Source organism: Pteropus medius, unplaced genomic scaffold, assembly GCF_902729225.1.
Source record: "Pteropus medius unplaced genomic scaffold, Ma_sr-lr_union100, whole genome shotgun sequence".
Classification (NCBI taxonomy): Eukaryota; Metazoa; Chordata; class Mammalia; order Chiroptera; family Pteropodidae; genus Pteropus; species Pteropus medius.
In genome coordinates, this window is record NW_024351073.1 from 17,637,338 (window position 1) to 17,764,092 (window position 126,755).

General features: G+C 45.1%; 3 protein-coding genes, 1 long non-coding RNA gene and 3 pseudogenes across 7 annotated transcripts in view; 4 read left to right on the forward strand and 3 right to left on the reverse strand.

Annotated features, from left to right (window-relative positions):
• ANKH (ANKH inorganic pyrophosphate transport regulator) overlaps positions 1-19,377 on the forward strand; it is a 118,570-nt gene extending 99,193 nt beyond the window's left edge. For both annotated transcript variants that reach the window (XM_039842760.1, XM_039842759.1), the window contains 4 exons: positions 13,381-13,510; positions 15,704-15,827; positions 16,384-16,483; positions 17,423-19,377. In XM_039842760.1, the coding sequence (XP_039698694.1) occupies positions 13,381-13,510; positions 15,704-15,827; positions 16,384-16,483; positions 17,423-17,536 (468 nt within the window). In that variant the 3' untranslated portion in view covers positions 17,537-19,377. The remainder of the gene's footprint in view (positions 1-13,380; positions 13,511-15,703; positions 15,828-16,383; positions 16,484-17,422) is intronic.
• Positions 19,378-28,849: 9,472 nt separating this feature from the next.
• Positions 28,850-28,968, reverse strand: LOC120586411 (uncharacterized; annotated as a pseudogene).
• Positions 28,969-31,702: 2,734 nt separating this feature from the next.
• Positions 31,703-58,653, reverse strand: OTULIN (OTU deubiquitinase with linear linkage specificity). Of its 2 annotated transcripts, none has more exons than XM_039842762.1 (7): positions 58,306-58,650; positions 50,877-50,947; positions 45,938-46,032; positions 42,310-42,453; positions 37,969-38,094; positions 35,829-36,098; positions 31,703-33,504 (listed from the first exon to the last, which is right to left on the reverse strand). In XM_039842762.1, exons 1-7 carry the CDS (start codon positions 58,479-58,481, stop codon positions 33,310-33,312), a joined length of 1,077 nt encoding a protein of 358 aa, XP_039698696.1. In that variant the 5' UTR covers positions 58,482-58,650; the 3' UTR covers positions 31,703-33,309. The 2 variants fall into 2 exon arrangements, with proteins under 2 accessions (XP_039698696.1, XP_039698697.1); XM_039842763.1 differs by lacking the exon at positions 31,703-33,504 and adding an exon at positions 34,264-35,159 and having other exon boundaries at positions 58,306-58,653.
• Positions 43,157-43,275, forward strand: LOC120586399 (uncharacterized; annotated as a pseudogene).
• Positions 58,654-63,885: 5,232 nt separating the features above from the next.
• On the forward strand, positions 63,886-82,941 carry LOC120586254 (uncharacterized). Its single transcript, XR_005648658.1, has 3 exons — positions 63,886-63,991; positions 80,093-80,242; positions 81,426-82,941. It is a non-coding gene; the product is annotated as an uncharacterized LOC120586254 (long non-coding RNA).
• Positions 82,942-88,656: 5,715 nt separating this feature from the next.
• Positions 88,657-113,410, reverse strand: OTULINL (OTU deubiquitinase with linear linkage specificity like). 2 transcript variants are annotated; one of them, XM_039842766.1, is made up of 8 exons: positions 113,219-113,410; positions 95,992-96,151; positions 95,874-95,905; positions 95,681-95,772; positions 94,520-94,669; positions 92,394-92,522; positions 91,310-91,468; positions 88,657-90,398 (listed from the first exon to the last, which is right to left on the reverse strand). In XM_039842766.1, the coding sequence occupies exons 1-8, from the start codon at positions 113,304-113,306 to the stop codon at positions 90,225-90,227; spliced, it is 984 nt and encodes a 327-aa protein (XP_039698700.1). In that variant the 5' UTR covers positions 113,307-113,410; the 3' UTR covers positions 88,657-90,224. The 2 variants fall into 2 exon arrangements, with proteins under 2 accessions (XP_039698700.1, XP_039698698.1); XM_039842764.1 differs by having other exon boundaries at positions 91,199-91,468; positions 113,219-113,406.
• Positions 95,299-95,414, forward strand: LOC120586471 (uncharacterized; annotated as a pseudogene).
• Positions 113,411-126,755: the final 13,345 nt, after the last annotated feature.

Genomic DNA, 126,755 nt, shown 5'->3' on the forward strand with positions numbered 1-126,755 from the left:
CTGTTTTCTACAAAGAGCAGATGCAGGGCTGCCACCTGAACAAATTAGAGCCACAGAGAAGACACTCTCCTCCCCTGGGGATCCTGCACGTGCAAAGTGCTGCTGGACCCCAGCCTCACACCAAGAACGGGGTTTCCAGGCTCCACCCCTAGGCCGTCCCGCTGCAAAAGCAGACTTATCGGAGATAGATGACAGTCACAAACCGTTATGCCGCGCAAATGGCAAAGTAACTCAGTGGAGACGACCCTCATGGCCATCCAGGAACTCTCTTTCATGACCCTCCATGGCTTTTTTAAAAAAATCATTTTGATTGGCCTCAGCTTAAAGACAGAACCAGTCTGGGGAGTGTTTTTCTTCTTACCTGGTGGTCATGTTTAGCCCAGGCCCTCGCGACAGGACGTGGGGACCAAACGAGGCGGTGGTGCTCAACGCACCTGGGTCTTCTGCTTTCTGCACCTGCTCACACATGCCCAGGGCCTGCGGGCACTGAACCCGAGCGCATGACATTGGCCTGAAGCTCGATGTCCTCCTGTTCATCTATGTCCAGACAGCATGAGGGGAGTCGGCAAAGCCCAAGTCAGGCCTCTCAAAATATAGTTTGTAAGTTATCTCAGACTGTCTCAAGAAACACTAAACAGACGTAGGTGCATCAGGTAGTGTGTGAAATGAGCAAGGGGAGGACATAAACCACCACCACCACCACTCCCATCATCATGCTGAATGGTCGTTTTTGTATATTTAATGATGCCAGAGACCGTTGGGCCCAGGAACAAAAGAAAACAATCAAAAAACTCTTTGGACACACAGAGGTATTTCCCTGGCTTACCTCTCCCCAAGCTTAGGTGTCACCTGCACCTGCAGACACACTTAGAAAGTGACCTGGCAAGTAAAGTCACTTTTAGCTACTTTATTTTAGCTACTTTTAGCTTTAGCTATGTGGCCTTTGCTAAAAACGTTCCTTATTTTATTTTAATGGGCTTATTGCTGCACATCCAGTGCTGAGTCAGATGGCCCAGCTCACTCAGGCACAGTGAAGTCAACACCACTGAGTTGTGCCACGAGATTATTCGGACCTTCTGAGCCCAGAGCAAGCCTCAAAGAACCACGCTGTGATGCTAAGAAAAAGCACTTGTGGCAAACAATCGTGCCTAGAAAACCTCCTCACCGTTAGTCGGGTGCTGGGCGGTGTTCAAGGGTCTGTGTTTAAACCCTCCCTTCACCAGTGTAGCTTGACGAATGAATTGGCCCTACCAAAAAAAAAAAAAAAAAAAGGTTCCTAGAGAGTCATGATGTACTTGCCAGAGCTGGCATCTCTGAACTGGAGATGGCTTCAGGTACCCTGAATGGTCCTGTGGCTCTCATGGCACTTGACTTCCCTTTTCGTGGTTTTTTATTATAAAATGGGGACAAAAGAAGAGGGATTTAGCACAGCATTTATGGATGTGGGCCCTGACACCCCAGAGCCTGGGTCCAAACCCTGGCTCCACCACTCAGCAGCTGGGCAGTTTGGGGAAGGTCACTTAAAACTATAAGCCTCAGCCTCCCCAGCTGCCACACGGGCATGATGAGAACACCCACCTTTTAAGACTTTTCAAAGGATTAATAGCTTACACAGTGCCAGGCACGCTGTAAGCAAAGAATGTCAGCTGTCCTCACTCATCCAAAGTTCCCAGATATGTGGGAATCCAAGTGAGGACGGGATGGCTGTACCTCTACCTGTGGCTGTTAGTAAAATTGATGCCAACAAATAGTCTTATGGACTTTTCTATTTTCATATATATATATATGTAATACTCCTCCAAATTCCTGTGGGATTTTTTTGGGGGGGTGTGGATTTACACATCCCTTCCATAGACAGACGTCACGCACACGCGAGACACGTGTGCACGTTTTTATCCCCGAGGCTCGAGAAAGCTCTCGGACGCCCTGTCACGCCTTCCTGTGTGTAGCCTCCAATCACAGGTGCAGGCAGCACTCACTGCGACCTCGGGTTGTCTTGCTTACCTGAAATGTCCGTTACCCACAAGCTGTAGTGAGCACAGAAAGAAGGTGATATATTTAGTCCTCTGGCGTAGATACCCGATACATCCGTACATAGCAACCCAGAGTTAGAAATGGCAGGAAGGAATGTTGTTAAGCCGCCTGTGTATGCATCATCTAGAGTCTGGGCAGTGGCACAGACACTTTCAATGAGACAGATGATGCTTAGGGAGTCTCTGTTTACGGGCACAGCTCCCCAGAGAAAGAACACGTGCATATTTATTCCTGCAGTCATTCAACAAACGCTGGAGCCCCTGCGAGGTACCAGGCTCTGGGACTACCACAGTGAAACACATGCATTTCCTTTTCTTATGGAATTTAGAATCTCATAGAGAAGACAGGCCATAAACATACATTATGGCGTCAGATAGTGTATCAGTTTCCTGTGGCTGCTGTAACAAATTACGACAAACCCGATGGCTTAAAACAACAGAAATTGGTTCTCTCACCATTCTGGAGGCCAGATGTCACAATTCAGTTCACTGGGCTGAAATCAAGGTGTCAGCAGGCCGTGCTCCCTCCAGAGGCTTTAGAGAAGAATCTGTTCCTTGCCTCTCCCGGCTCCTGGTGGCTGCCAGAACTCCTTGGCCACGTGACTCTGATCTCTGCCTCTGTGTTCACTTTGCTGCCTTCTCCATCTGCCTGCTTTAACCCCCTGTGCCTGCACCTTATAAGACACCTGTGATGGTGTTTCGGGCCCATCCAGACGATGCCAGCTAATCTTAAGATCCTTAATTCTATCAATCTGTTACCATATAAAGTAATAGATACTTACTCCTCGGAATTAGAGGGTAAATTTATTTGGGGGGATGGCCATTATGCAGCCTGCTCTAGGGAGTCACAAGTGCTTTGGAGAAAAATTAGTGAAAAGAAAGAGGGTGAGAGATGCCATTTGGGGCAAGACCAGCAGAGGAGGTTCCCCTGAGGAGACGCATTTACTTGTAAGCAGAATGTCCAGGAGCCCAGCAGCCCAGGGCTCGCTGCTCAGAAGTACCTGTGACCTGCCGTGGACAGGCATCCCGTGTTTGAGTGGCACCTAGGAGCGCATTCACCTGCCCTGTCCTTCCCTCCTTTCTGCTCAGAATTCTGTCTCTCCCTTCCCAGTTGCCACCCCCTCCCAACTCGCTTCTTCCTGTCTCCTTTTAAATTTGCTCAAGGCTTCCAACCTTAAAAAAATTTAAAGAAAACATAAAAATCACGTCTTTATATTTATATAGCAGGCAGCCTACATTTCTCATCTCCTCTGCTTTCAAACTTCTTGAGAGAATTACCTGGAGACACCCTCCCCCCATCTGCTGGCTGCCACCACCGCCTGTCCCCACCCCAGGCCACCTCCCTCCTGCCTCAGGGAGTGAAGACCCCTACTTCCTTCCTAGATCACTCTTTGGATCTGCGTCCTCGCCCCATCACCTGCCACCGCCTTACAGAGCTTGCTGAGGTCCCCACCGCCTCACTGTCCCGACTCCAAGGGGCCCCGTCCTGTTCTCGTGTGACATGTTTGATGCGGCCACTTTTCTGCTCTTTTCCTTGGCTTCTGTGACACTATCCTCGGCTGCTTTTCCCTCTCCCTTTCTGATTATTCCTTCACAGGCTCCTTGGTGGAGGGTCCCTCTATCCCGCTACAAGTGCCCCGCATCCTCTGCCCTGGTCGCCTGCCTGTCTCCCTCCTGACGCCCTCTCTGCAGGGCCTGGATGAGGACACGGTCACTCTCGCGCACGTGAGTGGCCGTCTCCTCTTTAACCATCAGACTGTGTCCACTGAGGATAGATAGTGTCCTGGTCCCCAGCTTCCTGAGCTAAGCCTTGTCTGGGAGGGATTAGGTTGGAGGCTAAGCGTAGACATCAGGCCTGGGACTGCAACGCAGCCGGTGCCTCCTCACCCCTCACCTGCCAGGGCCCTCGAGGTCAGAAGGAAAGTAGATGTCACCAGGGGGTGGAGACCACTGTGGAATTTAAGGTAAAGGTATTTTGGTATTTAAAATATTTTGGTCCTAAAGCTTCAGAATTTCAGGCCTCAAAGGGCCCCTCCCAGCAGAGAAAGAAAGCGAAAGGCACGCATCGGAGCAGGAAACAGAAACACCTGCCCATTCACATCGATTGTCTGTGACATAATCCCCTTCAGTGAGGCTCAGCTGATCTTACAATGCGTTTGATGCAGTTCACACTGGCTGAGGCCTCAGAAAGCACAAATCCCACAGATAGAAACAGGAACAGGACTCCGCCTCGGCCCAGCCCCCAGCGCCTGTGCCACCTTCGAAAGACAGCGGGGTTACTGACGATGTCATTATTTATAGTGCCCCCAGTCCCTGCCAGCGCCCAGGCTTCGGCCACCTGCTCATCTCAAGGCCTGAGTGGGTCGTCTGAGGTGCTGCCGACGGGAACAGTAGAGCCGCCCACCCACACGTCGCAGGCGTGGAGTCTGGCCCCACACTACCTGTCGCAGCCTCCATTTCCCAGTTAGGAGACTTTTTCCTTTATTTAAGGGCTGGTTTCGCGTCCCGCAGTTCAGGCTGAGCTCCAGACCCTCCTCCACCTGCTCTCCGCACGGAGTGAATGAGGCGTCACGTGCCGAGGGCGGGACACTGTCCTCTGCGGCTGCTCCGTGGGCCAGCACGTTTCGGTACCCCGTGAGCACACCAACTGTCCCTTTCTCTTAGTGGTGCCCCGTTACTCAGAGCTGCATGTCAATCCTGAGTGCTTCGGTCGTGTGCTAGAAAGCTGCAGGATCCCAGCTGATACATAGAAAAGCCACCGTCCCACCGGACCTCGTCTGGGTGGCCCTGTTTTCAGAGTTAAAAGTTGGTTTTGTGAGAACGACCCAGCCTCGCCTTCCTGTTGCTTAACTTCCCCTGGAGCTGTCCCTCAGCCGTTGCCGGCAGCAGACACCACAGGCCTTATTCCCGCTGCGGTGCCGTGTGCTGACCCCTGTGTCTCCGACAAGGACAGCCTGTGTGAGGCTTCGTTTCTGCGGGCGGCCCCACCCCCGCGCCAGAGACTGCCTTCTCATTGTTCACATTATCCAGGCGGAGAAAATGACTCTCTTTTGCTTGGGCGGAGGACGAAAAGGACCAAAGGTAAACAAACTGAAATTCAAAACTTTCTCATCCTGCACTTCTGGGTGGAGCAGCCCCTTCGGGCATGTTTAGAAATCCCAGAAATGTGGAGGGAGCAAGGCCTCTGAGTCCCCAAGTATGGGGCTGAAATCTCAGCCCCACCCTTTACTAGCTAGGTGACCTGAGGCAAGTCTGGGTGCCAGAATCCCTTGATCTTTATGTGCATTAAATGAAATAACCTTGGAGATAACCTCGGGGGTGTAATCATTGATGAGTGGGGGCGGGGGGGGGTTCCCACCGAACTTCTGCCCTCCCTTCACACTTCTCTTTAAAGCTTCGGCATCCACTTTTTAAGTCTTTATTCATTATAGATTTGAGGGGTTGACTGGTTTGTTTGGGGGAGCTCAGAGGAGATTAAAACAATTAAGACCAGTCCCCAAAACGCCCTCCAACGACAGTACAGGTCCACAGTGCTTTCTTAAAACAATTAGCAAATGAACAAGCATACTGCGCTGTTAGGAGCAGGTTCGGCTTTTAAATTTTTTTTTTTTAAATCGTGGTAAAATACACCTACGATAACACCTAGCATCTGGACCCGTCTCTGAGTGGACAGTCGGTACGTTCACATTGCTGTGCTGCCATCCACAGAACTCGTCTCATCTCGCAAAATTGAAACTCCAGCCTGCCCCTGCCCCTGCCCTCTCCGCCTGCCGCTCCCCAGTCCCGGTAAGTTCCCAGTCAAGGAAAAGCAAAGGCTGACGCTCGGCCTCCTTGTGAGGGGTACAGCAGGGAGGGGTGGGGACCGAAGCAACCTAAAGACCGCAGCTGAGGTTGGAACTTTGTGAAGAGTCTTCAGAACGGGAAGTAAGCCCTGGAAAGAATTAGCCATTCTGTAGATGGAGTGGACGACCCCGGATCGCCCTCTGCAGCTTGGTGCACGGCGCCCCCTGCTGTTCGAAGTCTATTGTTGCTTGTAATTAATACTTGGCCTTAAAATTGAGCATCTTCTTATCAGAAAGAAGCACAGAGCACTCTAATGCAGTGTATGTCCTTGGCAGTTTCATCAAATCTAAACGATAGTGGGGGGCAATTTAGTTTTTCATGTTCTTTAAAAATAACTGATTTTAAAAACCGTGTCTGAGAAGGTTAGCTTTTCACCATTAGGTGTGCCGTGATAGTGATCGCACCAGCTCCTTTATGAAGTGTTCCAGACAGATGTGTGACAGTAGTCATGACTGTCAACAAGCCACGCGGAGAGTACGAGGCGCTACATAAACCCTTTGTAATGTGCTCGTCCAAGCTCCCGAGCTTAGCGAAAACCAAGCTTTCCCTCAGTCATCAATAGTCGGTTTACTCCATCCCTTTCAGCCTGGTACAGTGTTTGCTGCCCCGACTTTCCACGTGCTGCCCTTTGGTTTTCTCGCCCACTCAAGTGGCTTTTCACCCACGCCACCCTGCAGGACAATAGCCCCATTCCCACTGGCCATGACAAGCTTGCTCCCTGCCACCCTCGTTACTGCTGCTCCCCAGAAAGTGGGCTCTTTGGCCATTGTCACACATTTTCACCCTGGTTCTAAGAGTCATCCTGATGGAATTCTGTGTCATTCCCCTGGGGACACGGTGACTTCTCATGAACTCACTGTTAGCATTAAGACGTTTAGAAACAACCAGATCTAGTTCTGGTGGCAGTCAGCGAGTGAGTGAGACCCCCAGCAATGCTCACATACGTCCGTCTCTCACCGTCACATAGCACATCGGTCCCTCCGCACCTCCTGTGAGTGCCACCTGCAGATACCTCCAAATCTGACCATTTCTCACCATCCAGTGGTCCGATGTCATCCCCCCGGGATTGTTATATAGTTCCTGGACGGGGCTCCCTGTTTTCCTGCTCCTTCCCCTGCCCCCCCCCTCTAACCTCTCCACACACACACACCCATTAATAATTTGTTCTTCTTTCATGCAGCTCTGGGGCAGCCTGTCAAAATGACAATGTGATCACATACTCCTCTATCTACAACCCCTGGGGCTCCCATCTCTCTGGGAGTGGAAGCTGGAGTCATGACCATCACCCAAAAATTCTTAATGGACCCCCCCACACCGCACCCCCATGGTGTGTGTACGGCCAATGCAATTTGATGCTAAGATTTAAAAGGCCAAATAGTGTCCCTTAGGTGACACCAGGTCTCTCTGAAAACTCAAGCAAGATAGGCAGGCACGTGTGCACTATCTGATAGCGTCTTGCCCTGTTTTGGCCCCTCCACCCCCAGGTGATTCAAATTAGGGTGCCTTCTACATGGAATGACATGGGACGCAGTTTTCAGAAGATGCTGTTGGTGAAAACCCAGCTGTCGGCCACCTTCTGAAAGCTGCCCCTCCCTCTGAATCCAGACTACCCAGTCATGAGCGCATGTTAAGATTGACAGCTACAGGGGTCCCTATTATTTTAAAATGTTTCTCTGATAAAGAAAAAAAGAATCTGTGCTCTTTGTGGAAAATGGGAAAAATCCAAAGAGGAAAATAAATTCAGCCCTAATCTTACCACCCACAGATGACTCTGCTGATAGTGTTTTATGGTGGTCCCGGGAACCCTATATGATAATGATAGCTAAGATCGATTGGTCACACTCGCTGCACCCAGACCTGGTAGGAACATTCTGTGCAGATNATCGGTCCCTCCGCACCTCCTGTGAGTGCCACCTGCAGATACCTCCAAATCTGACCATTTCTCACCATCCAGTGGTCCGATGTCATCCCCCCGGGATTGTTATATAGTTCCTGGATCACCTCCTGCTTCGCTGCCCTGCTCCCCCTAGCCCCCCCCCTGCCTCCCCCCACACACACACCCCCACACACCTGTTCTCTCATGCAGCTCTGGGGCAGCCTGTCAAAATGACAATGTGATCACATACTCCTCTATCTACAACCCCTGGGGCTCCCATCTCTCTGGGAGTGGAAGCTGGAGTCATGACCATCACCCAAAAATTCTTAATGGACCCCCCCACACCGCACCCCCATGGTGTGTGTACGGCCAATGCAATTTGATGCTAAGATTTAAAAGGCCAAATAGTGTCCCTTAGGTGACACCAGGTCTCTCTGAAAACTCAAGCAAGATAGGCAGGCACGTGTGCACTATCTGATAGCGTCTTGCCCTGTTTTGGCCCCTCCACCCCCAGGTGATTCAAATTAGGGTGCCTTCTGCATGGAGTGACATGGGACGCAGTTTTCAGAAGATGCTGTTGGTGAAAACCCAGCTGTCGGCCACCTTCTGAAAGCTGCCCCTCCCTCTGAATCCAGACTACCCAGTCATGAGCGCATGTTAAGATTGACAGCTACAGGGGTCCCTATTATTTTAAAATGTTTCTCTGATAAAGAAAAAAAGAATCTGTGCTCTTTGTGGAAAATGGGAAAAATCCAAAGAGGAAAATAAATTCAGCCCTAATCTTACCACCCACAGATGACTCTGCTGATAGTGTTTTATGGTGGTCCCGGGAACCCTATATGATAATGATAGCTAAGATCGATTGGTCACACTCGCTGCACCCAGACCTGGTAGGAACATTCTGTGCAGATCATGGGGCCACAGACGCGCTGATGGTCTGGTCATCTGAGACGCGCTGAGGAGCCAGCACCAGAATGCAAATCAACTCGCTCACCAAGCACACAGTCCCGAGCCGAGCTGTGACCGCCTCTTTGTATGTGGTATTCTTGGGGATTAACCACCACTGGTTTTCCCAGTGGAGACTTAGACTGGGTGAAACGCCTGTTGAATCTTTTTTTCTAAGTACAACTCTGAATGACAATGACGCCCGGGGCCAGGCATTTAATTCACAATAGCTGCGTGTATTTTACTTGTTCTCACCGCAGGGGACGAGAATCTCTGGCTTGCTACTAATACTGATTATTCAGGGTCATGGAGACAGCTTTATGACGTCTTCAAAAGCATGGTCAGCAGCCTCTGGACACTGAGTCAAATCCAGAGCTCTTGGCAATGTTCCTCTGTGAAACGGAATCCCGTGAGGACATGCAGAAATGGCAGCACCCTTGTGGCTGGGTTTGTATGTTCTCTGAGTTCAAATGCTGATGGGGACAACTGGCTTCTTCAGATCCCACTCCCACATTCTTGAGAAAGAGACTCGGGTGGTCCCAGCGCAGGTCAGGGACTGACTGTGTGAGGAGGCAAGTCTCGGAAAGGTGCCCATTCTGTGGTTCCAGTCTCATTGACTCAACTGTAGTATCTCAGACCAGGGGTGCTACTTCTTTAAGAATCAGGGCTGCCTTCCTCCACCGTGCACACTTTGCTCCTCTTTGGGGGTCTTGATCTATGATAAAACTTTGTCGTAACTTAGCTCACTGTTATAGGAACTTAAAAAGGAAAGGTTAAATACTGCCCCCAGCACAGACCTCCATAGAGCTAAAGCCTGCTTAATGGGTTGCCACTAAGGAAAATGTTAAATTACTCATTGACCTGCCCAACCAAAGCATCGTTAGAAATGTGACTGTGGCACACACACTAACTGGCAACTGCGTGCGAGGGCTGTGAATAAAAGGGCTGTGGCCCGGTGGGGGTTAGTTTCCAAAGAGGCTGTGGAAGAAGAGAGTAATGCCAGTGGCCATGAAGGCAGAGGATTGTGTGGAGGGGACCACAGTCTACAAGAGATGACTGTATCTTGAAATGCACATCAGTAGTTCAAAGTAGAAATTTCATGGTCAGTGCCTGGTCCCGAGAAAAAGAATCACAGTATGTCATGTCAAATAAAAGAGTGGATCAGGGGTCTCCTTTTTCAATAACCTTTTTGTTTTAGGATCATTTTAGATTTACAGAAACATCAGAAAGACGCACAAAGTTCTCACACGCCCTTCACCCTTTACTCACCTATCACAGCTTAGGGACCAACACGGGTGTGTTACTCTGAACCTAACTCTGTAGCTTATTCAGATTTCAGTAGCTTTTTCCTCATGTCCTTTTTCTGTCCTAGGATCCCATCTTCATTACCGTCTTTCCTCCTCAGCCTCCTCTGATCTGTGAGAAACTGTCACAGACTTTGCTTGTTTTCGTGGCCTTGGGCAATTGTCTGGAATACTGGTTAGGGTTTCTGTAGAATGTGCCTCAGTTTGGGGTTCATCTGCGGTGTCTCTCATGGTTAGATGGGGCTTATGGACTTGGGGGAGGAAACCCACGTGGGTAAAGTGTCATTCTTATCAAGAGAACATGCCGTCAGCATGACTTCTCACTGCCGGTGTTGACCTTGATCACCTGGCTGAGATCATGTTTGCCAGGTCTCTCTATGGTAAGGGTCCTTTCTCCCCATTTCCATATTGTACTCTCCTTGGAAGGAAGTTACTAAGTGCAGCCCACGCTTCTGGATGGGGCAGTAGGTTCCACCTCCCTGAGGGGGAGTATCTACATTAACTTAGGTGAAATTCTATGCAGGGAATTTGTCCCCATGTGTTTATTTATATCAATATGGACTTGTGGATATTTATTGCATACTGTGGGTCATAATTCAGTACATTCTTTATTTTGTTGCTCAAATTGTTCCAACTTTGGCTATTGAGAACTCTTCCTGCTGTGCTTTAGTGTCCTTTGACATATTATTCCAGGCCGATAATCTTGTATATTTCCAGCCTTCGTCCTAGAATGAGCCATTTCTCCAAGAAGCCCTGGTTCCTTTTATTGGAGAACAAATAGGAAAACCAAAGATCTGGGCACTGAGTGGGTTGTTCCATTTTGCTGGCCGCTTCCTAATGAGATAAGATTGACAGCAAGCTCCGCAGCAGCAAACCCACCCCTGCAGCTGCTCTAAGGAACAAATCATGTTCATTGTCAGGAGTTTATTAGGTTTGCGTTCTGGCTTGGAAAAGTCAATGTCGTTAGCCTCTGCAAATATTTGAGGAACACAGCATGTCATGGTCAACCGGGAGGTCATGTTCTGAGTCAAGACTACTCTGGGCGAACTCACTAGAATGACACTTTTCCTGAAATAGTCTTTGTTCGTTTACCCTCTAAAAGCTTCTTGTTTTCTGAAACAGACTGGCTAAGTTTGGTCTCATTATTAGGCAAGAGCTCAGGACTTTTCTTAGAGAAAGCTGACATGCAGATAGGTATTGCAGCTTTTAGCCAAGGCCATACCTACTGGGCAAGGCAGGGAATAGGCATTTTTTTAGGAACTTATTGGAAGGCACAGGGCATTTTCACACTGGAAGCATGGCCAAGGCAAAGGGTCGAATTCAGATATTTCAGAGAGAAGGAGAAAGGAAGCTTCTACACCATGTACACGGTGTTCCTTCCCTCTAAATGGTTACTTGTGATTGCTCAGGACCCAGACCAGACTGGCGGCTTTCGACTACGTTGTTCTAGAAGACCTAACCTAGACTCCACGTGTATCTGGCTGAAAACTAAAGACGCACCTCAGTGGCCTGTGGCCTTGATGGGGGGCACTTAGGGTATACTTGGCACAGATGAGCACCAGATAGATAGACAGCAGAGCGGTTTAGCGGTGCCAAGTTAAATCATGCTGTGGAATTTTAAAAATGGAATATCGAGCTACGCTCCTGAGAAGCTCTATGAGAGATCTACCAAACCTTAACATGTTTTTTTCCAAGAGACCTAAAATGTGGTCACCACCCAGGTTACAAATACGTAAGTGATTTGGGCATGCTCACTGTCATTGTGTCCTCAAACTGGACTTCCTCCTGCAAAGGTTACTGGTCACCTCCTCCAAAGGAGTACAGAACCCCCGAGAGAATATTCACGTGGGGCAGCCCGAGGGAGGAACCCGGTTTCTCCACGTGAATAATATGGGGTCTGGCTTTGGCAGGGACGCTCGCTCGCTCCATCCTCTCTGAGGTGCAGTGACACCTTCCTTTTCCCTTGCTCCGTTGTAACTTAAAAGCCACTTTACAGTAATTTTGCAAAGCAGAGAGAGATTGCAGTGTCAGGCATTATCTTACATTCAGATAACACCGGCTACAAAATAAATACAGCATCACAGCGATTGTCCTGGGAGCTTTAGCGGAATATGGCCCAGGTGTCCAACCCCAACCATTGAAAACACACAGGGTGGCTTACCCTCTGGGGGATCCTAGGCACAAATCAAGTCCAGACTTGGGGCGGGACTCACTTGTCTTAATTCTTCACAGCTTCGCTGCTATGGAAAATACTTGTCAGGAAAATGAATTGTATCCCCATGCTGTGCTCGGTGTTGTTTTGAAGTTGTACTATGTAGACGTGAGCGATTTCGTACCATTTCAGGCTGGCAGCCGGCGGGAAAAAGATGACAGGGCCACTCGTCCAGGCCACTAGTGATAAAGTCTCAGAGCTCGGAGCTGCTACCACTAGGGAAGTATTTCTCCTTCGCGTCAGACGGGAGGTGTAAGTGCTGCCAGCAGGAGGCTTAGATGGTAGTACCTCTGTCATGTTTTGAAAACCAGTGGGAGATTCTTCCCAGATGCTGAAAACGACATGACAGAATAAAGGTTCTGTTGCATTGATAAAGTGAAACATATTTAGAATGGATCCTCCCAGGTATTCTTACAAATACTTCAACATGACGTAGTAAATAGGACCAGCCTAACTCCAGGAAGCTTAATTTACCCAAAGCCGAAAAGGTGTTATGTGCTAAAATTTCAGTGTCCTGTTTTTACATGACTGCGATTCGTTTTGTAATGTGTCCACGTTCATTTGAGGGAAGAGTCGCTTGCATCTGAACAGAGGGAGAGAAACACCTGATGGAAGTGGCATGGTTTTGGCTCCGCTCCCCGTCCGTTTCAATTCCAGTCAGTCGACCAGTTGCCCGTCTTTTTTCCACAGTTCCCAGTGCCGTGGCTGCCGTTTCGTATTCTCTTACCCAGACCTCGCCAGGCTTCCAGGCCTCTAATCGACCTCAGTATTACAGTTCCCTTTTTCACTAGGCGCGCTGATTCGGCGTGGTTTACATACAGCCAGATGCTTTCAGGTCTCTTCCCATCATTTGGTTTGAGCTGTCAAACTTACATTAACGCGTTCGCCCTGAACTGACGGAGCCGGTGAGCTGTCTGGTGAAGCCTTCCATGAGAGCACACTGGTCTCCCTCCCTGGCCCGGTTACCCACTCAGATGTGTCCACTTCCGCCCCGCTGCCGGGTCCCTTTGGGGCAGACGTGGCAGACCGGGGCCCGTGTTGGCGGGCAGTGGCTCGAGGACCGGTGTGCCGGCCAGCTGCGCGTGCAGATCTGTCCTCTCTGTCCTCATGTCCCTCGTGTGTGCCTTTTCCTAACATCCTTGCCGTCTCCCCCGCCCCTGCCTGCAGCTCTGTTTCGTGATGTTCTGGACCCCCAACGTCTCCGAGAAGATCCTGATAGACATCATCGGCGTGGACTTCGCCTTTGCGGAACTCTGCGTCGTCCCTCTGCGCATCTTCTCCTTCTTCCCCATCCCAGGTAACGAAAACAGAACGAAAGACGATCCCTGTTTACCTTCATGCCGGCCCCAGTCTTCTCTGGAAATGTTTGCAATCACGGCCCAAACAGAAACGTAAAATTTTCACAGGGGATCGGAAAGACGTGAAGACGTTATGCGGTCGGTTGAAAGTTCAACAGGAACCGTTTGTTTCTTAAAGGACAGTGGCCGTGAACACAGTGAAGAGAAACGAGACCCGTAGGGAGAGCGTGAGCGGTTTGGGGAACAGAACTGCTTTGCCTCCCGATCTGTGGGGCCGTTTGCACAGATCTGTGCGTGCTCTCGAATTCCCAGAACTGTATACTCAAAAGTCAGTCATTCGGCATGTTCATTGGAGAAGCAAAATGGAAAACACAAGAAAGGAGAATTCTAAAATCTCAAATCTGGAGAATTCTTATCTCTCTATGGGAGATAAGAATCTAGGGGCACAGTCGAGGCCAGAGGGCGTGTGGCCAGCCAGGGGAAGCCCACAGTCAAAGTGAGAGCCGGTTTGACGGTTCCCAAGCGGATGGAGTAGTAGGAGTCACGCCATAAAGAATGAGGTGGTTTTTTTATTATTTGAGAAAATCCAGTCAGGGAATGGTTGACTGGCGTGCTGCCTTTCCTATAACAAATGCATCACACATCCATGTAGGTCCATATATAATATGTTTAGGGTAAGTCCAGGCACGTCTGGGTACTGTTTCTAGAAGTAACTTACCACACCGCCAACAGTGGGAAGCAGGACCAGGGCCGGGGGGATGGAGGGAGACAGGACGGGGAGGGGACCTTTGAACTGTGTCCCCTTCAGCACTTTTTAAATTCTGTACCAAGTGCAGGTCACTACCTGTTAAAAATTTAACTGCCAAAAAATTCCACTTAAATCGTCCAGCCAAGAAGCCAGACCACGGAGCTAGTCGAGGCCAGGGCCAAGGGCGCGCCCGCCAGTCCTGGGCTGTCACTGAGTCGGGCCACAAGCTGCCGCAGCTTTTAGATGCCAAGCATGCCTGGAGACAGGGTCTCTTGGGTGTCACCTTCCCCAATGTGGCAGAAACGGAGGAATGGAAGATGACGGCTTTGGAGCAGTGTCTGGTCTTGGTCAGGGGGACACAGAGGAGCCAAGCTTGGGAAGGGGCTGCACTCACCTGTCCCTACTCCAGGAGCGGCTGGAGGTCCCAGAGAACGCCAGCCAGTCCTGGGGTGGGATCTACCTGTGGTCTCCTCTCGACTCCACTTCCTCTCCTGTCAGACTACGGGCTTCCAGAAGCCGTCAGCCCCCACCTGTCTTTGCGTATCTGTGTGTCTCAAATCCGACCCTCCACCCTGGGCCCCGCAGGGCAGAGCACCCCCTCTGTCTAGAACACAGTGGCTCCTCCAGCGTGCCCGGGGCACAGTGAGCAATGCTTCCCCTTCAGACCGTCTTGGCCACTGTCTGCAGGGTAAAGGACTAGGCCTGACGTGTCCTTAACCCCCTTCCAGGCACAGATCACACCTGAACCTTCAGGCAGTTGCCACCCGCAAGGGCGTGTGCCCTCACAGCCAGATTCAGTCAGTCTCCTGGAGCCCCATCTGCAGTTCACACCTGGATGGGGAGACAGGCAAGGGGGGTGTGGCATATTGGCTCCTCGGAAAGAAGGGGTGGTACCAGGAGAAGGCAAAAGGGGAGTGGCCTCGGCGTGCATGGTCAGAGACGAGAGCAGCGCCCTTCTTCCCTACGCCTCCCCGGGACTGTCGTGGGGAGGGCCTCTGGCCCGGCTTTTCTCCTTGTCTTGAGTCAGACTTGATCACCGTCAAGTTGCCTCTTTTCTCTTGAATTTTCTCTTCTAGAGAGGAGTGGCCAGAGCTTGAGGCTGGGGTGGGGGTGGGGCTGGGGCTGGGGGTGGCAGGAGTGGACAGGAAGGTCCGGGAGCAGGCCCAGCCGTCACGGTGGAGGAAGGAAGCTGCCCACAGCCTGCTGTCTGGATGTTAGGGACTGTGACGAAGTGGGAGCCAAGGTACGGACGGGGCCACCCCAGGCCCAGAAGCAGGGATCCGGGGCCCGGCAGAAAGATGAGGTCGCTAGCCCAGGGCCACAAGGCCTGGGTCCCAGCCAGCCAGCCGGCGACCTCGTGTGTGCCATGCAGGAGCTAGAAGCTGGAGGCTGCAGGACGGGGAGGAGCAGGGCGTCGCTGACAAGTCCTTTGCTCTCCCCTTAGTCACCGTGAGGGCCCATTTCACCGGGTGGCTGATGACCCTGAAGAAGACCTTTGTCCTGGCCCCCAGCTCCGTGCTGCGGATCATCGTCCTCATCACCAGCCTCGTGGTCTTGCCCTACCTGGGGTATGTCGTCGGGGGGCTTGGGGCTTGTGTCCTTCTGCCACTTAAGTACCCTGGCCGGAGGTTTACATCTGCTTTTCCGTGTGAAACCCCAACCAGAGGTAGAATTCATAATGCTGAGCCGCGTGTGGTTTCTGCCTGGGCACTAGGTGGGGGGCTGTTGCGATCCATTCTAGAAAAGTATTTTCGGGGTCAGGCCCAGGCGTGGTATTCATCGAGCACCCACTACGGGCCCCGGTCTCCTGGGGAAGGGGCGTCAGTCAGCCCCTTCACCTTGGAAACCCGCTGCGTTGGGCGGAGGGGTGGGCGGCGCTGCGGGCTCGCGGTGAGGGGCGTGGCCGGCTGGCAGGTGCCGAGTCGAGACCCCGGGAGCGGGAGCGAGCGGAGGGTGGCCCCGGCCGGAGCTGCACGCCACCTCCGCGTGCAGGTGGAGCGCTTCTCAGGTGCAGACCCCCAGCGCGACGGTCCGGCCCCTCCGCCTTCTTCCCGTGGCCTGGGTTTGACTCCGTGTGCCGCACCTCAGCGTTAACGACAAATGGCCTTTCGGTTCTCATCCCAGGGTACACGGAGCCACCCTGGGCGTGGGCTCCCTCCTCGCGGGGTTTGTGGGAGAATCCACCATGGTCGCCATAGCAGCCTGCTACGTCTATCGGAAACAGGTGAGACGTGGCGACGGACGCGCACACCTGCCGTGGCCGCAGAGCCTCCTCCAGGGCTAGGGAGACCTGAGCGGCCCCCCAGGGGCCCACGTGGTGGTGACACCGCACAGTCATCCCGTACCATGACTCAGGGTGACCAGCTTGTCGACCAGAGTGGCTGAGGCTCGGTCAGGTTTCATGACAAGGGGTGCCCCGTCACGTGATTCCGTGGGTCGTGCCTCGCTTCAAAAGGCAGTCGTATTTCTCCGGAGGGACAGCTTGATGAAGCCAGGTCTGCCATCCTGCATCCCACTGTTGCCTCTAACGATTTTTAAAATGTAGGAACTAAATAATGGTTTTGACCACGCAAGAAAATCCTGAAGAGGTGATTCCCCCAGCCACCAGGGACCGCCCTCCCCCAAGTCCTTGTAAACTCAGACTTGCTCGCTACGGAATGACCAGTCCGGAAAGTCTTGGGTGGTCCACATACCCCTTCCACTCTTTTCGCCTTCTCCATAGACCAGCCCTGGCCCCTCTTCAGCCCCAGCGCCCACCCCACTGCAGGCAGTCTTTCTTAACCACCCCTCCACACACACACACACACACACACACACATACACACACACACACACACACACACACACACAAACACGACGCTGCAGCTATGATGTACTGGAAGTCCATTAGCATGTAATTAGTTTGTCCTGCAGGGTTATCTAATTATTTAGAGGTATATTTCTTTCCTTTCAAAGACTCTGACTGCCCAGGGAGTGGGCCCCATCCCACGTTATTCATTCACCATAGAAGAGACGAGATTAAGCAGGGAGTGGATATAGGCAGAGAAGAGCGGGGGACCAGGGATAGATCGCTGGAGTACACCAGTGTGGGCTCCCCCTGCTCTCGGCTCTGCTGTGACGTGTCCCTGTCACAGCCCACGCTGACGTGTCTTCTTTGGTCTAGAAAAAGAAGATGGAGAATGAGTCGGCAGCCGAGGGGGAGGACTCGGCCATGACGGACATACCCCCAGCAGAGGAGGGGACGGACACCGTGGAAATGAGAGAGGAGAACGAATAAGGCGTGGCGGCCGCGCGGGCAGCCGAGGCGAGTCTTCAGCCTCGTCTCCTCTCCCATTGCGTTTCGCTCTGCTTTGGTTTTGGTTTCGGTTTTAACGAGAGGCCTTGATTTAAAGGTTTCATGTAAACTCTCTGGCATATATGCCCACACTCAGGCGGGGACCTAGAGGGTGGTCTTTGCCGCTGCTTTGTAAAAACCGACAAAAACAATCGACTTCATGCCCCCGCTTCCTGAAACCCCAAAAGACATAGTTGCCTTGTAGTCCGAGTTGTGTCCTCCGCCCTCCGTCCCCCGTGCATTCTCCACTTGGAACCAAAGGACTGCGGCTGTGCCGTCCGTCGCTTCTCGGCCACCACTGCCCAGCAGGCCAGACTTCACCCTGTCCCTTTTCATCTCTTTTAAGAATCAGCAGGTTACAACTCAGCTTTAATTGGCTTCTCAGTAACACGGCCGAACAGAGGTGACCCCGGTGGCCTCCCGCCGTGGAGTCATCAACTGTCCACGGCACACCTGCCGACAGGCTGCCGCCGGAGCGGCCGTGCACGCCAAGGCATGGATCTGCGACGGCGCTGGGCAGACGGATGGACAAACGTCCCGTAGGAAGGCTCAGGACACCGTGGGAGCAGCCGAGTGACGACACTCGCCTGTCACCTTGCCTTCTCCGGGACCCGAGTGAGCTCCCGCACTGTGCCCCGCCGTGTACACAGCTGAGCTAACTCTTTAAAGTGGTCACAGGCGCGCATCTCCAAATGTCGGCATCCTTCCGCATGGCTTTCCCTGAAGGCTTGTCTTTCACCCCCCTTTCCTGAAGATGGCACTAGAGGAAGGGAAATGGAGCGTTGCTAACTTTACATTTTAGTTTTTTAAGTGGACTGAAGCTTTAAGTCATAATCTAGCATTCTAATGCCAGGTTGCCGTATCGTAACTTCTGAAGTAGATTTATTACCTGGTTCTGCCATTCTTAGTCATAATCACACGGTACAGGTTAATTCCGCGTGTGACTCCCCTTCTCATGCCACAGGATAAAGCAAGACATTTTATAAACAGTATCAAAGTCACTATGTGATATTCCCTGAGACGACACATTTGAAATCCATTTAGTGCAGTATATTTTTCTAAGTTTTGGAAAGCGGGTTTTTTCTTTAAAAAAAAAAATTATGGACACAGTTCAGCAAATTCTTGATTTCGTCGAAATTCCTAGACTGAAAGAACCTAAACAAAAATATTTTAAAGATATAAATATATACTGTATATGTTATGTAATTTATTTTAGGCTATAATACATTTCCTATTTTCGCATTTTCAATAAAATGTCTCTAATACAATATGGTGATTGCTCGTGTGTCAACATACCCGCAGTTGGAATGTATTGTATCGATGATCACTGTATCTTATTTTCAGCAATTTCACATAGTCTGTCATTTGTACGTAAATTTAAGGGTCAGTAAATGACTAGAGAACTATTTTTCACCATGGGTAACAGGTTTAAATGGGCAGTAGTGGGAATGGAAATATATACTAGAAGGGCAAAAAACAGTCAAGTCTTCTGTGTTTGTTTTCAGTGCTGTATAATCCTGTTGTTACTGGAAAAAAAAAGGAATGTAAGGGCGTAAGGTCAGCTGTGAGCATCACGGGGGTGCATTCACATATCTGGACACCCGGTGACCCTCGGGGGTGCTCACCAGGGTGACACATCCTCATGCGCTCATATCTATGTGTACTGAAAAGTAAGATGCACAGCTTTGGGGTGGTTTCAGGGGCAGATCTGCGAAGACGGGAAAAACGAGTTGTATCAGCTTTTTAAAAAGTACACGACTAGAAAATTAAACAGTATTTTTTAACGTGTGTGACTATTTCATGCTGGGGGTTGGAGCCTGAAGATCAAATTGAAAAAGCCGATTCTTTCCCACTAAATCGAGGAGATCAACTAGAGACTCTTCATTAGGCAACTGGAACATGGCATTATAACTGCAGGTGCCCCTTCGGTGACAGAGATTCCCAGACTGTGATATTTGGGTGGAAACGGCCCCCAGACCCGGACAGTGAGCGCGGAGCTGGGATTCGAGCCCTGAATCACAGTCTGAAGCTGGCAAGTTCTGCTGCGTCGGGTCTAACCGCCAGGGATGGGAAGGGAGGGCAGGCCAGGGAGGTGGGGAGAGTCCTTCCCACCTTTCAGAGTAAGGAGGGGCATTCTTTGCCTTTGCCGACCAAAGAAACGTTTCCCCAGCACAGGGTTTTTGTTTTTCTATTGCAAGTTGCTCAGCTGACAGATTTTGAAGGGCTCCACACCTGTGAGGGTCACGTGTTGAGGACCATGGAAAAGAGCAGGCGTGGCTTTCTCACTGCAGGGTGATTGCTGGTCGACAAGGAGAATCTAAAACTACAGGGCAGGAGGCGTTTTTCACGCAAATGCTGATGCGAGCTGGGGCGGCTCAAAGCTGGTTTTCGGCTATTAGCCAAGGGTTTTCTCTGCACAAGCCAGGGGCAGAGCGGCCCTTAATGGCCTCCCTGCTTTTTTGAGGGGCATATTCGAGGTCTTTCTAAACATGTGGCTGATTTGCTCTGCCCCAATTAACGGGATCTCAGTGGCAACGGACATTGATGAGACACCCAGGAACCGAGCAGAAAGAACCCGGCGAGGCTCACCCCAGGTTGGTCTTGGTAGGGTTGGACCTGCCGGCCAGGTGGACCGGGCCTTGTGCCAGCAGGACCCCTCACCTGTTTGAAATTCTTTAATTTGGGCACAAGCTACTGGCCACGCCCCTCGCTGCCTGTCGGGCTTGTCTCTTGTGCCAAAAGGTCTCTCTCTTCTCCTGTCTTGTATTTGTGTTCTGTGTTGTGTCATGTTCAAGCGCTAGCAGAGGGTGTAGCTTTGGAAATGTCCATAGATGGCTGGTACCTTCAGAACTAGAAACTTTTAGTGCTGGTTTAGGAGGGGCCGAGTCAAGCTTCTCTGTCATAGTAAATGCACTTTATTTTTTTACTCCTTGAGTCCTCCCAATAAATAGCCGTGGGAGCCGTGGTGGGTAGGAGGCCCCTGAGGAAGGAGGCTGGGGCTCCCCTGAGGTCTAGCGCCAGGGGCCAGCCCCGCGGTCCTCACAAGCAGCCTTTGCTGGGTCTTTCTCAGGGGGTGGGACAGTCACTACATCTCCAAATATCGGAAAAGTTATGCAACGATATCTTGTGAGAAGTGAAACAAGTCAAAGGCGACTTCCCCCCCTAATCATCCGTTTGGGGGTCTTTTCTTCCAGGAAGGATGGAGGAGGGGAGAGTAAGTTTTCTGCACCTTTGGTTTCTAGAATCATGATGATTTAAAGACTCAGTCCTCTGACTGGACATTTTAATTGTTTTACTTCCAACTGAAGTGAATGAGAACCTGTGTTACAAAATTGAAGGTGTTTGTATTGTGCTAGTTAAATGACATTATCCTGAGAAATATTTTCTCGTATTTAAAAATCTCTCTAGTCCAGTAACTCCCAGCAGAGCAGTGCCCAGGACCAGAGGCCCCGGGTGCACCAGCGGGCCATGGCTTCCGGCCCCTCGTTTTGCAGGCGAGCTGACCTCTTAAACTTGGGTGCTGTCTCCAGTCAAAGCGGCACACAGTCCAGGAAAGGAAGGGCTTTTATGCTCGAAGTCAGCCTTTTTTCGTTATTTTTTTTTTTCTTGGTAACCGGAAATTGTGATGGACAGGGCTTTACAAGACATGATCTGTGAGCACTGCGATGCGCTTGGCACCTGCAGCCGACTCTCTGAAAGCTGCCGGCCTGCAGACAGCCACGCTCACACGCAGCTCTTTCATAAAAGTGAACCATAGGAAAGCGTGTTTTTGAGCGACGTGCTTGGTAAACATTCGAGATGCTCCTCCATGTGGTTATTTGGAGTATTTCTGTCATTTGAAACAGCAAAACACCATGTGATTCATCAGCTGATCTAACCGCACGTAAAGTAGGATATAGAGAAATATCTGAAGACAAATAAATGCACGAAAGGCCCCGTTAGCTGTCCTTTTAAAGGCTACACATCTAAAATCAACTACACTAATTTCGAAAGGAGAGAAACTATTATGTAATCAAAATAACCCACTCCAAAGTCAGAAAATGTGTAACAAATTATACAATTTACCATTTGATTTTAAAAGGGAAAATTAATGAAGAGGAGATGGTGAGATCTTGTCTCAAGGTGACTCCATTTTCTTCTCAAGGCGGGGAGGGGGTAGGAACAATTAGCTGTTGCAGTCTCTGCCAAGACCGCCGAAGGCGGGCCTCCTAAGTCATTTTTTTTTTTTAAATCACCTTTGACAAATCCAAGTGGTTCCAGAAGAATATTCTCTGCTTTAACTATAATCAACCAGGGTCTCTAAAAGACTGCATAAGATACACGCACTTTTACAGATGGCAGTCAGCTCCACACAGGTTCGGCACATTTCTTATGGGGTACCTCTTTTTAAGTCAGGTTATGTAACGAAGTGCACTTCACTAACAAAACTTGACACTGGCTGCTACAGCCCGTGTAAAACAAAAGCGTGCAAGAGCTGGGAACCCCTTCTCTCTCCAGAAGTACATGTGGTCTCCTCAGGTTAGAGGGGAGTTGAAGACAGACCCGCCCACATCAGCCGTGCTGCTAACAGTTGTCTGGCTCCGTGAAGTCTCAGTGGCGTGCAGAATTGGTCATTACTCTGATTTAGAGAGACAGATGTTCTCCAACTGTGAACCAGGGACAAGAAATGGTGCCTTTAGAGGTAGAAAACATTACAGCCAGGTGGACTCTGGTTCTTTAAAGTATGGGGCCACGAACTTGGGGACCCACAGTTTGGATGAACCTGCTACTGACAGCGAAGTTCAAGCCACCCTGGTCTAACAAAGGAGGTACAGGGTCCATGTCCGCACCAAGCACTCAGCACCTACAGCAAGGACCAATCACCACAAAGCAGCCCATTCTCCTGGGGGGCCTCATCCACAGGCTTGTGGGGCAAATACACAGCTCCTTGGGTCTATGATATATTTGGTTTGCTTCGTGATGTATCGAGAGGGCATACTGCCGCGTCCTCTTTCTACCCTACTGCGTGACAAGGTCCAGAGATGGGGACAGAGGCTTCAAGGAATGCATCGTCAAGAATGAGGACGTGGCATGTGTTTAGGGATAATTGGTTTCTTAGAAATGATCCTATTAAGAGGGGGAATTTGGGTAGCACAAATTCTAGTAAGTGTAAACGCTATACAAATGGATTTCCTCAAAATTGGCTCTGAGGAAAACATAGTAAATTCCCCGCATATGGAATCAGCTCTAGTCACCCTGACGTGTCCAGAATGCGTAAACCCTTTATTTGAACAATTATTAAGGGAAATTCCTTTTGACGCGCCTCTTAAAGATATTATGAATAAATTATAACAAGCTGAATTACTAGAACCAGTTTATACTCCTGTTCCCATGCAGTTAGTAGAAAAATTAGTAAAGGATAAGAAATTTACTCATAAGCCTGTGCCTACTATAGAAGGGCCTCCTTTGTGGCCTAGTGGATAAATAGAAAACTCTGGTATCCACCTAGGGGGGCTAATAGTATGAAAAGATTACCTGATCTTCCTTTGCCTTATACAGAAGCTTATAATAAAGATAGTATACATGTAGTGAATAAAGATAGAATTCATGTGCCTTATAGTAGTTTAAGTTTCATAGAAAGGCTGGCTAGGTCGGGATCTCCTTGGTGCTTAAAAACAAAGGAAGAGAAACTTAGCTTATGAAAGCAGCTTTGTAAAACTGATTTTTATAAATATTTTCCTCATCACTGCACCAAGGAAACTTTTGAACAGCTATGAGAAAGGTTCAGCTTGAACTTTAGATATAACATAAATCAAATAGCATTTAAAAGATTTCTGCAGGCAGAAAGAACAATGTCTGCCCACAAGCCAATACTTGCTGTTATGAATACATCTATCTATCACCTTTACTTAAATCAAACTGTATCTTACGTAATAGATATAATAATTAAAAGTTTAGATTGTTCCATCAGGTAGTTCTGTTCTAATGACTGAGAGAAAAATGTACTAGTTAATCATGAACATTAATAATAATATACTCTATAAGATTTTCTGCTCCGCCTAACCACAGAAATTTAACTCCCTGCTACCTTAACAACAAAGTATAATCAAATGCCAAATAAAAAGTATAAAAGTTGTACTCAAATCACAATAAAACGGAACAGTGTCACACCGCCTCTGAGCTGTGTAGCCGACTGTCTCCCGCGCCGACGCCTTGCCCACCTTCGGGGCCCCCTGGATCCTGTCGTGGCTGGACCGCGGCAGCATACGAGTCTGTTCAAATGCCTAGAGGCCTATGCTCATTCGCTTAAGGAGCGCTTTTGTGCTGGAGGCCATGGGCGTGGCCTCCACATCACTCAACCCTCTCCGGCTGCACATTGGTCACCTGGACAATGAGAAGCTTGGGCCATTATTGCTAAGGTTCCTTCCCGGGCCAACATACTATATATGATCTAGGATTTAGAACATAGTACAGGATCCTGCAATTGGAAAAATAAAATTACCTCATTCTACATTTCAGATCTGATCGTCACCAGTGATCCAGAATTTTTTTTTTTTAAATAAAATCAAGTCGACTGGGAGTCATTATTCTACATGTGAATAGCTGTGGCTCTCAGTTTAAGGCGCTTCTGTGCCACATCAAAACTATGGGTTTAATTTAAACTGTTGAAACCAATCACATTAAAATATGTGTGCAGCCTTTGATTAAAATTGACTGCAGAGGTCAATATAAAACATAGGTTGCATTTAAACAAGTGCTGTGTATGTATTTCACAGATGTAAGTTTTTGCATTGTTAAGAGCATTTATATATGCTTTTCTTTTTTAAATTTTTTGAGGGGATTTGTGCTCATATACTGTCAAACGGCTTTCATACTCTAAATTTAGTTTAAGTAAAGCTTCGACAGCTGGCTTACAGTCGAGACTGTTTTGTTTCTTGACTTTCTTATTCTAACCATCTGTCTGGTCGCACACCCCAAATTACGTGGTTTCTCACTACAGTTTTCTTGTCAAATGTACATGAGACATTAAAATGTTGCCCTTTACCTTGGGAGATAAGGCCTCTAACCACTGGGTTAGATACTTCTCTAAACTCCCTGCCTTATTTAAATATGACCTATTTCTTCAAATTTTATTCTGTATTAAAATGAATTCTTACTTCCCATATCTACAGTAATGTTGAAAGTAGTTCTCTGAAGTCGAGTTTCTCTACCACACACAACCCTTCCAAAGTGGGGATACCAAGCCGAGGCAGTAGGAAGCCAGAGGAGCAGAACCCGAAACCCCTCCTGCCCACATCTGAGACTCGTTTCCATCCTTATGTAAAAAACACCACTCTTCTTTAAAATGGAATGCCTTGACCTCAAAGGATGGCTGTCATTTTCTGACCCTCCTATGGGAGATTATATGGAGAAAGGGTTTTGACACACCTGTCACCGACAGGTGTCAGCGTTCCGACTTGTTTGACGTCACGTGTTCCTCCCCGAGCGGTCGTATCGCTTGTCTTCGAGTTAAAATCCCAGATCTCAGCGCTGCCTCTGCCATACTTCCCTTTCACTGCCTCTAACACGACCGTGGTTTTGAAGTCTGAAAGGTCATCTCCCTTTCCACCCACGGCACTTGGGACATGGCACGTCTTCCTGCCTAGCTGTGACGTCAGGGTGCGGAGCTGTGCTGGGGAGCAGGACCACCCTGAGGGCAAATCTGCACCCCTCCTCTGCCGCCTCCTGACACCCCAGGTGAGTCACATTGCCATCTATCCAGGAACCCGCTCCATGACACCCCCGTCCCCCACCAGGGGTCCCCACTGACCCCCGTCAGTTCTCCCTCCTGGTATCTTGCACTTGAATCCCTACCTCTCCATCCTCTTGGTCCCATGGGCTTACCTCAGTTGCTCCTGGGTGCTTAGAGTCCAAGGACCACACAGACCGAACAATTATTAAACGTTGCATTATTCCACACACCTTAAGTTCTTCCATCTGATTCCTGTAAAAAGCTCTCTCTGAAGGCGAGGAGCTGATGAAAGCTGGCTGTGGTCGCTCCAGTCCCCTCCAGGCCCCGGGCCATGAGCCCTGAGGCTTGCGAGTTCATGCACGACACAATCAACCCCGCCCTGGCAATGCCACGTCCTGAGCCAGCTCTGCTCCGCCTTCCCCCACACACACTGCCCAGATTTCGGCAGCTTTCCTCACCCAGCTACGTTTCTCACCCTATTTAATTCCACCTTTGGAAAAGCATAAAAAAAGCCCCCATGCCCAGCCTGCTCCCCCGAGTGGGAATCCAGTTCTACATACTAACCTCATCTAGCTAGGCCTGCTTCCAGCTCCAAATCCTGGTTCCAGGGTGGCTTTTCCAGCCCTGACTTGTCCCCAAGCTTCAGACCAGTCACCCCCAACATCTCAGAGGCATCCCAGAGGGGCCTTCACCTGAAGTCCGTCGCTGAACACTTCTCCCCGCCCCGCCCGCACTTCCTCCTCACCAGCAGAATCACCTGTCGCCCACCCAGAAACCTGCCCTGGCCCCCCGCCCCAAGTCCCCAGCAGCGGCTCTTCCTCCTGGTCTCTCTCACTTCTGTCCCTCCAGCTTAGTCCCACCAGCTTAGCTCAGGTGCTCCAGGTCACCGAGGGCCTGGATGCTACAGGAGCCTTCTCCAGGCTCACATGTCCTCCTGGACTATGATGGAAACCAGGGGTCCGCAACCCCTGGGCCGTGCACCGGGACCGGTCCGGTCCGTGGCCTGTTAGGAACCGGGCCGCGCAGCAGGAGGTGAGCAGCGGATGGGCAAGCAAAGCTTCATCTGTATTTGCAGCCGCTCCCCAGCACCAGCATCACCCCTCAGCTCCACCTCAGATCATCAGGCGTTAGATTCTCACAGGAGCACCAGTCCCTAGTGCCAAAAGTTTGGCAATGGCTGAAAACGACACCTGGAGTTTGCAGTGCACGACCCACACCACCATTCCCAGCGGTCTGACCGCCTGCCCCCGCCCACCCCACCCGCTTTTCCAGGCCAGCCCTTCCCCCCACCCCCTGCTAGGCACTGGGTTGCTGCAAGGAGGCCCCGCACTTTCCTGGGTGGGCGCCAGGCTTCGGGCGGTAAACGAGAGCCCAGCCAGGGAGGAGGACGCCGGCACCCAAGGAGAAGCAGCAACACAAAATGGGGACTCCGGCTGGTGCCCGGCTCCTGCTCCAGGGGTCTTAACATCCAGCCCCATCCCAAAACCTGTACCCTAACTTCCGTCCCTCACCCAATGTGACAGCACAAAAGGACCAAGAGTAGCTATTTAAACAGAGAATCTGCAGAGCTGAGGGACAGCTTTCCGGAGAGGTGTGTCCATGTGTGGGGGACGGAAGTCCTCCAGTACCTTAGGCCTAGTGAGGGGGCTCTTCAGGAGACGCTCAGAGCGTGAAATGGGACCCTACAGTGGTGGGGACATGGCGTTTGGGTGCCCAACTCACCTTTCAAATTTGACAGAATTTAATGGCTGGGCTCTCGTTTACTACGTGAAGCCTGGTACCCACCCAGGAAGGTGCGGGGCCTCCTCGCAGCGACCCAGTGCCTAGCGGGAGGGGAAGGGCTGGCCTGGAAAAGCGGGTGGGGTGAGGCGGGGGCAGGTGGTCAGACTGAAGAGCCACAGGAGAGGGACACCGGGGCTGGCTGGCACACGCCACGTTTGACAGGGCGGAAGTTCTAAGGTCTTTCCCGTGAACCAGACCTGGGCCACACCGATCAACAAGATGACCTGGGGTGGTCTTAGGTCCCGAGAGAGTAAACAGGGCAAACAGAAGCTGCAGCTATCACTGGAGCAGGAGCTGGGCCCCCGACCCCGAACCAGTGGGCTCTTCAGGAGCCCGGCACCATTTCGCAAAGCCTTCCACCAAGACGCAGGCAGGTCTCTGCCGGCTCAACCTTCACTCACTCCCTGTCCCCAAGAGTCCCTTTGAAAGCCCAGTCTCCCGTACCATCAGATCACTGACTTCTCTCAGTGGCAGAAACACAGGCAACACACAGAAGTCCTCGCTGTCACACTTCTGGGTGTGTTTCCTCCGGTCCAGATGGTTTGCGGACACCTAGGGACAGTGAACACAAAGCAGGCCTCTCCTCGCACACAGCCAGCACGGCTGGGTCTGGACTGCGCTGCAGTCCTGCTCTGCAGGCCTAGGGCACCCTCCCCGAGGCCTCTGTTAAAGACTTGCCCCTCACTTCGCCCCCACCCCCACCCCAGACAGGCTGAGGGGTGGAGATGAAGACCGAGATGGGGGGAGGTCAGTAACTGGCCCGAGCTCACCCCTCTAGCGGTGCTGGACTGGTACTGAACCGAGTCCCCAGTCCAGAAGCAGGCACCTAAGTGTGAGGGGAGCGCTTCCTATGGGTTCGGCACGGTGAAGTCATCGGGCATCAGAGGTCTGACTGAGGGTTCTAAAAAGCTAAAGCATCAGACCCCAAGCTCCCAAAGTCCTCAAAGGCAGGCCATTTAACCACAGCAACACAGCCAGACTTCTGAGTTTTTATTTTCTGTTTATTTTCAGTTGTTTTTACAATCCTCAAGTGACCGGGTTTGCTAACAGGGGTCAAGAGCAAAGCCCCGAGTCACCTGGGCCTCTGACCACGAAGATGAGACTCAACAAGTCACAGAGGAAACTCGCTGGAGCCAGGCATCCAGCCACAGACGCAGAAGGGACTCGAGGCCCCAAGCTGACCAGAGCCTGGGGGCCTGCTTTTCGGAGCAGGAGAATTTTCTGAAAAACGTTGACATTTTACAGTGTAAACAGAGGAGACTCGGTTAAACCAGCGCAGAGAGCGGCCACAGTCCCTGCCGCTCCCCGGCCCGGCCCGGCCCGGCCCGCAGTCCCCGTTTTCCTCTCCAGGACGACATGGAAAGCAGACGCTGCGGAAGTGAAGGTGGAAACAAGGCGACTCGTTAAACACAGTCACTCTGGCTCCGCTTCCGCATCGAAACGCTCAGACGGGGTCGACGGCACCGCAGATGCCGCGGCGCCTGGACAGGGCCCGCATTTTAGCACCGCTACGGAGTGTAGATCGAGGCATGTTTCAATGTATAGAATCAAGTACGAGAGACCATTTTGAAGTTCAAAACTAAGCCCCACCACTGAGAAAACAACTGCCGAGACCGTGGCCACTGCAAGCCCCGGATCTTTCCCTTGTATTACCCATGTTTTGGCAATTTAATTCTTTTTATTTTTAGATCAGGCAACCCTTGGTTGACCTTACAGATGGCAAGGACCTCGTCAGCTTACAGTCCCTTATTTTCTATTTTTTACACCTACTGCACCTGGTCTTCCTAGCTGGTCTCCCGTCCAAGTACTAACCAGGCCTGACCCTGCTTAGCTTCCGAGATCAGACGGGATCGGGCTTGCTCAGGGTGGCGTGGCCATAGACGGCAATTTAATTCTTGACCCAGACTCACACCTGAGAAATGAAGGAGACGAGATAAAACTCCAGCCAGTGGTGTCCACTAACAGCCCTGGTTATTAGTGAGCATTTAAAATAGTTAAATATACAGGTGGCCAAAGGCCTGGGAACAGAGACGTAACAACACATGGTCTGTGGATACATTTCAGTACAATAGATCTGTCTTTCCAGACGTACAGGCCACTCGGGATAGTTTAATTACGCACGCTAACCCACTCCACCGTTCCCGGAAATTGCAATTTATCATGAAAAAAACACAAATGGGTCAGCTCACCTCCACCCTCCCAAATTCTGCTGGGTCCCCTGCTGTGGGCCCTCCTGCACAAAAGTCACGATGTGACTGCAGACCAGCACACGCACACTCGAACACACGCACATGCATGCAAGCACACACAATACACACACTCCCCTCTCGGGCTCGGCAAGCCCACCTTGCCCCCAAAGCTACTACGAGTTTTGTGCTTTTCGTGGCTCCAAGTTATAAACTGAATTACACAAGCAGTGATAGTCAGTTGCCCTTATCTTTATTCCCTGCACAACTCAGCAACTGGCTCCCTGGTCTCTGCAGGGCCCCAGAAGAGGTTGCCAGTGAGGTTTCTCAAGAGCATTAAATATTATACTTCTGCTAAATGGGGACTTAGTAAACTTTAGAATGAGGGATTTGCAGAACCCATGCACAGAAGAACTTTCACTCCTTCAGATTTTCATCCTTCTGTAACTTAAGCCCAGGAGGTCTGCCAGGCATCTGTTGTTTTGTTTCTAAGTGGCATTTTGATCTAAGATCAGGTCCTTCTTCAGTTCATTTCTTACAGTCCCTTGGGCCATTTTTAAATTACTTGACATTGTGCTCTGCCTTTGGCTAGCTAAGCTATCCGGGGACCCTGTGCCTTTCACACACATTTCAGATTTGCTCCACACACACTGAGGGCTTTTTATTGTTTTTTAGGCAGTGACAGACCTTTTTTAAAAGGCATTTATTTATATGCATGCTTGCAAGTGAGATTCCCTGGAGGTTTATACTTCTGAAAATACTTACTGGCTTTCAAGATGGGGTACCTGCAAAGTACTGCTTAAGAAAAAGAAGAAAATAATCTAACTTTATTTTAACATCAAAAAGGAGGCACAGCCAAGAAGTCTATTTGAGTCCTACATATGATCTACAAAATACTGCTTAAGAAAGTGAGAAAAAAAATCATCTAACTTAATTTTAACATCAAAAAGGGACACAGCCAGGAAGTCACTTTGAGTCCTACACATATGCCCGGGTGGGAGTGCTAGATAATTAAAGGCAATGTAGCACTTCACAGTCATTACCCGGAAGACCTTCAAAAACTAGACTACAATCTCGTAGGTAAAGCAGCACTTCGGGGTGAGGGTAAGGGAACTAACAGAGCCTCTTTAAAAAAAAAAAAGCATAAAACAACCCACAACACTTGTCTCTTCCAACAGAGCTGTTAGACTCATGCAACCTGAGATTTTACCTGATAAACTCCAGAATTGGAGGGATAAAGACTAATGAAAGGATACAAAGGCAATGTTTTCCTTACTCAAAGAAAAATTTCACCGGGCATTAACCGAATATATAACAGTGTAAGAAAAGGGCAAATGGCTATATAAAGAAAGCAAGGTCAATCCTGTTCTGTGCATTTCAAACATTTTCAGTTATGCCATATTCCAAGGAGGAAAAACTGCCAGCATTTCAGATTGAACTCTACCTATGCCTAGATCATAAGTGAAAGACCGCACACTGGCCCCTCGTTCTCAACTGTCACCATCACTGTCCCACGTGTACGAGTGAAATTTACGGAAAGTCGCTGTGCAGGTGAGAAGGGGAACCAGAAAAGGTTGTGAAGGAGCAATGTCAACTCCACGAACCTGTTACAGGGAAATTCTTTCAGGTCTAAGTGCACTTTAAATGGGCTCAAGCATGTAAGTGCGCCTGCTTAAGGTGGAGATCATCTTTCCGCCAAGACCACAGGGTCCAAACCCTCTGAACTCTGGAATAGAAAGCAAACGGTCTGGTCCCCACCACCTTCCTTCTAGAACATTTTACCATTTTAGTGATCCCTCTAAGTAGATCATCTTCCTGAATCCATTTTGGTCTCAATTCAATTTCTATTCTGCTCATGTCACCCAACCAGCCCAAGACCAGGAATGAGAAACGGAATGAAAATTCTGGGCAACTGAAGTTGCAGGCTGCAACGGAGAAATGCTGCCTTTAAAGCTGGCCAGTCACCTGTTATTTCCTGAGGTACTATTTCATTGAAAGCTTTTTGCTAAGCCTGGACAACAGTCTGAGGACAGAGTTTAATATGGCCTTGGGACAGAAAGCAAGTTAAACTCTTCTTTTTGAATTCTCATCAGTGAGGTGATTTAAGACCACGATTTCTGTGCATACTATAACAGTATCATACATAGGAATAAGAAAAAAGCATGAAATGTAAACAATTGCCCAGAAGCCCAGTTCGAGTTCACTGAGAATAGAATATTTTCAAAATGCAAAGACAGATGATCATGAGTGTTATCATGAGTATTATTAAATTCGACAGTGGGTATGAATCAACAGTCAGATGGACACGGACCCCTACTGCCTTGCACAACCTAAAGGTTCGAGGTGCACTTTTTAAAATGTTCAAGAATAAATGGTACTTCCTGTTGTAAGTTACAAAAACTAAAATGAAGCATCAAAGCCAACAAGAAGTCATTATTATTGCTTTAATTTGGCTTCTAGGTACCTCCTATTCCAGATACCATCACATTTCACAGTGAAAAACACAAGCCTCTTGGATGCATTCACACACATGTAACATTAAATTTGATTCAATGAATCAGCAGCTACCAAAATGTGGCCAACATTACTGATGAGGTAATGAAGAAAATACTAATGTAACATTCTGCATAGTTTTGTGTGTGCTCTTAGTTTTCTCAACTAAGAATTTTAATTTTTAAGTGAAAGCAAAACTTACATTTTCAAACTGAAAAAAAAACAGATTAGATAGCTTATAAATTTTATTAAATTGAACCAAATAAAGAGTTTTATTCTGAAATAAAGCTCAGAACTTCAGGGTAACACCACCTCCACAAATGCTGAGCCAATTCGGGTGCTGCTGACACAGCCCTAAAGAGCGATGAAGGATGTCCACAGTCCACGCCCTAAGGGGCGAATCAGGCCCCGACGCAGACCGTGGAGGCGATTGCTCACGGCCAGGAACGATGCTTCTCTCAGGCTCCCAACCCAAAGCGAGAGCAGATGCGGCTCAGCCCTACTTCAGCACGCAGTTTTAGTACACGTTTCTGCTTAAACTTACTCGTGACAAACCCTAGGACACACTCTGCTGTCACTCATCCCCTGCCAACAGATGAGTGCAGGACTCTGGCAATGGAAGGACCCTCAAGAAATAGTGTGAGAAGGGCACAGGAAGACCTGGGTCCGACTCATCCCAGCTCTGAATCACATGAGAGCCATAATTCGTTTCGTCTTGGCTCCCAACTCTAAAAAAGCAGGCGGACCTGAGCTCTGATTCTGACCATATAGTGTCCGTCTGCAAAAGTGGGGAATGATGAACAGGCCCTAGAAATTGACTACGAGGTGCGCTCAGCCCGCTGACAGAGCAGCACCTGCACCAAGCGCCAGACCTGGTGTGCCCGTGACCATGGGCACCTGTCATGTTCTCAAAGAGCAAGGACTTCCAGGTGCCATCACCTCCATCCTGCAGCTCCTTCTCCAGTCTTTAAATAACTCACTTTTGGCCCCAATTCTTAATCTTCTATTAGAAAATCTGTTTAGAATGGCTTTAATGAACATGTAAATCCAAACCTTTGTTTGACTAGACCAACACAGGATGTTACGACTGCGCCATTAACGAACTGCACCCAGCATTATACCTAAGCAGACTGCACAGAAGGCACGACAGTGACCCATTACCACCAAAACAAAAACAATTACTATCTTAAAAAAAAAATGAAAACCAGTTTACTATTAGAGAAAGTTTGTTTTGAGATATAAAAAACATATTTCTCTCCAAAATGAGTCTCCTGACACAAAAGTGTTTGTTTTATGGAAAAGATGGCGTTTGTACCTTCCAACAGGTGTGCGCTGAAGGTCTCCACCGAAACATACCGCATCACAGGCGAGGAAAAGCTTGGCTAACTCTTATTATTGAAAGCCAGTCTTCAGAGGGCTGTGGGCCTCCCTGGCTCCCAGGACCCCAGAGTCCCCAGAAGTCCCTCCGGACCGGCAGGCCAGGCAAGCCCAGGAGCTACCTGCGCACCTTGGCCGTGCCGCCAGGCTGGCCGGGCGAGCGTCTATCACAGACTCGTCTCCTCACACACCCTGACGGGGACGTTGTAGTGCCGATCATCCTCGGCGATCAGGGTCACCATCGGCCAGTCCCTGGGTGGGTCTGTGGGGTAGACGGTGATGAACTCTTCAGTGCTGTACTTGGAGAGCCGGTACACCTGGATGGTGTGGCGCACAGCGTAGGCCAGGAGGAACATTTCAACCTGGTGGGGGAGGGGAAACGAGTTTGCGAGGGTGTGGAAGGCAGCCACACCAAGGGCGAAGGGCGAGGCTTTCCACTCACTCCATCCCCTGGGGCCCAGGCAGGGCGCAGCACAGCTCCGCCCAAACCTCCTTCTCCCCATGGGCCCAGCCTTCTCGTCTGGTCGTTATAAACAAGCAGATCATGGAGAACAGATCACAGTCTGAAGAGGGACTTGTATCCAGAATTTATGAAGAGCTCTTATAACTCAATAATAGAAAAACAAATGACCAGTGTAAAAACTGGGCAAAAGATCTGAAGAGAACAGACACTTCTCCAAAGAAGATATGCAAATGGCCAGTATGCACAGGGAAAGTCATCAGGGGAATGCAAATCAAACCACAGTGAGGTACCACTTCACACCCACTAGAGTGGCTACAACCAAAAAGACACAGTGAGGAGTGACTGCTTAACCAGTACGGAGAATTTCTTTTGGGGTGAGGAAATGTTTTTGAACTTGATACAGGTGGTGGTCACATAACATTATAAAGATACTAAAAGCCGCTAAGCGGTATACTTTAAAAGTTATTTTTATGTTATGTGATCATCTCAATAAAAAAGAAGTGTTGGTGAGGATGTGGAGAAACAGGGCTCTGAAACACTGCTGGTAGGAATGTCGAATGATACATCTGCTTTAAACGAAGAATTAGCATATGACCCAGCAGCAACTCTACTCCTAGGCATATACCCAAGAGAAGTGAAAACATGTCCACACACAAAATAAGTGTACATGAATGTTTATAGGATTATTCTTAATAGTTGAAAAACGAAAATAACCCAATGCCCATCAACTGATGAATGAATAAAATGGGATATATCTGTACAATGGAACAGTATTTGTCAATAAAAAGAAATGAAGAATTGATACATGCTGCAATGTGACGAGCGCTGAACACATTAGGCTAAGTGAAAGAAGCCAGTCGCAAAAGACCACGTTATATGATTCCCCTGATATGAAATGTCCAGAACAGGCCGATCTATGGCGACAGAAAGCAGATTAGTGGCTGCCTAGGACTGGGGGAAGGGAGGGTATGTCCCAGTGGATGTGAGGTTTCTTCAGGGGTGACAAAATGGTCTAAAATTAGACTGCTGTGATGGCTACGAAACTCTGTAAACATACTAAAAACCATTAACTTAGACATTTTAAAAGTGTACACTTTATGGTATGTAAATTATTTCTCAATAAAGTTGTTATTTAAGAAAACGGGCTCTCCATTACAACGGCCCTTGTGGGGACTCAGAGAGGACTAACTTTAGTCTAATATGCAAACCGTGCTCCACCAGGCTTCTCACTGTAAAGCATCTGCCGCGGCTCAGGAGATGTAAGTAACCTACATTAAAGTCCGGATAATTTTTTAATTATCGTCAATCCTGCCTGACCTGGCAGGACTGTCAACTCTGCTGTCTCCTAAGCACGACAGTCAGCTGTAGAAGTAGGAGGTACAACTTTAATGCTGCTTTAGTAGTTGGCTATTCCACTAAAAAAAAGACTTAAGTGTCTTAGGGCGACATAATGAACACACCAAAGGTAAACAATGCAAGGTGTGGTGAGTCGACTGCTGGCTCATGGGACAGCACTGCAGTGAGTCTCTGTGTCAAACTGCAAACTCAGCACATCTGTAAACGATCCAAGAGCGGGCTGGGCTCAACTGGGTAAGGTGACTCCATTTCTATTTTTAAAGGCTGCTACCTAATACAGCTATAGCTGCCAATATTAAACAAGACCCTTCGGATGTCTCCTCCCAGGGCTTCTTTTATTCTTAGACTACCAGAGCCAAGGGTGCTGATCCCATCCACCGCCCCACAGAAGCCAGCCCAGGCTGAGATAACCGTGGTGGTTACAGAACAGGTTCACGAGTCTCTGGCCCTCCCTGCTTGAGAAGGTGGAGCCTAAGGCTCTCCCCTTAAGTCTGGGACGGACTAGTGATCTGCATCTAGCAGAACTATGTAAGGGACGGTGTGTGACTCCCACAGGTAGATCATAAAAGGCATTGTAGGTTCTTCCTCCCTCTCTTAATGAATCACTTTCTGAGAGATGCCAGCTGCCATGTTGTGAGGACATTCAAGCAGCCCTACAGGAAGGCCCACATGGTGAGAAACTACCATCCCCCAGTGATGGACCGAGGCCTCTGCCATGCTGGACATGGATCCTCCAGCCCCGGTCAGGCCCTCCTGGGACCCCGAGCTATGCTGCTCCTAAATTCTTGACCCACAAAAACTGTGAGATAATGTTTGATGGTTAAAGCTGCTGTTTTGGGCTAATGTACTCCCAAAGGTACAACTCACCTGTTCGAGGCCACCAGTGTGTCCCACCTGGTTTAGATGGTTCCTCAGCAGCTGTCTAGGGTCACTCGACGTGTCTCGAGCAAACAGAAGCACAGAGAAAAATGGCACTTCCTTTCCCTTCTCTTTATCATCGTATAGTTCAATGGCTCTGTTTAGCATTAAAAATTTTACAGCTTCATACAGGCTATACTCCTCCTCCTCATTGGTGAACAGTTTATCGCAAGCTACCTGCCTTGCTTCGGCAGTTCTCAGTTCAGCCAAGCCTGCCCACTACAACAAGAAAGGTACATAAGAATTACATTTTTGTTCTAAAAGTCTCTGGTATACGTCAATAATATGAGCATGAAATAATTTTCAAAAGTAGGTGGCCATGGGTCACGTACCAATGATGACCACGTTCAAATTTCCAGCTCAAACAATGGAATCGCTCTTTAGACCGCAGACATTCTTTATTCAGCATTTGTCCCATTCATTTGAGACAGGAATACGATGCACTGGGGCCGCGGGATGGCAATTTTGAATCCCTAACTTCCCAGGCAATGAGATTAAACCATAAACACTTATGGAGACCTAACGTGTGTGTGAGGCCTGTGTGCGAACTGTGAAGGACAGCTGAACTTTGTCCTCCCCGTGAGGGCCTTACAGGAGCAGTCACTACCCACAAACACAAAAGATGGGAAAGGTGGGAAAGGAAGACTGTGGAATCTCCTAAGTGTTAGTTTACTGACCTCTTAAGAGCATACATGAGATTCAAATGCATAAGTCCATTAAGGAAATTCTTACTGACTCCTGACTAAAACTAAAACAGTGTTAGGTATCCAGCTAACAGGCATACTTCAAGTGAACAAGAAAACCCTATAAATACATGTGCTTTTAAGTTAAAATGAATGAGAATAAGAGATACCAATCTAAAACTAGTCCTTATGAATCACCAGTAACAACGGCTCCTCTCAAAAACCATTCAAATTTTTAATTCAAGAGTAAATTTTAAAGGTAATGACTATACCACAAGACTCTCTAATATTTGGGTTGAAAGCTGGAACATGTCATATTTTCTAGAAGTAGACCAAGCTGCCAGTCAAGAGCGTGGCTGCAGATCCATAGTCAGTATGGAAGGAAGGCCTCGCACCGAGCAGCTGGTGGATTTGTGAGGCAGGATGGCGGGGCCTTGGCTTCCTCACCTATGAACAGGGTAGGCCCAGAGCACACCACCTTAGTGGCTGTGACAAGTAACACATAAAACTGTGCACGGCCTGCACACAGAAAGTGTTAGTAATGCTGGCTCAGATCATTAATAATTTTCAAGTTACTGTAAACTGAAATCACTGAAACATTCCCCAAAATAAGGATCTAGCTACAGCAAACATATCTAAAAAAGCAAAAATTGCAATTTCACGAGATTTTTAAAAGAGATCAAAAAGAAATCGTCACTAGTGGCTGAGCTGACAAGCCGCCTCCCACTCACTGCCACAGGGCCAGCACCTTGCCCGCGACCTCCACTGACCCAGGGTCTGGGCAGCCTGGGTCTCCAGCCTCTGCTTCACGGGCAACAACAGACTCCCTCCTCATCCCTTCCCTCCCCTTCCCCCCGTTTCTTCACCACTGATCTTCCTTTGACAGTATACTTTCCAATAAACATTTCCTATGTTTGCAAATACAAACTAGGTTCCAGAAAGTCAGGGACCTCAGTTTATTCATCAACAGGATGTTTACTGCATATCTGTTAGGTGCCAGGCTCAGGTCTAGGCACTGGGTGTAAAGGAGTGAACTGGATCGCCACTCATGAAACCAAAACTCTAAAGGGGCGAGAATCCAGACCGCTGATGATACTGTAAGAACATGGACTGACCTGAAACCTGTCAGAGTGACTCAGCACAAAGACTACATTCGTTACGGGTTTGTTTTCAAGAAAGTTAAACAATTCATTAAACATATCTTCTCTGGGAATGTCTGATGTCGATATTCCTCAATTCTACCAAAGACCTCACTGGGAGAGTTTGTATTCATTTAAAATCATTTTGCCTAAAAACCAGCCAAGGGCATGTGGTACCCACTAAATGAGGACTAAGACGCGCTCTGCTGGGGAGTCGGGAGCAAGAGCTGTACGCTTATCAGAGAAAGGAAACTACACGTTCCAAACCTTCTTCCTGAGCAGAGTGAGGGACTCCTTGATTTTATCAACCAGGTCCTCGCTCTTCCCCTCAAATTTCAATCCAAGTTTCCACTGCTTGATCCAGTTGTATTTGCTTATGAGTTTTTCCGGTAACTGGAGTATCAAGAAACAGAGAAAGAAAGTTAACATTCCAAGAAGTCCACCATACGATCCAAGCTGTAAGAAACCACACGGCCAACAAAACCTACTTGCGTTTCCAGAATTAACTCCTGCAAATCTGCCATGCGGGTTTAGCACGGAGGACCTAAGTCTGGGAGTCAGGAACTCAGAAAGTACCACCCTGAGGAGGACTGAGTGAAATGACGGTCCTGGTTGAGGTACGAGGACACAATCTCCCCTGCTATGCAATGAGCCCAGCCAGGAGCCCTACACAGCACTCTGTGAGCGTGCCTTAGAAAATGCCCACACCGTCTTCACGGAAACCACCCCGGCTCGCTGCCAGCCTCCCAACCGCTCCCTAATGCCTGATTCTGGAAGGTGCTTTGGGGCAGGTGAGACGGTCCAGGATGCAGTAAAAATCCGGTCCCTTCCTGAGCAGAAAAATGAAACCTGATTTTGGTACTAACACATATACTCAAAGTTTTAACATTCAAAAAAATAATACTGTATCTAGTTTAACTGCTTAATCAACATAGCAGATAAAAAACACAACCGAGAAGAAGAAGGGTGCAGGGAGCTCTGACGATCCAGCGCATCAGAGAAGTGACAGCCGAACCCCCATGCCGCCTGCCTCCTTTTCTGTCTTTCTTCCTGGAACATGTGTTATTTTCCCCCAACAATCAATGGAATCTGGTATTTGAAAGGCAAGCTGGGACACAACTTGATTGATGACAGCATGAGAACTCAGACTCTCCCAACAGTTTTGGGTGTGTCAGGAGACAATCCATATAATTAGGTTGGGTACAGGCACGTGGCGTCACTGCTATAAAATTCAGAAAGGAAAAGAAAGTTCACGTCCACGTCAAAAGATCATTAAAGAATAATGAATTCCTATCACAGCCTATGTGGAACCTGAGTTTGTGTAACAGTCACAAGTAGTTTTAAATGAGACCACGGGTTCGGTTCTTCTGGAAGCCCCTGAAGACCCTTTCACAAATGGTAATCAGTTTTACCTTCGCAATCTATGACAATCATGTAAAACGAAGGTGGTTTCATCTCTGCAAAAACAAACCACAACAGGGATGCAAATTCCTCTTCAGGCTACCGCAGCGATGACAAGCCACACGTTCTGGGGGGGAGGGGCCATGTTTCCTCATGTTAATCGTGATGACAAATGACCATCCACCCAAGAGCCATCCAGATCCACACTTATACTGTCCTGCATTTCGGCAGCATGTGGGCAGTTTGCAAAGAGGTTATCAGGTTTATCCCAGAACCTAAAATGCCCTCAAGTGGCAATGAGCTGAAATCACAAATGGCCCCCAAGAAGTACAAGTGAGCAGAAAGTGCTGGCTCCTCAGAAGTGAGCTGGGAACCAGGGTAAAGGGAAGCCCAGAACCATCTAAGCATCACGTGACACTGCGCAGGTACCGAAAAAGCAGGCACAACACTCAGCTGAAAATTCAGGACACCCCAGAGATCTCACTACACAGAGGGAACCCTAAATAAAAGTCTGTCTCCTTAGACAGTCTCTCCATGTGCTGGTTCAAACTGTTGCTAGCGTTAATTATCCGGCTCAGGCTATATATCTCTGGGAGAGGTGGACGTCATGAAGCAAGTCCAGAAAATGAGGTGTGAGAAAGAAACTACAAGGAAAGAACACTGGAGTTGGAATTATTTATTGAGAGGAAAAAAATGAATATAACTTTAAACGCTTTTAGGAGTCATAATGTACAGAACACACAGAAACAGGCATTCTTTCCTCCTCTGCATAAAGAGACTAGACTTCTGTTGAATGAGGGAAACTTGAGCAAGAAACAAGACTTAAGAATAAGAAATTATAAACAAGAATAATATTTAAGAAAAAAGTAATTAGCTTAACTATAATTTATGACTGAATTACAAAAACAGCCTGTTTTTACTACCAAGTATCTATAACTCTTGAAATCATCACCATGATTTAAAGGAACAGCAAATAACAAAAACGTGTCATCCCTAAAACTACCTCATAAAATGAGTTACGATATACAACACAGTCTAACCCACTCCAAGCAAATGTCGTCGTAGGTTCCACCCACCCAGAGACTTTCTAAAGCTCAGCAAACTTGGAAACTAAGGACTGTACCCGAAAGACACCACCTCTTGGGACCTGGGCGCTGTTCCAAGTTTGAGCACAACCAGACCAAGCCACCGCCACGGCTGGGGTCAGAGTAGGTGACCTGACTGCAGTCAAACACCAAGACTGAAGCAGGAACAACACACAGGCCCAGGCAGACGACAGGAGGTGAGCGGTGGCTAAACTGTCAGGGGGCAGTGAGGACAAAGCTTCACCTCCCAGGCGGGGAGGGGAGCAAGGCCCAAGTAGCTGAGCAGCAGCAGAAAGCAGGGTCCAGGCTCCCCTTCATTGGCTCAGACTAAGGGGGGGCGTCTCTCGGTCCAGCTCTCCTGTACCCCTTTCGTGTCCTATTCTAGGAGAGAGGGAAGAGGACACAGTGCCGCAGAGAACACCTTCAGATACAGCTAAAGGGAGCATGTCCCTTGGTAACAGAATATGGCTTGTCTGGGCTTACCCAAATTCTTGATGAAATGCACGCTGAGATCAAGGAACGTTTAGCACAGCGAGTGGCCAACAGGCCGTGGGCCGAGGCTAATCCCGACTCTACAGATTCACACAAAATATTAAGGTGTCCCAGGACCTGATGGACCCCAAAATCTGAAGAGGTGGGTTACTAAGAGCCAGCGCAGTTCAGGAGACCCTAATAATGCCGAAATTAGATCCCTCCAACCTGCCTGCTGAGAGCAGCCTCTTGTGTCCCCAGAAGTGGTCAGTGTTCCCAGGCCTTCTAAAAGGCCCATGGACACACAGTAACCAGAAGTGTTTGTGCCACGAACTGGCCAAGGACATGTGACTGTCACTAGGCACTGGGTAGTCATCAGAAGAGGCCCTTGGCATTTCAGATAGACCATGGATCAAAGTAAACTGAGAAAGAGCCATTCTCACGGCTGCTGTGGGTCTGGCCCAAGTGTTTATATGGGCGATCCTACCCCAGCTGAATGCAAAAAAATTATACTGAGTTCTAACAGCAAGCAGGGTTTTACTTAACACGACAGGATGAGCTATTCTGATATGTCAGGAAGAGAGATAGGAAACGGGCACACTGACTTCCATACCACAACTCCTGTAATGTTTTCTGTTTTGTAGCCATAGTTATTTAAGTATCACTTGATCAGCTTGTCTTAAGCATGTGTGTTAACAAATGAATATTAAGATGTTTACTTATTACAGAGTTATATGAGCAGTATCTGGAGATGGGAAGATCCCACCTAGGCACACTGCCCTTCTGCAGGCTGCTCCACACCTCCATCTGCACCTTCTGTTCCACCCTGACACCTTCCAATCACACCGTGCCACCCACTCACTCTCTCGAGGAGGCCCTTGTCAGTGAGAACAGGCATGCAATGGCATCCACAGAGGGCAGGAGGGGTGAGCGGGAGGTGCTTAGAAAACAGCTTGGTCAAGTGTCATATTGTCAGTTTTCCTTCATCATTCCTGCCCACCGAACTCTTTTGGGATATCCTATCACGCAACCTATCATGTGACCTCATCTGATGTGTGTCAGGGACACATGACACACGTGTCAACATGACTTCCTGGAGTGTCACTACTACACTGCCAATTTAAAACACTGAAGAGGGCCTGGTATAAGACACAGCCCCTGACCCTCACCCCCCCCAGGAAGCACCTCCCAGAGTGACATTCGTCATCTCTCTTCTAGTGCTGCTGCTCCAGCACCTACTTAGCCAACCCTCCTAACACTGCACAGAGGGTGCTAAACTCTTGAACTGCAGCTAGAACTACAGACGTGCGCACTCTCAAAGCCCAGCAGGTCCCGAGTAACAGATGACCTGTTTAATACAGGTGCCAACACTGAAGTCAAACTGCTCTCAAGTGCTTTTTACAAACTCTGGACACCTGCTCTCCACCGCAGCTCAGTTCACATAAATTGTATCATTCTTCTCTTCTGGGAAACACCAACTATTTTTGGTCTCTTTACTATGCAAAATCATCCCGGCCACACAAAAGCCAATAAACCCACATGCTGACGTCATCCTGCAGACGGTACCAGCACAGAGCAGGGCAGAAAAGGGAAGTCTTTCTCACAAAACGACTGGAAGCGCTGTGGACTCAAACCTGCGGCAGCAGCGTACCAGCGTGAGCTCCGGGTCCTGCAGCCAGCGGGGCAGAGCCGCCGGCTGGCTCATGGCCTGGAACAGCGTGGCCCTCAGCGCACAGTAATTATCTCCGCGGACTCGCCTGATGGAGGTGAATTTCTGAGATACTTCTTCATAGCCCTGGGGGAAAGCATCAGAGAATTCAAAATGGTTGTTACTGACTTCAGAGAGAGTTTTGTTTTTGGGGAAAAAATGTGCCCCGATTCCCAAAAGAATGGAAACAAGATTGACTGAGTCCACTGTGTAAGAATTCTAAATCCTTCTCTATGAATCAAAAGAAATTATAAATAAAAAATTTTTAGTTAAAGAAATTAAAAGAAATTAACAAATGTTAGTACTATATGAAATATCAGTATATATAACAGATACAACACACTAGAACATATAAAATACTCCAAGCATTATTAAAACACTAACTACCCCCAATGTTAGAGTTATATGTCCCTTTCTGTTGCAACACACACACTTATTGATAAACAATATTCTGAAGGGTACAATCTGTGTTTAAATCGACCCTACACTCTCTAATATAAAGAGATGGAAAAGGAGAGATGTATTAAGTTTGTATCTCCGTATTAAAAAAGAACACACCAAAATCCCAAATTTCCGTGATATAAAAAAAAATGATATAAAAAAAAAATCTACGTGCTAGGAGATATCTGGATAATTCTGTTAGATGTTTTTAAAAAGTGGATTTAATAATTCTTGTTCAGTCTGGAAGTAAAAGGAGGAAATGAAAATGTTCAGTGACACGCTAGTCACTCAGAAGCCACCATCCAAATAGACCCATTTCAAAGCATATTCCAAAAAAGGACACCTTAATGTCCACAGCCATGCCACCCTGAACGAGCCTGATCCCGTCTGATCTCGGAAGCTAAGCAGGGTCAGAGCTGGTTAGTACTTGGATGGGAGACCACCTAGAAAGACCAGGTGCTGTAGGCATAAAAGTAAATGAATGAATGAATGATTTATTGTAAGCTGACAAGGTCCTTGAAATCTGTGAGGTCAACTAAGGGTTGACTCACATAAGAACACCTGTAAGATCCTCCCCTGTTGACACAGTCCACAGGAAACCAGACGACCTGATTTCAGTGGCTGGACACTGCTCGGGCAGCGGAGTCAACTTCGCTGCTTCCCCACCTCACTCGCCCACATCCTGCCAGTCAATTTCGTTTGTCCCACTCTTCCTTGACAGTCACTAGAAACAGTGCTTCCTACCCTGTGCTTATACAGAAGGAGGGTCACTCTCATCACAAGTGGACACCATGCAGACAGTCATCCTGTGTCCAAGTACTTAACCCTCAGTATTAGTTGTTTTCAGGGTTCAAGTCACAAGACGATGTTCTACGTGGATATAAAAGTATTTCTTTATAATTTATAATAAAAACGTGAGTTCCATTTTTATTTAGTGGTCCAACCACTGCGACATATAAGGGTCTGCCAGGCAGACATATGCCGACTGATGTGCATCTCTCCCTTATGGTGGACCCCAAGAACTCTCAGTATTCATAATGGCTGGTTCAACAGCAACTGCACCTTTCCAAATGCATAAATTACTCATGCTATTTCAGAGGTGAATCAAACTTTTGAATTAAATTTGGATTTATACGCACTTCCAAAACAGCCAAAACAAAAATAGACAATTAGACAAATAAGGACTAAAAAAGAACTGAGACCCAAGCTGTCATTAGGTCCTGAGATGCTCTAATTACTGTTGCAGATCCTAATGTGACACTTTTCCAATTGACGTGCCTTTGCCTATTTGGTCACCAAAAAGTCCAACTGTAGGGCAAAATCTTTCCCTTGAACTAAAATCATGGATGAATAATTTTAGCATAAGTTCTAAAATACGGAACTAGGGGCATCTATGATTATGGATTTTTCAGGTGCCATATGTTAGAACAGATCCTTTTAAACTTCTTGGTCATTAAAAAAAAAAAAAAAACTGCTTTTTTGGCGTCAGTGAAAGCATTTCTAGGGAAAATGAAAACATACCGACATACCTGGGAGACACTGAGGGTGTGGTTCTAGACCACCGCGATAAAGCGGCTATCTCAATAAAGCAATAAAGTGAGTCACGTAAACTTTTTGGTTTCCCAGTAAATATAAAAGTTATGTTTACACTATACTCCCCTCTATTAAGTGTGCAATGGCGTTATATCTTTAAAAAACTACATACCTTAATTAAAGAATACTTTATTGCTCAAAAATGCTAATCATCATCTGAGCTTGCTGGGAAAATGGCGCCGACAGACTTCCTAGACACAGGGCCGCCATGAACCTTCATTTGTAAAAAACGCAATAAAGCGAAGTACAATAAAACGAGGTATGCCTGCATAGTTTAGATACCTGGCCTCCCCATCATCTAGTTTGACACAGGCTGGAGGCTGTTAGAAAATCTATAAGTGGCCAATACATATACTCAGCAGAGTGCCTCACAAACCTAAGTGTTCTTAACCTCTGGCGGGAACTGAGTCCCGCTGTTTCGTGACTGAGTCCTCTAAGCAGGACTAAGACACAAAGAGTCTCCAGTCGAGACCTGCAGGGCGCAGAGCTGACAGCTGCTCTCAGAGCATGAAAAGTGGCAGCTACACTCTCAGAACAGGGCGGGCACAGCTGAAAGATGCACAGCATTTTCTACAAAAACAAGCCCTGAGGAGGAGAACAAATGTATTTATCTAAATATTTAAAAAATGTAAAGCCTAAACAATACAGTTCTAAATGAAGAAATATTAGAAAGATTTCTATCAAATATGATAGGGCAATATTTCTAATATACAAAAACTATTCAAATTCATAATGTAAATAATTCCGAGAACAGAAATGAGCAAAGGATGTAAAGCAGGTTACAGAGGTGGCGGAAGTGTTAGCTTGAAACTGAAATTACTGTGTCCGTAGTTCAGAAACGGGTGATTAGCAGCAATTTCATACGGTTCGAACTACTAAGGCACACGCTGGACTTGGGATGCATTCCCGGGGAACTGACAGAGTGCTGCTCAGTGGCTGTGCAGTGGAAGTGGGTCAACGGGGCTGACCGGAGCAGTGACTCAGCCCAGTCACAATGGCCAAGTCATGGGTATCTCCAATGTCCCACGGCCTCAAGGACTACCTTAGAGTCACCAATCTATGCAATGGCACTGGGAGGGGGAAGCTCCTGGGATGCCCTAGATGAAGGCAGCAATTCCGGATCACGTTGCACAGGAGTGCAGGAGGGTCCAGGCCCCTAGGACTGCAGGGCATAAAACCAAACCCGGATGGGAACAGCGGAAGACGAGACACCTTTTACCTCACCAGGCCAGAAGGGCATTCCCAAATGAGGACAAAAAAATGGCTGGCCCAACTCTAAATAGCAGTCATTTATGTGTTTTTCAAAGAAATCAAGTTACTAAAAAACTGATGCTGTTTCTATATTAATACTATGACTTAAAAAAAAGTCCCTTATCTTTGGAGTCTGTTCCTCGACTCTAAAATTGAAACACAAATATTTACATAGTATAATAACATGTGTCATAATTAATGTCCAAAAATATAAAAGGACACATTAAATAATTACCTATGATAGGCTATTCGAAAGACTTGAAATACATGCATCTAGGCGTCATACCTTTTTCATACATATTGCTTTTTGCGTATTTCCCCTCCATTCTTTTTTGCAGTAGTCCATGATATCCATTTCAGGAGCTACACTTAATCTGAGTTCTGTTAAAGAATCAAAGCGGGGGAGAGGGAAATAATGAAATGAAGCATAATCGGGATAACGGTGCTGCTTTATGTGGAGAATACTTTCTCTCTCACTTCACTCCCAACAACCCCAGATCCCACCACTGCCTACCACCTGGTCCAGACCACCATCCCCTTGCTCCGAGGTAACCACTGGGTCTCCCAATGGGTCTCCCTTGTCACCACACCCTACTGACCATTCTCCACATGGCAACCAGAGTGACACATGTGTAGCGTAAGTCAGATGGTACTCATCACTCCTGGCTCCGAGGGTGTCCCATCTCCCTTGGAGTGGAACGATGTCCTTACTTCCTACAGGAGCCTCATGCCTTGGCCCCTCACTGCCTCTTCGGCCTCAGCTCCCACCGCTCCCCACACTGACAGCTCCTGCTTCACCTGCAGCCTTCCGTGTACTCCTTCGACACACCTGGCTCTTCACCAGGTAGCTGCTCCCACACTCCATGCAGGTCTCTGCTTACCTCTGACACCCCTATGTCATAATGTCACACACACGCCTTCACTCTAGTCCCCTCACGCTGTTTTCCTTTTCTTCTTGATCAACACCTGACATATTCCTTTTTCTACGTGCCCCAGGCCCCCACCCCCACCCTCACCCTCACCCTCACCCGCACAGAGTACAACAGGAGCTCCTTGAGGGTGGGGGCTGGTTTTGCTTCCTGACTGTGTCCTCAGCACCTGCAACTGCACTGACACAGGTGTCGGCGAACACTTCTAATCAGTTAAACATGCAACAGTCTGGGCTATGAGAAAATACATCTGGTGATCAGCCATTAGCTTTTTACGTCCATTATACAGAGATAACGTGTCTGTAACAAAAGCGTATTTAACTGTCTTTCTTTATATCCTACCCTTATCCCCAAAGACTACAAAAGCTATTGATAATAAGTCAGAAGTCAATAAAGGTCTTAACATTAGCTGAACCACAGATCTCATTTGACTCTTAAATGCACCCTCCGAAATTAAAAATACAACTTTCAATCAGACCAACAACATAGTAAGAAAATGGCCTTTAGATTTTCTTTGTTTAACATAAGAGGTTTCGGGTTGGATTTTGTGGTATCTGCATATGCACGCACACACGTATTTTTCTATGTGTGTGTTTCAGGAAGAAAGAGAAGTCAATTCTCAGGCATATCTCGACTTCCTTTTTAAATTATTAAAGTAAATGTTAGCAAAGAAATTAGGATATAAACACAGAAGTGCCTTACAATGTATTGATTGCAGAGGAAATTGTATATAAAACGTTATATTCAACTCAATTCAAATATTTATTGAGTGTAATACACACCAAGCAGTGAGCTAGCAACCAGGGCTATGAAAGCAATAAAGGCCCAGTTTCTGTCCTGCATGGGTTTAGAGACTACTGAAGAAGACCAGACAACAGGCATTCACAAGTCAGGGTGTGATGGATGCTGGGACGATTAAGGAGCACAAGAGGAGCCCCTAAGTTCTTCTTGCAGGTTAGGTCGATCAATTTTTTTTAATGCAAAACACTAACAACTGCCTATTTTTAAAAATCTCATGCTGAATCCTTTTATAAAGAAAATAAACTTCCTAAATAAAAGAGGAAATAACACATATATAAATAACATAGACATATTTATGTGTGGCATAAGTCAGGACTGGCTTAAAGGTAAAACAGACCCCCGAACCATACTATACAGAAACACAAATACCAATGCTGTATGGCCAGACATCAAATATAGACCCGTCATTGTTGAAGTTCAAGAAACATTTTTTAAGAGTCTACTTAGTAGAAGGGAGAGTTCTCTCCATTCATGTCCACACAAAGCATGAGGAACTTCCAACGTGGAGCCAGGACGTTTCCTGGGCCACGCTCTCCCACCGGGCAGGGCACTGCTCAGGATGGGCCTCCCGGAAGGAAGTCCGGCCTTCCTTCCCTCCTTGATCACAGTCCTCATCTCACACAAGCCAAGACAGGGCCTGGCTCCTGGGCAGGACACAAGCAAGCCCGCCACCTCAGGACTATTCGAGTACCATGGACATGGTGCTGTAATTCCCAAGCTGCTGCTGCTCTTCGGGAGAAGGGCTCCCACAGCCACCGCGCCATCCTCTAGGCCGGGCTGGGGGCCTCACAGCAGCTCCTTTCTTTGTCTAATTGCAAACTACACAGATTCAGATCACTGTTATCCCAAAGGGGGAAGCTGAAAACCAGAGTGGTGACCAGGAGATGACATGAACAAAAAGTCTAGTCCGTAACCACCGTGTGATGGCAAAGACAAGGACGCAGACCCTCGGGAGACGGGAAGTGACGCGTGAACCCGTCAAGAAAGCTGAGACTCGATCAGAGGGTGAGCGAGAGTCACACACCTTTTCCAAAATGGGCCAGACAGAAAATAAGGTAGGCTGTGAGGGCCATAAAGTTTCCATCACAACCATTCACCTGTACCATGCATGAAAGCCACCACAGGCAATATGTGAACCAAGAAATTCCAGTAAAACTTTATTTAAAAAACCAGTCGGCGTGTCAAATTGGCCAGGGAACTGTAGTTTACTGACCTCTGGAGAAGGTGAAAAAAAGCCTTTTCACTAACGAAGAGAGAATATTAGAAAACTTTCTGTCTTGCCCTGGGCTCTGGTGCAGGGGAGAGGAAAGTCTCCCCTGAGGATTCGTAACCACGGCTGGCTCTCACGCAGGAACAAGGCGTGGACGCAGGCTCACCGCAAGGCCCTGGACACGCAAACCTGGAAATGAAGAAACAGAGGCCCAAGGGGGGTGACACCCTCGGTGCCTGCCTGTCAGAAACAAGGCTAAATTCTCTCACACTCAAGCCGGGTACACAAACTCTACACAGATACGCGAGAGCTAAGCTTACTATTCACACTTTGAAGAAACAAGAAATAAGCAAAAAATAGCAATTGGCATAATTAAACGTAAATGGAATTATCGGAAGTGTGTGTTTAAAACGCTTAAAGATATAAAGATATAAAATGCTTAAAGATATAAGGAAATAAAAAACATGACCAAAAAGCAATAAACTATCGAAAAAGACCAGGCAAGTATGCGGGGGAAACAGAACTTTTCCAAAAAAGAAAGAAAAGGAAAACAGATCTGAATAAGCTGTCCAGAGTGCAAAAGAGGCTACAAAGTACAAAATATTCATGAAAGCATGTGTACCCGGGAGCCCTGGAAGACTGAACGAGGGCTAGCAAACATCCAATCAGAGTTCTGGAAGGAGTCAATACGGAGAACAGGAAAAGGGCAATATTCATAAAGATAATGGCTGAGAATTCTCCCCAAGTGATAAAAACTAGGCATTCAAGGATGCAAACAGAAAAAAATGTCGAGCGATGTGTTAAAAAAAAAAAAAAAAAAAATCCATACTTAAGAGACGTCAAGGAAAAACAGCAGCAGAACACCAAAGACAAAAAGGAGAGGGAAAACACATATTATTTACCAAGGATTAGTCTAACTGCAGTATTTTAAGTACAACAGAAACCAGAACACAATGGAATACAATCTTCCAAAAGAATAAACAACTATTCATCTGGAGTTAAGAAAGACAGCGAAACAGAAATGTTCAAACAAACCGAGCCTCCCGCCATCAGACCCTACAGAGGCACTTCCGGAGGAAGTTATTTCAGGAAGGCAATGAACCCAGAGGGGTCAGATGAAAGGAGGACAAAGGGGTCCATCGGAACCTAAAGCTGGAAGTGACAAGGCCCACTGACAAGCTAAAACGCCTGCACAGGACAACCGGCGGGGGCAGAGAATCATGACCGAGAGCCTGCCGAGAAAGGGAGAGGGGCCTGCGCGTGTGGCAGGAAGGCACGGTGGCCAGAGTGGCGCTTCCTCCTCGGGACTCCAAGGACTCTGCATGAGAAGGGAATGCTGTGCAATGGCAGCGGTCGACACGGAGTGTCCTCTCAAGCGTTACGAAGGACGGAACAGTGTGGCCCAGGAACGCGCCTGACTGGACCGCTACAAGGGACATCTATGGCCACCGCAGTGAAGAGTTTCACTGATTCCTTGTTGAGGAAGACTTGAAAATTATCGACAAAATCCCACTTCGTAGCGTATGTTCCTCATGATACACATAATACTTTTTGTTAACCATAAAGTAAACAGAAGCTAGTTCTCAAAACAAACCAATAGAACACACACTCCGGAGAGAGAAAATGTCACTTGTGAATCATCTGTGGCATATCCCCAAACTGGAGCACCCGCCTCGGCTCCCACAAGCCTCGCCGAAGAAGTAAGGAGGTGCTTCTCTACCCACAGCTGGGCTGTGCCCACAGTAGGGAGACCAAGAGCAATGCCTCACCCTAGCAGCAACGGCTGATGGGCTCTGAGCAGAAACATGGACATGAAATCATGAAACGACAAGAGAATTAGTGCTATCAATCCCATGACCCCTCTTTCTCACAAGTCAATCAAATTCACATGGCCATCTGATGCAAAGACCCATAGAGCCAGTTAGTCCTCCCATCTGAAACGAAAACTGCATCATAAATCCAAGCTCTCCCTCTAAGAATGTAAGGAAATCAAGAATCGAGAGACGGTGCTGCGGAGGAGATATTAAACAAATCCTCACTGGTGCAAAAATGGTACAAATGTAAAGAACGCTGGGAGAATACTTGCACCAAAATATTAAAGCCTCAAAAAACAGTATTCCCCATGCTTTAGTAAAATGAATAATCGGATACAGATAAGACCATATGCATAAAAATATTTCCTAGGAACGACATCTTAATATTTTGTGGGAATGGATATACCAATTCAACAGCATTTTCTACTATAAACAATAAGAACTCAATAAATAAAACAATTCCAAACATACCTGATGATCCATGTATAAGTAATTCTTTCTCCTTTTCTATTTCATCCGCGGCACGATATATGTCTTCCTCTCTGAAATCACACCAAATTAGACATTTCAAAAATCTGCCGCACTGACATTTTCCCCTTATCACAATATGCAGGTGCTTAAAAATGGATAAGACATTCAAGGTTTAATTTTTTTCACATTACATGATGACAATCTGATAAAATATGAGTCTTTCATCTTAGATGCTCGTGTTTCTATCATCCCACTTTAATTTCTTACTTTAAATGAGACATTTTTCATCACTTCACTTGCTACCTGGCTCTTGTTACATTTTAATTATAATGTCTATTAATGCCTCAACTACATACCTAAGCATCTTAGCATGCATCTTATCATTGAAGCCCTGTCACAATTCTATCAAGTTCCAAGAATGGAGACAGTGCTATTAAAAGTATTTATACAGGAGTGCAGGCCAACTGCTGGCTTTAATATGTCAAAAGGAAATTTTAAAACAGCTACTTTAAAAACAAGACAGGAAAGCATCGATTATTAAAAGTCCCCAAAGCTAAAAAAAAAAAACTTCTCAAGGCTCCTCCTGCTCCCTGACCCCACATTCAAGCAGCCACCCATGCTCTGTTGAGCATTTCCCGACTGTCCCACATACTTCAAATGCGGCCACTACTGCTGACTTGGCACATAAATAATTGCTTCCTAAAGAGTCTTTAGTCTCACTTAGTGAACTAGCAAGAACTACTACATACTAGAAAGGGAGAAAAATCCACTGGGTGCTAGACAAGGATGAAGGACAGGATGTCTGGTTTTATGATGCCTTCTTTCCCTCAAGATATACCACATAACAATGATGGAAAACAGAAACACCGTCTTTGCTAAAACCACAATGCATGTGAAAGCCCAAACGGTCCACAAGTAAATGAAGGAGCAGTAAATGACAGAGAACAGGGACATCTTGCTGCCAAGGGAAGGGCATCTGCCAGAGGGAAGACCAGCAAATCCTGTGGAACCCCAGAAAAGCTTAGGAATTGGAGGTGACAAGTACTTCAGAACGTACAGGAGACACCCAGAGCTGAAATCAAGGAAACTGGCTGATATACAGCGGAGGAGTAATCAGACGCTCAATTCCCTGTACTCCCTCCCCATGACAGCACATCCCCGTCCTCACCCAAGACCGGAGGCTCCAGGCGCAATGGAACACAGGAAGGAAGGGTTCAATACTCCCACCCCCAACTCCCTTAGCACCCCTGCTCCTCACCCATGGCCTAGCATAGCTGGGGGAAAGAGAAAGGGGTGAGAAGGGGAGAGAGATGAAGAAGGGGTGCTGAGAGGTGGGGAATCAAACATAGCTGCCTCTCCCCATCCCGCTGAAACCGTGAAAAGGCTCTCAAAGAAGCAGGGAAGTTAAACCTGGACCTGCCCTATCATCTAGCCAGCATTCCATGATTTCTCTACACACATCACGTCGGTCCAAACACTTGCCCAACACAAGCCTGCACTTTCACACCTGTGATGGGCCATGCCTAGACCCTCTGCCTGAAGGCTCACTGCCTAACACATCAGAACACGTGCTTTGTGGCAACCCCGCTGTAAAGTGCCATGGCTGGAGTGGGGGTCCGGAGTTAGAATGTCACAGTTCGACCACTCCTCAGTCTAGCCCTTACTAGCTGTATGTATGACTGTGGAACTGAAGTAACTACACCTCTGTGCACCTAAATGTAACTATCTGTAACAAACAGCAAGAGTCCCTACCTCAAAGCGCACTGTGAGAAGAAACACATGTAAAATGCTCTGCACTCCAAAAAGTCAATTCTCATACTAATATCCATTGGTACAATTCACCCAGTGATCATTTCCTATTCTCTTTTTCTGTCTAAAATAAAGGTGATGGTATGTGTGTGCCTACTTTTTTTTTAATGCTATGGGGTTAAAGGGACATATTAGGGAAAAGGTACTTTCCATGTGCTCCGGCTCCAGTAAAAGGTAGTGATGTCACCCAGAGCCTGCACCAGAGTTAAAAGCAAACAGAAACCAGATTCGCGGGGACTATACATCAAACACCTAAAATAAAGTGATTAAATGTGTTAGTTCTTCTTTCACTAATTTAATGATATCTTTCAGCCACCTTCCTAGCTTTGTCAAATAGGAGAGAAATTCTGATGCTATAAAACAGGCATTTAAGTGAATCACTTTCATAACATCATTCTCACAAGCGTGTCTTTGGGCAAGCCACTTCCCTAATCCTGGCCTATTTTCTCATCTTCAGAATGGAAAGATTAGACAAGATCTATTCAATTTACATGGTTCCTTTTCCAGCTCTTACTCCTAACAGACTATGAATCTATTTGTCATTAAAAATTCAACTTCAAGCAAATTCTACATGCACATGTGGCTTTACTTTCGTCCTCTTCCTTTTTAACCTACAAAATAACCAAACTTTGATTGCAACACCAGTGCCCAGTTGGGGTACTCTAAACAAACATTTCTCAGTACAGCCACAAATACAAATTCCCACAAAGGCCAACGGAAGAATGAAAAGAAATCAACAGAACTAAACACGAAGGGAAGACAGAAACAGAAAGCGAGATTATGGGAAATAAAAAAAGTAGCGATTCATGATATACAAAAGAAGCAAAGCAGACATTGATGAATGGGGCTCAGAGTATATTCAAATTACTTTAGCCACAACCAGATTTCATTCAGATCCCGTGCACAAATGTTTGCTGACTTCCAGGCCCACCAATGACATGTAACCAAGGACATTTGTTTAACTAAGGCCACCAAGGAAATTGTAATATTGCCTTTAAAGGCCACCTTAAAAATTATCCTAAAGCTGTATTTCCTTGCAGAGAAGATAAATTTTAAGTTTAAGCAATAAAGCTCAATCAATATGGTCAGAAAAGACATTTAACAGCCAAAATGAAATATTCATCCAACATAAGGGCAATTAACTAGAAAGAGAGAAAAACAGATGTGGGAAAACAAGAAAAATAAAACTTATTTTATTTAAGAAAATACTTAACTCAATAAATTTTGCTTTAACTTTTTAAAATATCAAAATATCACAGCTGAAAATAATAAAATGGAATTATATGTAAAGCTGTGAATCTGAAACGGCTGGAGGTTTGAAATTTTGTCATAGGAAGGGAAGACAATGAAACAATAATAAGAAAGGACTATTACATGATAAGATAAAAACCATTACAGTTTCAAAAATTCAGCAATCTTTTGTAAGTTCCAAGTTGAGGTGGGGGTGGAGAATGTCCACTATTTGGCATAAAAAAAGGCCACTGAAGCCCATGGACTCTAATGATCACCATGGCAAAGTTTGCTCTAGAAAACACACAGACACCCAGAGTGCAAGACAAAGTCATAAATATGACCAATTATACGGTTGAGTTAAATTGCCTTAAAACCACAATTTAAAACCAAAATTCTTACACTAGAAGCAAAATATTTTATTAATATTAAGGCAATATACACCACTAAGTTACGTGATGTTACATCCTAAATTATAAATTTCCTCTTGCCCTGTTCAAAGACCTGCTTAACAATAAATTTTTGAAATCTTAATAAATATAAAAATGCTTACTACATATAGACAAAATTATACTATCCCCAAGAACAAAAGCTATAAGCTAAAAACACGGAGCTCGGTGAAGCAGAAGACATTTCTGTGAAGTCCATTTTTCTGATCTCTGATACAAGTAAATGTGTAATATGAAAAAAGTTAATGCTGGTGTATATGCAAAGCTAACAAGGCACCATTTTAATCACGCACCATTATGAACATTTGTACCAACTTCCTCTTAGTTGTCTAAAAACGCTAAACTCAGTAGAACTTTGTTCAGCTCTCTGGACTTGAACACTGCAGTTCATGCTTAACTTGGCCTGTCCTAGAAGACTAATGGCCCAGGCAGTGTGGGTGACAGTGTCAACCACTGTGACACCACTGCACCCTCCCACACAGGCACAGGAAAAGCAAAGACCACTCAACCCAGTCTTTCCCCATCACTTAGCGTTTACAGAGATGGGTGAACAACACATCAAATGCAGGAAAGTACCGGCACCCAGGCCAAAATTCCACCTCCCTTCTGTAAGCAGACTTTCCACGACTGGCTTATGCTACCCCACGTGACTTAGAGGTAGCTGGGGATAATCCAGACCCCTCAACAATGAGGTCTGATTCACAGAGACAACCCAGCCCTAGACCCTGAAGCAGGCTCTACATCCAGATGGGGGAAGGGGCAGGAAGGAGTAGCTGTCACCCCATCAAACACAGGCCCCGGGACCTGCTAAGACGTGAGGCGGGTGAAAAAACACATTCACACAATAGTGTATTTAGCAACACTCAATAACAGTGGTTTAACAAATTTGTTGCTGTTCACAGTTCTTTTAAGAATCCACAGCTTTCACCAGAACTTCAGCCCAGAAAAACATAAATCACATAAAATTCTGCCTCCAGAGGGGTTCACAAACATATGCTCCTCCCCCACACCCCCACCCACAGCCGGCCTACGGATCTTAGATTCAAACCCTGTCCCACCATCAGACAGGGAAGGGCCATGGAGTAGTCTCACTTCTCAATTCCCTGGCCACCAACCATGTCCCAGGACTATCTTGGTCCTCAAGGACTGTAGTATGGATTAGCGGAGCTAAGGGCAAGAAGTGGACATAGCATACGGTTCAAATGCGAGGGTGGGGTGAGCAGGGGATAAAGCATAAGAGAACAGCTGATAGAAGCAATGAGGAAGCTCCAAAAAAAGTTAACTAAATCTAGCCTGACCTAAGATGGCTTTAACAGGACTCATAAGTCACCTTGTGAGCCAACCTCAGGCTTGTCCAGCGGATGCCAGCCAACCACAGCTCTCAAATGAGCTAAGAAGGAAAGGAAAGAAAAGAAGGAGGGGGGTTGGAAGGAAGGAGATTTAAAAGTAGTTAATATATGTGGTTTTTACATCTCTCTTCCCACTATTTGCCTCCCTCGTGAAATGCAGTGAGCTCGGTCTAAAGGAATCAGCATCCTTCAGTACTGCCTAGGAAATGAGCCATGCCTTCTCCTATTCATCACTGTACCTTCAAAGAGACATGTCAAATGAACAATGGCTGCAAAAGCTGGACTATGGTTTGCAGTCATAATTACTGCCTGCTGACTGTATTAAAAATGAATCTGCAGGATATCTCAAAATAGCTGCAGTTGTATGGTGTTTCATACATCCAGGAGCAAATATTTTACTTAATTCCTATGCAGGGTAAATCAAATTTTTGAGTGGGAAGAACGGACTTCACTCCAATGATAGAAAAAACTATTTTTGGTTGTAATTCAGGCATTACACTATTTATTTAAATATATGCCCAATGATTAGGCTGAATATATCATCATGTAAGAACTAGTGTGCACATATTATATTGCAAACTATGTAATAAGCAATATTTATGTGATGCAGTACAGTTTCTCTAGCCCTTAAGAAAATATCACGGAGCAAAAATAGCTTCAATGCCCATATAATAAGCAAGAAAGCCCAACACATAAAATGTGATGTTCAGAGGTTATTGACATATGAAGTTATCTTCACCTCCTTTCCCTTGCTCCTCCTTGTCCTCTTATCAGTTAAAGGAGAATAAGATCATCCTTAAAGACAACAAAAGCAAGAAGAAAAAGAAATAAAGTTCTAAATAAACTGCAAACTGAAACATCTATTCCAGGGGAAAAAAATTTGAAGTTTGCTGTCATTGTAAATCATGTCTCTCTGCCTGGCTTTGCTAAGGAAGCCAGAGATGGGAGGAGGTTCCCACCCAGACATCAGGGAACGTGGCCCTGAAACCTCCTACCTGTGTCTCCTTGCCAAGCTATACCTATCAAATCTGCAACTCAGTTTGTTAATGTGTAAAACGACAAAGCTAGGATGGATTTTTTTAGATTCCTTTCAGCTCTAAGTCTGTAAATCTACTGACCATAGACAGAAGAGCACCTGTGCCACAAAACCTTTTCACCAAGGAGAGCTCCATCTACACTATGACCCATTCCCCTAGGTGCTCAGACTCTGGGAACCACATCCAGCAGGAAAAGTTGCCAAATAACTCTGCGTACTTTTGGGAACATAGTTCTGGCTTCAGAGTTTCTGCATCACCCAAAGGGCTTGTAACAGCTCAGGCTGAGGCTGAGGAGCAGCATCTGAGGGGTAAGGACCACTAGGTGGGGGCACAAGCGACGTGGCAGCTGCCAGCCTGGCAGTAGCAGTTAGAAATCAGCATGGGCTATGGAGGGGAAGAGGCAGAAGACACCCTCCTACTTCACTGGCTGCAGAGGCTGAGGTAGGTCTCCAACCCAGGTAGCAAAACTGCAGCCACAGGTCACATCAGATCACAGATGGGCCTGCTCAGTGGTTTTAAATATAAAATAAAATGCTACTACTTAAATATAAAATAACATGCTACTACTTAAAAGTCAGGATATTTCATACAAAAGTCAGGATATCTGGATTCTTTAAATACAAAAAATCCAGCAACTATAGGCTGAAACAGCAGATTCTGTCCCCAACAGAGATGGTCCACGCCTGGCCTGCTTCACTCAGGTTAGTTTCCCAGTGGCCTTAAGGTGTGGATAATTCCACCCCAGTAAATGAGAATGTCACATCCATGGTAAAGAACCATGCAAATGAGATATTATAATACACTATCTGCCTAAGAGGCCCGAGATGGACTGCTTCCTTCAGCTTCGGAATTCAAAAACACTTGTATGTGCTTACAACTTGAAAAGGATAGAAAAAGTTTGAGCTTTCAAGTTTATATTCTGCTTCCACCTCCACCGGCTTGCAGAAACTACAAACGCTTCTGAATTACGCTGCCTTCTTTACAGTTCTGTAAGGAACAGATCTAACCTGCACTACCTTTCGTATTTATAAATTAAGGTGTGGGGATACCTAGCTAAGCCGTTAAGCAAAACAGAATTGAATCAGACTCCGTCCAAAGTCTGTCCAACAGGTGGGACGCTCACCAAGCGGGGACTTGCCTTCCAAGAACAAACATGTCGCGTGGCTGAGTTTTCCTATGGCTGTGACAGAGGCAACTCTACTTCCAACCAGGTTGGAGGAAAGATCCACCGGGAGTTAGCTAGAACATAATAAACGCGTCTCGGGTTTGTTTCCCAAGTTTCTGGAGCTTCAACTTCAGAGCTACGTAGATATCCAAAAAGAAGGGAGAAGAGGCGCTGGATGACCATAATTGTGAGAGGGACCCTCCGAGAAAACATTTGTACTCGGACATTGGAAACGAGTGTCCTCAAACTCCTCCTTGTCCACAAGACCTCACTCCGAATCGAGGGCACGAAAGGCCCTCCGCCGGCTACCCGCTAGCCCACGGCACGCCCAGCCTTCCCGAGGGGACTGAGCCCTGTCCCGTCCGGTCCCCGCCGCGCCCCGCCACTCACTGCTCGGCCGGACACCGCACCGCAGCCAGCGGCTGCCCACTGGCCGACGCCTTCCCTCCATCCCGCGCCGCGGCTCTGGCCGGGCCCGGAGACGCGGCCCCCGCCTCCGGCGCCGGCTTCTCCGCACAGCTCACGCCCGGCCACGCTCCAGGCTGGGGCATGGTCCCCCGACTCATGGGGCGTCCCGGCACCGGCGCCGGTGCCACAGGGGTTCAGCCAGCTCCGAGAGATGGGGCGCCCCTCCCGTCGGGGGCGCACGGCCGTGGCCGCCGCCGCTCAGCTTCCCGCCAGCTTCCGAGGGTGAGCAGGGCGCTTCCGCGAGCGTCACCGCTCGTCGCCCCGCGGCCTCTGACCCTCAGCGAGGGGGCGCGGCCCGCGGGGGCGGGGCGTCCTGGGACGCGGTGCCTGCGCACGCGCCTGCGCAGACGGAGCCGCCGGCGCGGCCATCCGACACGGCCACTGCGCATGCGCCACTTCCAGGCGCCTCCGTCCCGTTACAGAGTTTGCGGTCCTCGGTCCTTGCCCCCGATGTCCAGTGTTTTCCCTCCTCTCACGCCAGCCGGGGACGTGAGAGGAGGGAAAGGACTGCACGCGCGGCGGGACACGTCCTCGGTGCTGAGGAGGCGGAGAACCGGCCCGGGGTGTGAAGGGCGCCTGCAGTGTCACTCTGGGCTTCCGAGTGTCGCTCTCCAGCCGGGGTTTCCTCAACCACAAAGCGAGGGATGTGGGCAAGCTGAGTGGTGTGCGGCTTGCATGGCCTTCCCCGAGTGACGGTTCCATCGCGACCCGCCTCCAAGCCTGGAGGGCTTTGGCCTTCAGTGTGGAGTCAGGCTTGTCGTCCCAGGGCCGGGAGTTGGTCCCTCCCCTCCGTGGGGCGGGCCGGGGGAGCTGGTTCCCCTGGACAGTTGAGCAAACGCAGCATGTTCCCTTGGACTGTATTCTTTCAAATAGAAATTCTGATTTCAGGGGAACAAGGGCAAAGGGAAAATACTAACAGACTTAAAAGATCAGTAGGTGAAATGTTTCAGGTCTTTAGGAGTAGCCTCTAAAGGTAAACAGCAGTCATGGGTGGAAGGGCTATTCTCAAGCGAAGAGTGCAGACCAGGGAATGGAAGGAGTGAATGGCATGGCAATTAAGACACATGCAAGTATTCAGAGGCAAAACAGGTAGGTAGTACAGGATTTTACTGAAAGATGAAACGAAGGATGCTGAAACCAGGTCATGAAAAGCCACCTTAGGCTAACAAGGGATCTTGTGCTTGATCCTCGTTGAAAGATAGGAAGATTATTTTGGAAAATCGCTTTGTGTACAATTAGAGAAAAGGCTGGAAAAGGGCAAGACTGTGAGACCCGCATAGGGAGACTAAATGGTAGTGGGCTTACCCATCCCAGGAGGGCCCAAGGACATTACCCTTCACCATGACTGTTAGAAATCAATTTGTGAGAGGAGCCCCAGCAGCCTTTTAGAGATCTGTAATTGCTCATCTCTGTAGTCAGGTGTGTCTTACAGTGGAAACTGCTCCCTTCAAACTGGGATTCCTAAATGCAGTGGAGATTATGGGATCTCAGGGTGGCAGGGACCACAAGTGGCACTTAATTATCAAAAACTAAATGGGCGTGCTCACTGTAATACAGCAGAACTAAAGCAGAAATCCAAAACGTCCGACTCGAAGTTCCTAGACTTGAGCCAGTTCACACACCAAGAACCCCAAACAAAGGGGACACAGGGCCACTTGAAGTACCTGCTACTTTGCTAAAAATGTATATTGTTAATCTTTTCCCCAGCCAAAGGGTCCAAAGGCATCTACCAGGGTGACTGCGCATTGTGGGAAAGGAAATAACCAAACTTTGCAGGGATTAGTAGATGGTGGCTCTAACCTGACACTACTTCATGGAAACCCAAAACATCATTGTGTCTACTTATTAGAGTAGCAGCTTATGGAGGTCGAGAGAACAAAGGAGTTTCACCTCAGGTTCACCTCACATTAGGCCCAGTTGGTCTATGAACACATCTGTGGTTATCTTCCCAGTTCCAGAATGCATAAGTAAAATAAACATGCTCAGCAACTAGCAGAATCCCATATCAGTTCAAGTAAACTGAAGGCCACTTATGGTGGGGAGGGCCAAATGAAGTCACTAGAACGTTCCCCATCTATGAAAATGTAAACCAAAAGCAATGCTACATTCTGGGAGGAATTACAAAGATTAGTGCCATTGTCAAGGACTTGAAAGTTGAAATCTGATGATGTGGTGATTCCAGTTGCACCACTGTTCCAGATGTGGTTTCATTGCTACAGCTATGGATCTGACAAATGCTTTTTCCCTCTATCCCTGTTGGAAAAAAAAAAAAGACTTCCAGAAGGAATTTAGTTCAACTGGCAAGGCCAGCAATACACCCTCACTATGCAACACTGGATATAGCAGCTTCAGTCCTATATCACGATTTTGTCTGCAGAGACTTCCATCCCTTCCACACAGCATCACACTGGTCTATTACATTGATGACGATATGCTGATTGGTAGACAAGAAGTAGCAATTACTGTATATATATTGATAAGTATTTGCATGCGAGAGGATGAGAAATAAAATTCAAGGGCCTTCTACCTCAGTTACATTTCTAGGAGTCCAGTGGTGTGGGCTATGTCAAGATACCACTTCAAAGGTAAAGGGTAAGTTGTTTCATCTGGCCACGCCTACTACTTAAAAAGAGGCACAATACTTAGTGAAAGGAGAGAAGGCAAGGCTCTACAACACGGCCAGGCTGTTCTGCCATTTGGGTCATATGATAAATCAAGCAGATTTAATGGTGCTTGAAGGGGCAGTGGCGGATAGAGCCGATATTTGTAGTCTTTGTCAAGCACCTCTAAGTGAATCAGAAGGCAAACCCTGAGGATTTTGAAACAAAGCCTTGCCATCCTCTGTATAACTACTCCCCTTTTGAAAAACACCTTTTTGGCTTGCTACTGGATCTTAGTAGAGATTGAACACTTATCCATAATCTACCAATTTACCATGTGACCTGAGCTCATTGAAAAATAATGTTAATAGATGGTAACCTTGATGTGATCTGATGAAAACGACGCTGGCTTTCTGTGATCTTCCCAAAACCCATAACCCCAGTATAATTATGAAAAAAGTCAGACAAATTATATATTCCATTAGAAGGGCATCCTACAAAAGACTTGACTAGCACTCTTCAAAACTGTCAAGGTCATCAAAAACCAACAAACAAAAAGTCTGAGAAACTATCTCAGTCAAGAGGAACCTAAAGAGACATGACAACTAAATGTAATGTGATATCCTGAATGGGACCTGGAAAAGAAAAAGACATCAGGTTAAACAAAGGAAGTCTAAATAAGCCAGTGAATTTAGTTAATAATAATGTATTGATGTTGGTTATTAATTGCAATAAATGCTATATTAATGTAAGACGTTAGTAATAGGGGAAATTGGGTGCAGGGTATGTAGGAATTCTGTATTATCTTCTCCATTTTTCTGTAAATCTTAAGCCAGAGTACTCAACCTCTGGGCCACAGACCAGTACCGGTCCGTGTCCTGTTAGGAACCGGGCCGCTCAGCAGGAGGTGAGTGGCAGGCAGGCGAGGGGAGCTTCATCTGTATTTGCAGCCGCTCCCCAGCGCCAGCATCACCACCTCAGCTCTAGCTTCAGATCATCAGGCATTAGATTCTCATAGGAGCACCAGGCACTGGTGCCAAAAAGATTGGGGACGTCTGTCTTAAACTACTCAAAAAATAGAGTCCATTATATTAGAAAGAATCAAACTCAAATCGCCATGTTATAAAGTGTTAAACCAAGACTTCCTAAAATAATGAAGAATATCCAGTTATATTGTTCTTATTTTGTACTTCAATAGAAAATTTTAAATTTAAATGTTAATTATTTCATCTTTATCTAATCTTTTAAAAATTTCTGATGTGTATAAGTTTTATAGCACACATAATACATAAACACAGAGGTACATGTGTGCATTTTAACGTAATATATATGTACATATTGGGAAATGCTAAATTTTTTCATTGACATTACAAAACTAAATTATCAGTGAGCAAGTGTATTTAAATAAGTCAAAAACTAGAGTTTCTCAGAGGAAACTGTGACAAGTAAGCCCATGAACTGTGATATAATTAGGATAATTAGCCTAATCTTATGTCAAGATGAATAAAAAAAATATCTATAAGCTTAAGTAAAAGCCGATATAATAACATTGCTGGAGACAATGCCATTTAATTTCCAGCTTTCCCGTATATTAAACATTCCTAAATTTGGTAACTAAAAGTTATATGATGAGATCATAACTTGTAAGTCCTTGGACTTGGTAACTTTACATTTTGAATTATCCTGAATTAATGTAACTCCTTTTTCAGTGGCCTTGCCTAGAAGAGTTAATGTGTGAAAGGTTTATGCATGAGTCAATGCGTGAGCTCCTTATCTTTGAACGCTTCACCCTTTACTCACAATAACTGTTTACGAAGAACCCTGTTGAGTCATTCGGGTGTTTGATTTGTTTGTTTGTTTGACTGATATTTTAATTCTCTGTAAGAAACTTACTACAAGTTGGCTGTGTATCTCCCTTTTCGATACCATAAATATCATACTTTACAGCAAAGTCAAAACACCTTATATTTTTAATCTATGGAATTTCCCACTGTCACAGCAATGAAAAAATAGATTCAAGTGTATTCTGTGCACCAGTTTCTAAGATATTCACAGGAAAGGTACTTTTTAGCTTATTCTAGTTTCACAGGTTCATGTACAGCACTCAAATTTGGAAGGAAATATTGCTAGTTTCACTTAGCAATTAACTACTCTAGAAATACTCAAATATTTATTTGAAAGACTCTCTTTCTCACTCAGCATGCCTCTTGATTGTGGAATGCTCATTATTTTTAAACAAAATGGGTGAGGGGGATCTATTATGTCTTTGCAGTTCTGAGACTACAATAAAAAACAAAAATAGGGAAAATAGGGAAATAATTCATGAGAAAAAATATATTACAGTAATACTAGTTTACCTGGAAACCCCCAAAACTGTCCCCAAGAGTTTTTCTAGGGAGAAGTATTAGTCATAATGAAATTTATTTATCATGAAAATGAAACCATTTTATACATAAGAAAATGACAGAAAATGATGTTATACAAAGACTTGGAATGCTGGAAAATACTAAGCCAGTCATTGGCCTCCAGCTAAACAGAATTTTATCCTATGGAAATGATCCTGGTAAATGATAATCTTCATTTATCTCGAAAGCTTCTGAAATGTAATTCCATATACTTAAATACTTTGATATCTGCTCTGGACTAAATACTATCCCCTCAAATTCATATGTTGAAGTCCTAACCCATAATGCAACTATATTCAGTGTTACAGACTGAATGTTTGTGCCCCTACTCCCCAAATTCATATGCTGAAATCCTACACCCCAATGAGATAGTTTTAGGAGGTAGGGCCTTTGGGAGGTAATTAGGATTAAATGAGGTCGAGGAGGTGGAGCCCGCATGAATGAGGTTAGTGCCCTTATAAGAGTCATGAGAAAGTTTGCTTCCCCTCTCTGCTCTCCGCCAGATGGGGACGCAAGGAGCATTCTGCAAGCCTGAGGAAAGCTTCGCCAAAACTCAGCTGTGCTAGCACCCTGACCTGAGACCTCCATCTAGCCTCCAGAACCGTAAGACATAAATTTCTGTTGTTTAAGCCATCCAGCGTATGGTACTTTGTAATAGTAGCCTGAACTAAGACATACGTGAGGAGGTGATAATGTTTAAATGAGGTCATAAGAGTGGCCCCTAATCCAATAGGGCTGGTGTCCTTAAAATAGGAAAAGACACCAGAACTCACTCTCTACCATGTGAGGTCACAGAAGGCAACCATCTACAAGCCAGGAAGAGAGCTCCCCGCAGAAATTGAATCAGCTGGCACTCTGACCTTGACCTTCCAAGCTCCGATACTGTGAGAAATAAACTTATATCATTATAAGGCACCTGGTCCACGGTATTTTGTCATGGGAACTCAAGCAGACTAAGACAGTATCACAAAGTACTTCCTTACACTTACCTATTAGGATAAGCATTTGGGATCCTTTGGAAAGGAAGCCATCATCCATACTGCACACTAGAACTTAGAAAGAACTAGAGGGATGAATTGTAGAAGTTCTCTAAGAAAATAAAAGTAAGGAAGAGATTCTTCATCATGTGTGTGCCATAGGAAACCTTCACCTCCTCCAGTAACCTGATGTCAGGTTGATGCTTTTCATGTAACCCCAAGTTACCTCTATCATCGTCAGCAGGGCAGGCATCATCCTACTATTACTAGGATATCTATGTGATAAGGTACTTGTTAACCTATCTTAAAAAATTATAGCAGGATAACAAGGGGTTTCTGGATCTTCTGCTAAGCTTTGGTCTCACGGATTTTCCTTTTCACTTGGTCCAGAATTTTAGGATGGTTGATTAGGTCTCCTTCAGAAGAGAAGGATGTTTTACTTTCATTGTTATTGCATCATTTCCAAAGGCTCTTAGCAGCTAGAATTTACCTTAGAATAATGGTCTTCAAGCTGAGGCTCCTCTATCTCTTGGGGTACACTGGGGCCGCTTCATACAGTTGTATAGCAGAGGCCCTGGGGTGAAAGATACCTTTCACAGCTGTATGAGGGCACTGCCTTCATGTTAACCATATTTTTATTTTACAAAAACAAAAGTCTTATCTCTCATCAATCCCAAATCTTACTACAGTCTATGCCTCAAGGGCTATGTTGTCCCATATGGTAGCCACTAGCCACATGTGGATATATGAACACCTGAAATGTAGCTGGTCAGAATCAAGATTTGCTGTTTGTTTAAAGTACTATAAGATTTCAAGGACTTAGTACCCAAAATCAAAAAGAATATAAAATATCTCATTTTTAATTTTTTATATTGATTGAATGTCAAAATGACTATATTTCGGATATATTGCATTATATACAATATTAATGTCATCTCTTTCTTTTAATTTTTTAAAAATATGATACTAGGAAGTTTAAAATTACCTGTGTGGCTTACATTTTTTTCTATTGGATGGTGCTGTTCTACAGATTCAAAACAAATAATATATTGTTTCTATCCAATTTTTACTACTAATATCATAATATTAAATAAAATTTCATGTAATTTTAAGTAGAAAGACTTTCAAACATAAAAATATATTGCCTTAAATAAAATTCTGGGAGTGGAAAATAGAGTGGAAATAAGATTTCAAGGAGAAAAGGGAATGATATAAAGTAGCAGTCTTTTTTGTGAATGATAGTGATATTCTAATAAATATGTTATTTAGGTTCTATTGGAAACTTAAGTCATTTGATGATTTTATTTTAAAATGTCAATATTTATTTATAATACAATGGAAATTATATCCTTTAAAACTAAATTTCTAATGGAAAATTTTAGATGTCAGCTTTCAAATGTGAAAATAGTTTTACAGTTCTTCAAAACTCTTTTACAGAAGAAAGTGAGCAAAAATATTCAGATAACTGCCTAAAATGGCAACTATCAAAACCCCTTTGTTTTACGGACATGGGGACTGAGGACCAGAAGCTCTGTCCATGAACTGGAACTCAAGGCCACATTCAGTCACCGGCTCTGCTACTCTGTTCCAACTCTCACTGAGATAAGGCGCACGGATTCTGTGAGAAAGTTCATGCTTATCAGTGATGAGGTACCTCTGGGTAAGAGGTCGTCTCTCTGAAATGTACTTGGGTTTGGAGCAGCTGTCTGGCATCTGGGGATAGCCCGTCACCACCATCTCACTCATTATCAGGATTCTTTCTAAAGCACTCACTTAGAGAGATGAGGTGTTTGTACATCTATCTCAGCAAGTTGAGTTGCAATTTCTCTAACCATTGATTTCCCTAACAAAGTTGGAAGCACCTTGAGAGAAGTAGATATTCATTGTCTTAGCGTGGGCTGGGCTGCCATAACAAAATAGCATAGACTGGGTGGCTTAACTAGATCTTTATCTTCTCACAGTTCTGGAAGCTCAAAGTCTGAGATGAGAGTGCCGGCATGGCTGGGGTCTGGCAAGGGCACTCTTCCTGGCGTGGAAGCCTTTCTCACTAGGCATGCCTGCTGAGGAAGTGAGCTCTTGTCTCTTCCTCTTCTTCTAAGGACACTAATCCTGGTGGATCATGGCCCTACCCCTATGACCGCTTTTAACTCTAAGCACTTCCGCAAAGGCCCATCTGCACATACTGTCTGTCGCATTACAGGTTAGGGCTTCAACACATGAATTTCAGCTGGACAAACATTCATTCCATAACATTCATAAATCTTTCTATATCTTGCTTCTAACACAGTGGATGGTACCAGCAATCATTAAGACATTTCTGTTGAATTAATATTAATTTCTTATATCAGTATGATTGTGGCAATGTAGTACAGTGAAGAGAAAACTAGCCATGTGACCTTGGGCAAGTCATTTAACCTCTCAGCCTCGGTTTCTTCAGATGTTCAACCTAGACAAGAATGTTTTTCTTAGAGATATATTATGAGAATTAGAAAGGAGGTGTGTCATGGGTCTGGAATGGTGCTTGTGAAATAATCACTATATTTAATACTTTTGCTCAGCACTTTACAGTTTATGAAGCACCTTTACATATAGCATCCCGCTGAGTCAAGATCTGAATGCCTCAGACACTTCTGGCACTAAGCCTCATGATCTTTTCACTACGCCAAGTGATCCAAGACCTTACAGAACGTGTTAATTTTAAGATAATCTTGGACTTCACTAGGTCATAATTTGTTTTGTGGAATGAAGTGATTCACTAAATTGGTCCTCAGGGTTATCAAGGGGTCAGGTTAAGATATCTGCTTAGTAGGGAGAGAAAAACATTACATGTTTTAATAGTTTATTCTCTTGTAAAATCAAGCAGTTACTTGCAATTTCCTTAAATAAATTAGCTTTCAGAATATTTATAGCCAAGGCTTTGCAGGTAAGTCCTCTTATGGACACTAGGTGGCACCATAAGAATCTCTCTCAGACTAGTTCCTGCAAGCCCAACACCTCTCTTCCATACCATTTATAGACAAGATTTCTAGCAAAGAGTCTGGGGCGAAGAAAATTTACATAAAAGCAAACTTCCTTTTCTGCGTAGAGTCTATAAGTTTTCTTTCTGGGCAGTTAATCTCCCACTGTGAATAGTATGCAGAAGAACAAGGCTCTCACAGTAAACTACAGCGAGCAGAGTATCATGTCAGGAGACTTGATCTGAGTCTTACTGCTGATGCGAAGCAGCTGGTTTTCTTGGAGAAAGTCTACTTCTTGCCCCGTGTGCATCTCCTCTGCTGGGAGGACCATATGCAGTCGTGCATGAGAACTGCCGTGTGCTAATTAAAAACCAAGGTTCTTCCTGCCTCTGCAGCTCGCCTTTCCCTCGGAGGTGCCCGCCTTGCGCCAGCTCTGGATCTCCGCTAACCCAGCCCCTGTCTACTCTTTGCCAACTCCAAGATCATTCCCAACGTTTATTTATAAAGGACTCTGACACCAGATCTGTTCATTTCAACATTCACTCAAACAACTGAAACTCACAGTCTCTGTGTCCACCATGGGTATGCACTTTGTTTTCAGCAACTTAGTCCAATGGCTACGCCCTTGGCCTGCCATCATTTGGAAGTAAACCCCTTAAAGTCGTCAGCTTCACACCCCACTCTGTGTCAGAACTCACCTCTCCTTCCCCTCTACCATCTGCTAATCAATTTCATTGGGACTTCAGCTCCTTTACTCCTTCCTTTTCTCCCTGTTCATCAGCCTCCACTTCTCCACACACAGAACCCCTCTTTCACTATTTGCCTATGCTGTTCACGGTAAGCGGGTGCGTTCTTATCAACACCCGCAACTCCCTCATCAGCTAGACCTCCAATGCCAAACCTCAGCCCCCGCCCCCCCCTCCCCACCCCAGGGACCAATGCAGTCCTTCTTTTGAGGCAGGGCACAGCATTGAGGGGGAAGGGCACAGGCACAACAGAACTGAATCAATTTCTCTAAGCATCAGGCATGACTATTTTAGGTTGATGAGACCATCTACTCATAGGAGAATTAAGACAGGTAATAGGTAACATGAGATTTTTTGAAATATATTCTTGTCTTTTGTGTCTTCTACATCTGTGGCCTTTCCCTGTGACCCAGAGGTATCTATCTTGAGGATGAGCAGATGACTGGGTGGACTAAGATTATCAGAGTAACAATGCAAATAGGTAATAGAGACTCAAAACAAAAGGCCTGAGGAAAGTAGGGCCAAAATATAGTGTGAAAAGACAACAGGGAAGAACCAAGTGCCCTTATTCACTCACCATAGCTGGAAAGGATCATGAAGGCCATGGAAGGGGAGCCTGAGCAGGGCGTGCCCTCGAAGGAAACAGGCAGGAATGGAGAGGAGCTGGGTTCGTGCCTTTGCAGAAGTCCAACACTCACCCAAGCACGAAACCATGAAACCAGGGCGAGGCCCTTGAGCCCCAGCAGAGGGGCTGTGGAAGGAAAATGTACAGCATATATTAAGTCGTTAGTCCTCCAGCAGCTGCACAGAACCAATGTTACCCACATTAAAACACCACCACAGGTTATTACTGGTACCATTTCATTGTTTGTTCCTAGTCCCCTCTCTTCCCCAGTTCCTGCAATGGGCCTCCTAAACCTTCATCATTTCCTGCCTTCCTCATCTTTAGCAATGCTCTTGCCTGTGATTCATAGAGTCAGTGCCACTAAGTGTGGGCTCTCCCAGCCTCTCTCCTTCCCCATACTGACCTATCGTAAAGGGCACCCTCCATGCTCCTCTCTTGTTGGATTCCAAGAAGGAGACGTCTGTCTCTCCTCCCATTCAAGACCACTCCCCGCCTTGCCCTTTCACCTCCTCCAGGATTTCCAAGCGCCTTTTTCCCCAATAGCTTTGACCTCCCCTCTCTCTGCTGGGTTCTTTCTCAAAGTCAGGTCTTACCTTGAACAAAGTCAGGTCTTACCTTCCCTTCCCATTGCTTCTATCCATATCATCCGAGACATCAGAAATGTCCAAACGCCAGTTTCTGAACTCTTCCTAAACAGTGATGAAATTTCACTAATTCGTAAAAAAAAAAAAAAAAAATTAGAGAAACAAGAATAAGGAGTTTCTCATCAAGCTAAGGTAATTAAATTTATATGATTTTCTTTTCTTCTGACAATATTGCCTTTTTTTAAAAAAAGGTTAAGATATTCTTTGTGTTTGTTGCCTTTCAGAAGCATAAAGAAACATGAGCAAAATAAATAAATAAATAAGGCCTCTTTGCTGTGTGGAGGCGCTGAGTTTGGGGGCTTTGTTATTGTGCATAACTCAGCCCAGAAGTTCTCAAACATTTTGGTCTCTAAACATCTCTATACTCTACACTCTTAAAAACTATTAAAGACCTGTACGAACTGTATTTTCTCACTTTCTGTATTTTGATGCTCTGGTATCCGAGACCTTGCCAGCCCAGGGGAGATGGCCTCCGAGGGCTCGCTAACCTCTAGAGATAACAAACGCGCACACTCATGTGCACATAACCAATGCAAAGTCCAGCCCCCGCCCCCCACAGCCACCCCCTTTATGGGGCTCTCACAGGAATCTGAACACTTCGGGCCAACATTGCCCTCTCCTAATCACCCCAGCGCCAGATTCTGGACAACCCAGGACAGCCCTTACACTCTGGAGACAGCTGAAATTACTCAAACTAGTCAATCCTAAGCCCGCCTGCCATGCTTTGCCTGTTCCTTTCCGTGAAAACCCAAATAAGTCTCTGTCTCACCCATGTTCCCCTCACGCCTGCCTCCCAACTGGCTCTGGTGCTTCCCTTTGTGGCCCTGCGTGGCATGGCATGCCCCTACCCTTTCTTTGACAGCCACCTCCTCATCTGTTAGCCTAACAAAGCTGAATAATACAGGCATATTTCATTTTATTGTGTTTTGTTTTATTACACTTCGCAGATGTTGTCGTTTTTACAAATTGAAAGCAAGAGCTTCCGCCAGGAAAAAAAAAAAGCAACAAAAAAAACGATTACAACTAACTTACCGGGATACTCGCTGTATTGCAGTGGTCCAGAACCACGAGATTTGCCTACAATAAAACCTAAATTTTAAAACAGGACCTCAGTAAACTTTTGTTTATTTGGATTCTATATATTGATTTTTACTGTTCTAGATATTAAAATTTAGAAATTTTAAATATATTTACTAATTATTTTAGAAAAATAACCTCGTTATACATTAGCCCAATAACAACTTAATGAAAAATAACTATATTTCCCACAACTAAAAAAATGGTGAGCAGAGTAGCATTGCTTCAATTTTTGTAAATCTTTTTAAAATCTGGCTTAATAGAATGAAGTTAGAGTTTCAGGTCTGCTTCTGCATTCAGTATTCACACTCCGGAAAGCTCCACAATACATTCATGAGAGACTGAGAATGAAAAAGGCAAATAATAGTTTCGTATGTACGAGTCGATTTTGAAATTGACTTTGGCCTTGCATACCCACTGAAACGGTCCCCAGACCACACTTTGAGGATGCTGACCTAAATTGTCTTGATTAATACAGACACATTTATGATCTCCTGAAATTTGCACACTAAAAGGGAATTTACTGATTAAAAGCCTAAGTTACGTTTGTCCTCCACGTTTTTTAGCCATAGGCTTAATGCAAGTCCTCAAGAAAGCGGAAAATTATAGTTGCTCTGGGAGCTGTATTAGTCTTCTAGGCTGTCATAACAAAATACCACAGGCTGGGGGTTCGAACAAGAAAAATTTATTCTCTCACAGCTCTGGAGGCTGGAAGTCCAAGATCAAGGTGCTGTCAGCGTTGGTTTCTGGTGAGAGCTCTCCTCCTGGCTTGCAGATGGTTGTCTTCTCATGATGTCCTCACATGGCCTTTCTCCTGTACACAAGAGGGAAAGAACTTCCTGCTGTCTCTTCCTTGTCTTATAAGGCCACCAATCCTATTGGATAAGGACCCCACCCTTATAACCTCATTTAATCTAATTACCTCCCTAAAGGCCTTATCTCCAAATACGATCATACTGGGGGTAGGGCTTCAACCTAGGAATATTTGCGGCAGTGGGGGCAGAGGAGGTAATAGGTGAAAAAAAAAGAACTTGAGGCAAAAGAAAGAGGCAAAACAGGAGAGTGCCGTAAAGAGACAAGCAGAGTGCAAGTAAAGGAACAGAAAGCAGGTGCCGTAAAGAGACAGAAGCAGAGTGCCGTAAGACGAAGCAAATTAAATATTAAGAGACAAAACAGAGTGTAAATAAAGAGATGAAGCAGAGTGCTGTAAAGAGATGAAGCAGAGTGCTGTAATGTGTTACCATGCTGGCCACACACACATACACGCAAACAAGGTCAGCCAATGCTTGGCACATTGGACCCCTGCAGAAGGGCTGCAAGGAGGAATTGCATCTCAGACTATTCCACGGGAGGAAGACGCTACCTGCCAGACCCACCTCCCATCTCCTATTTCATAATAGTTAAGGTTCACCCTGCAGAAAGCTAACTCACCCACATTGCTGGGTGGTGTCATCAAGCCCTTCAGGGGCCACTCAAGAGGTGAGATTCTATTCTGCACGGTGTAACATTTCATCCAAGGCCAGAAGTAGGGTTGCGATACAGCCTGTTAACACGTCAAGCCTGGGCCTTCAGCTCAGCCTTTAGCCAGCCTGACAGACGCAGCAAAAGTGGTGCAGGGGGCACACAGTCTAGGAGGTAAGTGGCGTCCTTGGAAAGGAGGAGGCAGTTGAGGCAGTCAGAGGGTGTCTGATACAGAAGGTTCAGAACTACAGAAAGTGACAGGAAATTCTGTTCTCCAGGTCAGGGGTCCCCAACCCCCAGGCTTCAGACCTGTCCATGGCCTGTTAAGAACTGAGCTGCACAGCAGGAGGTGAGTGGCGGGTGAGCAAGCAAAGCTTCATCCTCAGCACCAGCATCACCACCTCGGCTCATCAGGCATTAGATCCTCATAGGACCACCAGTCCTTAGTGCTAAAAAGGTTAGAGACAGCTACTCCAAGTATCACAATAATCCCAGTGAGTCCCAAAATTTAGCTTTGTGAACTCCAGGTGAACTTTATCAGTTCTGCGTTTGCTCTGAAATTTTTGACAAGTGAGAGGGTTGATGTTGACAGCACCCAGGCTTCTGGAATGCTCTCGTCTCTCTGACATTATGTAGGGCAGGCTAATGATTGAGGTGGTGAGTTGACCGAGGGGACTATTATATCAGGGTTTTTGTTATAGTCGGTGAATTCTCCATAACCCAGTAGGGAACAATAGTTAAAACACAAATCAAAAACAACAACAAAAAAAAAACCCAGAGCAAAATAAAACTCTTGCTTTACAATAATTCTGGTGGCACCACCAGAGAAAAGTTCAAAGCCAGTTTTACTTAATCATTCATGTAGCATCCTCAAAAGATGGAAAATTGAAGCTGCTGTTCAATATCTTCTAGAGATCACAGTGGCATCAGAAGTACAACTCGGGTCTTCTGTCTCCCATTGTGTCTGTATTTTAAAAAGCAAATCTACACAGGAATTATTTGGATAAAATATAAAAAGTACTTCAGGTGACCCTAACTGTTATGTTACATTACTAGGGTGAAACACATTGAAAGATATGTAAATTAAGTGGGAATTTCAGATATTTGTAAATGAAACCATCAAATCTCTTTCACTCTGTCCAACATAATAAGAATTAAAAATAAATATTAATAAATATCATCTACCTTTATGAACAAATTAAAATTTAAATGTTTGAATGATTCTGCAATTATATTGAGAGCAATTATTGATTTTAGCAGGAGAAAGACACATAGTGAAGAACTGCCAATATAGGGGAGATATATTTTCAGCTCTAGACTATGAGAGTTAGCAGCTCTTTCTTCATCTCAGTGTAGGTGTTGGATAAACGCTGTATTGGGGACTTTTTAAGGGAATCATATTGATCTTGGTTAACTCACTAGATTCCTTTTCTTATTCTGCTTTTCACCAAGGGGGAAAATAGTCTTGCAGAAGGTAATATTTTCCAATTAAAAAATAGTTCACTCTTTCTCTAGTTGTGTAAAAGGGATCATTTTCTTGCCAAAGAACAGAATTTGAAAACAGGAGTTAATACTTGTTAGGAGAGAAAAGAGTTCTATGCTTCCATTTACTTTCTTCTGGCTGTCATTTTCAAGCAGATTTTGTTTTATTGAGAGGAGGAGAGGAGGCTCAGTATAATTAGAAAAGTAAAGAATTTAAAGCATACCTCTGCAGGGAACAGATGTCACACATTCTGCATCATTCAGTTTCACAGCAAGTGAAACAGAGAACCACTGAAAATTGTCTTTCATATGATATTTCCTAAGTTATGTTATAAATGAGTTCCTGGATTCATAGTAAGTTACTAAGAGCATAGATATTGTAATTCTTACTTTTATTCCATTCTATTAACAACCTCTTGGAGAGTTGCTGAAGAAAGGATTGCGAGGAATCAGAGAAGGATCACTGTATTGAAAAAGATATTTCTACGAATGGGATAACAGATGGCGAACAAGCACATGGAAAGATGCTCGACATCATTAGTTATTAGAGAAATGCTAGTGCAAGTCAAAACCACAAGATACAATTTCATACCTATTAGGGTGACTAAAATCAAGAAGACAGACAATAACAAGTGTTGACAAGAATGTGGAGAAATTTGAATCTTCATACATTTCTGGTGGACATGTAGAATAGTGCAGCTGCTTTGAAAAAGTGTTCGAAAGTTCCTTGAAATATTAAAAAGATTATATAACCCAACAACTCCACTCCTAAATGTACACCAAAGAGAACTGAAAGCATATGTTCACATACACACAAAAATACATGGATGTTCCTAGCAGTTCAGCCAAAAAGTAGAAACAATTGAAATGTTCGTAGACTGCTGAATTGATAAATAAAATGTGGCATATTCATACAAGGAATTATTGTTTGTCATTAAAAAGTAATGAAGTACCAATATTTATTACAACATGGATAATTCTCAAAAACATTATGCTACATGAAAGAAGCCAGTCCCAAAAGGCCTCATATTGTTTGTTCCATTTATAAGCAGATCTATAGAGATAGGAAGTAGATTCTTGGTTGCCAAAGGCTAAGGGGATGGGTACCTTTTTGCAGTAATAAAAATATTCTAAAGTTATATAGCGATAATTCCACAACTTTGTGAATATACTAACATTTGCTGAATTGTATATTTAAAAAAGGTAAATTTAATGGTATGTCAATATTAAGTCAACAAAGCTATAATTTAAAAAAAAATAGTCCTTAACTGTTTAACAAGGAAAAATATTTCCAGGGTGGGGCTGGATGAAAAAAGTAAATGGATTAAGAAGCACAAATTTGTAGTTACAAAATCGTCATGGGGATATGAAGTACAGCATGGGGAATATAGTCAATCATATTGTAATAACTGTGTACAATGCCAGGTGGGTACTAGAGTTCTCGGGGTGGGGGTGGGGGGATCACCGCATAAATTATATAAATGTCTAACCACTATGCTGTACACCTGAAACGAATATAACGTAATAGTGAATGTCAACTCCAACTGAAAAACAAATCTTAAAAATATTTTTTAAAAAAGAAAAGTATTTTCTAAATATAGCTTTTATTAATATTTCTAAATATAGCTTTTATTAATATTTTATTAAAATATAGCTTTTATTTTTTCTATTGCCAACGGCAATAGAAAACTGAAGAAAATACGTACAAAAATGGCGGACGCCACCCTCGGACCTGCCATAATGACACTTTCAGCACCAGGGACAGCTCCCCTGCAAGTGCTGTCTTCTCAGAGGTAGCACCCAAGGGGCTTCCCAGGTCCTGCAAATGTTTTCTCAAAGTGACATTTCTAATACACTTTTCTTGTTTCCAACACTACCGTATACGAAGGCAGCCATGATTGCCTTTATTTGTACATTTTGTGAGCACTTGACCAGGAGACAAAAGATCTGCTACACTACTTCATTAATCTGTTTAGCAAAACATTGATTGATAGGTGCCGGAAAGGCACACAACATGAGATCTTAGAAAAGTCACTTGCCTCTATTAGCTTCATTTCTTTATCCAAAATTTGTGAATAATTATACATACGTGATAAACAAGGACAATATTTGAGAAATAACTCATGTGACTTGCACTCATGAAAGGTATTATTACTGAATTCTTAAAACAGATTACTCCATTGCATTATCCAGAGATTTATTTTTCTCTGGGAGTACATAATATGTTCTGACACTAGAAGCCAAGACTCATGTACTGGATATACTCAAAACTAATCCTGTTAAGAGCTTACATGGAAATAATTGTCTTCTTAGGCATGCTTCAGATGGGTGCAAATTTCTAAGACATAACCCTGTATCCGGCTTGAAAATGGGCCCATTTCTCAGGATGTGGAAAGGATTAAAAGCTACATATCTAATCCTTCACCTATTAAACTTAGTGTAAAAATCAATCAATCAATAAATTTGGTCCAAAGATGAGCTTCAGCACATAATCGCAGATATATGCCCCCTCCATATATTTCTATATGATCAATCCTCTCATAACAATTTACCTGGAAGGTGGATGTTAATTCTACCCCTACGTAACACTGTCATAAAGGAATTCTATAAGATTTAACACTTCGGAATAAGAAATTCCATAGAAAAGTCCCATGAATATTTGAACAGCAAAATTGTGTCAGATCATGCAACCTCATGTTTTGATCTGTATGTCCACGATGGGGTAGATGGGCAGGATAATCTAACAAAGATCAAACTAAAGTGTATGGTTCAGTTTCACTGTTTTTCATTATTCTCATTCTAACTCGAATGGTTCCAATTTAGTTGTCATTTACTAATCTTACTCATATTTAAATATAAAAATAACTAGCATAGGATGCTTAACTCTGCCAAATTCCATAAAGCCAGATGCTGCTTCCTTAAGAAGAAAAAACTAACATAAAAAAATAAATTATCGATTTTTAAAGGAAACAGACTGGAAGCTGTTTGATCTCTCAATGTCCATTATTTCTTTGGCTCTGGCTTAAGTAAAAATGTTGTGTAAGAGGTCAGAGTACATTTCCGTAGGAGCCCTGGAGTTCATTAACACAAAAGGTGCAAATAGTTACTTCTCTTCCTGAGGAAAGAAAGTGCATCATTCTCAGCAAGCATAGACAGGATCCCCTAACATTCTGAGAAGCTGGGAGATGGATCTTGAGTCCAAATGTTTCAGGAAGGAAAAGTTTCCCACCTCCATCCCATAATGATTCTTTAATTGAATCCTTACCTTTACCTTCAGTGATTAATTTATTGTTTTCTTCAACTATAAGACCATCTGAAAATAACTATTCTCCTTTTGTGGTACACAGAATCTCAACAGTCTGCTTCTTTTCCGTACTGATTTCTCCAAATTTCCCATCTGCCTATATTCTTCTGTGAGGTTTAAATATGCCATATCATTTCATAGCACTCAGCAACATTTATTACATTTAGAACATCTTTCCCAAATTTATTAATGTATTTCCTTTCTTGTCAGTTTCAGAGCCCAGTTAAGGGAAGAAATCCCATAATAATATATAATCATGGGAACACTTGAGATGAGAGAGATGAGAGACTGAAAATAAAATTTTCATTGAAAAAAATTCATATACTAGCTATAAATATGCCAGCAACACAAATTACTATATTAATTTCCTTCAGGTTAAAGGTAAGCCATATTATATCTATTATGTTGGGTTCAGAACCATAAATTAAACTCTCACAGATTCACAGCACAAAAGCATTTGCAAACTGTTGTCCTCAGTTTGGACCCCAGACTCAGGAATGCGGTTGGAGCATGTGTTGCAGGTGGACTCTATTCCGGGGGTGACAATCCATCCTGTGCACATTTCTCCCTGTAGCTCCTCTTCCATTTTCCAGTACCAAAAAAGGTATGTTTGGTCACCCAATGTCCATTAACCTTTCCAAAGAACACCCTGAATTCTTTTTGGGAAATAGCCTTTTGTCTATGTGTGATCTTCATGGAACTGTGATTACAAGAAGCAGCGCTCCTGCTCCCAAGACCTGCAGGGGTCCTGAGCACCTCCCAGTAGGGTCTGATGTAGCCAGAGAGTGGGCAAGCCATGAGTCCGGTGCTCTCTTCCAGGACCTTGACACCTGAAACAGAGATGTAGGTTTGAAGTAAGACTGGCATTCATTCAGCCTGGCCAGATTGCTCCTGCTGTGGGCCATCCGTGGTATTCCTACTTCCTCTTTGTTGGAGCTGCCTCAATTCCAAGACTAATTTTCCGATCTTCCCAATAATTTTCTTTCCTTTAAGTCAGCCAAAGTCAGTTCCTACTACTTGCAACCAAAGAACCTTGACTGGCTCGTTTCTTACTTCGGGTAGAGTTTCTTGCCATGTTTAATGACAGCTTACAACAGCCAGTATTGTGTGCTATTACCAGATAAAATGCTAAAGCACATACTGGGCCAACTGTCTTGGGAGAATTTTTATTGCCTAAAAAGTCTGCTTTCCCTTCAGAAAACTAGAGATTCAAAGAACACTATAAAACGCTATATAAAAGAGATATATCAACAATATTGCTATAGATCCTATTTAACACCTTTTGTTAACATTTTGCCACGTGTTTCCATTTTTCCATTTGCCAGTCCTTTTTTCCTCACCTCTTTCCTACTACCCATAAATGAACATTAACCACCCAATATTTATTTTCACACTTTCACCATTCTCAAACTATCATGTATGTATGTATCTACCTGTCTATATCTATCTATCTATCATCTATCTATCCATCCATCCATCCATCCATCCATCCATCCATCCATCCATCTATCTATCTATATATATATATAGAGAGAGAGAGAGAGGTTTTAATTGCTGCTTCCTAAACATGGAATTGAATTGAATAATATTCTATTATACAACTCTTCAGGCTGCTTTTTCTAATCATAATACATCACAATGTTCCCTCCATCAGCTGGATCTAATTCATTCTTTTTAATTGGAAGGTTTAAAACCATTTACACTTAATAGTTGGGATTAAATCTACCATCGTGCTGTTTGTTCTCTATTCATTCCATCTGTTCTGTTTACATTTTCCCTATTTCCTGGAATTTATTTTTTTTAGCTATACCTCTACATTTTAGTTTTTAGTGGTTGTGCTAATAATGTTTATATCCTGTACTTACCAGGTCTACTTTAAATAATAATTTTTAATGCTTTATAATAATTTTATAACAGTATCCTTCCTTTTTCTCCTTCCGTCCTTTGTGCTATTGTTGTCATATATTTTATTTCTGCATAAGCTGTGAACCCCAAAACATGTTTGTTATTGTTGCTTTATACAGGTAATTACTTTTAGAAGAAATTTTAAAGTGAAAATAAAATACTTTTATATTTACCCACATATTTATGATTTCTTCTGTTCTTCGTTCCTTTGTGTAAATATGTTTCCAGCTGGCTTTTTCCTCTGCCTAAAGAATTTCCTTTAATATTACTTATAGTGATGTTAAAAGGCAAATTCTCTAAACTTTTGTTTGTTTTTAAAGGCCTTTATTTCACCATAATTTTTAAAGAAGATTTTTGCTGGATGTAGAATTATATGTTGATCGTATCTTTTCTCATTCTGCAAGTTAAAGATGCCATACCATTCTCTTATGACTTGCATAATTTCTGAAAAGACACCTGCTCTCATTTTTATCTTTGTTTCTCTGTATATCATGTGCCTTTTTTCTCTGGCTTATTTTGATTTTCTCTTTATCACTGTTTTTCAGCAATTTGATTATGACATGTTTTTGGGATGTGTGTGTGTGTGTGTGTGTGTGTGTGTGTCTTGTTGCATCGTTTAACCTGCTTGGAGTTCTTATATATATGGGTTCATAGTTTTTATTATATTTGGAATTTTTTCAGTCATTAGTTCTTCAAACATTTTTCTGTCTCCTTCTCTTCCTCTCCTGGCAACACACACTTTTCTGGGATTCCAACTACACATATAATAAACCCAGGTCACATACTATAACCAGGTTATATTTTATCCCCAAGTCACTGAGGCCTTATTTTTTTCCATCTTTCTTTTTTCTGTACGTTACAAATTGAATAGTTTATATTGCTACACCTTCAAGTTAACTGATCTTTTCTTTTTCCAAGTCTAAGTTGCAGGTAATCCCGTCTAGTGTATTTTTTTATTTCAAATATTTCAATTTTCATCTCTAGAAGTTCCATTTGGTTCTTTTTTATATCTTCACTATCTCTCCAGATTTTATTCATATTATTTAAAAATGCTTAAACATATTGAGCATGTTTGTAAGAGCTATTTCAAGGTCTTTATGTACTAATTCCACCATCTCTGTCATTGGTGGGTTTTTTCTATGAACTCTTTTTGTCTTTAGGTTATGGGTCACATTCTCCTGATTCTTGGCTTTTCCAGTAATTTTTTAGTGGCTGCTGAACATTGAGTTGTAGTTGTTAGGTTATTGAGTATCTGGACTTTGCTTTCTTCATTTAAAGAGAGTTGGCTTTGTTCCAGAAGACATTTAAGTTACTGGAGGATCAGATTCATTTGATCTTTTCATGGCTTCTTTTAAAATTGTTTAAGAGTAGGTCTGGAGCAGCCTCTGTTCTGGGCTAGTTTAGCCCTACTGTTCAGGTGTGTCCCTCTGGGTCATTTTGGAAGCTGGTTTGAAGGCATAATGTGAAAGATCCCTGGCTTGACTGTGGCAAGCGACTCATAAAATCTTCACTCCACTATACAATAGCTTGAGACCAGAGATGTTGCGAAGGAACGTGGAATGCAAGGTTGGCTGCAGTTAGTTGCACATCAGGACCAAATGTACGGCTGGGCGCTGAGAAACAGAACGCTCATGTAAAGAAAAGTAGCTGTCAGACCGTCGATCCTTAATCACAAGGTCAGTTATTCAGTGTGATTCTTGATCTTCTTTATATGTATACAAGGATTTGACAGCTTTCTGGCTTGTCACATTGGTGATGCTGAACTTCCTCATCCCTGTGGGGATACAACGGCACTAAAAATTGCATTGATCTAACTATGCATCTCCTTTAGAATCATCAGCCTACAAATAGGAACTTCGAGGCATTGTTATAATTTCTAAGAGGTTGTCCTTTGTCGTGTGTCTTTGCGTATATTCTTTTACTTTAGAGAAATCTCTACATAGTTTTGTGTGGAGACATTCCTTTCCAGTTCATATTTGGAAAAAAATATTATTTTTTTCATCTACTTGAAAAAATTAAAAAAAAAATTTTTTTTAGCACTGCCCCTTGTTCAATACAATAATTTACTTTGAAAATCTCATTACCTGGAGGTGGTTTAGGTGTAAAGTGAGATGGCTTTGGAACCATTTGAAATTATTTCACTATATTTATTTATTTATTTCCTGATTTGGAGTAAGTAACTACGGGAACAGAGTGAGTAACTATGAGTACAGCACCAAGAATATCTATTTTGTAAGGTACCTGCTTCTTCCCACATGGACATTCAATATGATGACTGAGGTTATTAGAATGAAATTTTTAAGTCTGACTTCCCTGTCATGGTGATTTTTATAGCATTGTTCAACACTTTTACCCATTCCGCTGGGTCTTGCTAATCATTAGTTTGTAAAAAATATTTCTCTTCTTTTTATATATTTTTTAAGCCAAAATTGTTCTTGGCTTAGTTTAGTTGCATTGTTAACCTTTGAAATGTAGGAGTTTAATCTCTCCAACACAGCTTGGTCCAGAAATAGATGTAGCATATTATGCTACATCAGACTATCTTTTCTGAAATCCATGAGGTCCTCCAAAGATTTCCCATTGTTTTTACTTACTTAATGTCTAGAAAACCACAAATGCAATCTGACCAATGAGAATGTCCACCAGGTTTACCTTTCTAAGAGTCTGGGCGTTCTGCTCTTTCTCTGGCCCCAGGCTGTATTTTAACAAATAAAATATCCTGTAGAAATCATAATAGGCACGGGGAAAACAATACCTCATTACAGTAAACATAAAACTAACCTGTGATGGGGCTACTGGGAATTCTGTGCATGGGGTTCCAGACAATTAGATTTGACCTTCATGCGTATTATGCTTCAGAGTGGAGGAGCCAATTTCCATTGCTGGTAAGAATTTACTACCCATGGCACAAAGAGAACAACACATTAAGGAAGTCGTCATGGAACCTGGAGGAAGCAGACAATGGCCAAATCTACCTCTGCAACATGAAGTTCAAGTTGGAGCCAAAATGCTTTACAGAGCTAACCAACTGCAGGCTAAAAGTGTGGCTGAAAATACCACACTTTTAGAAGACAAAGAGCTATAATCCACTTTCCATCAAAATGCAGCAGGATAACTCACAGGACTTTGGTATGTGTTGTAAAAACAGCATGTAAGTATCTTTTTGGCTGTTTAAACAGATTGACAGCAACAAACCTGCTTACGAAGAGAATTACTCTCGGGACCTGTAACTTTTTTCTATCTTCCACCCTGACTACTGAGGTAACTACTTTATAAAGATAACCTAGTGTGACCGCTGGCTTCACTGCCACCCAGCCATTTGCCTTTTTCCTCTCCAATGAACTTATTAACATTGTCGGTGAAGATGCTAACTGGACAATTACCAGCCTTAGTTATGTGGCGACCTGAACTGGATTCTTCTTTCGCTGAAGGTCACTCACATGTGCACTTGAGTTGTGAAAATCTCCATGTGTAATTGATATGGTTTGAGGCACACCCTGCTCACGCCCACTTCCCAGGAACTAAATCTGTGTGCAGGCACCCCGCACCCTAGCCACAGGTGATTAGATAGAGTTGGTCAAGGGCCATAGGTGGGCTGAGCCAATCAGATTCTGCTTCTCAGGAATCTGAACTGGTGAACTAAGATGCAGTTTCCTTCCGTGGTAGGCACAGCCTTAGTTGCCAGGAAGATGAAGAGTGGGGATAGAGGTGGAGAAAGACAAAGAGGAAAGGAGGGAGAGGGAACAGATACAGAGCGAGGCAAGGAAGTCTTGAGTAAGGAGACACCTCTCACAAGGACCATGAAGACACAGCTGGAAACCTTCGTTCCTGGCTCTCCGGGACTGGCTGGACTTCCCGCCCTGTGGCTCACAGGATTCACCCAAGCAAACTCAAGACTTAAGTGGTTTCCTCTCTGCACGACCTAAACTGCTTGAACAAAATTCAAAGTAAACTCGTATTTCTTGCATTTCTGGCAAGACCGACTTAAGCTCAGGCAATATTTCATAATAATCATAGAACAGCAACTTAAGCTCGTGAACATTCGTCATTCATAATAAAAACCCACAGAGTTGGAATTCACGGATTTGCTCAAAGCTCTTCCTTAATGCAGACGTTTAGCCTGTGTCCCCTCTTCAGCCCGCCATCTACGAGGCCTGTGAAGGCCAGGCATGGTGTTTGTCTTCCAGAGGTGTGAAGACCGTCAGGAGTCAAGGTGCAATGGATGCGTCTGGGTTAATAGTCTGGCGGAGAAGAGACCATTGCATTCCGCCTGTTGTTTAAGAAATCCCTCCTATTCTACTTGCTGCCAAAAGGCTTTTTCCTCTGTGTTGGTGATAAGCATAGCTAGGCCTTCATTTTTCTTGATTTCAGCTGTGCGCCTTGGTCATGTCCTTCTGTTTCTTTGACAAACATCTGAGATGGACTCAGGTGTTTCGGATTCAGGCTTCCGAAGATCATGCCCTTGTGTCCCGTTTGCCACATCGGCCTGACCCTACGTTGCTGTCTTCAACCTGGCACCCGCAAAGACTCTGCAGGGCCCAGGTGGGGTTGGGCCTCTTCCAAAGGCAGTGGATGTGGCATATGTGTGCCCTGCACATCTTACAGATATGTTCATTCTTCTGAGTCCGTGACCCCACTAAGTAATGAGCCATATTTGTTTAAGAACCTGTTTCTGGGCCAACCTAATGTCCTTGATTAATTTAAACCTCACGAGATAAAATGTTAGCAAAACTTTGTTTGACCTCTAACATCTATTGTTGCCATTCCATAGGTCACACTGACTTGATGAATATGTCAGGGTATCACTAATTTCAGGAAGCTTCTCTCTCCAGGACTATATCTAAAAACGTGTTCTCTTCAAGTCCTAGATCAATAAAAATAAATTTCAGGGGAAAATAACTACATTATTAGATTCTTTGCTTCTTTAAGAAGTTAACAGCTAAACCTGGCTCTCATTATAAACTTGCAGTTCAAAATCCAACTGATATTTGTATGAGTCCTGGTCTAGTCATAGTGATATGAGACCTACATCCCTTCCCACAGGAGCGTGAAATTCAGTAAAGAAATAAAATGTGATAATGAAGATATTTCTGTTAAACACAACTGATATAAAAATGAGGTTCTTGCTGATTTCTGCTACGAGAATGTAGAAATGTGTAAAAGCCTTCTCAAAAAAGTTGCATCCTATTGCAAATGTAAGTGGGACGACCTAACAGCTGATCCAAGGACCTCCGCCAAGCAGGCCTTTATGCAAGTGTTGACCTTAAACAAATAGCCAGATATTTCGCTAGCAAAATGGATTTATTCGAGAACAACAAAGAATTACAATTCGGGACACATATCTAATGGTGAACAACACGCGAGTCCAGAGAAATCAGTGAAGGGAACCGTCGTTTGCGTGTTTGGGAGGGGCTGTTGTCATTGAGAGTCCGTTGGCGGACACTGAGTGCGAAGCCGAGTGGCTTCTCATTGGCTGAGTCGTGTCGGTCTCCCATTGGCCGAGCCGTTACTGGACAAGGCGGAACCTTTCCCTCCTCCTGCTGAGGTAGGGGAGCAGCGTCACTTCCTTTGGAGATACGTGGTGCCCCTCTCCTGCTGGGGTTAGTAGTGTGCGTTGAGTGTTGCATGCATGCGAGTTCTCTCTTCCAGCCTCCCAATTCCGTTTTAAATGAGGTTTCTCTTAATTAATTTTCACACTAGTTAGGAAAAGGTACCCACATTGGTGCAGGACTTGGCTAGTGGACCAATCTTCGTTGGTACAAAAAGACACCCCTTCTCCGTGGCAATCACATCCCCTCCCTCACAGGCCATCGCTTGGAGGGGAGAAGCAAGCCCCCCATCCACCTCCTCAGTTGGATGCCCTGGGCAAGGTACACACCATATGACTCCATGCAGCGGCCTTGTTTGGACCAATAATAATAAAAATAATAATAATAAAATACAACGAAACAACGCCACTGCCCTCCCACCTCCCACTCTGGACAAAATCCCAAACCTCCAGATAAATAACATCAGATTCTATTGATTCTTGCCTGGAACTCCTGTTTCAGTGCTACTAAAGTTTGCTCTATAGACCAGCGTCACATTGCAAACTCTTGATTGCCAGTCCGCAAGAGTAAGTAGAGAAATTGAGAGGAAGTATTCAGAAACTTTTATAGCAATTTGATCTTGGTGCAACATTTTAATTGTACTTTACAAAGGTGTCAGTCTGCAAGGGATTGGAAATTTTAAAAACCTGTCCATCATCATGGATAGTTTTAAAAGCACTGCCCTGCCACAATTTTTAAAGGAAAAAACAACATTTTACATCCTGCTCTACAAAGAGAATTCTGTGGTGTTTCCTTTTCCTGTGCTGTACCTAGAGTATCTTCCAGTATGCTCGCACTTAGAAAGAGGTACAGTGGGGAGGGCAGAAAATGCAGCTATTCAGAACTGGTCTCACAATCAAAGTACTCCATTATTACCTCGTGAAATATAAACCAAGTGGAAAAATGAACGTTTCTCATTTACCATTTGTTGATTAATGAATTAAACATAGGTCAAATATACCTTGCTGCTGAGTTTTTCTTTTAATCTGTCTATCCAGCATGGTTAATTATGGCTAACGGTAGTTTGTGATAAGAGGTATAAATGTTGATCTTTCCGATTTACCTACAACGATATGAATATTTCATAACAAACATCATTTTCAGCACACATCACCTCATCTCTGCTCCCATTTAAGGGAGTTATAAATGTGTCTACTTGGAATCACATAATGAAAGCTCCAGAACATTCAAACAGCTTTTCAGGTCTTTGTCTCAGTCATTAGTGTGCACCAGCTGCTTCTCTTCACCAAGCCCTGGAGTCCTGTCCCATGAAGCTCAGTCCAGAGGAGAAGCCGGCCCTCTCAAAAGTCTGGGCACAGTGGACAAAAGCTGAGACTTCACAGGTACTGGAAGGAGTCCCAAATTGTCTCCCAGTTTTTTTGTTGGGGATGGCAGTGATTAATAGAAATTGGGCCAGGAGAGTCTCAGACTTTTGTGCTTGTCCTTATAAATCTGTCGATGCATGATAAAGTGCAATGGCGTAAACTCATCACCACCCATGAGGCATTCTAGTGTTACCGATTTGGCCTCATTCCACATTTGCAAACTTAGGGGTGAGCAAAAAGAAATTGTGAAATGCTCTGCAGATACTCAGTTTTGACTGCCAACCTCTATTTGGTTCCATCTAGATGTTCCGTTCGAGGTTTACAAATTAGGAACAAGAAAATTTTCTTTGCTTAAAAATAGGCTATTTCAGGGATGCTTCTTAGAACACATTCCTAGCTTAAATAAACCACTTGTACGGAAATGGGCTTTACAACCCAATCTAGACTAAGCTGAAAATACTTAAAGCAAGCATTTTTGAATTTTAGAAAATTCTCTTGACTAAACTTTCCAAGAATTATTACAAATAAGTGATACTGGTGGCAGTAAAGTGACTGAAATAGCAACCTAAGACCTGAAGATACTGATTACAAGGACCAGTAAATCAATCACACGCAGAAACTTGGTTTTTTTCCAGAGACACCAGGTAGGAACCGAACTTAAACATCCCACGCGCGGTCCAGACATCCTGGCTAGTTCTGAAGCACACTTGTCCCATACAGAGCTCTCGTTTCCTCAAACACATTTGATGACCTTCAAGTGCAGACACACGGCATACGCTTGCCTGTGCTACAGAGCACTGTGGTCTTGGGGTTGCTGAATACATGAGTGAACGATTTTTCTGTTACTAATAAATCATGTCAATCCAGTGTAATCCAGATAAGCTTTCATTTTCTTGGCCTCCAGGAATATGGCAGGAGTAAAGCCAAAGTGAATTAAGGGAAGACACGACTATTTTGAACAAATATAGAAGAGACTGTACAATTTGGACCCACTTAATTTTGTGTCTGACTATAAACATGACAAAAATAGAATCTGAAGAAAACTGAATGACTATAGAGAAAAGTATACCTATATATAGTTAATACTAAGGTAATGCAACAATAGTCAATTTGTGACAAGCTATCCAATAGCCTGTTAAAGCTTTAAATCCATAAAACTATAGAGTATATTTTAAAATTATACACAGTAAAATCGTAAGCAATGTGAAATGTTCTTATAAAAAGAATCACTCACCTTTAGGAACTTGCTACTTAAGAGAACACTAAGATGGGATGAATTAGTTCATCCTTTATTCATATTTATAGATTTTCACGTATCAGGTTAGTTATCAATCCAAAAATATTTATCTTCTTTAATGTAGAATTCCCAACATTTTCAGAGTACTCAGAAGTTAGATTTTATTTTCCTTCCCGTGATCAGCTTGGATAAAATTAAACTGGTGTTTCTTTGATCTCAACCAAAATATGTGAAGATCATTTGCTATACAACGATAATAAATATGTCCATCCAAAATTCCTTCGCAGGAAAGTCCTTGGAAAATGCACATGAATGCCCGCTGATCTGGGCTCCTCCAGCGCTAGCTTGGCCTGGGGTTCTGTGTGCACAAAAGCAGGCCTGGGGGCTCTTCCCTGGCTCCCTCACAGTGGAAATGACTGGTTCCAGACTGTGTCACAGCCCACATCCAAGAAATTCAAGTCACCAGGGTGGCCCTGAGTTAACATGGCTTCTTGGGGGAAACTTGCAAACAAGAGCATCCCTAGGATGAAACCAGGAGCCATCTGTGGTTGTTTCTTTACTTTGGAGATGAAGTTAAACCATGATTTGCCCAATCCATTTGGTCACCTAGACCTCCCTTCCATTGGATGTCTACACTGAGCATCTTTCAGTCTGGAGGAAATACTCAGATGAGGAGGGTGTGATATAAAGATCACGTGAAAAGTAAAAGAAATCCAAGTACCAGGTGGGGGATTTAAACTTGCCTCCTACCAAAAAAGTCAGTCTTGAAGATAACCAAAGCTCCAAGGACAGACGGTGGTGACAGTTGTACAACAATGTGGACATACGAACGCCACTGAGCAGTACATTTAAAAACGGCTAAAATAGCAAATTTTAGGATATGTACATTTTACCGCAATAAGAAAAGTCAGTCTTATACTAATATTCATACAACCTCTCAGTATGCCCCAAATTTAAGAGAGAAACATTCTCAGATCAGAAAAAGACAAGGGTATATGCTTTTGTTTTTGCTATAATTCTCTCATCTAAAACATATAAGGTTAAAAAGCCATTAAATGTTGGCGTCACGTAGTAAATTCACCTCCAATTTATTGTGGGCATTTAAAAGTGGTGCTAATTTATATGCGGTTCCTGTTAATTTGTTTGTTTCATTTAATATACAACCGAATTAAAAACAAAACACAATAAAAACACCCAATACCTCCTCCCTTAAAATCGTGTTTTGATGTCTTCCCAAAACATAGCAACTATTTAAAGGTCTTCTTTACTCTTCACTATTCACTTTCATTTTATTGAAATGTCCTTTCTTCCCACAATTTGGTCTTCCCCTCTATTTAAAAGGTCCTTACCCCACTCTGGCCTGTCCCCCAACACACAGTTAAGGTTAAACATAATGGATGGATATGTCATAGAGCCACAGGCTGCCAGTCCCTATGAGAAAGGAATTGGTGTGCAAATAGTTACACTGGGGAAGGAGATGCAAGATGAGTGGTAACACACAAATGCCAAGTCGGTACCTGGACAGCTCCGCTGGAGCCAGCAGTCCAGAGCAGCAATTCCAGGAGAGTCAGTCCCAGCAGCCTGCTGCAAGCTGTCCTCATGTCTGCTGGTGGACACAAAAGGTACACTTCATTTTTCTGCGTCACAGTAATAGGTCAAGGGGATAACTCCCAAATGTGTCAATTAAATGACAGGGGTTATGCGAAACCACAGAGGCCTCCAAGCAGGAAAGGGCTGGAGAGATCAATTACAAACTGCTGTTTTGTGTGGCTCTTGAGGCAACGCAAAGCCCCTTGGTCTGAGCTCATTACTCTCCAAGCAGAAAATAAAGTGACAGCGGGCACGACGCAAGGCATGACTAGATGTCTGGCGTATGTGGTCCATACAGGTGATGACCCCATTCCAAAAAAGTCTGGATGTTATTTTCATACACTACAGTATTTAACGTACCTCTTTTTTATTTATAGTAGAAATAATAAGAAAATGTGACAAAACGTCAGCCTCAAACATGTGATTTGTGGGTACATTATGACACTGAAGGAAGCCACTCTTAGAAGGGATTTGTAACTTCGAAGTCGTAGATCACTAGCCAAGACTTTAAAAGTTATTTTGTATTTATTAAAATTCACAACAGACTAGCAGAGTACCTCCAAAATAAAGACTACCAAAATAAACTAGAAAAGTATTTCCAAAATAAAGATGACCAGGAATTAGTTGCTGTAACATATTACCATAAACCTAGTGACTTAAACAACACAAATTCACTATCTCACAGTTCTGGAGGTCAGAGGTCCAACGCAGGTCTTACGGGGCTGAAACCCAGGCCCTCGCAGGCTGAGCTCCTCCCTGGAAGCTCCAGGCGGGAATCTGTGCCCCTGCTTTTTCCAGCTTCCAGTTACCTTATTCCTTGGCTCATGGCTCCTTCTTGCATCTTCAGCACCAGCCATGTTGCATTTCCTTCTGACTGTGCTTCCGGATTCCTCATTTCCCTCTGACTCTGACACTCATCCAAGTCCCTCTTCTACTTTTAAGGACCCTTGGGATTATACTGGTTGAACCTAGAATAATCTCTCTTTTTTGAGGTTAGTGGATTAGTACCTTAATTCTACCTGCATCCTTCTTCTCCTTTGCCATTCAACCCAATATAGTCACAGGTTTGGGGGATTAGGATGCAACATCTCTGTAGGAAGCGGGGGCCATGATTCTGCCTACCAAACATTAATTACATATGTAACTACACCACAGTTTAATATTTTCATGGCAGTTCAATAATTGTCATTCGGTTGCCTTAATGTACAGAATTTATCTTTTATCTATGTAAAATGTATTAAACTGGCCAGATGCTACAGTAACAAAAAATGTAGAGATATAAAATAAATTGTACAACATTACAAAGTAGTGGTTCTTTGTGTGTATGTGTTTATCTATGCATATAAAAAACTATACATATGAGCATATGTGAGTGTATATATATGCACGCACACACATAATTTTACAGTTAATCAAGTGGTTCTAGAAAATCGATATACCACAGAGATTCCTGGGAAGGTAATGCTTACAAAATAAGGCCATATTTACGAGGATCTAAAATCAACCAAAGACAAGGTTCTTGAAGAAGAACATAAACGTTAAGAGATAAAGAAATTCATTCTTTCTCGGCTAGTTCTTTTCCCTACTCATTATCTTCTCTATTTTTTCCTGTTGTTGTTCTTGTCCAAAATAAACGTTCTCGTGCTCTTAGAGGCCCGCCATGTGTGAAGTGACCACAGCCCTATGAACGAGGACAAACCAGCAACCCACACAGATATCAGTGCAGCTACTTTGGAGGAAATCACTGAAAAACAAAGAAAAGCCCCTTGTACGCAGGTGCATCCAGTGTACCTGTAACTCCAAAGAAGAATGCCCTAATAATTCCGTCAGTGGCTGTGACACTAGCTTTGGTTTTCCACAAACGTTTTCCTTGGGAGCGTGACCACTGTCATTGGCAGGTGCCCGGTACATGCCAGACTTAAAAGACGGGAATGTGGTAGTGGCAGTCATTCTCGGTCAGCAGGGAGATCTCTGGCCACTCCCGGAGTGGGTCCTCTGGGTAGCAGACTTCAAAGTCCCTGGAGTTAAACTTGAACAGTCTGAACACTTTTATCTTGACTTCAAGGGTGTACCCAAGTATAAACATATCAATCTGGGGAAGAGATGAAAGAGAAGTCACAGACACACATTTCCAAATTCCTGCCCTCCCACCAGCGGGGGGAGCGTGTTCTTGGGCAGCTCGTGAAATATTGTTCCTGTTTACAGACCCACCCACAAAGCCCTGAGTGGGCACAGAGTTAGGAACAAACGTCCAGCACATGGAAGGCAGGGGACCTCTCTCTAGACCGGCATGAAGAAATCACAGGGAAAAGTTGCTTGGGAAAAAAAAACTAAGAAAACGTAAAGACGTGCTCCTAATAAAAATTATACTGTTTCCCAACAGTTTTATATTGTTTTAAATCAATTTGTATAAAGAAGTCAGATGATTTGTGTACCTCCTGGGAAAGCAAAACAAAACCAAACTAAACAAAAACTCCTTTCTATGGGGATATCAAAGCACTTCTTAGATTTAAAAAATTCCACGATTTCTGTTTATCTGCAGTAAGTGACCAAATGTTTTCCCAAACGTTCTCTCATTTTCCAGCGGGGCTTTCTCCTGGTTGACCTCCTTGGTGGGAGAACCTGTTAGTTACTGGGAAGCAGTGTGCAAGGACAGAATGGTTCCCAGCACTGGGCTTCTCTGGCCACAGGGCTGGAAAGACACACAGCAACGAGCCTGGAGCAGTGAGGCTCATTATGCTTCTTTTCCTCACTGGAGAAGCAATACTATCACCCACCACCTCCGTGCAGCTGCTCTTATCACCGCTGAAAGCAGACTCCAAAACCCCACGTGTTCAAGTACCGCCAAGATCATCCTTAATCAAAAACACACGATTCTTCTGCCCCAGGTACCTGCTCTAGTCCACATGTGTCGCCTACAGAATTTAGGTGATTCATCATGAAGCTCAAAGGATCAGATGATGTTTCCCGGGAAAACAGGAGTCTAAAAAGACTGGGAATGACCTTTTTCATCTTCATTTGTTCGTAAACTTCGGTGACTTGATAGAGCATGATGAACTTTAAAGCTTCATACAGTTTATATTCCAGACTGGCATCAGAAAAAAGGATGTTGCACATATTCCCTCTCTTGTGATAATCCTTAATTCCACTGAAGTGAGTCCACTAAACACACAGATGGAGAAGTGAAATTAGAAGGGTAAAGGTGAACACATATGCCATACATAATTTTTTAAAGTACTTATAAAATAAACCAAAGACTTATAGAGGGAAGTGGAACTTTAATTTTTCATTTTATATCTTTTGACACTAATTTTTTAACCATAAATATATGTTAATTTTACAATAACAAACTAGCTTCAATGAAATATTTTTTTCAAAAAAGTACCACCTACTAAGTAAAATACTCAGCAAGTCAGTTTCCTAAAACTGCTTAGGATAGCTGAGTTACATGGAGGCTACCCCAGTGACCAAGGATGCTGGCTAGCAATCTTTAACGCCCGCCATGTGCCAGGCATGGTTTAAAGCACTCTACATACATTAACTCATTGAATCCTCACGATAACCATACGGGGTAGATACTGTGACGGCTCAGTCTTACAGATGAGAACACTAGGGCACCGAAACATTATGCTGTTTCCCAAGGAGGATTCATTCCGACGATCCAACATCTGTGTCTTTATTAAAGACAGGAAAACCTCTGAGTCAAATTATAGCATGTGCGCTGTCTCCAAGTTATTAATAAGGCGAGTCCCAGAGGGCATTCCTGAGTGCCTTGTCTGGAACTTGCGCCACATTTTTCTGGGGAAATGAAGGTGCTGGATCATTAAGGTTCCTGGCCAGCCCACAAAGGGCTCCTTAATCCATCAAGGGCCTAATATCACAGAGAACAACCCTGCTCTCGTGCACTCGTTGGAAGGAGAATGAACAACAAGCAGAAGAAATCATCAGTTACTAGAAGCAGCTTTTCTGGCTGCATTTCCCACCTACCGAACAGAGTAATATGCCTGACGTCAGAGAAAAGGGACATTTAGGATGGATGCTTTTGTTTCTCATCTTTTACACACACCACCCCCCTCCTGACACTCACCTGCGTTTTCAATAATTCCACACATTTACGTAATTTTCCAAACACATTTGAACCTGTATACCTCTCAGGACCAAAACTGTATTGCTGGATCCAATTACAACCTTGTGAAAAGAGCAGTTTTTCGGGAAGCTTGAAAAGGAAGAAGATGCCGACAATGATTAGTACCTCAACATTGACGACACAGCACTTAATCTCATCTCACTTAGCAATCTTCACTTAAAAACACCGTAACGGCAGTTAAGGAAAAGCATATAATCATTTTTTTTGATTTGCGGGTTCAGTAATTTGGATCATATTCTTAATTCATGATTTCACAACTGACAAAAACCTCGGTATAAGAGTAAATCTATAGAAACTGTCTTTTTGGATAATACATTTTCCAAACTTCTTAGATATTTCCCTTTAGAAATTATTTTTGACCAAACAATGCTAGGGCCACATAGTACAGCTGGGGACACGTGGATTTTAGAATGATGCGCTTTGGGGTGCAAACCCAGCCCTGTCACTCACCAGCTGGGAAGTTACTCAACCAGCAGATGATTTAACCTCTTAGTTTCCTCCTCCGCTATGAATCAAGGGCAGTACTATCCATTTTACAGGACTCTTGCTGGGATTAAGTTAGACCGTGGGATATGTAAGAATCTGATCCGTCGCAGGCATCCAGTGCATTACCACCCAGCCGAGTTCGCAGCCCGGGCCCCGGCTGTATCCTCAGCAATGAGCACCAAGGCCAGCACACTGCATACACTTGACGAGCATTGGCTAGATGAAATGAAACTAATAAAAACAACCCTAAATAAAAATGTTAAGGAACTAGAACCATGTGTAGCTATATGTTACAGGCATATGCTTTATATTTCTTTGCTCCTCCGTCCTTAAATATACATCCTAGATTAGACGTACTGCATTCAAATTAAAAATCCAGGTCATTCCTCAAGAATGTATTGCCTTATAAGCTGTTAAGCAAATGAAAAAGCAAGGTACAGACGGGGAGGAAATATCTGCAAATTACATGCCTGAAAAAGCATTTGCATTCAGAATATATAAAGAACTCTAAAAACTCGATCAATAATTTAAAAACAAAAAACCCAATAAAATGGGCAAGAGATCTGAACAGACACTTCTCCGAGAAGACACTATAAACGGCAAATAAGCACAGGGAAAGATGCTCGACGTCATTACTCACCAGAGGAATGCAAACTAAATACCCAGTGATGTAATGCACACCTATCAGAATGGCTGAAACAAAAATGAAACCAAAAACCCCCCTGAAAACCAAGAAACCCAGACAACGCCAAGTGCCGGTGAGACTGTAGAGTAACTGGCACTCTTAGAAATGACTGGTAGGAATGTAAAATGGCAGAGCCGCTTTAAAAAATGGTCTGGCAGGTTCTTATAAAGTTGAACATACACCTAACATTTCGACCCAGCAATCCCAAAGGGCATGAAAACTCATGTTCATACAAAATCCTGTCTGGGAATATTTATACCAGTTTTATTCATAGTTTTTAAACACTGGACACAATCCAGCTGTCCTTCAGCTGGCGAATGGATAAACAACCTATGTCACATTCGTGTCAAGGAACCACTGCACCATTCACAGAACCACGAGGGTGAATTGCGAATGCATTGTGCCAAGTGAAAAATGTCGATTTGAAAAGCTACGCTTGGATAATTCCATTTATATGACATTCTGGAAAAGGCAAAACTACAGAGACAGAAGACATATCAGTGCTGCCAGGGGTCAAGGTTGAGACAAGGACTGACTATGAAGGGGAGTGAGAGGCTCTTGGGGGCAGTAGCTCCACACAGCATGTGTTTGTCAGAACTCAAGGAACTGTAGAGTAAAAAAGGGAATTTTAGTAGACCACTTTACCTCTTATACAGGATAGGTGCCCCCTCAAGAAAAGATGGTGGCATTAAAAACAAAGAAAACGAAGTGTGACTATCCTTTAGAGATGGTTTATGTGCAAACGGACACGAGAGACCGAGGACCTGGCCAAAGGACCTTCCGGCGCCCCTTCAACCTCAGACGCCCTGTGCTCCAGGCGGCCCACAGAAGCCTCGAGCGTCTGTGCGGCTATTGTCAAGGTGACGTGTGGCGCGCTTCTGCGGTGAGGACGTACCTTCACGATGTCTTTTTCTTTCATCCAGGATGGGAAAGAGAGGCCCTGGCTGAATATCTGAAACAGCACGGACCTTAGCGCGTCGTAGTTATCGCTCTTTACTCGACGAACACACTTAACGTGACGCCGCCAGAACAGTTCCTCATAAGCCTATTGGGCAGGAAAAAAAAAAAAAGAAGTTGTTTCTTACTTCCACTGAGTAAGAGAATAAGGACAGAGAATTCAATTTGTTTTCAGGGAGGTCGTACTCCCAAATAAAGTGGACAACAGAAACAAAAACAGTGATAAATTATGGATGTGGCCGCACGCCATTTTAAAGTGACTTCTGGGTATACAGACTGTGCCGTGTTATTTTAGATGATACGTTCCTGGAAGCCCAGAGCCAGGGGATGTCATTTTGGGGAGACCATGGATACAGCTCAACCGCAGTGAAAAAACTGTAGCTTTAAGACCAGGCTAAAAACACTACTTTCAACGTGCTGCCCACCTTTTTTTTTTTTTGCTTTTGCTAGTGACAGGGTTGGGTAGGACTGCTGGGAATATTTACTAAGATTGGGCCAATGGAAAATTCTAAAAATCCTCAAAATATCTTTGCCAAGGGGCCTGATCCCTTCAAGGACAGACATCTCCCCATATGTGCAGAGATCTGCAGTCTTGACTGGGAGGTAGCTGAAAAGAATACAGCACTTGTGGATGTGGTTCCATAGTTCAGCAGTCAGCACGTCTGCTTTACACATAGAAGGTCCTGGGTTCACGCCCCAGTGGAGCCACGGTCCATGGTCTATGGCCATGCCACCCTGAACCAGCCTGATGTCTGATCTCGGAAGCTAAGCGGGGTCAGGCCTGGTTAATACTTGGATGGGGGACCACCTAGGAAGACCAGGTGCTGTAGGCATAAATAATAATAATAAAGCATACAGTGCTCGAGTCTGCTCAAATCACGGGCTGAATTTACCCATGTGCTCAAAGGCTCTCATCCTAAGTAAAAGGCCCGAAACCATGTCTAGCAGCTGTTTGGCTTTTAAATTACAGCCACAGTTGTTCCTTGTGCCACATTTGGTATTAGCTGATTCCTGGGTCCGCCAAGCAGAATGGGATGTTCGTTTCCTGAATTTTATAGACAGATCCTCCACCTTCCATGCTCTTTATGAACAAACGTACCTTCCGCATCAGCTTGGCTCGGGGCGTTTCCCCTTTCCATTCTCTTGCACAATAACTGAGTAAGTCAACTTCCGCCGCCACACTGAGGTTCCCTGGACCAAACATAAAAGGTAGTTCATTTTCCCTTTCCTCCTCCATCCTGAACCCTTTCTGCACTTTAAAATTAAGGAAACATATGCATGAAAATATTTACTTTTGAATTTCCTCTGCAGATATCCAATCCACCTGAAAGGTAAAGGAAACAATAATGTCAAAATTCTACCTTGATAGCAAGGGTATTTTAGAAATTTAAAGATGACACAGCCACCTACCATTTGAGCCGGTGCCCTAAATACAAGTGCAGCCTTCTGAAGTAGCACAGAGTGGCCACCAGAAATGACACTGCCAACATCACGGACCCCTTTGCTATTCTCCATGTGGCATCTAAGGCTTGGCTTGTGACTAGTGTCCAGGAGTGAACTTGGTCATTTCCTACAAAAATCAAATTTAAAAAAAAAGTCACATCACAATTACACAAGTCAGCTTTGATTAAGGGGAAAAAAAGAAACTGGATAATTTTACCTGCAGAGTGTCTATCACTGATTTCCATAAACATTTTTTAAAACATTCAAAAAGAAATGCCTAGTTCTATAATCAATGTCATATGAGAATATCTTTGTTCTCAAAATTCACGAGGAATAGTGACCACAAAGAGTGTGGGTTTCAGAATCCCTCAAATCTGAACTCAAAATCTGCTTCTCCTACTTGTGTAGCTGGGTGACTATGGGAAATCTAACTTCTCTTACCCTGAGTTGTCTTGATAAAATACTGACCTCACTGGGGAAAGACGGAAAGAAACGACTTAAGAACCAGCACAGTGTGCCGTGCCCTGTGCTGAATATCTGCTGACTCCGAAGATGACGCCAGGGATTCTGCTCAGCACCAAGGACACGGGCAGCATCACAGCAGCGGCCTCGAGCGACGCCACCACCATCCACTTCTGCTCACTTTGAAATTCTTAAATCAGTTACAGGCCATAACATATAGCATCACCTTACCACACGGAACAAGTGACTCAAGCAGCAGGTATCATTTCCAGAAAGTGGCCCACTTAAGAGTCGTGACATGGGGACAGATATGCTACTCATGGCAGACACTCTAATGCCTGAGTGGACAAAAGGGAACATCCACAGGTTTGGAGAGCTCAAACTGTGTGCTTGCAATATTTTACTATGTGTAGTAGATTCCGAATGATAATTCACGTGAGCATGTAAAATGCTGAAGCGCAGATGAGGAAGAGAACTTCTGAACAATGGCCAAACCTCCTGGGGGTCACTGTGAAAGTTTCCTAAACAGTACATGCTTTGGTAAAATTCCAATGACAAACTATAGGAGAAGCCTCATTAATTTGGAATCTACACCTGTAGCATTTTTGATCATCTTTGGTGTACATTTACACTCTCAATAAAGAATTTACCAGCAGATGAAGAAACTAAAAAAGTTACCAGCAAATAAAAATACGCATATTTTTATTTTATCACTTAAAAGGCTATTTCAAATACAGGTGCTTATTGTTTAGAATTGATCGGCTATTCATTATAGACTTACTCCCACCTAGAAATTAAGCAAAATTTTTTTATGAATTATTTAAAAGTGTAGAGCCATACCGCCTTTACAGCTATAATTTAGACTTTGATTATTATTAATTCAGTCTGATTTCTCAACTTTGAAAATTCTGACATATGCAAATATTTTTTGTAAATCCTTAAATTCATGGAAGAACCAGAATTTTGTCTATGTGTTACGTAATTTCTTTCATAGTCATAAACATTTTCTAGAAAAATGGAATGCTGCACATGATTTTAGTTTGTTTTTTCTGTTCATATCAACTTTATATCAAGTTATAAGTTGGACATCTTTACTTATCACTACATATAGATCTACATTATTTTTAAAGAATGCATAATATTTCTATGTAAAGACAGACCATCATATATTGCCTTATTAGTAAACATTTGATAGTTTCCATTTTTCACTCTTACAAACATTGGTAAGCTAAACATTGTCCTCCAACGGCCCTTGTGACTCGCAGTAGCTTTTAGGATAATTTAAGGAGAGGAAACTCTGGGTTAAAGGCTGTACACATCTTTTGTTCTGACAGATGTTGCCCACGGGCCTTCGAAAATGACTCCCACCCCGCGGACGAGAGCGCCTGTTTCCTGACGCCCCACCCCGGTTTTGAGTTCTCACTGGAGTCTGCGATCCTGAATCACACGCTCACACTTCTTCCTTTGTGAAGATCCTCTCAGACAGCACCTGCCTACTTGCTACTGGGTGGTGCCCATCTGTGTGTGGACGTGGCGGGCATCCGTGGGGGGGCCTGGCCGCTGCCCCCTCAGTGGGCACTGCGCTCACTTGCCACAGATTCCATCCGAGCTGCTGCGTTCCTTCATGTTGCCACAGGGCCCCTTGGGGCATTTGATTTGACCTCCAACCAGGCTTTCTCCTGAGCACGAGGCCTTCTCTGCAGCTGCCCGGGGCCTCCACCCGGACCTACTGCAGATCACGGCTTGCCCCACTCCTACACACACGCGCGCGCGTGCACACACATACACACACACACACACACACACGTCCCTAGCCTACTGCCCTTATCCTCGAAATGAAAACCCTCCCACAACTCAACAAAGGGTGACAGTATCAACTTATCAGAAAAAAACACACGAGGCTCAATGCCCCTTCCCATGCGAGCCTAGAACACGAGCCTGAACACCCGGCAGCCCTCCACCTAACGTGCCCAGTTTCTGGTCAAGTAACTCAAGCCACGAAGGGCCAGGGAGCACAATTGTGGGGTCTGGTGTGGGCCCCAGGGAGCAATCTGGAGATGGGACTCGTGAAGGCACGTGTGAGCAGGCTGCTTCCGTCACGCCCTGTGGCCTGGCCTGGCTGCATGGCCACGTCCCACATCTCGCGGATCTGACACCAGAGCCCCCGCCTGGCAGGAATACTAACCACAGCTCACAGACAGGATTGAAGTGCCCCGGATGATGTCACGGGAGTAGGACTTCCGCATCAAAGGGGAGGAGGGACGTACCACGTTTTAGTAGGGAAAAGTGTGCTTCATTGATCATTAAAACAGCTACGGTTTGAGCTTCCACTGTACGCCAGGCCGTGGGCTAAGAGGTTTACAGGGAGAGGTTTATCTCATGTGCTCCCACAAACGCCCTGGTGTAAGGCGGCCCTGGGGCCCCACAGCGTGGGTCCCAACTGGCTGAGTGACTTCACCTCCCTCAGCTTCCGTTTCTTAACTCAGTGTTGGAAATGGCACGTGACAGTGCCTGGGACACAGGGTGCTCAACAGGTGCTCACGCTCACTAGGGTTACTGCGGGATGACATGGAAGTCTCAGCAGTATCCGCCCCTGACAGCTGCAGTGACAGCTGAAGGGTGTGTTGGTCAAGCACCACGCACGTGGCTGGCATACCGTAAGTACCCCATGAATGCCGGTTACTATTTTCACTGCTTTTCCTCGAATCGCCCTTATTTTGCACATGAGGAAATTGCAATAGAGAGTGGTTTAAAAAGTGGTCAAGCCAGAATTCAAAGATGGGGACAATGTGATGCCGGGAGCTGCTTGCCTCATCACCTGACTCTCCTGCCTCTGAATTACAGACCTGAGGACATCTTTCGATCAGCTTTGCTACAGCAAGAGACTTTAAAAGGAGACTTAAAATTTTTTTTGCCTGCATATGTCAATAACTGGATGACAAAAACAGCAGACAGAGAACACCACAAATGAGGGGCCTAGCAAAGCACTGTCATGATCACAGCTTTGATGATCTTGTGAGTCCAATCTCATCTCCCCAAATACAGCTGAGAGCGGATAAAGGTTGACATGTCACAGTCTTCCCTGGGCCCCCCTTCTGCCAGCCTACCAGGGAGAGTTCAGCAACTGTCCACCCCGTCCCCTCCCCCTGCCGGGAGAAGCCCTCTGAACAGCAGGGAACTGGCCTCCTGTGATGCTGACTGGTCTAGTGGGGCAGGTAAGGTTTCACCAGCAGGGCTTCAGGGGAGTGAGAACGAGGGCAAGAGGCAGGGCGTGTGGGTGGCAGGAGCTTTCGGCAGTGCAGCGAGGGTGGCTGGAGGCGGGAGCACCGCCGCTGGGACTGGACCAGTGCGGGGCGAGCGAAATGAGGCTCGATATAAAACGCCACGTGTTTCCATCGCATCGGAAAGTGGATTCAGTGGGTCTCATCCCTCCCCCAATCATCGGCACGGAAACGTGCCTGGAGACCCCCACCCACACCGTCAGAAGTTAAGATATTCTTGAGTGATTATATCAGAACCTCCTAAAACTAACGCCATGGCTGTCTGAAGCTGAAACCTGGTCTGTGATCACTCAGACTATATATGGTAGAGGAGACCACTGACTAGGGCTGAAAAAAAAAAAAAACCCACCGTTTTTTGTGTAAAAATTATAATTAGAATTTTTTTCAATTCACTAAAATGTCCCAAAGCTGAAATAATTCAAACATTCAAACAGGAAACCAAAAAGAAAAAAAACACCTGAAAACACAACTAAGAGACCCTGAGGAGCCGGAAACCGGGTGATTGTGCAGACTGTGGTTCTCCCAGGGAGCCCTGGGCTGTCACTCACGAAACTCGTCAACGCCTGGTTCACTTCCGAATGCGCTAGCGGTGCCCGGGGTACAGACAGCCCGCCCCCCACCACCTCTGCTTCCCCGCGACCCGAAGTGTCCCGCCTACTTCCTCTCCCGGTCGGACGCATGGCACAGCATCAGAGCGCGGTGCTTTCTCTCCGCTTGTCTACACGGTCACCGGCATCTGGGTGACCTTCTCCTGAAATAGAGGTGACGGATCAAGGGCTATCAAATTGGCCACAAAGGAGGGAATGAGGCCTGAGCTAAAGCACATACGAGCAGCTTAATTTCGATGTTCGAGAGAGGAGAGGAAACGAAGATATTGAAATACATTAAACTAATCTTGTTAAAAATATTTAAGGTAAAAAAAAAAAGACTGAATTTAATTGAAAAAATTAAATTCAGATACAACAGATATTCCTGTCTGCTGCAATGCCACGTTATGATTAATGAACAGGAGATGAGAGAGCGGCGAAGAGAGATGGGTGGATTAGGAAGCAAAGGACGAGTGGGGGTGGGGAAGGCGGCCAGCCCGACAGCTCTGCGCTCTCCCTGTGGCGAGGGGCTGGCGGGGGTGTGGCGGGGGGTGGCGGTTAGGGTGCAGAGAGGAGGACGCGAACATGACAGAGGTGTGGGGTAAACCTGTCACGCCTTCCTGAGCTGTGTCGTGGAACACCACTCCCTTTGAAAAAGTGGGTGTGGCTTTCAGAGAATTCTGATCAAGGGCGGTGAGTGCTGCAGAGGGGTAAACTAAGGCCAAGTGGGACAGTGGTCAGGCAAGAGCTTCCTTCCTCTGCCCCTCACCCTTTGCTTAGACTTCTTCTTCCCATGGGGGCTGGGCGCTGGGCTGGCAGGCAGTGGAGTGACATGGGAGACACACGGCCTGCCCTCAAAGAGCTTATGGTCTGGTGGTATGACAGTCAGCGCATCCAGGCCGACAGGGCCACATAACCTGTGCTCCTCAGGGTCAGCACATCCTGGGACAGGGTCTGACCAGGATGCAGAATAACACAAGGCTCTATGAGCTGGATGCCCAGGTAACAGGCAGACCTCCATTCCCCTGTGGGTCACTTCTCTCACAGGTTAGTTCTGAGAAACTCAGAGGCTCGAGAATAAAGCAAAAGATTGTCCATTAGTCCAAACAAATAAACTAAGCGATATGCAAACAGAATGATAAAATGCAGAACACATCCTTTTAGGTCATCGAGGTTTCTAAATAATCGGGAGCACTGCAAGACTAGAGATTTTTAAATGGTCAGCACAGCGGTGTGAAAGCCTGGGTTTAAAATGGTCTTGGTTCTTGCAAAACCATAGGTTAGTTGGTTATTTTTATATCAGTTATGGGGTAAATGTTCAATCTTTGAAATGGTGAGGTCAAAGACTTTCCATGCTTTGTCATTTCAGGTATCAGTTCTGCTCAATTAAGAAACAACAGCCTTCGGGAGCATTTGAGATCTTGCTACCCGGCATATGTCATCAGTCTAGCTCAAATAAACTCATAAAAATTCTGTAAAAACAAAGAAACAATAGTCTTCCACTTAGTGAAGTACTATAACCAACAACTACAAGATCAGTATCACTGAGGAAGAGAACCAACAAGTGAAAGGTTTTTATCTTGAAAGTCATGGCCAGAAAGACATTCAACTGCAGCCCTGCCATACAACTACTGAAACTGTTAGCACAGTTTCAGCAGAACCGGGCTTGCTTTACCCAAGACTCCTGTGAAACTAAGTGTCAGTAATACAACAGGAAACTGTTTCTCACCAAACACTGAGAGAAGCATGTACGTGTGTTTGTGTGCGTGTGTGTGTGTAAGAACATCATAGCTCAGAGTTTTTCATTTACTGGGCACACCTTTAAGGAGTAGTAAATTCAACCCATCACTTTAAAAGGTAAGTTTATTTTTTCTAATCATGCAGAGGGGATTTAAAACCCACCTAACTAGTAAAACACAAAAGCTGTAGCTGGGATAGGCTTCTGCGAAAGAGCACAGCTGTAATTCCTCCTCCAGGAAATCCCAGCACCCCAGGACCACCTGGCCAGGTGCAGACAACTGCTTCGGCGGAACAAGCCCAGGACTCTGGCTTCACTCTGCCATTTTCTAGCTGTGGGACCTCAGACAAATTACTTAGCGTCTACGATCCCCAAATGTGCCCCCATTAGTGGAGACCAACACTGATAACAGAGGGTTGGACTGAAATTAAACACGATAAGCCACGAGAGGGTGCTCATCATGGCAAAGGCACTATGCAGATGTAAACGCCGGGCTGAGTCCCTGGGACGGCCTCCCCTCCATCTTGTCATCAACCAGTGTTTACATACCTCCCCGGGTGGGGACTCTCTGCCTCTTATGGGAGTCCATTTCCTTTTCCAGAATGTTTCTCTCTGTACTGATCAAAAATCTATCATTATTTTATGAATATAGATTAAGCTCCACTTGCAGCCAGGCACTGTGCCAAGAGCTGACGTTACATTTGTGGATGCAACAGACTGGACTTGCCTGGCAGATGGACCCTCTTGGTATGTGTGGAGCACAGCCAAGGCAGTGGACTAGAAGAAAGGAATACGGCTCTATCAGTGGAGGCCCCACAGAACCTGCCCTAGACCTGGCATGGGAAGGCTTGCCTGAGGATGAGGAGCAGAGCCGAGACCCGGAGGGGGAGGCCTGCAAGGCACAGACCAGTAGGGCCCTTAGGTGCTGTGAGAGATGCTGGTGTTTAACTACAGGGCAAGGAAAGACCCCTCCCCCGAGGGATTTAAGCAAGAAGCTAAAGTGATCAGATCTATAACCGTAAATCTTAATTGCTTAGGGCCACGAGAAACTTCTGATTCCTTGACTGTATGGCAACCTTCTAAATCTTTCACAGAATCAGAGACTGATCTGGGCTGAAGGGGCTGGCACCCCACTTGCTCTCCAAGGCCTGAGTCTCAGCGCTCCCCAGCAGAACCATTCCCTCCACCTGGGGCTCCCTCTGCCCCTCCGTCCACACTGCAGGTCAGGTAGGTGTACTCATGGTGTGTCCCTTAGCGGCCTGAAAGCACCACTAAGGGGAAAGGTGAATCTTAATTCACTGTGGACCAGCTCATCTGATGAGCTGTCACACACATGAGGTGAAGAAACTGAAGCCCAGAGAAAGCAAGGAGCCTGAACTTGAACCCCATGTTCTGACTCAAGGTCAGTGCCCTTTGAACGAACTACATAACTGCCTTCAGCGAGTGATTCTCTTCCAAGAATGCAAAACCATTAACAAGCACAAACTTAGATGGCAGCTATCAATTCCACTCTGCCTTTTTCCTGTCTAGATTAAACGCCCCCTGTTCTCTCCACCAGTCCTCACGTGATATGGTTCGCAGAGGTCTCTCCATGGTCCCGGTCCTTCTTCTCTAAACCCTGTCCCCGGGTTAGAACACAATGTCCTGAGTGTGACCCAGCCAGGAGAGCAGTCAATAACATGACCACTTCTTCATTCTCAATCGGAGTCAGCAAGTTTTCTGCTTAGGGTCAGAGAATAAGAATTTTAGGCTTTGCCAGCCATCTGGTCTCCAATTACTCAGGTCTGCTCTGACAGGCTGGGTTCTGCGAGAACTTTGTTTACGAACACTGAGATGTGAATTTCAAGTACATTCCACATGTCAGAAAATGGTATTCTTTCGATTTTTTCCCCCATCAAAAAATGTAAAACCATTCTTAGGTCATGGGCCACATAAAAGCTGAATGGGAGCACACACCGCAATATACAGATGATGTATTATAGAAACTTACATAATTTTACTAACCAATATCACCTCGATAAAAAAATAAATTAAAAAAAAAAAAGAACTGAGTGGGACTGATATGGCCCAGGGACTGTGGGCTGCCGAGCCCCGTTCTAGGTGATCCATTCAAAGTGACACATTCGAGGTGGCGCCCTCACGCCACTGTCTTCCCACTCCGGGTGGAGGTGCTTTCCTGGGGCTCTGGCGCTGGCATCTACCCCACCCTCATCTCCTTTCCCTCCTTCCCCAGGACGAGAGGCTGATGGGAGGTTTAGGAGATTCTGCTCAGCTCCGCCCCCTCCTCTCCTATGGGACCTGCCTGCCTGCAGAGCGGTGCCCTTGGCCTGCTGTCTCCCTGGAAGAGGCCTGGCCTTTCAGGGTGAGTTTAGCTCCGGTGGCTAGCAAGCCCACCTGGCCACACAGCCAAGACACGGGGATCTGATCACTGAGCTGACGTTTAAAACTCTCTGACTCCTTAGTCTACCTTTCAGTTCCTTCAGAACCTGGGAAGGGAAGCGAGCGTTATCCAGGTCACAGGTACAAGTTCGGGACCTCCGAGACCCAGGAGCCGACCTATCTCCCTGCTAAATTTCATGTCACTAGATGTGACTCGCTGCACCAGCCCACCACGCTTTTGTGGCACGCACGCGCTCTCAGCTTAGACCGTTAAAGAGTACGCTTGTCCACTTCCTAATACAAATCATTTATGAGCATGTGACAAGAGAATTAAAGGGACAGTACAAAACGAACCACACTCCCCGTCCACCCTGTGGTGATCTTCCCATAAATCAGTCATTTAGGCTCTGTCACTAATCGTTACTAATCTTTCTAATCGGCTTCGCCTCTCCAATGCCATTTTCCACTCTGTAGCCAGTGGTGGCTTTTGAGGGGGAGGGGTTTGTTTCGTTTTCTTTTTTATATTCAATAGATGATATGTCATATCCCATTTAAAAATCTTTGTGGCTTTTCCTGCTTATAGGAAAAACCCAAATCCTGGCAGCCAGTGAAGTGAGCTGGAAAGGCTTCTGAACACGGTGAGAGAGGAAGTGGCACGTGGCCTGTGGCGCCATCCTCGCCAGAAGCCTTGGGCGCTGGTTCTTCTGTATCCAGGAACCGGCCCCTGGAGAAGTCGCGATGCGCCCACCACCGATCGTGCACAGGGCAGAGGCCTCCCCGTCCTTCTGCCGTCTTTACCTCTCTCTCCTCTCATGGGCTCAGCAACCTTTACGTGGCCCTTTCGGTCAGCTCTCCTAAAAAGAAACCAGTGGCTTCAAAGCAAACTCATCACGCACTATATAGAGCTTTATACTCAAAGTCTATGAACCAGCACCAGCAACGCCACCTGGGCATTTAAAGGTGCCGAGGCCGTGGGAATCAGACTCTGCATCTGAGAGCCGCCCCCCCGCCCCGCCCACCCCGGGCGACGCACGCGCACACCGAGTCTGAGAGGCGCTGTCAAGGAGCAGCGTCATCCTGCCCCGGCTCCACCTGTGGACTTCCCGTTGTATCGGGCTGGGGCCCAGGCACCTATGTTTTTTTAAGTCCTTAGGTGATTCCAGTGCGTCACCGGCTTTGAGAAACGCTGCTCTAGAATAGGGCTTCCTCCACCCTTGGACGTTTGCGTCATCTCCAATATATTACCACGTGCCAAATAGTTTCAAAAATTATAGTTAGGACACATCGTGCCTGATAAAAGAGAGGCTCACTGGTCATGTCATCCAACCACACGGAAGTGTGGCCTGTACTTCATGCCTCTCTCCCTTTGGCCCATGGGAGAAGCTGCTTTTTTACTAGTCAATTGTTGTTTTTCTATGGCTGAGAACCGTGCTCATCCACAAAGGACCTTTGCTGAAATTAACAATAAAGGAACCCAACTATTTATGTGACCTCCAGGGAGTGTGACCAACTCATCCTGACTTGCCTAAGACTTTCCGAGTTTTAGCATTGAGAGTTCCGCATCCCAGGACATCCTTCCGTCCCAGGCAAATGGGGACGGGCTGTCCCCCACCTCCCGGACTCAGTCTGACCCCGATTCCCAGCTCTTCTCTCATCTCTTCCTCTTGCTCCAGAGGGCTGGCCGCCTTCAGGTCCTCACTCCTGCCACCCTCCCCCCTCACTCTGCGGCTCTCAACTCAAATGTCACTTCCTCCGGCAAGGCTTCTCTGCCCCATTCCCAAGCCCCAGGCTTGATGGGATCCCCGCTACACCCTCCTACAGCACACTGTGTCCTTTTCCTTCACAGCACTTGTCACAGTTTATACAAGTGTGTTTGTATGTGATTAGTGTCTGTCTCCCTATGTAAGTAAACGTCTTAAGAACTGGGATTGTGTCTGTTTTCTCTGTTTTCTTGGTGCCTATGTGCACAGTACAGTTAATAAATATTTATTGAATATATGAAATGAATCCATGTAATCAGGATCTAGTCCGTATGTCCCCATGATAGAAACTGCCACCTGGCCCTAGTATTTGTTCTTTCTTCTATAGAATTCGGACTTTTGGTTGGACACATAGATACTCACAATGAAGTCTGTGTCCCATCCTCCCTAGGTGCTGGGTATAGCTGTGTGAGTGAATTCTGAGAAGTGTCATGGGCAATTTTCAGAAGGCTCTCTTGAGAGAGACATATTCCTTGCCTTGCTACTCCAGACTAGCTGGAATATAAGTGTGATGACTGATGTTCAGCAGCCACCTTGGGCCAGGAAGTAGAGGTGGGCATGGTAGCCATGCATGGTGGAAATAAAGTGGAAGGAGCCTGGGCCCCTGACACCATGGAGCCCATTCCAGCCCTGGGAGCCACCTCTAAGCTTTGATATGAGAGAAATAAACCTGATTCACTTATTTAGGGTTGTTCTGTTATTCCGCCAACCTAATTCTAACGAACAGCCTCTTGCTTACTGATCCCTTCCAATTTTTAACATGCATGTCAGAAATAGTGAGCCACCACGTGTTTTCTCTTCCCTGAATTGCAGTCCCATAAATATAAGGCAGGAAGTGAGACTGTGAAGCGGTCGCCTAGTGGGATGGTTTCAAAGTAGTGGAGTGAGCAAGCAGCAGGGAGTCAGAGACTCGGGGTCTTGTCCTAGAGAGCAGAGTGACTTTGGACCTCAGCTTCCTGCCCTGTGAACAAACACAAGGGGGCCAGGCCGTTAACCAGTGTTTCCCTTCATCCTCCACAGCCCTCTTTATGTTAACATGTTTCAGAGCTACGCTGGAGTTAGTCACTTGGGGCACAAGGCACAGGATTTAAACAGTTGTGAAACAAACTGAAGTTCACTAAACTTAAAACATTACTCAAAACCTGCACCACAGGAAAGATGCTCTAGGCACGTACAGAAGATACGTGAAATCTTGACAAATACTAGCCGATACTCCAACCCTGAGAAGCTGATGCCCAGTTCCACAGATCCATTATACCAGTTGACCCGAAACCATAGTTTTGATAAAGAGACTTTTTCACGAGGGCTTCCAGTTTCTAAAAATCAGTGTGGGGGGAAGAAAAACATAAAGGAAGTGGAGAAGGTAAGGAGGAAGGCAAGAGGGAGAACTATACCTTCACATGGTATAGGCTCAACATTTCGAATGCATCAGTCAATGACGTATATGTGGGAGAAGACACTAGAATATTAAAGCATGAACAATAAGACAGCACAAGGCAGGTCAACAAGCACTGGCTGAACAAGCCCTATCGTGACGATCAGCTAAGTACCCAGAACTGAGTTTAACAAATATTTAAAAAAAAAAAATGGAGGGACAGACCACGGATAAAACTGAACTCATAAACTCTCTCTCAGCTCAAGTGATTTTCCCCTCTGCTTCAGATTTCAAAGGAAGGAATCGGTACGCCTGAGTCTGGCACAGCTTCAGGTGTAAAACTGAGAGATACCACATTTATACTAATAATTCCATTGGCTATGTTTGCATTTTAGGGTGAGTGGCAAAACTAATCCTTAGCTACCAAACTGAACTCCAAGCTCGTTTTATAAGTGTCAAGTAAAATGACAAAGAGCTGATCTCGTCCACTGACATCAGTGCCATCCAACCCTCATGCCGAGATGGTGACTGATTATGCTCAGCCCACGCCGGCACTGGCTTGCCATCCCGTCCACTTCCCCTTTCCTATCGGCCGTTCTGCTTCCTCCGTGGCATTTCAACCTGTTCTAGCGGTCAATCTGGAAGACACAGAGCACTCTGTTTTCTTAACACTTTAGAGATCTCACAGGAAAGTTGGGGCCTTATTGTCACAAGTCAACAACAAGCCAAGATGTGCTAGGCGTTATTCTAAGATGCAGAGAAAGATTCTCTCTTTACCAGACAAGAAGGAATTTCATTCACTTCTCTTAAAATTGGGAGACTGAATGCTCCAGGGAGTGCTATCTGCCCTGGCTTGGAGGAGAGACACAAATTGTTCAAAGCATGCTCCCCAATGAGCTTCCACCACCAGCTCCCCTGCCCGCCTCTGTTCCTGAGCCCCTCCGGAACTGGTCTGCACCCACCAGACAGTCCCAGGCCTAGACAGAACAGGGAACTCGTGTCCACTGTAAACAGGACAAGAGAAAGCAGTCTGCTTCTCCTTTCTTGACAGTCAACCCTTGACATTGAATGAGATTCTACTCTCTAAACTGGGGGAGATCTCGCTTGAGAGACTAACTTCTAATTACATTATTACTCCCTCTGCTAGAAGACTAAGCTTAATATTCATTTAGAAACAATAACAAGGCAAGCAGAGAAAGACTTAATAAGGTAATTTAAATCAATATGTAGCTATCATCCAACAATCCTACACAGGCTCAAAGTCATAGTCGCATGGTTAAATCAACAACAAAAACTATCTATTAAATTCTTAATTCAGGATCTATTGACCATAGCATTTTACATGCTATGCTTTCTGCAATTTTTGTTTATTACCTGAGAATCCCAGCAACAGTAATACAGACAATGGTCCTTAGTCTCCTAGAAAGGAATATAACAATTTATCATCCTCTTATTTTAAACATGATGCTACCTGTCCATTCTGGCGCCGATCAAATAAGAAAGATGGAGTATGACTAGAACAAAAGATTACTGGAAAAATGAGTGTATAAACAAAAACTTTTTTTCTTTTGATTTATTATGAAGTGACATTTAAAATATTCTATTAAATTAATTACGAATCTACAAATGTGTATACAACCTCAATTTTGAGAACAGATTGTCCCAAGTACACTTACCAGAGGATTCAACTGGGCAGGGGGGAAAGACCAAATACGCTAATCCAAAAACACCTCTAAAAGGTACACAGAGACTTAATAGCCACGTATAAAGAACCATGTATGCAGGCAGCTTTAGAGTTTCATAATCTCTCTTCTCTGGTCCCCCAGATCTGAGTTACCTTCAGCAACAACAGTGGTATAAAAAGGATAACCCAATTTTAATCTGTAACACTCTAATGTGACGAGGTGACCGTGGAAACCAGAGTGCCTTCAGGTATAAGCCTGAACTGTTTGGGGAGGCTGAAGCAGGCGTCTGGTGGAGGATCTGTTGCGCTTGGAGCCACACTGCCAGGGTTTGGATCCTGGCCACCGCTTACTAGCTAGAAACTTTGAGCAAATTCCGTAACCATTCTGAGCATCGCAGAGTGTTGGTTATAAATATTACATAAGATTATCTATGGGCATTGTCTCCGTGTCCAGCACCGTTAAGAGAATCCAAATGCCAACTGTTACTGCGGCGAGGACAATGCTGGGTAGTACAGGCACAGAGGACAAAACCCACCCACCCACTCCAGGGAGCCAGGTAAAAGCTCATTTTCAAATGAATGACTGTGCCAATCAACAATTTCTACTTAGCTAAAACACATGGTATCAGTAGTTACATTTCATTTGGTATTTATTCTATCTAACAGAAATGTTAAGTGTAGAAATATAAAGGTAGGGCAAACGGGCTGGCAAAAAATATCAACCATGGACCAACCGTTTGGTTTTAAGTATTCTGTTGTGTGCGTGTGCTCTTAATTGCAGTGTTTGTCTGTTTCCTAAGCCCTCCAACTATTTTTTAAAGAAGGAAAATATTTCTCTTTTCGGTCACTACTAGCCCGTGAAGAACCGCAGCTACTCGCCCCGCCCCCTTGGCACACACTGCCCACTTCCAGTGCCCACTCTGCTCCTTGCTCAGCTCTTCGGGGCAAAGGCCTTGAAGGCACCGGGTCCAGAATAACAGCGCAATTCTCGGCAGCCCTTTGCAGTCAGTGTGGAGGAGGGAATGTGTGCACCCCACAATCCTCACCACTCCCCTTGCTGCTGACCAGCCGCCAGGTCACTAGCTGTTCTCATTTGCCCACTCTTCCTTTACACAGAGTGCTCTCCAGGTACACTCACCTGCCTGCCTAGTATGGTACCTGTGGTTCCCCATGGGAACAGACCAGACTGCTTATGGCGGGTCAGAAGCATCTGCTTCGTACATAGTCAGTCCTCTTTGAATGGCTCTGTAATAACGCAATCCATGGTATTAAGGAATATAACTTTTAACTAGCAGAAAAGTCTAGGTAAGAGGTGGGGCATCTTTTACCAGTTTATATGTGACTCGGTTTCCTAAAACGGGGATAAACATAACAACTACCTCACAGTATAAGGTCATGATAACAGTAGATAACCTCGGAGTGCTCCCCGTGGGCCATGCACGGTGCTAAGCACTTTATGTCCAGTAAACAAGCTGACACGAGCAGCACTCAAAAACATTAGCCAGTATCATTATTTCTAAACTTTTGCTTAGCATTACTTTCTCCCAAGCAAAATCTTATCCAGAATAGCATATAAAATAGAGCTGCTCTGTGTATAGCTGGAATGGGAGGCTCTGGCTGATGAGTCCCCCATTCCACACTTGGGAGTTCCTGTTCCCCCAGGCCAGCCCCCAAAGACCAGCTGTAGGAGTTCTGACAGCTCCTGAGAACACCCCTGAAAACTCAGAATCCTCTCTCCCCTCACATTTCTACTAAACAAATGGAGAAGGACAGTGGTGGAGAGGAACTGCTGCCCCGCCTGAACCACCAGGACAGTCCATGAGCCTGCCGCTGGCTAGAGCAGGGTGAGGAGTGTGGGGCACACATCGCCCCCTCCGACGCCGACAGTCACAGGTGTGCTGAGAATCGTGAGCTTATTCGAGTCTCCCCTGTTCCCTTGTTTCCTTCCCAGGCTTCAGGGCATCGCACCAACTGATCTTTGCTGTCTCTTCACTGTTTAATATTCTGATTCTGACAGTGTCTTTCCCATGATACTGTGAACTAAACATAAGTGTTTAGTTCATGATTCTCAATATGCGAGCACTTAAAAAGACACAGTAAAAATGGCTACTGAAATCCTCGGTCCGTCCCTGCCCATTCTGTGGGTTTTCTTCTGCTGTTGTCCGTTTGCTTTTTATTGTCAAGTGTTCCTTGTTATCATCTATTATCTCAAAAGTAAATCTTGGTTCCTCTCTGACCAAAAGAGTTAGGGGTAGGTTAAAAAGCTGTGGTCTTCTAGCTAGGATAAACATTTTTTTCCCCCAAAACATCGCCAGTGAAGAAGGGACACTATGCTCCTAAGTCCTTGGAAGTCATGTTTGAGAGAAAAAAGTTTTGCATAACCTGATCCTGGAATCACATTTTTCCACTACCACACGCCCACTGCAGACCCCACAGGCTGGAGCAGAGGGAAGAATTCTCGCTGGGCTCACAGTGCTGGCACACCTTGAACTTGGTGCGTTGGAAGGAAAAATTCCTGGTGGCTATGTTAAGCCCACAGCAGGCATCATCCCTCCTCCCAAATCAACTTTTTCCAGCTGGTGCCCCTACCTCCATTTCCAACTTTGCTTTCTCTGCCAAAATAAGACAGGGAGAAGGGAAGAAAATAACATAATCAAAAATTCAAATGAATACACCCACAGGAAATATTTGGCTAATTCTCTAATAATCCAAGATGCAGAAAGGCTGGAAAATGAGTTCATTCTCCAAACCTTTGAGAGTGGGAGGTGAGTCAATCACAGCATTCTAGACTGGGAGGGCTTTAGGGATCAGCCAGCCTAATGCTCTCGTTTTACGAGTGAGAACACAGAAGTCCAAAGAGGTTGTGGCTTCCAGGCACACAGTCCTGGGCAGAATGATGGCTAGAACTCATGCCGTGACTCCCAGAAGGGCTCTGTTTCCACTACACCCAACAGCGAAACGCCTGTTGTGTGACTCAAAAGCTCCTGCTGGGACCAAGAACAGCAATTAATAAGCACACCTCGCACCTGCCAACTTCCCATAAACGCCGGAGTACCTGGAGCCCAAACTCTGTGAACAGGCACGGGTCCAAGATTCACGGTGGGCTCCTAGTCCCGGGGTGGGTGGCCACCAGCGTTACGGAAAGGGAATGTGCTCAAAACTGAGAAGCAGCTCTGCGGTTCTTCCTCGGGCCTGGGACTCGAGGGCACAACTGAAAGGACAGCAAGGAAATGACCCTTCACTTCTCCGGTGAGGGCCCAGCTGCCGACGCAGGGGGCAGAGACACCGAGACACGCGTGGTGCGACCCCCGACCTCAGCGGCCCGACCTGCGCGCGACCTGTGCCACACTGCGCTGCTGCTCTTGCCCTTGGTGATACTTTTGTTAAAAAGCCAGTATTCTGTTGTTCAGCGAGTCTCGATTGCTGCGAAGGTGTGGGCCACATCCTCTGCCAGCAAAGCGCGAAACCCATCAACTTCCCTCCAACAACAATCGAGTTCTCGGAGGGGACGGCGAGAAAGCGACACCGCCGCCACTCGGCGGCAGGGCCCGCCCCCCACCGCGGCCGGCGCCCCCCACCGCACCGCACCCCGCAAGGCGGGCTTTCTCTTTCCAGGAACCTGCCGTGGCAGGTCGCTCGCTGCATGGACCCAAACAGCTCTGCCTTCCGAGGACGCTGTCCCTTACTCAGATGCAACCCCGGTCCCCGACGTCTGCCCAAACCTTGCTCAGGGTTTGAGGGGGCAGCGCGTGGACGTCTCCGCCCGCGTCAAGGGCGCCCGGCTTTGGGGGCGCCCGGCGTCTCCCATACCTCGGAGCGCGGTCCCCGCACCCCAACCCCAGAGGGAAAAGGAGAGCGCCTCCCCGGTAGCCCGCCGACCGCCGCCCCCCGCCCCCCGCCCGGCCCCACTGCTCCGCCCGGGGCCCACCTGCCGCGGGGGTGCGAAGCCGCTCCCGCTCCTGCTCCTGCTCTCGCTCCCGCACCCGCGCCCGCGGGGGCCTCCGTGGCGCCGCCATGCCGGCCGCGCGCTGCAGACCGGCGCGAAGCCTCCGCCCGTGGGTCTGTCAGCCGCGGCGGCCGCCCGCCCGCGCCCGGGGCTCGCTTCTCGGCGGCTCGGGGGACGCACCAGGCGCGGGGCGGGGAGGGCTGCGGGCGCTCCCAGCCGCAGCCGGCGGCCGACTGTCGCGCGGGTCCGCCAATGGCGGGCCGCGGCGGTCCTGGGGGCGGGTCATGGGGCGGGGCCTGGAGGGATGGGCGGGGTCTCAGCGTTGAGTCTGGGGCGCGTGCGGAGGCTCCTCCTGGGTAGCGCAGGAGGCACTCCCCGGCATCCAGGCGCTGCTCCTCGGGAAACATCTTGGGGTTTCCATCCTTCCTTGCACTTTACATCGACGGCCCATTAAGTGGGAAGGAAAGGAACGTGGAGGGTGAGATGTTGGGGGAGAGAGGGACCAGTGCCTTTCTTCCTCTCTACTGCAGAATAACGGGATTCCCTTTTCCGGCCCAGATGTCACACTGCTGCTGGGTCAAGGCCAAGGGAGGGCCAGACTGGAATCTAGATGTAGCTGTTGGCTCAGGGCCTGTTCCACAAGATTGGGCAAATTTTCTGATCTTCATTTTCCCCTGGGTCAGCAGAACGGGTTTATGCTTACTTAGAACTCACAGTTTGCCTTAGGAGCAGGAATATGTGCGTTATTGACAAAATTAGTCTGATAAAATAGTTCGAAAAGGGGGGAATACGGGAGTAGAAAACGGTAAAAATAAACAGCCCAACAATAAAGACTTTCATAACAAGGGTCTTTCGCTCCAATTTCCTAGTCAGATGAACTTTTTTTTTTTTCCAGAAGAAAGGGGAAGAAAACTAAAATCCTAGTAAACACTTCCTCTTTCTCCAATACACACAATTCCAGAGACAGACTTGCATGTGCATGTTTTGGCACCTTTTAAAACAGAATTCCATAACTAAAGAAAGATGTGGAAAACACCCTGGAGTTTAAAGTGGTTCCAGTGCACTTAGGACAATGTCCACAAATAACAGAATCACTTCTCCCTTTGCTGAGTCTCAGAGCAAATGATTAGAGGATCCCAGGCCTTTGCAACTCCAGTAAAATTCTGAATCAGAGCCACAGCAATTAATATAATGCTAGGCATTTACTGACAACTGGCATAAGACCAGGCACTTCGGTAATCCTTTTATGTATTATTTTACGCACTATTTCACTGAATCCTCACATTTGCCCATGAGGTAAGTACTGTTATTATTTCCGGTTTACAGATGAGGAAACTGAGGCTCGGTAAATGTTAGTGCAGAGTTTGAACCTAGATCTGACCTCTAACCGCCCTACCATTTTGCAACCCATGACTCATAGAAGATAATAAAAATGTTCCCAAACTCTGCTGCATGTTTAGGAAAAAAAATCAGATTTTATCCAAATCAGATTTTAACATAGTGGGGTAGTTTTCAACAGCCCTAAACTATAACTTCCGTGTATAGAGCCATGTTACTCATATAAAATAAATGGCTTTAAACTGCTGTGCCTAATTAAAGCTAAAGAAAGTTATGGACAATGAGGAGTACAGTTGTCTATTTTAGAAGCTGAAACTCTCAGGACTAATTCCTTGTAGTGTAATAAAATTTACTTAAGTCCTTTAACCACAAAATAAATTAGCGAGTAATTTCTCTCCTCCCACAAGATAGTATTTACGAACCCAGCTGTTTGGGCTCAGCCTAAAATCGTTTCAGTTAATTTACGCTCAGGATTTTGTGGTTTGTTGTAATGTTCATTATCACTCCAGAAGCTGAGTGGGAGGGCTTTTGGTGTGATATTTACAGATCTAGGATGTGAGGCCAAACTGCCTGGCTTGGCTGCATACTAGCCACATGGTCTTGCATAATTATTTAGCCTTTCATGCCTCAGTTTCTTCATCTGTAAAATGGGGCTCATAATAGTATCTTCCTCGTGGGGTTATTATGGGGATGAAGTGATTAAATATATGCAAAATCCTTAAAGTAATGCTTGGCACATAATAAACACTATAGAAATATTAGCCCCCCACGCCCCCCCCAAAAGACCTGACTATACATAGATATTTGTGATTGGCTTTCTAGTCTACCCATGCGTGTGTGTGTGTGTGTGTGTGTGTGTGTGTGTGTGTGTGATCTACATGTCTTAACAATTATGAGGTTATTGATTTTTTATAAAATCCTAGATTGTGAGAATTTTTAGGGCAAGAACTCTGATCTGGAATCCCTAGTGTCTAGTTTAGAGCTTGAATATTGACGAATGGGTAAATTGAGACTACGGTGTGAGGCCAGCTAAAGGTCGCCCTCAACAAGGACCTTTGTAGCAGTGGTCTCAGGTACAATGTTGACACAAATCACTGCACTCACCAAAATATTGATCTTAGAACAACCAAAACAAAGGTGGTGGCTAGCATTGTGTGATTGCGATGCTGGAGAGTTCAGAATAAGTGGCCAGGGGACATGGCTACTTTAGTCAGTCACATGAAGAATCCTGATATGGTCCCAATCCGAAGAAGAGAAGGGAAAAAAACAAAAACAAACAAAACCTGGTCAATAGCTCTTAGCAAATATTTTCTTAGAATTTTTGTTTTCGCAGAGTTTTCTTGACCATTTGAACTCTGAAAATGGCATGTCAACATCAAGAACCATTGAAGACATTGCAAAATGTATTTTCCAACGTTATGCCAACCCTTCATTTTACTCAAGGGTCACTCATTTAGATCTGGGTCACCTTTAGGCTAGGACAAGTTGATGGTCTTTCTGAGAATGGTGGAACCGTTATAACTTTGGGCAGTAATTGTGATCTTCACGTCTAATGAGAGTTTCTCTGGTTGACTGACCTCCAGTTAAACACCCTCCTCTCATAGAGAGATTAAAAAGGAAGTTGCTGGTCACTTGCTATCATTCCTGTACCAAGCATTGTGCCTGGCACGTGGAAGGTACTTATCCAATAGTCATTGAATGAAAATATGAATGAATGTGTGAGTGAAGGTAATGACAAGATTTACTCCCAGGAATCAGCAAAGTTTTCCTGCCTATACTCACTTCCGACTGTCCTTATCCAAATTCATTGTCTTTTGTGTGGGTGTGTGGTAAAATATACATCATATAAAATTTACAGTTTTAACCATTTTTCAGTGTACAATTGAGTGGCATTAACTACATTCACATTGTTGTTCACCTATCACCAACCATCCATCTACAGAACTTTTTTTATCTTCTCAAACTGAAACTCTGTACCCATTAGACCATAACCGTCCATTCCTCTCCCTCCCTCATGCCCAGCCTCTGGCCACCACCATTCTACTTTTTGTCTTTGACTACTTTCTGAATTTGACTACTCTAGGTACTTCATTTAAGTGGAATCATATATTATTTGCCCCTTTGTGACTGGCTTATTTCACTCAGCACAGTAATGTCTTCAAGATTCATCCACGTTGTAGCACATGTCAGAATTCCATTGTATGTATATATCACAAATCCATTTGTCCATCAGTGGACCTTTGGATTGCTTCTACCTTTTGTCCATTGTAAATCATGCTGCTATGAACATAGGTGTACGAAAATCTTTTTGAATCTCTACTTTCAATTCTTTTGGGTATAAACACAAATGCAGAACTGCTGGTTTATATGGTAGTTTTAAGTTTAACTTTTTGAGGGGTAGCCACAGCAGAAAACACTCCCACCAACGATGCATAAAGATTTCAATTTCTCCACATCCTCACCAACGCTTGTTATTTTCTATCTTGTTAATAACAGCCATCCTAATGGGTGTGAAATGGTATCTCATGGTGGTTTTAACTTGCATTTCCCTCATGATTGGTGATGTTGAACATCTTTGTATGTGCTTATTAAACGTGCGTATTCTCTTCGGAGAAATGTCATTTGAGTCCTTTGACTATTCATTCTTTTTGAAAATATTATGCCCTCACTATTGATATCCATAAAAATTAAAAATCTGAGAAGCCCTTATCTTTCTGCTTTCATGCTGAGCATATGTTGCTTCTTATTTCATAAAGTCCCTGAATAATTATAAAAACTTTTATTTCAAAACCAGTTAATCAAGTTAGTTTTTCTAATAGAGGACAATGTGTAGAGGTTAATAGATGATGATGATGATGATGATGATGATGATGATGATGATGGCAGAGTATAACTGAGCACTTACGTGGTGGCAACCTCTGTTAAGTGCTCTACAGGTATTAATTAACTCAACCCCCCTCCCCTCCATTTGAGATATGTACTATTATCATTCCAAATATACAGACAAAGAAACTGAGGCACAAAGGATTTAAAGTATCTTGCACTAGGTGTCTCAGCTATTAAATGGTAGCCCAGAATTTGAACCCAGCTTCCGGGCCATATGGAAAGTATCATCTAAAAAAACAGTCACTTCCCAGGAATTCAGTGATTCCCCCAAAGCTATGTCTGATCTTTATCCTGGATGAGCAGAGGCTGGGAGAGCCGGTCCACCTTGCACAGGCTAGTCCAGGGCACGGGGGAGATGCCCCAGGTCCATCCTTACAGCATAAGGGTGAGCAAGTGCTGCAGTGGAGAATCCAGTATGAGGCTAAGATCCAAGCTGGCATTTCTCAACCAGTGCTGAGAGATCCAGAGGGCCAAAGCTGGAAGAGGGGAGCCATGGTGTGAAGCCTAAACAGGCAGGAAAAGCAGGAGAGTCCTCGAGAGAGAGGCCAGCATGGCAAGAGCAGAAGCAAGCCTAATGAACCCTGAAGGTATCCGGTGGTTCTGACAGAATCTTCTGTGACTCCTTCACACAGCGGCTTTTGAGCTGTTCGAGCCGGGGCCTCGTGTTACAGTTCAAAATGTGTTCCTTTGGGATTTAATCTACTGTACAAAAAACATCAGTCAACTAAATTATAACATTACCCTATTAGTCATTTGCACCTTAGGTCAACAAGCCTTAGCTCTTGTTGATAAAGCGAGTGTAGAAAGAGGTTCGGTGCTGGCTAGAGGGATAAAGGAGGTCGGATGAGAGCCGTAAAGGGAACTGAAAGGTGTGGGGGCGGTGAGTTTTTTGTGGAGAACTTCAGGAGATTTTGTGTAGGTCCGAACCACAACTTAGCATTTCCTTAGTTTTTTTTTTTTTTTTCTTTTCTGAAAATTAGACAGCTTCACTGTTTCCCAAATTCCTGACATCTGTCCTGTGGTTTGCACCAAGCGGTGCCCACTCACTGTCTCTGGCCTTTGACCTGGGTGATTGCACTAGCTGGTGTGCTTTCCCTCTCCCCTTCGGCTGGCTGACTCCCGCGATCCTTCCAGACTCTGCTCAAGCCTGCTCTCCTTTGGGAAGCAATTCCGGACCACCCACGATCAGTTAGCAACCCGGCTCCACCACCGTCCCATGTGTTCCCCCTGTTCCCACTGTGCCCAGTATGCTGGGAGCCACTCGTCCGAGTCCTCCTCTCTCTCCACACTTGACTGTGAGCTCTCAAGGCCAGGAACAAAGATCTCAGTCTCCCCTGCCTGGGTCCCCGGCTCCATGTCTGGTGGTCACTGAGAATGCAGCATGCAGGAATTTGGCCGCTCTTCAAGGGTTCAGCGTCCATTTTCCTCCTCCGCACTAGGTTCACTGAGTCTGCAAGTAGATTCCTTCCTCCTCTATAGAAAGACTCTGAGTACTCGGATGTCTTTGTCAAGAAACTGGCCTTCCAAATGATGGCGCTTCCTTCTTCATGCCTAGTAAGCTTGCATGTGTGTGTGTGTGTGTGTGTGTGTGTGTGTGTTTATGAACAATGCTGCTATGAACATTCGTATACATAGTTTTGTATGGACTATGTTTTCATTTATCTTTTCATTTTTATTTTTCAATTAGAGTTGACATTCGGTTTTATTTGACACTTGTCTCAGGCGTACAGCACAGCGGTTAGACATTTATATAATTTACGAAGTGATCTCCCCTCCGTACCCACGTGGCACATACATAGTTATTACAATAGTATTGAGCATATTCCTTATGCTCTGTTTCATTTCCCCACCCGGTAAGCTTTTTAAGGTTCAGGGACAGAAGGAGCCACATGAAATATAGAAAATGAAAAAAACAACTTTGCCATATGATCTGACAATCAAGTCAAAATATACTCACAGTTGCAATCTCTAAAACTTTGAGCTACTTCACTGGACTTGCAGCTCTGATTAACCAACAAAGCATTTATATATATATATATTTAGTTAAAGAGGAACAAACAAACGTCAGCCTTTGTGGCTTTGTCTACCCCCAGCCACCCCGTTTTAGAAGTAAATTCAGGACTAGGAAAGAAAACCAGAATGCTTTTTTCCTCTGACTCATTTATTTCTCAGAATCCCCAGGCAGACGTGCTCTGTTTGTTGACTGCTTTTCTAGCCTGGAATTTTGCTTCAGGGTGAACTTTTAAGAGAGAGCAGCTAGTGGAAGAGATCTTGAAATCATCTAGCTCTGACTCCCCATCATTGATTACTTGAACGATAATGGAAAAATCACTTATCCTTTCTGGCCTCGATGTCCTCTACTGTAAATGGAATAGAATGCACTGGATGATTTCTCAAACCCCATCTAATCCTATAATCATGATTCTGAGATGAAAATTTCCTCAAACAGGTTGGTTTAAAAACTCGTGGTACATCTAAATGATTATATATTAGGCAACAAATAAAACCCACAGTGTCGAAAATATTTGACACTGGAAAGACTCATTTGTGTCTTTCGGAGAAGAAATGCTCTTTCTTTCCTCCTATAGGGATTGCTGCTGTGTGGATTAAAGGTGCAATGGGGACTTCTGCAGTCCTTTTTGTCACTATGAGGAAAGAGCCAGTCTGATGTTGAGATGTGTATGAAGGAGGCAGAACCAAGAAGAGATAGGGAAAGAGCTGTAGCCCATTGTTTGAGCGCCTGGATTCAGACATACCTGAAGCAGTACATCCCTCTGTCTTGCAGTCAGATAAGCCCAAAACATTACTTCTCCCATTATTTTCAGCTTAAACCTCTTTAAGAGAGGTTTCTTACCAGCTGCAGCTGAAATAATACTAATATAATGTAGGTAGCCAAATGTTATGGGAAATATACGTATGTGCAGAAAAACATTGGAAGACTAAACCCCACAATATTAATTATTATTATCATGGGTGATAAGATTAAAGGCTATTTTTATTTTTTTCTACATCTTTCCCAGTATTTTATACATTTTCAAAATTACATATAACTGGTGTAATTTTTAATATGATTTTAACACATGATCCCCTAAGAAACTGGGGGGATTTTTCTGTGTTAAAGAGACTCTCGCCTCATTTTTTGATCCCTTTATCTAACAGTTGACATTTGATATACTTTTGACATTTCTTGTGAAATAGACCATTGCTCTGGCCTGAAATTCTATAACGACGTGGGCAAACTTTCCGTAAAGGGCCAGACAGTAAACATTTGAGGCTTTGTGAGGCATGGCAACCACTCGACTCTGCCATGATGGCAATGAAAGCAGCTCGAGATAATTTTTAAATAGATGAACGTGGCTGTGTTCCAATCACGCTTTAGGAAATTCAAATTTTAAATAATGTTCATATGTCACAAAATATTCTTCTTTCACTTACTCTAAACCATCTATAAATGTAATAACCCATCTCAGCTCACAGGTCCATGTCTGGCCCTCAGGATGTGGTTCGATGACCTCTGCTCTACTAATATTAGGATATCTGTCATCACGCTAGCTTTTGCTACAACTTGAATTTCTGTGAACTTCTGGTTGAGTTTCCCTTAGGAATGATAATCCCACAATATCTGGTCTTTTAGCTAGCCCCAGGGGTTTGCGTGTTGCCGATGACGTTTGTGTTTCTGTGGGCATTTGTGCTCTTTCCTTTCACTGAGATGCTTATAGGAGTCTTCCTGCTTTCCACCCTTTACAGCAGAGGCGGCATTCTCACACCTCTGCTTAAGAGAGGAGCGACACAGTAGCTCTCGGGGGCTGTCAAGCCCTATTTTGGAATTTGAGCTTGAAGCACCTTGAAAAGATTTTTTCCTTACTTGCTGCCAGATTGGCTTTCTACTCCATAATGATTCCTAAGTGGGAGAAGTTTATTGCCCTGTCAAAAATATTAAGTAAATGATCAGCCAACGGCAATTTAAAATTGTTAAAGAATTCAATTTGGGAACATTTTTGAAGTTTTATTTTAAGAAGGAAGAGAAAAGTAAAAGGGTTTGCATTGATAGCCGTCTTGATGTGTTAGAACGTTTCCAGCTACGACTAACAACAAGCCTAAATTGTGGTGGATAAAATGCGTAAGAGTCTCAGGTCACGGGGAGCCCAGAAGCAGGCATTTTTGGTGTTGGTTTTACTTCTGTATGCTGTGACTCGCTTGGTCCTTCCGACATGAAGGCTGGTGAAGCTCTAAGCACTGTGTTCAAATTCAAGGAAGGAAGAAGAGACAGCACCAGTGACATGTATCCTTCCCAGATGCCCCAGAAGATAACAGCTTAAGTAACATTGTACAAAATGGCGTCACGTGACTACCCTGACTGCAGGGGAAGCTGAGAAAGCAATATGTAGTTTTTTCAGTCTTGGTGGTTGGGGGTGGCAAAAGAGAAGGGAGTTAGGAAGAGCTGTCGGGTTAGCATAATATTTATGTGGAACTCAGTAAAAGTCCTGATGACAGGCAAAGCTATTTTACCCTACACCAGTGGAATGAGCCTCTCAAGGGAGCATAGACTTCATCTGTCTTGTGCAATGAGGTATCCCCAGCTCCTAGCACACTGCAGGCACTCAGTAAAGATCTGCAGAATGAATGAATGCATGAATCAATGACAAGAGCTCTTAGAAACTCATTGTTGGTAAGATCTGTTTTTTTTTTCGGACAAGCGACAAAGAATCCTTTGATTCATTCATGCCCCTTCAATCTTCAAACACGATTTAAAGCTGTATTCTGTGACATAAGGCACTCGCACACAGCTCTGCCAGCTGTCTCTGCCCATTATTTAAGCCCTGACGAAAACCTACCTGTTCACAGATGCCTTTCTCGATGGGTGAGAGGAGATGCCGTGTCTCATCTTCTTTCCCAGTTCAGAATGAAGCTTATTTAGCGGCCACCTAGAGCTAGAAACCATAAGACGAATTAAGACAAAGAAGATGAAGGTAAAGATGAGGAGGCATCACAAAGCTTCGTTCAGCTCTTCCTGTGTTGCAGACACAAGCTAGGGATTTTACATAGGATTATCGACACTGTGCACACAATGAAGTGTGAGCCCTGGAGCAATAAATACCATGGGTTAAATAAAACAAGTTAAGAAAGGAAAAATTAAAATTACCCCAATGTGAAAACTGGTAGACAGTGGTTAATAGTGGCAGACTGCCTGGGTACATTAATCATCTCTTCTACGTTAAAATGACCAGAGGAATTTAAAAAGAAGGACACAGAAAAATCAAAGAAGAAACACTTGAGGGAGGGGGCAAAAATTTGCATCACATTTTTGAAGGAAGGAGGGTAGATGGAGAAGTGTCACTGAGTTAGCAGGAAGAGAAAGCGTCCCCCTAAAATGCCCACTGTGGAGAAAACCAGTAAGAATAGCTAATAATAATGTTGGTAATAGGTACTGAATGATTATTGTATTCCTGGCACTTCTTGGTGCTTTACACACATCATCTCATTTAATCCTCACCAAACCTTCACAAAGTAGGTAAGATTATTATCCCATCTCACAGATGAGGAAATGGAGGCAAAGAGATATAACGAGATGCTTTAAAACTGGATCAGTTAGAGACCAAGAAAGAATTCTAGGAAATTAAAAATGGGATCACCCAGATAAAATATTCAACGATGCCTCACTCATAGTAAAAAGTTAATCCACGCTCTTTACTGTTTCGCATCATTTACTTTCTGCTTCTTCTTTTCCAGTATCACGTCGTGAAATGTGCCAAGGTCCAAGTCAGAGCACCCTTATATTACGACAGAGGGTAAGATTTCAGAATCTTAGATTATATTACAAACTATAGTCTGGGTCCCTCCTTGGAAGGGAATGCTCTCTGAAGTGACTAGAAGCGCAACAGTTTTCCTAAGGTCGTGCAACTACGTAATGGGTACACCAAGAATGGAGACCTGGTCCCCTGGCTCCCAAGTGAGTGCCCCTCCCTATAATGGGTTGACTCAGCCCCCTTCTTCCAGGGAGCCCACCCCTCCCCAGTTCCACGAGGTCTTAAAGGGGCCATTAGAGCATCTTCATCACTTTTGGTCAAGGAGGGACCAGTGACCCACAAAGAGCCACCTGGAGCCTTCCCTGGATTTGGAATATAGACATTATCATAAAGAAGTCACTTTTCATTAGGGTTGCTAGTATAGGGGAGAGGAAAAAAAAAACTTTTTCCTTTATTCATCTTAGGTTCCCAAGCTGGGGACCTTCAAATTAGACAGGCAAATGACAGATTAATGGGAGAAAAACAGTTTATTAACATGTGCATCACTCATATGCCTGGGAGTGACCAGCGATGAGTGACCCAAAGAGGTGGCTAAAATTAGGCTTATACACCAGATGAGGCTAATCAAAGAAAAGGGCTTTGGAGCTTCTGGGCAAGGGAGGCAAGTTATGGGAAGGTGACCAGGAAAGTATGGTAAACAAAGGTTGTTTGGTAAGTTTTGTTATGGCAGATTTAAGTCTCCATTGATAAGAGTTGTTAAGAGCCCTCTTCCTGGTGTAGGAGAAGGAGACATCTTGACAAATGGAAATTTATAAAAATAAATTTCCTTTACAAAAGGACAACTCGTGCCTTGTTTTTAGAGCTTTTCCTGTGTCTGCTGATTCTCAAAGTTCTTTAGCTCAAAGTAATCCATATGCCAAAGAAGCATACTTTGGGGTGGCACGTTCTGGCTCCCTTCACTTGTTAGGAAGGATCTGCAGGGAGAGAGGCCACAGCCATCTCGCTGTATAGAGTGTGATGGTGGGCCGACCCGGGCTACGGGGACAGACACAGAGAGCCTTGATAATACCGCTGAGCACGGCCAAGGGAGAGCCCTACATGACAGCGGCGCAGCCAGTCTAGAGATCAGTGAGTCCAGGAGGCCAGAGGATTCTGGAAAAGGGGGCTCCAGGGAGAAAAATGGAATTGGTTATACATTAATGCATTTGAGCATTTGGCAAATAATATACTAGAGCTGATGTCACACTTGGACTAAAATTAAATATGGCTACCTAGGAAAGCAAATGAGTGAACGAAGGGGAGGCAATGAACTCCAAGAAGAACAAATTGTCCAAGAGAGGAAACATATATCACATCATGCTTCTTGGCCCAGCACTACACAATATTGACATAATTATAGTAAGGTTAAAAAGTTGGGACATACTATATTGGTAGGACGGAGGGGAGGGGGAGATAAAAATGGGAGAAAGTAACAGAGACTAATTTTCATTTTGTAACAGGGAGCCAAAAGGTAATGTCTAAAATGATGAAGAGTAGAAAAGACATATCAATTCGATATTTGAATTGAAAAGAATTACCAGACGAACTAGGAAGAGATTTAAAATTTTAGAGCAAGAACCTTAGGAGTTTCGCTGTTATTATGAACTTTTAAAAACTATACAGTTTTTAGAACTGTAAGTACTCACTATTTTATACATATAACATATATGTCTATATAGTAAATAATATGTTAAATCATATATGCTATTATTTTATATATAGTGAATACATACATATATTTATTTACATATAATATTTAGTATATATATACACATATATCAGAAAAGCATGTCTTTTGGAAAACTATAACATAATCAGTAGTCTCTGAGAAGCCCTAAATGTGGGAAAAATAAATCAATTACCTTATTTCATTAAAACGAGTCAGTAAATATAAACACAAGAAACAAAAACGTTTGCCTCCCTCAAATACAAGTCTCTGCGAATACAGTGAAATTTAATGATATATACAGAGAAGAAAAGGCAAGCAAAGGGAGTTTTCATTAAAAGCAACCATTTTACAACAAAATGGCCCAGAAATGCAAGGAGAGGTCTTTACCTCCATGGTGGCCCTGGAACTCCAGCTAAGCGGGAGGCAGCCTGTGAGCAGGCAGGAGCCAGGTTCCGGCCCCACACCCTTTAGCACAGCATGTTCAAGGGGCAGAGCTGAGATCTCAGTACGTAAACTTTGAAACATCTTAAAAGCAGTAGCTATCAATGTGTGTGCATGCATCTGCACCCAGAGAAAAATGAAGAGTTCCGTTTTTCAGGAACCCGATATTTTCAGGGCTTTATCCTTGCTGCAATTCTTAGGACTTATTCCCTCATAACTCTGTCCCTTCCCTCCAAAGTCCTGCCAGTAATTCACGGGACGTGTGTGATGTTCTCAGTTCTGCCCTCAGGTCCAAGGGAATGTTCCCAGAGAGGACTCCTGGTTGCCTTTCTGCTCAGGCTAACTCCAGAATCATGAGGGGTTTGATTTAGGCACTCCCCGGTCTAGACCACCACCTCTAACCTCACCGGGGTGGGCGTGGGGTCGGGGTGGGGGCAGTGAGCTCTTCCACCCAGGATTCCACACGAGGGCAAAAGATCTGAATGAGGATGGCGGATCCCTCCTGTGGAGTGTTGCTTATACATTAACGTAAGCCAGGACCTCGTGGTTTTGACAGAATCCTAATCAGAAGTAGCAGGGGATTCAGTCAATAAAAAGGGAATTCAGCGACTCCGTTACCTGGGAAGTGTGAGCTGGAGCTCTGGCTCCTGGCATAAGCTTCTCAATGTTACTCTCTCTCTCCACATCCAGGCTCACGTGATCCTTAGCAAACACAATCGACAAAAGAAGATTTTTCTTTTCCGGCAGTCACGGAAATCCTAGAGAATGGGTTTCACACACACGCTCACACTTTGGAACAATCACTGCATGAATCATTGCAAGGATCCAGCCTGGATCATGAGCCCAGAGGAGGAGGGGGTGGTGGGGGCCTTGGTTTAACAGACATGGGATTAACTGTTCCCAGAGTGGACAGGCCCTTCTGTTACCAGAGAAGGGGGAAGGAGTCATGGGCAGGCAAAAATTACAGAAATTCAGATTCCTAAAAAAATATAACTTAAGCATAACTTTGACTTAAGTATAATTACCTAATTAACAGAGTATTATTCTTGCATTAAGTATTTATCACTCTTTACCAGGAAATCAGTGAAATCCGGGAGCAAACCACCATCCTGGGCCTTTCCAAATTTCCTCCTTTTGTTATTCTGATACTGCGGCATTTGCTAATTCCCTCTTCATTCTCACAAAATCTCCAGGTCATCTACAGAGCTCTCTCCTGCTAATACTGTGGCCTGAGCTTTCTCAGTCTGTCTGTCAGCAGTTGCTTAGAGTACGTATTTAAGCTTCATCAACTATATCTCTCAACTCTTGTTCTGCCTTTTCTTGTGAGGTTTCACAAAGAAACCGGCAAATGCTAGAATACAGGAACTCAGCTTTTTTTCAAAGGTTTTCATAAATTTTT

Bases quoted from the DNA above. Each gene is read 5' to 3' on its own strand.
- OTULIN (XM_039842762.1), bottom strand. From the start codon at position 58,481: ATGAGTCGGGGGACCATGCCCCAGCCTGGAGCGTGGCCGGGCGTGAGC. The intron at 46,033-50,876 runs GTATGTTTGGAA...ATTCTTTAACAG, and splicing joins ACTTATACATGGATCATCAG to AACTCAGATTAAGTGTAGCT. The intron at 38,095-42,309 runs GTACGCTGCTGC...TTGATACTCCAG, and splicing joins AGGACCCGGAGCTCACGCTG to TTACCGGAAAAACTCATAAG.
- OTULINL (XM_039842764.1), bottom strand. From the start codon at position 113,306: ATGGCGGCGCCACGGAGGCCCCCGCGGGCGCGGGTGCGGGAGCGAGAG. The intron at 96,152-113,218 runs GTGGGCCCCGGG...TGATTTTTGTAG, and splicing joins GCTTCGCACCCCCGCGGCAG to GAAATGACCAAGTTCACTCC. The intron at 90,399-91,198 runs GTACCTGGGGCA...TCTCTTCCCCAG, and splicing joins ACACATGTGGACTAGAGCAG to ATTGATATGTTTATACTTGG.